This window comes from Cupressus sempervirens, chromosome 2 (assembly GCF_028749045.1).
Source record: "Cupressus sempervirens isolate cs-2001-9-10 chromosome 2, ASM2874904v1, whole genome shotgun sequence".
Lineage (NCBI taxonomy): Eukaryota > Viridiplantae > Streptophyta > Pinopsida > Cupressales > Cupressaceae > Cupressus > Cupressus sempervirens.
Window position 1 is genome coordinate 444101026 of NC_143119.1, and position 144179 is coordinate 444245204.

At 35.7% G+C, this 144179-nt stretch overlaps 1 protein-coding gene across 2 annotated transcripts; it reads left to right on the forward strand.

Annotated features, from left to right (window-relative positions):
* The first annotated feature begins 5347 nt into the window (after nt 1-5347).
* Nucleotides 5348-92639, forward strand: LOC149572978 (uncharacterized). Of its 2 annotated transcripts, none has more exons than XM_089814109.1 (11): nt 5348-5722; nt 6400-9279; nt 39081-39210; nt 39326-39414; nt 47457-47701; nt 71512-71598; nt 71778-71877; nt 72000-72180; nt 72297-72642; nt 91087-91156; nt 91399-92639. In XM_089814109.1, exons 1-11 carry the CDS (start codon nt 5669-5671, stop codon nt 91990-91992), a joined length of 4776 nt encoding a protein of 1591 aa, XP_089670235.1. In that variant the 5' UTR covers nt 5348-5668; the 3' UTR covers nt 91993-92639. The 2 variants fall into 2 exon arrangements, with proteins under 2 accessions (XP_089670235.1, XP_089670236.1); XM_089814110.1 differs by having other exon boundaries at nt 91090-91156.
* The last annotated feature ends 51540 nt before the right edge of the window (nt 92640-144179 follow it).

The window sequence follows — 144179 nt, forward strand, 5'->3', positions numbered from 1 at the left end:
TTAAAGACTTTTGTGGAATCTTCTAGATGCTTCCTTTTTTGCCTCTTCATTTGATTGGTTTTTATTTCCTCATAGGGATCGATGATCCATGTTAAAACACATAAAAACCTTTGTAACAAACTTTATGATCATTAAGTGTCGTGTCCATGTCGGCTTGAAATGGTTTACCTCAAAGTTTTTATAATTCCATACGTTTATGTCCACTCTATATTACTCAACACATACTGTCTCTGATGCTCAATCATAATTGTTATCTCCGTTGTTGCTCAGGCTTAACTATACTCGACTCCTTTTGTATAACTCAACATCAATGTGCTTTGTCTGCTCGACATTCACTACGCTCAGCTTGTACTAAAAATACTTGGCGACCAAAGACTTGCTTGACTCCTATAGAGCTCAACACACACATGATTATTTACAAGTCTTTACATAACTTGACCTATATAGAGTAGTTCGATCGCAGTGTTGACCGACTCTGTCTTATATATAACTAAGTGTTTGAAACCAATAGACAACAAGACTTAGATATATCAACATAGACCACGCACATAAAACCCTATTCAACACCAAAAATACCTAAAACAAACAAGATAAATAAAATAAAACCTCCTTCTAAATTATTATAGAGCTAGTGCTTTTTGAGAGTACAAATTTGTGCATCCATTTATGAACCCTATGGGATGAAAATATCACATTTGGTCTTCTACTTTGCCTCCATTTCATGCCAATGCTCTCATTCATTTTCCTTCTTTCCAAAATATTTTCTCTTGCAAAATGTTTTTAAAAACTCACTTATCACAAGCTTCATTAGTCCTAATCTACTTCATTGCAGCAACTCTTCAGACCAAAAATGACTGATATCTCTCCATTGACCCATTAACTAAACACCAACCATCATTCTCTACTCAAAATCCTAACCCTGTCTCAACCACTGCTCATATGGGCACCGAGCAACCCATCTATTCTAGTTTACTAATAGCCCCCAGCATCCATAATGCTTCCTCCTTCATCCTTAATTTTAGAGCTCACAAAAGAAAAATAAAGGACACATCTACATTGAGTCTACAGTGGTCCTCAAATGTCATAAACTCCCCCCAAACAAAATATCTAAAATTTGATATAATTTTGCTCCTCATACAAAAAAATACCTTTCATTGATAGAGGGTTGCTAGTGTTTCAAGGTTTTAATGGTGAAGTTCACACCCATATCTTTATGTGTTCCACCAAAATCACCTCACTTGCCTCTACAATCTTTGTTTAGTTGTAAAATGTCAATGATGTTGCTACAACTTGTTTATACCTCCATTCAACATTTTAGAGTCTTCTTACTCTATAATAATTCCTTTTATACACCTCATATAGCCCTAGGATTTCCTTGCATGTGACATAAATGTCACCACTGTCATCTCATGCTAACTACTACCACCCATCATTATTAAAAAAAGTGGGGTGTGATAAGCAAACACATCATGATTGAAATACTTGGTTGTCGATAAAGGATAGTGAGGCCTTGCCTCCATAAATAAAAAATTGATTTTTGAGCGAACTAGTTGTTACCTTGAAAAAAAAGTCCTTAATACCCCCCATCTAACCACTAGGATTAAATCTCATATCTAATGCTCTAACCTTCCAATCTAGTTGATCTTGTCAACTCAACAAAATTTCTCCATGATTGTAATGACCCCATCTTTTAGCCTTCACATTCTCCAAAGTCTAAGTGGAGCATAAGAGGAAATTAAATTAATTTCTTATAAAGTCATTAAATAAATTTAAAATTAAAAGGTGAATTCATATTTAATTAATTAAATTAATTACTGTATTACAAGGGAGAAGCTTCTAGAGTGTATTAATTATTGGAAAGGCGGAAGCCTCTAGTAATTTAATTTTCTAGAAGCATATTTAATTATTGTATTGCAAGGGAGGAGTTTGTAGAGAGTGCATTAATTATTGGAAGGGGGAAGCTTCTAGCACTTACAATTAATTAATGTTTTAGTTCCTTCTAGAAGGGTGAAGGAAAAGGATAAATAGGGGTGAAAGTCTCATTGTTGAGCATTAGATTATTGTATCAGATTTTTGTGAATGACATTTGATAAGAGCTTGGATGTGTGAATCACATATCTTTCTTGGTAATAGGGGACATTCATCCTCTCTTGTAACATTTTAGACGTCATTCCCTTGGGGTTTGGCCTTTGGAATACATTTCTTGTACTTGATTTCATCATTTTGAGAATTTAATATAAGTTTGGTTCCATCTTCAGTCTGCATAAAAATCTATTTTTGCAGTTGGTCCAGTTTTTGGGCATTCCAGGGTGCCCATTATAGTGGTATCAGAGCTATAAGTCCTACCATCTTGTGGAGGTCTTATAGATAGCTGGATAGAGGGAAAAGTGTTTGACAAAATGTATATAAGTCCAGATCAAGAAAATGTAATATTTAGATTACTGGGTACATTAGAGTAGGGGCAGCGGATGCAATAGGAGCAAAATAGGCGAATGGATATGATGTTGCAACTTATGGCTAGAAAGATGGGCATCAACATTGATGATTTGTAAGTTGCTCCAAAGCAGAAGGTAGTTGATTCCTCAGGTGGGATTGAGATACGTATAGAGCCAGCCAGCTATGATGTTGGTGATGTGGGCATTTCGACAGAGTTAGTAGAGACATGTGTGCAAAGTTAGGAGACCACATATGAGGCCTTGTCAGGGTATGATGATGTAGCAATAATGGAATTAGGAGAATGTAAGGGAATTGCCATATCAACAACCACTTCTATGTTAGTTGAACCATCCAACGAGGAGTTTAGTAGTAACATGGTTGTAGATGTGTGCTTTGATGACAATATACTTGTTATTGCTAATGAGGTGAGTAATATAGTGACAGAGTTATTTATACTATCAATCAACAAAGTGTTGATGTTCACTTCGGGGATAGTACTATGGATGCAACATTATCTTATGACAATATGATGTTTGAGGTTGATGTTGATCACTCACCTGAGTGGAGTTGGGCTCAGTTTTCACCATCTACAAAGATTCAATTTTGTGTTGCAGCAATTGGGAAGAAGAGATTTCATAGATCTTCTATGGAGCCGCCTTCTGGTGACATTCTAACTTCTACTTCATCAGCACAAGTTTTGGTTGCTAGGCTGCAGGACATGTGGTTGGTCTTGATGATGTTCATTTGCAATTGGTTTAATGTCCACAGGGATGTCAAATACTACTTCAATTGGGATCTAGGTGGAGATTTGGGTTCATTATGTTGCTGGATTGCTTGAGGACAAGCAATTTCAAGGAAGGCGGACTGTAATGACCCCATCTTTTAGCCTTCACATTCTCCAAAGTCTAAGTGGAGCATAAGAGGAAATTAAATTAATTTCTTATAAAGTCATTAAATAAATAAAAAATTAAAAGGTGACTTTATATTTAATTAATTAAATTAATTATTGTATTACAAGGGAGAAGCTTCTAGAGTGTATTAATTATTGGAAAGGTGGAAGCCTCTAGTAATTTATTTTTCTAGAAGCACATTTAATTATTGTATTGCAAGGGAGGAGTTTGTAGAGAGTGCATTAATTATTGGAAGGGGGAAGCTTCTAGCACTTGCAATTAATTAATGTTTTAGTTCCTTCTAGAAGGGTGAAGGAAAAGGATAAATAGAGGTGGAAGTCTCATTGTTGAGCATCGGATTACTGTATCAGATTTTTGTGAATGACATTTGATAAGAGCTTGGATGTGTGAATCACATATCTTTCTTGGCAATAGGGGATGTTCATCCTCTCTTGTAACATTTTAGACATCATTCCCTTGGGGTTTGGCCCATGTAATACATTTCTTGTACATGATTTCATCATTTTGAGAATTTAATAAATTTTGGTTCCATCTTCAGTTTGCATAAAAATCTATTTTTGCAGTTGGTCCAGTTTTTAGGCATTCCAGGGTGCTCATTACAATGACTTCTTTCTTCCCCAACTCTGCTAATCATACTTCTAATTTTGAAATAGAATCAACTTCAGTATTGCCCTCCCTCTTCACATGGGTGATTCTAAAGCTCTCAAATTCATCTAGAATAGACCTAATTTTCTTTATATACTTGATAAGATACCATACCAGAGACATCACTTTGATTATTGCCATAACAATGATCAAACAGTCCCCTTCCAAAATAGAGCTTCCTTACTTTAAATTGCTTTGACTTCTCAATTCAACTTCATTATTTTTCCCTCAACCAATTTCTTGCCCCCCTATAGCCCCTTATCGAACCATATTCCATTACTTTATTATACTTAAAACTTATAATTTGCTTTTAATTTGATTCTTTTACTTTAAAACTTATTATAGTTATTTTATAAATTTTTAATATATAATTATATTTTTATTTTTGTATATGCTTTTATTCGAATGCTTCCCATATAGTACTTTAATTTTTATTATATGTCATATCATAATAATATTGTACCTAGTCAATGACTATTAAAGTATATTTTTATTTAAAAAAAAAAACTTAATTTTTTTTTTACATCTCTTAATAAGTTTTCATTTAAAGAAATATATGTCAATCACAATTTGATTTAAGAAAATATCTTGGAAGTAAATTTACTTGGAAGGAACTTGTATTTTTCATCTCGAGTATTGTGTTTTCTTCTTCTTAAGTAATCATTTTATGCTTAACACTTATATAGATCATTTCATTATCAATACATGTATTTTAAATATAAATATTTATTTTTGTCCACAATACACTCTTTAAACTATCTTGTCATTACTAAATTTCTTATATATGACCCATCTTGATTATCACTTATTTTCTTCTAATAATAATTAATAATATTTATTTTTTGAATTATATCTATAAAAATATTTTTTTGTTAAAGTCCATTCTATTTTAGTGATAAATATTTGAATTATTAAGATTTAAATATTGGCAATAACAATATGTACTTATGGTCAAGTTGTATCGTTGTTCTTACTGATTTATAGCTTCAAAGCGCCCAAATTTAAATTTTATAAAATTAAATAGAATAAAAACTTAAAATGATTAGAAGTAGGTCTTTCATTGTTACAACATCTCTAGCATCAACTCTTGGAAAGATAGATACGGTACTAAACCTAAATGATAAACCCTGGGAGGGCCGATAGATATGATAGTGAACCTACGATAAACCCCATATAGTCCCAGTCCCAGTCCCAGTCCCAGATTGTTAAGACCGTACTTAGCAACTTGGGGCTCAAGTAAAGGGAAAAGGGGCACCACGTGTTCCCAAAAACGCATACGAAAATTAAGCGGCTTTCAAAATTAATTTTACGAAAAAAATATAACAATAAACAACTCTTCCTACCCTTTCTATGGTCACATTCTCGCGGGAACTGCTCGTTTATCGTTCCGCTAAATATCTCCGCTTGGAGCCGCCAAATTAAGCGGCAAATATGACCGATGCCGTTGAGGTTTAGCGTGGGAAAGGAACAAAAACATAAGAACAGCTCGCATTGGGGCTGAATTTGGCCGCCGATAGGCAGGGAGCAGCTTTTATGTCATTGTAATCGTGGTCGCTGGCTTGCCAATTCAGCTGTTTTTGCTTAGGGTAGGGTTTTTGGTATCAGCAGAACATGCCTGTGAACTCTTCTTCATGTCTCCTGTTCGATTGTCGTGAAGAGAGCTGATATCTGTGAGTATGACATTGGCAATGGCTGCTGAAAAGAAACTTCTCTTGGGAGAAGATGTAGAGGTATGTTATGTTTTCCTTTACATTATCCACTTTTTTCCCTCTGCTTTACGAGCTGTGCTTTGTTACGCCGAAATCTTTCGAGGAGCTGTAACTTGATTGAAGGAGCTATAATTTTGCATGTACTTTTTGTTTGTTTGCTTGAGATTTCAATTACTCGCTTAAAGTGATAGGTGTCTTTGGTTTTAGAACATTTTGAAATCAATACACTTATATGTACAAGGGCTGAATATCTGCAGGGGTTTTAAGCTCAGGTTTTACGCGTGATAACTTCAATTGTATTGTTTTAAAAAAAAATGAAGTAGTGTTGCATCTAAGTACAATAATAATGTACAGTTGAAATAAAGCTTTTGCAAAAAAATGTTGTTTAAGCTTTCACTATTTTTCTTATTGATATTTTAGAGGTTATTGTCGAAACATCATATATTGTCACAGCTTTAAGTCATTTTTTTATTATTACTGCATTCTCTGCAGAATTTATGTTATTTGTGTCAAAAATAGCTTTTCGGTAATAAAAGGCATAGAAGCTTTACATTATCCTGTGCTTTATCTTAAGCTCATTGTCAGAAAACATTATGGACTTTTAAATCTTCAAGTCTTTGGCAGATTATTACTGCTTTTCTTTAAGAATTATGGTGGCCATTTATTTTCCACAGAAAGTAAACTCAGATTTTATGCAGGTCCGGCAGCATGAGGAGGGGCTGCGAGGATCATGGCATGCAGGGGTTGTGGTTCAGTTGCAGAAATTGCGACGTTATGTTGAATATAAGGAGCTTCTAAGTGAAGATGGAGTGAAGAAGCTTGTGGAAAATATTCAAGTAACTGAAGCAATAGAAGGTTTGAGTTCCAAGGCTGGAAGTAAAAATAAAAAATACAGGGGCTGTATTAGGCCGTTACCTCCTGCTTCCGAGCAAAGATGGGCATATAAATATGGCCTCTGTGTTGATGCTTTTTTTGAAGATGCTTGGTGGGAGGGCATTCTTTTAGACGATTTAGAAGACTCTGAAAACAGGTCGGTACTTTTTCCAGATGAAGGCGATGTGCATGTGATTCATAAGAACAATATGAGGGTCACACAGGACTGGGATGAAAGGGAGGGGACCTGGAGCGTGCGTGGCCATTGGATTTTGCCCTCCATGCTAGAGAATTTTGAAGGAGAAGGGTTGTCTATTAGGGTAGTCTGGTATTATTTAAGAGAGAAGATTGGTTTTACAAAGAAGGTGGGTGAATGGACTGCTGCCGCCCAAGAAGAAAAATTGTGTGCCAAGTTGATGAAGGAAGTTGTGGCGGAACTTACAGCACAGCCTTCAAAGCAAATATTACCATTTATGGAATCTTCCACAGAATATTCAAGATTAACTTGTAATTACTCAAATACACAGGAAACGTTGCATGCTGAAATTAAAGCTTCAAACAAAACTCAGGAGTCTGAAGAGAGCCTTGTATCTAATTTGGTCCAAGACAATGATGCTGGGGCCATAATTTGCTGTAAAACATCTGTTCTTGGAGATGCTTTAGATTCCATTGTCCCTTCAGATATTCCAATTGCTTCATATACTACTGAAAAAGATTTGAGGGCAACCATTCATGAAAGTACCAACATGTCATTGGAATGTCTCCCTGTGTTGGGGTGTGAAGAGCGAATGGATCCCAGAGAGAAAGAATTGTGTAATGCATCATCTAGTACAGGAGGTCTGGGTGTTGAAATAGATTGTATCGATAAAGAATGTAGCAGAAGCTCACTAGAATCTCAGGAGGTGAGTGTGACAGAGGTCAAGGGACGAGCAGGCTCAGCAGGCAGGGAAGCATTCAACAATGGAGCTAGCAACTTGGTTTTGCAGGAGCAAATGGATAGCTATGACACAGTATTATTGAAGGATCTACTCGTCAAAAAAAAAAAAACTGGAAAAAAGAGACATGTTGATAGGGTGTTGTCCAGTGCTGTATTGAATGGTGCAGGACCTGCAGGTTTGAAGGATAAATCGGAGTGCATTGAATCATTGGTCTCAGAGTCTCCGTCCTATAAAACATCTTTAAAGGACAAAACTAAGTGCATCGATACAGGCTTATCAGAGTCTTTAACAAATGGATTGAAGGATCAAAATGCTTTCACAAGTGCCATGGAAATATCTCACAAAGTGTCAGTTAATTGCAAAGCGCATGCTTTGGCAATCTCCAGCAAACCTGTAGGGAAGCAAAAATTGGAACCCCTATCAGCTCCAACTCTATCATGGGAGCAGCGTGTACATAAAGTAAATTTTGATTCAAAATATTGCCCTCCAGCAGTCCTTAACTATACAGATAATTTGGGAAAGAAAGAAGCCTGCATGAAAGCAAAAATGCACCTTCTAGCTGTAGGATGGAAATTTGAGTTTAAAAATCGCCATGGCAGTGAAAAATGTGATATACGTTATGTTTCCCCAACAGGCCATCATTACTATTCTCTTTTGAAAGCTTGTTTGGCATGGAAGAAGGAGCAGAAGCTTCAAACAATGTCAGATGGGAATCGTAAAGATACTGCAGTGGTTGAAGCATCGAATAATCATATGCTAGGTAGTGTGTCTTCATCTCAGCATCTACAGAATTCTGGGTTGAGGGTTAGGAGAAACAAGTTAGCTTGCAGTATTGAATTTGGAAAGAAGCCACAGAGAGTCTCTGCCCCATCAGAAGTTGCAAGGTGTGAATTTAAGGGCAATGGTGCTGAAGATACTTGCAAAATTTATAAAGGATTGAAACAAGGGGTTAACAAAGGTGGGAAGCTTCATAATCATGGCACTAAGCGGAGAAGGGTTACATGTGCTGTGTTATGTTTACCAAAATCATCTCAGAAGACAAAGGTATGCGATTTTCAATCAGAGTGCTTTGACCAAAACATGGTGCAAACCAATGCAAGCACAGGAGGAGCAAAATCTAAAATTTCTGGGCAAGGTCCAGAACAGGCTACTTTTTCAAGTGGTAAAAAGCGTAAATTTAATTTGGAAGATTCAGTGGGAGTTCAGAAACAAAAAAAATCAAAACGTTGCAGCCTTTTATTGAAAAGAAATGACAAATTGACCAATGATTACCAAATGCAGGGACTTCTTTCTCCTTCAGAAAGATCAAAGGATTTATCTTTAAGTCAGGGTCGGCGTACTGTCCACTCTGTTTTATCCTGGATGATAGAAAATGATGTGGTGGCTGAAAACCAGAGAGTTTTTTACTGGAATAGAAAGGAAAATTACTCAATGGCAGAGGGTTGGATAACTCGTGAGGGAATTCGATGTAAATGTTGTAGAAATGTATATACTCTAAGTAATTTTGAATTCCACGCAGGAAGCAAGCTTCACCGTCCGTCAACCAATATTGTTTTAGAAGATGGCAGTTCATTGCTGCAATGTCAGATGAAGATCTTGGACAACAATAACAGGCCAAAGGGGCATGGAGCCCCAACAAGAAGACTAAGAAAGAGAAAAGCTCAATTTCAAAGTGATGACACCTGCAAGATCTGTCACTTTGGTGGAAAATTGATCCTGTGTGATCATTGCCCAAACTCATTCCATATAGAGTGCATTAATATGGAGGTATGATCTGCTGTGATATTTGTTAGTCAACTCTTGGTTGTAAGTTGGATGCATAATTTTTGCTTTTTGCCTTTAATACCAACAAACTATCACCACATAGAACATCAATAATGGAAGTACTTTTGCTTTATAAAGTGGTTGTAGCTAGTAGTGTGATAGCTCTAGGTTATTAAGAGTCGTACAGCTTATTGAACTTTATCCCTGGCATCAGTTTGTTGTGCAGTTTGGTACAAAAAAGGATAGTTAAACATTGAACATCAGATTACAAGTTATACCATTAATCTGTTCTGTAGAAGCTGAATTATGCAGTTAATGATACCACTATAGACATCATTTTTAATAGACATAGAAATTGCTGGTGTGCAGCCAGATCTAGGTCACAAAACAATGCAGCAACAATTCCTTCCATTTGCTATATGTCTGTAGGCTGACATGGTAATAGCACGAGGAGAAGATTATTATGAATCATTTAGAGATTGTGGATCTGCACCCAGCAATATGATGGATCTGGATATGCTATGGGGCTCTGAGTGATTGCTGGTCTGAAACTTGTAGATTCAGTGATCTGATTAAGCAATACACCTTGTAGATAGTGGTTGGATGTGGCAATCCACTAATGAATCTCACTAGAAAATAGTGCTGTAAGGCAGTGCTATGTGGTGTAATCAGGTTTTGCCTTCTCACACTGGAAAAATAATTTGAGGTGCAGCTGTGCCAGAGTTATCTTTAGTTTATGAGATGTTGTTGACCCCAGTTTGTTACCTTCAATTTTGGGGTGCTAGGAATGCCCTTTTCAATATGGTGCAATAGTGATGAGGGCCACCGAGCATGGCTGGCCTGAGACACAATGAATCTTGTTGAGTCCATTCTGACTTGAGTGAAAACTGAATGGTTTATGGATGAATTGAGAGAGAGGGCCTGTGTCCTGAACTCTGGGACTGCAGAGTTGGAGTTTGTCCATCAATGCAGGTTACAACAAACACAGCATTTGAAAATGATATATCCACGTCATCCATGATTTGGGACCACATGTCCTATTTTTGGTACCGAAGTCGAAACTTTAAAAAAATAATATGCGTGTTTGTGTGTGTGTGTAATTTTAAGCAAAACTTTTGCAATGTTTTATAATTTTAAGCTACATGGAGATCCAGGGCCTACTACATGGCATTGTATGTCATTTCTTGATCTTACCTTTTTGTCTTGTTCCAGATCTGAAAGGAACTTGTTTGTTATTGTTTCATTTTGCTTCAGCAACGAGAGCTAACACCAATTTCCACAATCACATCAACTGTTTAGGGTATTTTGTTAGAATTTTATCACTATTACTCTGAATATGTTCTCTAGTGCATTATGATTAGTGTACTGCAGTATCCCCTCAGCAGAGAAGTGTACCCAGTAGCAGCCTTGGCCTGTGTGCATATATGGGCTGAAGTCATCTTCAAGCAGCGTCAGAATGGTGCAGCAGTGAACAAAGAGACCTCTCTGGTTTCTGTGTGGCAGAGAGATTTGTGTCTGAAGGAGCAGGAGCCTTTAATAGGCATCTTTGTGATGGAGGCACATGCATGATTGGGAATGCATTCATCATCAGTTTTTAGAAGTGCTGCGGGTAGTTAGGAGGTGTTGTTTTTGTTCTTTGATTAGGTGATTTAAATGTGAAGGTTCTATTTTTTGCAGTGAGTTAATTGCTGTAGGTGTTGTTTTTGTTCTTTGATTAGGTGATTTAAATGTGAAGGTTCATTTTTTGCAGTGCGTTAATTGCTGTTCCAACTTTAAACATTGTTTTTCTTTTTTTGTTATCTTACATTCAGCTAGGTACCATCCTTAGCAGCAATTCTCTTATCCACTAAAAATTAAAATGTATTAGATAGGAACTTTCCAGTCTTTAGGCAGTTTGACTTATGTAAGGTAAGTTGTACTTATAGTTGCTAGCCTTCTTCACCTATAAAAGAAAATGCAGGGTTGTGAGTGCTGTTCAAGTTCTAAGATAGTGCAGTGCATTTCTTTTTAGGTTTAATTAGTAGAGAATTGTAGGTTTGAGATGTATATGCTCTGTATTAACCATTTGTATTTTCAGCAGTATGTGTTTGTAGATTAGCATAGTCAGAGATCATTCATTTGACTTACATATTGCTTATTAATTTGCCAAGTTTTAGGGTTAAATTTTCTGATTACTGAATCTTATTACCATAGCCTGAAAACTAACAGATTGCTAGAGAGAAAATGTTGTGGCTCTTAAATTTTTCCAATTTATCTTTTAAGGCTTTTGATATTGTCATTTGTATTCATCCTGGGTTTGTATTCTTGTCTAAAATGTTAGCTTGATTTTGTCATTAAACTTAGTTGGGGAAGTTTTTTCATTATTCTTGTGTAAGAAACTTCTTTTAGTTAAGTTTGTAAGAGTTCAACGTGCTCCTTCGTTGCTTGGAAGTAGAGAAGGAAATAAACTGTCCAAATGCATAAATGCAACACTATTAACAGGGAGGCTAGATCTATGCCACCGAACCTAACCACAGTTCAAAACAAAGACAAAGTAAGTCTCGAGGACCATACAACATGACTGGAAATGTCTAATGAACCACAAGGTGGATCATACCAAATCAAGAACTCTACACATATAATAACCTGAAACACCTATTGTATTTAAGTGTTGCTGCTGTTACTCTTCTTGCAAAGCTTTTCAAGGTCCCCTGTAATCTACAAGAATAATCATTTCTGTGAGTGCTACTCCTGCTTGAACTTTCAATTACAATGCAGACTACTTTGTTGGATGCCCTCAACCACATATGTTCAGAAGTGGCGAAGGCATAGAGGAGCTCCAACCTTGCTTGCTCTTATGGCTCAACAATAAGGGCAGATAAGGGCCTGAGTGCTTCAGCTTCTGAATAAAGCTATATGCACAACTTGTCATACCCCTGCCAAATTTGAGTTAGCAGCTCCTAAACTAATACAAATCACAGTCTTCTTAATTTAGGGAATATGATTTAATAGAGACAGCCAACTAGAATAAATACAAATTTTTCCCAAGTGAAGAATCCCAAGAGAGGCTAACCAGGGTTTAAATAACTAGTCCATAGAAGGACCCAGCATCTAGGTAAATAACATTTTATTATTTAACAAGGGCAGACGGAACAACGCTTTTTTTTTCTATTAGAGATAGTGAATCAACTGTAATACAGGAGCAAAGACAACATCCATAAAAGATGTCGAGATGTTCAGTCTGGAACTATCATCAGACTGGATATAACAATATTACATTTAGAGCAAATATACAGCAGATACAGTATTAACTAGATACAAAAAAAGATATAACTGAAAATGTGAAGATCACTAATTCCAACCATCGTTGCAACTGTTCCTGTATGTGGGGTGACCCCAGCCATCACCATAGTAGGAGGCTTCCTCTTGGATACTACTGCTGTTTTCACTGTTATTGCTCCTGAATGTGGGATTACCCCAACTATCTCCGTAGAAAAAACAATTCTCTTGAGTTCTATTGAGACCAACGACATGTGTGTCCCTATTCATGTTAGTTTGAGTGGCTTGAAAGTTCTGTACATTCTGCAAGTTATTGTACTCTTTACACTGTTATGCCCCGGTTCCTGCTGCCCACCAACATTATCAGTATTGGTACCCAAGTCCGAAGCCACAAAATTGAACAGCTGAATGGCCTCCTTGAAAATGATCATATTGACTTATTTGATTAGAGCAAGGAATCTTTCCCTTGATATCTCCAGAATGGCCATCACCTGTGACATTATGTGAGAGAGGGTGAGTTTAATATAAAACGCAGTAAGGTCCTGCTGCCTATGTTGGAAGGTTTCCTCATTCCTTTGCTTCGAGATGAACCACAACACTGCATTAGTAAGAGCAAACCAAAAAGAATTAAGCTTTGAATAAACTTTATCAACAAAACCAGCAAGGATATCATGCCAAGACAGACATTGTTTATGAGTCCACCGAACAGGGTTACCAAGAAACAAAGACCAAATCTTGCAAGCAAAACTGCATTCAAAGAAAAGATGGTCAAAAGATTCTTGACATTTACATAAAGAACAAATAATAGGTTGCTTGCCCAAAGGAGAAAGAAAATGACCAACAGCAAGTTTCTGGAGAATCGACAACCATCTAAAGCAGACCTTATTGGGCTCAACATGAGAATGCCAAAACAAATCAAAGACAAATTGCCATTTAGTCCAAGACCAACTAAAGCCCCAGGTTGGATTGATTCTATTAAAGATAATCACATCATAATTCATCACATTATATATCTGCCTGCAAGAAGAGTCTCTTTAAAATTTACCATCATTCCACCTCACCTGATCAGTATATTGGCTGGTGTTGGAAATTTGGCCAGGGAAGAGCTTACCAACAGCCTTATTAATTAAAGTACAAGTTTTCTTTTGAGAGGAGGGCAACTGGAATTCATTTCTAAGAGTTTTCCAAGAACCTATTTGCTTCTCAACCATAATATCCTGTAGTAGAGAGATGCCTTACTCTTCCATGCTTTAGCAGAACAACACTGAATAAGGGCCAGAGGTTTTATTATCTTGAGCAATCACCCACCATAAAGATCTATCCATAACAGTATACCAGCGGTGTTTACCAACCACATCCCTAGAGCATAACATATGTTTAACCTGACTCCAAGCCTTCCACAAAGATAGGAAAACACTAGATCCTGCAACTTTAATCTCGAAATCTCCGATGACAATATCAATGATAGGAACCTCAATCCACTGTTACCTTTCTTAATCTTGGCTCTTAAGAGATTATTTCTAATCAGCACTTTCCATGGCTGATTACCATCTCTGGCATTGATACTCCATTTGGAGGCTAAGGTTATGCTTTCTAATCAAACATCTCTCATTGCAAGACCCCCCAACTTCTTGGGAAGACAATACCATTACCACCTAACACAATGCCTCCTTTTATTACCCAAGCCATCAGACCAAAGGAAATCTCTAAGGGTTTTTTGCAACTTATAGTATTGATAATTAAAAAACATTCAAGCTGAGGCATAGTACAATGCATGAGAAGAGAGAATCTTTTGAACTTTTTTGTGCTCTACCTGCTAAAGATAGCATATGTGTCTGCTACTTTCTATGTTTGTTCTCAATTTTGCTATAAAGCCAGTTCCACATCTCTTTAAGGGAGGGATTCACAACGAAAGGTATGCCAAGGTATCTCACAATATTGTGAGGGCCTGCCCATTGCCAACATTTATTCAGAATCCAAGCAGGGGGGGAGTCATCCCAGCCAATAATAGAAGATTTCATCTGAGAAATTTTCCAGAGGCTTTACAAAAGAAGAGTAGCCTATCAAGCATGTTGTCAAAATTAGCTTCTTCCAGAATAATAAACTAGGCTGCCTCATCAGCAAACTGCTCTAAGATAAACTCATCACTATTAGGGAGCTTAATAACTTTAAGGGGGACCCGAATCATTGGCTTTGAGTACATAAAACATAGCATCTGCAGCCAACACAAACAGAGAAGGGGCAAGAGGGCAACCTTGCCTTATAGATCCACCAAGAACGATAGACTCCGAGAATTCTCCATTGACCTCAATGATAAAAGAGGCATCTTTAAAAAGTATGTTAACCCATTTACAAAAGAAAGGAAGAAAACCCGTAGTCTGCAACACTCCTAACACAAATTGCCATTCAATTCTATCATATACCTTTTCAAAGTCAAGGGGGATCATACCAGCATTCTGCCCACTATCTTTAGCCCACTGCATGGCCTCCCAACTGGTGATCAAGTTTTTAAGAATATATCTTCCTTTAATGAAGCCAGTCTGTGAAACTGAAACAATGTCACTAAGCATATCGGTAAGCCTTCTAGCAAGGAGCTTGGCAATAATCTTATATAATAAGTTTAGAAGAGTGATTGTTGTCTAGTTCTTAATTTGTGATTTATCACCTCCTTTAGGTAACAGTTTGATCACCCTCTGTTAATATTATCACAAAGATATCCCACTTCATAGTATTCATCATACAACTGAAGAAGTTCTATAGCAATCCATTCTTTATTCTTTTTATAAATTCTGCTGGTATACCATCAATACCAGGTGACTTCCCATTTGCCATAGAGCTAATAATGTCTTCAATTTCCTGAACGTCAATGCATTGACTAAGAGTTTTAGCTTGCTCTCTATTGACTTTATGGGGGATAAATTTAAGGTATTCTCTAAGGCCCTCCACCCTATCCCAGTCCATCTTAGAAGTGAAGAGGTCTTTGTAGTAACTATGGAAAACACACATGATCTCTTTGTTATAGCCATAGTTACGGGACTCGGACTCGCCTCTTACTCGGAAAGTCAAAATCCGACCCGGACTTGGACTAGACGACCGGACTCTGCAAGTACTCGAAAATTTAAAAAACCCATGAAATTTAAAGATTTTTAAGGATTTGGCCAATAGTGGCATATTGTGATGGTTAAGTTGGTGTGTTGTTATCCTTGCCATCAAGGTTCAAATCTCATGGGGATGAGGTCCCCCGTTTGTGGCCTCACTGGTTAATAGCTCCAGGTCAAAGCGTTTACCCCTCTTTGAAACTCAAAAGATTTTTAAGGATTTTAAGATTTTCTCATGCATCTTTTAGTCAATTAACATCAAATATACAATAATTGAGATAAATAGAAGCTACTTAATACACACACAATTTTGCATAGATCACATAAGTATAAAAGCAAATTTCCGAAGGACAAAAATTGAATAACACAATATAAAGTTATAAACTTAAAGTACTAAACATAATGTCACTGCAGTGTCAAATGTCTACAATATTCATGGATTACGAAATCTATGGTATCAGAAGTTCAAAACATATATCAAAATAAGTCATAGTAGCCTATGTTCTTCTATGAGTACGCCTAAGATAAGTCATGAAAGACTGTAGAGCCATCCTCTCTCCTTGTGTCTGAGGCTGAACCTCATCCTCATCCTCATCCTCATCCTCACTGACATAATCTTCATCATCAGACTTGGATCCATCACTCCTAGCCTCAGGGTCCTACACCTTGTCTCCTCGCGCTCTAGCTTTCTCAACTGCCATCACGAGCCTCAGCCTCCTGATCCACTTGATCAACCCACTCCATGTCTTCATCATCGAAGATAGGATCGACATTATTTGTGTTCCACTCTACATGTGGATCAACATTCTCTAATACAATTGGTGATGTATCGGTGCCCAGGATTTGTCTATGGTGAAGGCGAAGTTTGTAGTGAATAAAGACAAGATCATTCAATTTTTTCACTGCCAACCTATTGCGCTTCTTTGAGTGTATATGCTGAAATAGACTCCAAGTACATTGACATCCTGATGCACTAGATGGCTGGCTCAAGATGCGAATCACAATCCTTTGTAAATTTGACACCTTAGTGCCAAACATCTCACACGATGCATTTGAAACAAGAAAATTTTAAATCAATTCAATAATTTTGACTTTATCAAATTAAAATGGTAATAGAATTATAAATTAGGATGTAGAATCAAAGATTTGTACTAGGCATCAATTCTGTCCTATTTTTCTTGCACAACTCCTGTTCAAATAAGTCTTCTTGACTTTTCTTAAACAACTCAATTTCACGGACTAGAATTGTTCCAACTCTTGAATCAGGTGACATTCTCTCTACAACATCATAGAGGCCACTCCACACCTTATCATCAGCCTTGAAATGTGGGCTGAATTGGTATGTTGGATTAAGGAAGTAGGTTGCCGCATGTATAGGCTTGTGAAGTAGATTGTGCCAATGTCTATCAATGACATCCCATATAGGCCCATACCTATCTGGATTTCCTGCAAAAAAAGAGCGAATGGCCTCCTAATCCTATCCATGCGCTCATAAATGTAGCCCATTGAGCAATTCGTAGGAGAACAACAAGCGTCTTTACGAATTGTAATCATTATGAAAGTTGGAAGAGAAAGTTAGAAACAATCAGCTTTAAGTTTTTTCTTTAGAAAATGAACAATAATTTATAACATAATTTCATAAACAAAAAAAGTTGAAATGAGGACAAAAAGGAAAATTACTGTCACAATATCAACAATCGGTGTCCAAAAGGAAGCCTCATCAAAAACACGATTCGTTGCATCAATCCCTGCATTGGTCTTTGTATATGATGATGCAATCCACTCCTCACTAGCAAATATGCGTCTCAAACCTTCCTTTGAATCAAGCAAAGATTTCAATGTGAGAAAATTGGTTGCAAATCTAGTGACTCATGGACGAGACAATTCCTTTTGGTCATTGTGTTTCCTCATGAGGTTGAGGACCCATATATGATTATATATGAATTTGCATACACTCCTTCTTTGCTCTATAATTGTTTTATTTAAGGGAGTTAACCAAGATCCTCTAACACGAGGTCAATGCAGTGAGTAGCACAAGGGGTACAAAATATGTGAGGGTGTCTCTTCATAAGAAGTTTTCCTGCAACAACATAATTTGTTGCATTATCTGTAAGTATCTGCACCACATTCTCCTCACCACATCTTTTATCACTTCATCCATTTCCTCACAAAGATATTCAACATTCTTTGTTTTTCTTGAGGCATCAATTGATTTCAAAAAAACTGTGGCACCTGAAGAAAAAGAAACAAATTAGTTTAATGTTTAATGATGAATCATAATTTATAAACTTAATCACTTAAGTACAATTACCTGATGAGAAAACAAGAAAGTTGAGTGTTCTACTCCTATCAATCCAACCATCAGTCATGATGGTGCAACCCTTTGTCTTCCGCACCTCACACTGCTCCTTGATTGCACCTTTTACATCAGCTGCCCTTTGGGTCAAAATAGGGCCTCCTAGCTCGTCAGCACTAGGGACTTTGAACTTCGGACCACAAACAGTAACAACATTGATTGCAATTTGCCAAAAAGGGGACTTAAAACAAATTAAATAAAATTCAAAGTTAAACAAATTAGTATATTATAATTAAATTTGAAAACAAAATACAAATTAAAATAAACAAAATAAGCATATTATTGTCTCTTGAAAGTTGAAAGCAAGACAAGTAAGACAAATTTAAATTTAAATAAATAAGTACCTTGTTGCATTGAATGAAATGTTGTTGTAGATGAAGAAGTTTCCAACTGCCAGTTTTGCATAATCATTCTTCTCCTTGTTCCAACCCATGCTCTCAAGTGATGGTTTTGCACTTGGAGCCGTGCGTGGAACAAACATGGAATTAAGTGTCGATCTTTGCTTACGAATGCAAGTCCCAATGGTCACACTCATAGAAGCAGTAGCATCCATAGGTGGAGTAGGGATAATGGAGAGCGAAAACTAGAAGATCCTGTTGGGCTAGTTGTGCCATTTCTTCTTGTTTCTTTTTTTTCAATTCTTTTCTTCATTTTTTCCTCTAAAAGAGTTTGCATGTCTCGCATAACATCTTGGGGTACATCTTTGCATTTTTTAGCATCACGCCTAGGAATATGTGCTAGGTGATACTTCAATCTATTCATTCCTCCCCCATTATATACTACACTGCAATGCCAACATGTAACAACCTCCTTGTTTGTGGTCCATGATGGCATGTTTCCAAGCTCTATCCCTTGCTATTGCAGTTAGGTCTGCATTAGGGTTAAATGCAGGCTTAGTTCCACTTTCAGAAGGCTCACCCTGAGGCATGATGTCAATGTGTTTGCTGCTGCAAAATGAATATATTATAAATAGAAAAAAGTTAGCATCAAATCGGATTTTTAAACTTTAGGGCCTTCTTACTTTGTCATCAAGATAAATTAGAATAAATCTAAATTCTAAATAGTAGATAGTAGAAGTAGAGACTAAACAAATGTAAACAATATGGAAAGTAAAAAATATGAATGTAAAACATATTACAAAACAACACAAAGAAATGCAATTTGTTGCTTACCTCTTCAAATTTTCACAAAGTCAAACAATGGAAATGCAAGTAAGTTTGTAGAAGCCTCCTCCAAATGCTTCCTAAAGCTCCTCTCAATGCTTAAGTGCAAGGTACAAAGTTGCACAAACCATCAGCAATTGATGCGGGAGAGCTAACCGGTTTGCTGATTTCTCTCGCAAAACCCCAATACACTTCTCTAACTCTTTCCTTTCTATCACAAGCATAAGCAAATAGTGGAATGACCTTTTTAGGTCAAATAGATGTTATAACAACTGGAAAAATGCAACTTAAGTCATTGGTTATTTTATTTTTTTGCACTTTTATCTCTTTGCCACCAATGAGAGTCTCGGGTTTGGGACTTGGTGAGTTTGGTGAGTCCTTGGAATCGGCGAATCTGTGTGGACTCTGCTAGGACTCAACCGAGTCCGAGTCTAGAGGCCAATTGCTTCGGTAAGTGCGCCTCTGCCTCAAACTACCTAGACTTATAACTAATAAGGCCATCATCAGTCTGAATAGACTCAATATTTTCTCTAGCTTGCTTGGCTCTGATGAGGTTGAAGAAATATTTAGACCCTCTATCTCCATCCTTAAGCCAATTAGCCATTGCTCTTAACTTTTTGACCTTGAATTTTATGATTCTGAATCTTCCTCAATTGCATTTTAGTGTTAATCAGCTCAGTTTCTAAGACAACATCATTGCCTTTTTCTTGAAGATCTTTTTCAATTTCATTCAGTCTCTTTTGGTAGATATTTCCTTTCATTCTTTTGTCTTTAGCTTCCCAATGATTTGAAGCAAGTTCCTCCAGACTGTGTCACAGAATTCGGCGAACTTCATGCATGAAGTTCGAAATTTTCCTAATTTCAGCATAATCTAAAAAATTCGTTTAAATTCGTCCTCTAATTCGTACAGAACCATTGACCGGCTTTTCATTTTAATCGTTCCATAGTTTAAAAAAATAAAGTCCAGCTAGGGCAGTCCATCGATAGAAAAGTGTTCACAGCAAATGATCCAGTATCATGGCGACTGTCGAGCTCCTGCCGTCGAATAAATTGCCGCTGAATACCTGCTTATCGCTAGTGTTCAACATTTGACATTTAAGTTTTTGTTTAATGTTTAATTTTATAATTTTGCATTTTGTTTTGTTTTAATTTTTAATTTGTGTCTTATAATTTTTTTATTTTTTTAGTAATATGAAAGAAAATTTATTATTTTTCAAGTGTATAATTTTTTTATTAAAATATTAATTTTTTTTTAATAGTTATTTATTGTTTATGTGTAATCTTAAATGTAGTAAATCAACGTATTTTTTAATTTTTAATTTTTAATTTTGTTTAGAAAAATTAAAATAAAATATCAATATATTTTGAATTTATGTTATAAAATGATAAAGTTAAATTACTATAATTTGTTCTATAAGTTTAATGTTTTAAAAATTATAAACTACTTGTATTTGTATTTATTTTCAAAATGTGATTCTTTTATAAAGATTTCAAATCTATGTTGTAATGTTAAACTATCTTGATAATTTATTGGACATACTTATATTGTTTAAAATACTAAAAAAACTCTATAAAGCGAATTTAAAGTCGATTTTTTTTCGATTTTTTTGGCCTTGTCGAATTTCATCCGAATTTTATAGTCGTCGAACTCGAACTCGAACTCGAACCTTGTGACGTAGCCTCCAAATATTAACCATAGTCTCCCATTTATGTCTAACAAAGCAATTGCCATTATAGAACTTAGAGAGAACAGATGCATTTCTAATGGCATTATCCTCTAATAACGAGGTGTTTAACTTGAAATGACTTTTTCTAACCTTAGGAGTACCCTCATTAACATGAGCAAGCTGAATGTTAACTGAAATAGGAGAGTGATCAGAGAGTCTGGCTGTAGTGACATTAATGGGAGACTTCCCTGGGTAGTGGTTAAAAGAGAAAATAAAGGGATTTAGATAGACTCTGTCCAATCTACGATAGATTCTTCTACAATTGGCTTGGTTGTTACACCAAGTAAACCAGATCCCTTAAAACTCATGTCTACATTTTTCAAGAGGGTCCTTGATTTTGAATCTTCTTCTAAATTTGGACCAAAAGAACGGTTCATTACCTTTCCACTCATGTCTTATCCCACCACTCTTATCTTGGCAATCCTCAATCATGTTAAAATCTCCTGTAAATGACCAACTGCTCTCGGGAAGATAATCAGCTAACCAATCCCACAGCCTAGATCTATCTCTGTAATCATTTGGAGCGTAAATATTGTAAATGCTGATATCAGTGTCCTTGTACTTAAAATTAGCCCAAATAACCCTATGGGAAAGAGAGAAATTGTATGAGACTAGACTGTCAACCAAGTTGGGACCAATTAATAAGCCCACACCCCCCCCTTTCCTCTTTGATGACCAAAATATAAACACTTAGCTTTATCCCAAAGGAATTTGAGGGTATTAAAAGCATGGTACCTCGAGACTTTAATTTCTTGCAAACAAATAATGTCTTTATTATGAATCTTATTGCACCAATTTCTCACAATATATTTTCTATCAGGCAGTTCAAGCCCTCTAATGATCCAACTATGAATATGTAAAGTCATCCTTAACTATTAGAGGTGTTGGGCTTACATACCCTATTAAAACAATCTGGAATGGCATTGTTCTGCATTTATTACTCCTTTCACAATTCTTTCCACTAGCAGTTCTTTCATAGGTTTTCCTTTTCCTTTTTTCGTTAACAACTTCAGTATAAGCTTCCTCATTCTGAGCTTGTGATGTAGTACTACTGAGGGTATAATTATTCAAAATATGATCTCAGATTGGTTAGGCTTGGAGCTAGGGCATTATTATGATCTAAGGATGCATTATCAACCCTCGAGTTGGCCATATTATTAAGCTTTTTAATAACCAATTGTTGAGCATTCAAAATGGGGGCATTATCATCATTGACTTTCTCTCTACTAACAGGTATATACTGTGGCTTAGAAACAAAGGGATTGGGAGAACCCTTACCCTCCTATGATTGGCCTTAAGAACAACATAATCATCCTCATACAGAGGGTTTGTCAAAGTGACGAATTTTCCTGAAAGGCTGTCTGGTAGTTCTTCTCCATCTTTAGGAGCAACATTCTATTTGTCAATATGCACCCTATCCATGGTTACATTATTAGTTTTTTCATCATTTTTACTCTTAACCTTAGAAATGCTACTATTATTAGGGGGATTAAAAATCTTTTGGATGTTCTGCAACAATTTGCAATCTTTACGATTATGGCCATTTAACTTGCAATGAAAACAAGCCCCCATCATCCGCGGGCTTCAAAATTTACCAACAGTAACTGTCCTCTTCAATTTTTAGAGAGATTTCATTAGGGAATACCACATTAGGGTTAAGAGACATGAGAGCCCTATCATTGACATGCGGGAGGGTAATTTTGGATTCCTTGACTTGGAGAACAGTCCCCGAGGGTTTCAACATATGAGAAATGAAGGACGAAAATTCAGGCTCGACCCCTAGAATTTCAACCCAACAAGGTGAGGAGGACGAATGAATATGCTCGGGATTACTCTTGGGTGACCATGGAAAGGCCCTAAACAGGGTTTGCCCCACATTCCAGAGCCCTTTCTTAAGAACTTTCTCCTGCATTGCATGATTCTTCAAAAAACTCACAAACATTCCTTTTTGAACCATCCTGCTAAAACTAACCAGAATCCCTAATTCTTTCCCCAAACATTATTCTTTCTTGTTGAACTTATATAGCCTTTGCTATGTCATTGCTCTGCTCTAGAGTAAGCATTGGGACCTTACCTTTCCCGTCTCCACCAAGTTTCTCTCCACTTGCAGATTCCTCTCCTTCTGGTCTATCTCCATTGGGCCTGATTCTTCCTCCTCCTGGGTCCAGCTCCTGCCTATGAAAGCATCCATTAAATGCAGCAGATTCTGGTAGAAAGGGTAACGACTTTTCTGGAACCACAGCACTGTATAAGGGTTTCTGCATAGTATTAGTATTAATACTATTGGTGTTACTTCCGCCGTTATTATCAACCTTCGGCCTCTCCTTGCCATCATTTGCTTCAGGACTGGCCATCAATTACACAAACCCAGGACTAAAAGCCAGGCACGCACCAAAAGGACTCAATGTCAATGGAAGATCAGGCAAACACATGCAAGACCAGGCAGAGACCAAACCCTAGGGCACGATAAAGAAAAGAAATGCAAAGCACGATCAGGAAAAACCAAGGCAACTAACAGTAATGAATGTGCAGAACTTAAAACAAAGACACTTGCAATCATAACAAAGAGCCACCAGTGCAGTCTGCAGGTCTGGTATGGTGACAGCACACCCACTTGCAGACCGTCTCCTGTAGATCTTATCTCTCCTCCAATCAAACAGAACAACACTTGAATAAGGTCAACTAAGATTAATTAAAAAATCTGATGGGCAGCACTCAGCAATAGCATGCAACTTTCAAAGGCAATGGGTGTTTACAAAGAGATGCGACCCCACTCCGTATGAAGATATAAGAAAGGAGGACAGTTCATTTGATGAAACATCCTTGGAAGGATCAAAGAAAATAAGTAAGAAAAGTATTAAGGATCAGAACTTAGCTAAAGCAGAAATTAATAATATTATAGCAGCAATAAGATAAAAGGTACATCAAATCTATGAATATTATAATATTATAGGCATATTTGTATGTCCATGCTATAGCAATATTGGCAGAAATTAATGATCTTTGTAAGGAATCTAAATGTTTCCATTTACTATTATTGATAAAGGATTTGTTTGATAATCTATTTGGAATTTATATAAATGGATTCCAAATAGGAATGGGGACCAGCCCTCCGAGTTCAAGAGGCCCAAGTATGCCGCCTCTAGATGAATGCTAGTCTAATTGTGCCTTTGGGCTTGAGATCCATTGAGTATGCCAGCTCGAGATAAATGCTATGCCAGTAATTCAAGGGGCTTAGTTTCCCTTAGGGTTGAGGTCCATCAAGTATGCTGCTCCAAGATAAATGCCATGCTCATGGGCCAATGGGCCTAGTGTGCCCATGGATCAAGTATGCCACCTCGAGATAGATGCTCGTGCGCCAAGGCGCGTAGTGTGCTCTTGGTATTGAACAAGGAGGACAGCCAGCATACAAGGTGAACTGAGGGATGGAAGGGTGGTCCACCTTTGACGCTTTTGCAGTACAAGGGTAACCAACCTTGAGACTGGTTTGGAAACATTTCAACAAATTCCAAATAAGGTTGTTATGGGAATTCACATTGGAATGATTAATGTCCTAATAAAATCGTAACATGTAATGTTATATGTTTTTATGATTTATGCTAACAATCATACAAATTAGTGTTGTCTTGATTTATGATTTAATGTCAATGTCCAAGTGGCTGATATTGAATGTAGGGCCTTAACCAGGATTAATCTTGTTAAAAGGCCTTTCAATTAGTAACCCTATCCTCTTAGCTATATTACATTTCTTATTGTTAGTTGCAATAGTGAGGGCCAAAATATAAGAATATCCCAAAAGGAGACATACAGTTGGTAGCAGAGCTTTGAACTTGCCAGCTTGCAGACCAAGGGGACTCTCCAAAGAGAAAAACTTCCAAAAGTCTCTATCAAGCAATGAAATCTGGTCTTTGATAAGTAACTTGTTTATATTACATGATATCTGTAAGGGAATATATCCACTCCTTGCAGGGAACATGCACCCATATTAGCAGACTGCTGTTTGATACTTTTCCAAGAAAACAACAAAATATCATAGGCAGATGTATAGATGATTACACTATATTTACATTATGTGACGTATAAAGTAGAACATTCATTGAATAGTATTCACAAATGGACCTGAGGTAATTTTCCAGTCGTTAGAATTGAAGAGACTAGCGTGTACTTGGTGAAATATATTTCTTTGAGGAGTTATTCATATTCCACTTTGTTACCCTGAGGCATGTCTACCAAGAAATCATTTTCGTTACATATTAGTAGTCACTATTATAATGTGCACTATGACATTTTCTGATACATTTTGTACAGGATCTACCACATCTTCAAACTTTTGATATCTATCTTCTATATTGACTAATATTTATACACATTAGCATTCAAGAAAATAATCAGTTGAAGTATGTGACAAGTTTCTTGCCAAGCGAGGTTGATCTGTGTTCAAATAACCATTCAATACAAGGAGCTGACCAAGGAAAATAGCAGTTTAGTAAGGGTCTAGTATGTCTAACAGAACAGTGGTTGAATAAGGCCGAATAAGATTAATTAAAAGATATAATGGACAGTGCTCAGCTTTGAAAGGGTGCTACTCTTTAAAGGCATTGGGTGTTTAGGAAGAGATGTGACCCCACTCAGGTGAAGATATAAATAGGACAGTTCATTTGATGAAGCATCCAAGGAAGGACCAAAGTAAGTAAGCAAGAAAAGAGTTAAGGATCATAATTATATTATAGCTGCAATTAAAGTAAAGATAAATTTATGAATACAATATAATTGTAGACATATTTATAAGTCCATGCTATAGTAATATTGGCAGCAATTAATGATATTGGCAATTCAGCAAGATGATTGCAATACCAAAAACATATTACCCAATAAAAAATGTTTCTAAAGAGTAGATGGGCTTGCTGAAAGAAATGCCAAGGAATCCCAGTTGTCCAAACAATTATTTAATTAAAATGGGCTTCAGTCGTCAAGCGTCGGTTGGAGAATTTTTATAAATAGTTCTCATGAGCATAAATGTAGCTTTGCAACATTCTATCATTGTCAACTGTTGTATTGCTTGGAAAGCATTCCAGGCTTGTCATTCATATCAATCGATACACTCATCATACTAATCCTCTTTTCTCTTTCACATGGTCTATAGTCAAGAAGTACTATAAACCCTGTATATCAAGAAAACTCTAAGGTGCGAAGAGAAACTGTTTATCAAAAGAATTTGAAGTTAAAAAATGATGTTGAAAGCCTTGTGCATGGTTTCATTGTGTTGAGCTTATGCTTGTGGGATGCAGAAGCCCAATTGACTGTGAAGCCGAGAATATGGACACTCCTCGCACAAAATGGCACCGTCTCTGCCATGCACATCACCACCACCTATTAAAACATGATGGCGATGTTCGACAGAACAAATTTCGGTCCCTCACAGTTTTGGCTGTACAAGAGGCAGTGCAAGCAGGCAAACAACCTGGAAAATTTTATAAATTTCGATTTATAAAAAGGTGGAATTGGAATTGGAATTGGTTTTCCAAATCCATCTTTCGAGGTGGAAGATTTATATGGTTATTTTGGGCAAAAAATAGAATTTGGAAAATTCAATTTCATTTTTGTTTTTTGGAAACAAACTGCGAATTCCGCTATTTGCATTTCTCAATTCCAGCTCAATTCCAACAGCCAAATGGGCCCTAAGTTCACCATCAAAAACTGTGTATGCAATCAATCTACTTTATAGTAAAGTTTTAGATATATATATGATTTCAAATAAGGCGATGTCAGAGGATATGCTACAGTTCCATTTTTCAATCAGCACTTGTCAGGTTATTGCAATAAGTTTTATAATTATATTATAATTCAGATTGTGTGAGGATTTTTTTTTTGGGTAAATCTACAAATCCTCTTAGTTTCAGCATGAATATTATCTCTATATTATTGTGCTAGAATTTGTTATGTGCGGTTTCCTATTTGAATTACTTAGAAACAACAACAAACACATTCACATCAGCATTTGAGAACCAGTAAAAAACTAAGTATTCAGATTGCAAGCAAACTATTTGATGGAATTTTCATGAGCTAAAGCTCAAAAAGTCTAATCAGATCAAGGGGTATCTTACAACATCGTTTTTTTGAGTCAACTCACTGACCCATGTTTTACGAGTTATTGGTTCACAAGAACCCATCTCTCATGAGAATGAATGGAACACTTAGAACTTGTTGCATCTAGGTGATTTTCTCTGTGAGCATCATTTAGATGCAATGAGTGCTAAGTGTTCCATTTGTTTTCATGAGACATCGGTTCTTGTGAATCACTTACTAATGAAACATGGGTCAATGAGTTGACTAAAAAAAGCACACGGTCAAATCCTGATAGTAATATCACAACTTGACTTGCTGTGGAAAATATCTCGTACTTATCAGTCATGCTTATCTTTCAATTGAAGTTTTTTCCTATGGAATTCATTGAAAGAAAAAATATGGTCAAGGAACCATTTGGACTGGTATGGGGAATTGGGGCATGTAAATAGTTAATCTGTGTCATTTTGTTCTCAAAATAGTTGAAAAGCTCAGATTGGGCAAGAACTTGGTTTACACAAGAAAACTTGGGATGTTGCTTAAAATTAAAGGAAAACTCAAACCATGAGTTGCCAAATTTATTGAGCATTTTAAAAAGATATTAATGTATAATTTAAAAATAATGTGCATAGTATCAAATCTAGGTAACGCATCAAGTTGTACCATCTAGGTTGTAATATTTGATGTTTTTTTTTAGTATATCAAGAGTTTGTCATGGTTAAAATTGACTTGAATTTTTGTTATGTATGTATTTGTGGCATTAATTTTGAGTAGCATAGTGTTTTATTTTCTTAATATTTTATTCTTTTATTTTATGTTATTTATCAATAATTTTGGATTAAATATTTGTAATGGCCTTTAGGTTCCTGCCACGATATAAGGCATTAATGGAGTTTATGCTTCTTTGTCGGTTAATAAAATAATGCTAGAGTAGGCAAGGAGTATGAGGTACATTGAAATACACAATTATGAATTATGCAGAGGGGTAGCTGAATTAGTATAGTAATAAAATTTTATTTTCTTAAAACTTGATTAGATGCTGTAGCAATACCTAATCAACTGCATTTGCAAGATTGATCTGTAAGGGACTTGAGCTTCATGCCATGATATAAAGTATTACTGGTGTTTATGTTTCTTTGTTGGTTAGTAAAATAAGGCTAGAGCAGGCAAGGAGTATGAGGTATGTTTAAATACACAAATATACTAAGGGTTGAGTGAATTAGTATATTAATAAACCTGATTAGATGCTGTAGCAATACCTAATCAACCATATATGCAAGATTTAGCAAGTAAGAACAGTTAAAACACAATATTCACGTGAAAACCCTTGCAAAACTGTAATAGATGCTGTAATAATACCTAATCAACCATATATGCATTATCTAGCAAGTAAGATCACAAAAGAAGACAAGATTTACATGGAAACCGTTGCACGAGAAAACAGGAAGATATGCTCCCTAGCTGTCCCCAAAATTTGGAAAACAGGAAGATATGCCCTGGAAATGCAGGGATGGCAATGATTCTCGGAGGTCATTCTCCTTTTCCCAGCACGTTTAAAAAATAATCAATATATTTAAAAAAAACACTTCTTATTTCTTTTTGTGCCCCCCCCATATCTTAGGTTGCTCTAGTTGGGAAAAACAATCTCTTATCAATGCATTCGAGTTCATTTTATGCTCATCGTTTGTCAAAAAAATATTGCAGCAGCATGCTTTGAAGTTGAGGGAGAAGCAAATTTTTTAGCAAGGTTTGAAAGAGATGGTGTACGGAAGGTTGAATCCATGGCATATTTGGTAGTGGAGCAACATATTTTTGGCAAAGATAACTCATTCCATCCTTTCTTGGTTCGAAGTTTAAAGTGTAAGCAATGCCAAGTTTTTTTTTTCCTATTTTCAGTTCAAACCAACTTGAGCAACAGTGAGACTAATAGAGTGATAATGAAGTGGAATAAACTCAAACAAATACAAGAGTCTCAGACTCATGAAAGTGTGGAAGAGTGGAGGTGAGGGTGGATAGCCACCAAATCCATCTGACTGTCCTTCCGAAGTCTTTTTGCCCATTCAACAAAAAAAAGAAATAACCTGCTCTTCCAACCTGCGACAGCTGTAGATACCAAAATTAAAAAATGAAAGGTGAGGGTGTAGTTGTGTCATGTATGCTAGACAAATTCTAGAGGGAGCTATACAAGGGTAATACACATTTCTTGGGTGTTACATGCTGTGGAGTTAAAACTTGTCCAGAAATAAAGGAAGATGAGAATTTAGAAGCTTATAGATTGAATATGGAGGTGGAAATGAGGGCTGAAGTTGTGACAATACTGACACATTCTTTTGTAAGTGGACAATCATCTATGTCTATGACATCTATGATTGGTAGTGCTACCAGTGATAGTGCCGCAAGAGGAGAGAAAAGATAGTGTTGGTGAGAGGGTAGGGACAATTGCAGATATGTTTAATGTATAGACAGTGGATGCAACATAATCTTCCATTGTCAATTTTTTTTTATGCACATGCACATGCACATGCCATCCCATTTCATTTGTCTTGTTCTTCTCGTTTCAACTAAATGATCAAAAGATGTTACCTCTATTGGTCCCTCTATCGCACCCCTTGGAGATCATAAACTTCACACTATCCTCTTAAACAAGAATTATTCTAAGGTTAATTTGCTAATGGAGGACATGAGGCAAATATGGCACAGGACATGTTGTTCTTTGTGATGGATAGGTGGACCCCTGTTGTACATCAGCCATTCATCAATATCATAGTCACATGTCTAACTGGTTCTTATTTCTTAGAGCCATGGATTGTTCAAGGAATTGTAAGGATGGAGGCTTCTAGGTTAGCATTTTGACAGAGGCCACAAAGGAGGTTGCTGTCCCAAGTGTGGTACAGGTGTTATCAATTCAATATGTGTGCACAAATTGGACTCCATGTTGTGTTCATGCATTGAACAATACATTTATAGACACATGGAAATAGAGATGTTCAAATGTTAATTTGCATCCGCCACACTTCGCTCTCTCCAAGATTTTTTCAGAGGAGCTCCTCAAACCCGTTGAACAAGATACACCAACTACTTCATTTTGATAGAGAGAATGCTTGACCCTCATGAGCCTCTACAATATAGATAGATAGATAGATAAATAGATAAAATTTTAACGTCCACGAGGCTAAAAATAGCCTATGGGACAGCAAGACAACTCAAGCAGACTTAAGTAACAATGTTCTTTGCTTGTGTAGGATGATGATGAGTCCACCCAATTGCTCAATGTACTCTTCATTGAATAGGTTATGCCAAGAACTGTCACATATAGTGTCCGCAAATTTATCTCTACTACTCTTGTAGGCTTCACATTCTAAAATAAAGTGCTGTTCAGTTTCCACTTTCCCAGAATTGCAGAATCTGCAAATTCTTTCTTCCCAAGCCTCCTTTGGCCTCTTCCAACGTCCGGTCTCACAACGAAGTTGGTGAGAGTTGGTTCTTAGCTGAGCAATTCAAGATCTAATGAAGAAAGAACTATGAAACAAAGGATCTTTTATGATGATGTTTAATGCAATGTGAGGTAAGGTATTGCTAATTCTGTTAATCATTAAATTTCCGATTTTTATATTTTAATTTTATTGTACAATGTTTTGACTTTTGAAGTTTCTCACTTGACAATCAATTATTTGGAATTTTTTGTTTGTATATTGCAGATATGTTTGCTCTTTCATCAGACTTCTTGTAGATGTCATTAGATATGCTGATTTGAACTATCCTATTCTTGGAAAGAGATATGAGAGGTTTGACAAGATGCTTGGAAGGATAAAGCAAACAATTTTGGCCCAGGATGGTACTTTGGGATTATATGAGCAATATATTAAGCCCATTGTGATGCAAAGGTGGAACACAATGAACAATAGTATTCATATGAAAATTTTTGCTCTAAATCCCATATGGTATGCACTAAAGGCTAGAAGATTGCCTCTAGATGATGGAGAGGAAAAAGAAGGGCCAATAAGGGCTTTTTAAAAGATGTTTTTTAGATGGTGGTCTTTAATATTGCATAGAAAATGGCTTGCCTTCACAAATGTTTGTGTTAGAACATTTAGTGAACTAGAGGCAAAGATAGATGGAACTATATTAGCCCAAGTTGTCCCTATTGGATGGTGAACATGGGATGGTAAGGTTACACCATAATTGAAGATGCTTGACATTTGCCTTCTTTTACAAGTTGGCAATTCCTCTATCACAAAGATGAATTGGTCCATGAATGATTTGATCCACTCCATCAAGAGGAATAAAATTATGGTTAGATGAGTGAAGAAGCTAGTGGCCATGCATGGTGCTCTTTTTCTTTAGAAATAGTAGAGTCGAGAGTATTGACATGCTCTATCTTCATGGCTAGATGTTGATCTTGAAGGTGCTGCTCATGTAGATGGGGAGGCATCAAATGGATTTGGTTATTTTGGTCGGATGGGGTAGACCCTCACAGTACAGAGGACTTAGATTATTCCAATTTTGATGCAGCAGTGACATATTCAGGACAATAGTACACTTAAAAAAAAACATATCATAGTTGAAAGTGTAACTTGTAGCCTTTGGGCATTTTGTTCTATCTTGTATGATATATTTAATATGACATGCATATTGACAATGATTTTGAAAGAGTTTTGCTAGTTTGTTTGATGTTGACTCTCATGTGAACATTAAATTTCCTCAAATTTTTCTCTAGCCGTCCACTATCGTCTCCAAAAATGGCTCCACAAATTGAGGATTCTGAAACGAGTTGTCCTTTCCCATGTAGTCCTTGTTTGGGAAACTGGGGTTAACCTAAGTAATATATTCTTTTTTATCCATTGCACCATTCTTGGAAACTCCACCTTTCTTGGAGAGTGCCAATTTTTTTGGAAGGAAATTCTTACAACGACAAGTTCTTGGAGCCAAGATGTGCACAAGGATACTCTTCGTGTGCACATCCGACATTCGAAGGGCACTTCACAATTTTTAGAGAAGTTCATGATCATGAGAGAGTGCCAATTCTCATACTCACTTATATCCTATGTAGTTGAGGTATTTTAGTGGTGTGGTTAGAATTCACATTTTGGGCTATTTCAATACTTTTAATCTAAGTCACAAGATTCGGCGAATATCAAGCTTGATATTCGGATATTGCCGAATGTAAAACTTGCCACAAAAATTCGTTAAAATCTGCTAATGATTCGGCTGCTAAAGACGACTTCCTATTAAGAGTCGAATAAGTTTAAAAATTTTCGTTTGCAGAGTTTAGAGGGTTTTGTTGAGCAGAAAAATCTATAAAATGCTGCTCGAATGCTGAAAGAATCCCCCCTGCGAATGAGCAAAGTTTTCCTGAGACGTTCGTGGCTCTGAGCAAAGTTTGTTGCAGCAGATTCTGCAATGTTCGTCTCTCTCCCACGCCATTTTCCCTCTCGGCTTGTGCTGCCCTCACCTTGTGACGCTTGCGTGAAGCTGAAGCGGCAATGCCTGCAACTATTTTTCCATTTGTGCGACTTTGTTCTGTTGTTGATTTTGTGCGACTTTTTTTCCATTGGAGAAGACATTGATGCTATCTCTATTCATCGTTTTTGAACCTCTTGGAGAAGACATTGATGCTATCTCTATTCCTGGTTTGAACTTTGTATTACATATTACAAGGTTATAATTTGTATTTTGTAATAGTTTATTCAATAGGTTATAGTTTGTAATTGTGATAGGTTATTCAATTTGATTTATTTTTTAATAGTTTGTATTTTCTAATAGAGTTTTAACTTTTCATACGGTTATTAATTTTATATTTTGTTTTGTTTTTTTATATAGGTTTTACATATAATTTGTATATAAATTTTTTACATAATATAATTTGTATAAATTTTTTATTTCAATTTATATAGTTTTTTGACACTTGTAATCAATTTAAATTTTTTTATAGTTTTTAACTTCTTTGTAATCTATTTTGTAATAATTAATTTAGTATTTGATTTATTTTTTAAAATTGTTTTAAAACAGTGATATACTGATGATGATGGTACACCATCTGAGCCAAGTGCTCTTGATGACTTCAAGCTTTCTTGAAGCTATGAAGTCTTGACTTTTGATTGTACCTTCGCAACAAAATAATATCTTTGCTATTGTGATTTGACATGTTTCTTATGTTTTGTACTTAATAAATATCTCATCAAGCTTATGGAGTTGTGGGATCTATTTAGCAATTTTGACTATTTTGATAATTGATAATATATATTAAATACATCTAGAAAATAATTAAAATTGTATAAGGCGAATTTATTTCGATTTTTTTCCCAAATTTTTACTCTTCCCGAACTTCATTCGAATTTTATAGTTGCCGAACTCGAATTCGAATTCGAACCTTGTGACTTAGCTTTTAATTAATTTGCTGTTTGTGCACAAAATAATTAAATCATTAAATGGTTAAATATCAAAGTTGTTTAAAATATTAAATGACAACTTATGTGAAATTATGTAATAACATGTTATAAATGTGCAAATAAGGTGTCACTAGGCTGAAGGTACTGAAAAATAGTTAAGGAAAATTGCTTCTTTAAAAAACAACAATGAGAAAACAAGTACTTTATTGAATATCTTAAGAGGAGGTTGAGTTTCCAAAAAATGGTTTACTGCTATTCATTTCTTTTGCTTTGGTAAAAGAATGCGAGTTCTCCCTATTTGTTTAAAGACAAAAACACTTTAGGGGATTCCTTTTTGGGGTTACAATCCTCTTAATTGGTTGAGCGATTTCATCTAGAAATTACCATTGTTTTGAATGCCGAGTATTTTCCAATTTGTTTTTGATATTGGATATTTTTAATGTGTTTTAGAAGGTTTTGATATGCCAGTTTAATCATGTTTACCATCCTAGTTGTTGCCTGAATTTCAGAGTGATTTTTGGAGCTTTTGAGTGTGTTGCAATTCCTTATTTCATGCCAAATTGTTTGCTGCAGCAATGATTAGAGTCATTTGGGAGAGATGTATTGCATTTTGGACTATAAGTGTTGTTATTTTACAATTAAATGGTGGTTTCACAATAGTTTGGTCTCTAAATGTATCAAGTATGGTGTTGTAGCGTCATAAATTGTAGCCTATAATCAGGGTGTCAAATTTCACATTATTCTACTAGCTGTTTTAGTAGAGCTCCCATTCCTCTACACATTATAGGACTTTTTATTGATTTAAATTAATATTAAACTAATATTTTGAGTCCTTCCACATTAATACATCAACACTTTATTATTTGTGCCCTTAATTCTAGATGTGTTTTTTATCTTTTATTATTTTAATTTATCAAAATCCTACCCCATTTAAAAGTTCAGGAGACATTTCCTAATCTAAACATACACAGTTATCCTCATAAAATGCATTTAGGGCATGTAGATCCTATTATCTTGCATCCCTGAAAATCTAGGCTAATTTAGTTGGGTTTTTTCCACTTGGGGTGACCTGGATCTTTGCCTTTTTCTTGAAATTTTAGTATCATAATGCGGTGCTCTTACTCTTTCCAATAAACTTGTGGATGTGAAAATATAATAAAAAGGTGTTTTCACTTGCATATCACAATGAGGCCCCCCTCTCAATTCTCTTCAACACATCTCATTATCACAACAATATCCTACCTCATTAAAAAGTTTAAAACACAACATTTTAATCTAATATCATTCTTTTCCACAGAAATGCAAGTGGGGCATGCATATTTAGGCTGATTTAGTTGGGTCTGTTTCACTTGGGTGACCTAGATCCATGCTTTTTTCTTGAAATTTTAGTATAATAATGTGGTGTTCTTACTCTTTACAAAAAAATCCTCGATGTAAAAATATAATAAAAGGCAATTCACTTTGAGATCACTACTAGACCCCCCTCTCAATTCTCTTCAGCACATCTCATTATCACAATACTTCAAGAACAATTCCAACTCTTCAGTGAAATTATTGCTTTCCATAGTTTTCTTGAAGTGAGAATGAAACTCCTCTGATTTCTCTTCTCCATGTTTCGAAACTCAATTTGTATAATCAACATAACTTTTCCCCCATTTCAATTTTAAAAGAAAAGTTTATGCAATTTTATTTTAAAAAGTTCCATACAAGGGTAGTCACCACCGTAGAAAGATGGGACCCCAGTACAATTCCTTTAGTTTCCTCATAAATGACGTACTCCCAGTACAATTCCTTTAGTTTCCTCATAAATGACGTACTTGTAAAAGAAAAAAGTTGATTTCAAGCAAAGCTCCATTAAAGCAGCATTTCGATCATTAATACATATTTTAACTATACATGTCCATTAATCGATCTTGATTCTTCTTGAATAATGCTCTAACATAACTGTTGTGTCTTGTCTTCTATTGATTTGAATTAAGCTGGTAGTATAGAGGACAATACACTAGTTGCAGAATTTAATTTATTTGAAGTAGCAATTGAACAAAACTCAAACAACACGAGATTGACCATGGTTGACTAGCTGATATTGTAGATTTTTGTTTTAATCTAGGGATTATACAAAATTGGCAAACTCTATAGGAGATGCAACTGTCTTTTACTTTAATTACCTTGCATAGCTTTCATATGGGAAAGTCAAAGCTAATTAAATGTAGCAATTAAGGCTCTTGGTGATAATTGGAGGATTATTACACTTGGTAATGACTTGTCTATTCTTTTGAAGTTGAAATGAACTACTAGGCAAGGAAAACAACTTTGTTAGACAAATGAAAAAGTTTGTTGGAGTTATTTAATTTGGTAACCCCTCTTTGTACAAGTCATAATTCCTAGCTTGTTGCTCAAAATCGAAGTTAATGTATGCACTGAAAATCTTGGCCCATGAACTTATGAATTTTGGTTGGACTTTCACACTTGAAAAGCTTATCAACTTTCAAACAAAAAACCCCCCATCTACACGAGAGCATCGTAAGAGACATACCAAATAATTAACAACCAAATAAAAACAACACAGGAATTAACCCACTTAAGGGCTAGCTAGGAGCTCTTTGGTCACTTTAGGGCTGGGGGAATGAAGCCCCCAATTCTTTTGTCCGGCAAGAAGTTTAGTTTGCATTCATTGTAGTAGGACTTGTCTTCACTACTCATTTGAGGAGCCTCTTCTTGAGCCTTTAACTTTGACTCCAATTTTGCATCATCTTCTAGCCTCCACTTTACCCATTCTCTCATGGCTTTAATCTCTTGGTCCAAAAAATGCATTCCATGACTGAGAGTTTGAGAGCGTACCCACCCTATCATGCTTTCTTGAACCTTTTGTGCTTCTCTCTCAATGAATCACCAAACAAATGGGGTGATTTTTGTACTTGGGATTTATTTAATCACTGTTTCCTTGCCACCTAAAAACAAACCCCACCCTAGAATTGAAATTTCAAGAATTTCATCCATGCCAAGGAGGGCTTGGGCTGGGACAATTTGCTGCATGATAAATCCAACTCTTTCTTTTGTTTGCCCAAGCTGCAGCCCCCATTCCATGATCATCGACTAGATGTCTTTGTTGGTTGTGTGCCTGTTTTCCACTTGAAAGAACATTTCTCCAAGCAGAAGATCAATTACATCTATGAGCCTCTTATGCCTAAACTCAAACATCTGGTCCACCCTAATCTTCTTTGCCACTCTATAGAAGAGGTGTTGTTGTTTGTCACAGGTGAGAGTGAAAGATGATTCTATGAGAGCTTATCTCTTCACTGCTGTAAATCTAAACTGCGAGGGCTTTTCCTTTCAGTACAATCTATTTGTGATGAAGGGTGTTAAGGTTGTGGCTTCAGTCAGATTGATTTTACCATGAGATAGATTGTTGATGGTAAATCATCATTTAGATAAATATCTTATATATATAATATTAATATATATTATATCTAATATTATATATATATGTAATTTATATTATTAATATATTAATATATATATTAACTAGTGATGATTAACCATAGAGATATGTCTCTTCATGAGACATGTTTCCTCTCATATTTAATAAGCCTTCAATTTGCATTTGGAAAACAATCAATTCAATGGCAATTGTTAGTACATTTGCAGCAATCCTAGAAAAACAACAAAGGGTGGCATAACTAGTCTTGAGAAAGATCCATCCCAGCTTGCATTTAATGTTTTATGCGGCACACATCACAACAAGAATAAAAATGTCGTACATTTTAAAGTTAGCTCCAAGGATTTAGTTACCAGCCTCATGTGAATTTAGATCTTTAAAATTATCAATAACTACTTCATTCAAAATTCAAACCTAGCGCCCAGTTAGACATCCAATCAGCTTCAATGTTTCCCATTCTTTTAATGTGTGAAATATTAAAATCCTCTAAAAAGGTGAGCTCCTGACTAATGTTGGAGATGTAGTTTTGTAGATGCCACACTTCCAATATAGCATTGATGATAATGAGGGAGTCCCCCCTTCCACATGTAGTTTAGACACCCCTAACTTTTTAGAGGCCCTTATTGCTAGTAAGGCAGCCTTTACTTTAGCAACATTACTGCCTGTAATCTTTTGCCACCTAATGCAATAAGGTCCCATTAGCATCTTTGATGATAAACTTTGCACTTGAGGGATTGGATTTCCTTTCGAAGCCCCATCAAATTTACATTTCCACCATCCTTCTTGTGGCTTTAGCCAAATAATAGGATCCCAGGACCACAAGTGAGATTCACCAAACCAGACCCATTCATGGGTTGGAAAAAAGGGTCTGTGGTAATCTAGTGTGAATTGAATTGTGTTTGATGTGTAGCACTGGGATCATCAGCCTAACACTATGCCTCATGACTCACCTTCACACCAACTTGGCTACTCACCCATCCTTATTTTATATATTAGAGTTTTTCTCTTAAGGTGTTTGTTTCCTTGAAAAGGCCTGCGATACTTGTTCTAGTTTTATGAATATAAATGTGTTTCCAGCTATTTTACAAGCATTGTGTTCTTCTTTCACACGTTATTGCTTCTGTTTGATGATTGTTTGCAGATAAGAGCTTGACAAGATGGTTAGGTAATTAAAATGTTAAATATAATAACAACTGGTTTGTTTAGTTAGGTGAACTAGTGGCAAGAACTATTCACTGTGTCAATGTCTAAACTATTTCTCATTTTCTATAGTTGTCAGTTTGGAATTTTGCAGGCGTTATTTTAAATGAAGTAAAATCCATAATCTATTTTCATGATTTTCATCTTGACAATGATGATCAATTTGATCTGCAAACTATTTATAAAACTTGCTAATTTGTTTTCTTCATCTTCTTTATTGTCAATTCTAGCTTGAGTTCTTCTGATCACAATCATATATATTATCTGCAGTCTCCAAATTAATTTCTTTGTAGTTGGCCATGCTATATTGTATAAGTGTTTATTTTGTAAATTTATACCTTTATTTGAGTGTACATTCCATTTTTGATATTGTCAGATTTTCTGGGTCCAAGTGAGTTTCACTGAGTGATTAGTTTAACAGACTTGATTCATGAATTGTGGACAATATATTATTCAGAATTCGAGAGTATTAGTACTCTTTAAAAACAATGAGAGAAAGTTACAGCCATGGCCAGAGGAAGCATATATACTATACATTCCAAGCTGAGAACATTGAAGCTCATATTCAAACAAGTTAAAGATGTTATCAATAGCAAAGTATGGTGACATGAGAATGAGAGCTGCAAACCTCAAATGCATCATTAATCTATTTCTACTTGGAACGGGGCTCTAGCCTTTGTATTATTCTGGAACTACATAGTTGGAAGTCATAATGGCACAATTGTCTGTTCCATTTTCGCTATTTTAATTGTGTTAACTACCGATAGTTGCATTGTCTATAATGTCTTAACTGCTTCACATTCTTAGACTACAATGGCACAATGGTCCTAAAGTTCTTCCACTATCTTAAACTGGCAGTATTTAATGGGATTTGCAGTCTGTTATATCTGAACTTTTCTTTGATTTACCTAGTTAGTTTCTGGTTGAGAGAAAAGATATAAAAGTGGTGTATGATTGTTAAGTGGTCATTATAGCAAATTATAAATCCTGAGTAGTCTGTAATCATTCTATTTTGCTATCGATGACAAAAATTAAAATCTGGTTAATAATCATTAATTTGTTAGTATGATGAACTTCTAATTTCTAATGTAAATTATAAACTTGGATGCAGCTTGTTCCCAAAGGAAAATGGTACTGTCCAAATTGTCGCTGCGCAATATGTGGGCGCAGCGAATTCAATGGTGATCCAGAATGCTTCACAGAATTGACAGTTCTTTTCTGTGACCAATGCGAGTGTCAGTGTAAGATTATGCCCACGATCTCTGTACTCTGTGATCTCCTCTTGAATTGTGCTTTTCTTGTGTCTATACATTTCATTTAGACTATTCTTTCTGATAATTATAACTTTCATTGCAGATCATGTGGGATGCTTATACAACCGAGGAATGCCAAAATTAGATTCTTGTCCAAAAGGAAATTGGTTTTGCAGTGAGAGATGTTGTAAGGTAAGTATAACCCTATTTATTTTTTGGAAGAATACATTGTATGTTATATAAAAATTCAATGTATATTACATAGAATATTATAAGAGATCATTCACCTAACAGCATAATTAGACGAATGCAAAGGAAATTGGTTTTGCAGTGAGAGATGTTCTAAGTATGATCCTATTGATTTTTTGGAAGAATACATTGGATGTTATATAAAAATTCAATGTATATTACATAGAATATTATAAGAGATCATTCACCTAACAGCATAATTAGACGAAGGATAGCTAATTTTCCAGGTTTAGCTCCTACATCTAACATATTGACAACGTTTCTATTAACATTCAAGGCATCTCAGTATGTCCAGCTTAGATTTCATTCAATACCAATAGCATTTCAAATGCAAATTTGAAATGTTTGCATATAGAGATGATTTATCTGCACCTCTATTGAACCCTCTTACATTGCCCAAACATCTATGTAATAGATGAGCAAGAAAAGAACAGTTGTATTTTGGAACCAATCCAATGTCCATATTGTTCTTTACCATTGTAATGTCCCCTTTCCTGGACATTAAACATTAATAGGCCAACCCAAATATATATTAAAATTGACTTATGCAGGGCTTAATTTAGAATAATCAAAGTCTTTTTAATATTATAAAAAGGGTTAATAGGAGACAAATTGGCAAGAAGTCAAGGAGATAGAGAAGGGAATCTGAAGTCAGTGTGCGGGTATTAAAAGATGAAGACTTAATTCATTTCGGCATGCTTGGATTGAGATTGATTTTAGCTTTGTTTGAGAAAATGTGGAAGCTTGCAGCTTTCAGTTTTAGAATGTGAGTACAACACCCTTCAAGCTTCTTGGGTGGTTTGGACCCAAACCCTATTCATCTACGTGGTGGATTCACATCAGAGTTCACACTTGGAGCTACAAGTTCATTTTAATGTGTTTTCCAATAGGACTTTTGTTGTTGTTTTTGTATTGGTATTTGGTGGCTCATTTGCATAAATTTTTTTTTTAGGCAAAGTGGGCCAAGCCACATATATATTAGTGAGAGTTGAACTTAAGACTTCCTATATGGAGGGCACCCCAATTCACCATTAGACCATGGGTGGGCGCTCAAAAACTTTTCAGGCAAAGTCCACATCTATACCCCGGGCCAGCGGAGCAGGTATGTGGCACAAAGGTCTCGTAAAAGGAAACTGGCCCAAAGCCATTCTCCACTACGAAGGGGAATCGAACTTGTGACCTCAAGGAAATAAACCTCAAGGCACAAACCAACTCACCTACAAGTGGTGGCTTAAAACTTTTAGGCAAAGTCCCAACTTATACTTTGGGCCAGCGGAGTAGGTATGTGGCACAAAGCTCCTGTAAGGGAAACTAGCCCAAAACCTTTGTCCACTAGGAAGGGGAATTGAACTTGTGACCTCAAGGAACTAAACCTCAAGGCACAAACCAACTCACCTACATGTGGCGGCTAAACTTTTTAGGCAAAGTCCAGACCTATACCTGGCTAGTGGAGCAAGTACGTGGCACAAAGGTCCCTTAAGGGAAACTGGCACAAAGCCATTCTCCATTACAAAGGGGAATCGAACCTGTGACCTCAAGGAAATAAACCTCAAGGCACAAACGAACTCACTTACAAGTGGCAGCTAAAACTTTTTAGGCAAAGTCCAGACCTATACCCCGGGCCAGCAGAGCAGGTACGTGGCAGAAAGGTCCCATAAGGGAAACTGGCCCAAAGCCATTCTCCACTACAAAGGGGAATCGAACCTGTGACCTTAAGGAAATAAACCTCAAGGCACAAACCAAGTCACCTACAAGTGGCGGCTCTCATTTGCATAAAATTATCTGCCACATGTCTGAAAATTGTTGGTAAGAAAATTGGAGAAAAAATACTTAGTGGGGATATTATAGGGGTATTAGAGCTGTGTATCCTGCCATCCTGCAGGGTTATCAATTTATAGAAATTGAATATTTCAGTTTTGAGATAATTTCTTTATATTGGTGTATAAAAGATAATTTTTATTCTGCTTGGCATAATATTTCATTGGGTCATTCATGGATAATGAATGACAACTTGGCTGTGAGTTTTGAAAAAGTAGAAACTAAGAGTGAGGATTCAATGAGACAACTAAGTTGGAGAAGTGACTCTAGCAGAAGATGATTTTTTTTTTAATACTAGTTGAAAAAAAAATAATAAAAAAAATGTCTTTATGTACTACACAGGTTACAGGTGGTCTTGAAAAAGAAGATCAAGCAACTACCAATGATTTGCAGCCTTCTCATGATCACGTGAAAGATGTTAAATATGGTACAGGTTTGTTGACATGATAGCTTGGAGGTAGCGGTATCTTACAGGGCTGCTTGCATTAACACTCTTCATAAGCATGTCAATAGCCCATGTGACAAAGTTGACCAATCAGCCAATGACGACAACTCCCAATCTTATGTGAGTGTTGACGCTTACCTTGGTTCAGGTTCAACAATCTTTACATTTGGTCTGAATTCTTGTGATGGAGTTGATTCTGAATATAGTGCTGTCCCGATTTCCATTGCACATTTGAGCATGGAAAACAACACGCATGCCATTGATATGTGTGATGACTGTACTTCCCTACCCCATATGCAGTTGATTGCTCTTATACATGTACTAGTTCACATATGTTGGGGAATCAAATGAAGGTAAGTGAAGATAAAATTGTTGCATCTTTATCACGTTTTAATGACATATATGGGATGTTTGGAAAACACCTTTGGAAGGAACAGAACGAGGGGAAACAGAGAGGACTTAGAGAGGAATTTCCACAACTGTTAATAATCCAAGAAGGCCTGAAAACTGTGAAATCAGATTACCTACACCTTCTTTAAGACTACGATCATCTCCTTGACCTTGCATAGATTTACTTAGAAGATCTAAGGAATAAGGAAGCATAAGTAGATGCATGTAATTTTGAGCTCATGAATGCCAAGGCCACCCTAGACTTTACTTTAGTGGCATTTCATGAAGCAAACAATCAAATTGCCAAGTTAAATTATAAAATAAATTTGGCACGCTTTGATTCAATCCAACATTACGATATGATCGTTTAGGAGGTTGTCAGTGATATAGCATGAAGGCAGGTCAGGTTGAGCATGTTTCATCCACATTTAGTGGGCACAATAGTACCATATGGTGAGTCATTGATTGAGGTTGAGGTTATGCATTGTGGCTATATAGTGAGGAGTGCTTGTCACTTTTTGTTTGATCCCCAAGTGAAAGATTTGATGAGGTGTAGGTGTGGATTGACTCAGAGTTGGTATCATTCGTTGTGGGATGGTGGTTTGCCATTTCCACAAGATGGGATTAGAGGCTGCAAGTATTTGAATCAATTGATGATGGGAGATCATTTATAGAGGCAGTGTAGGAGAAAATGTGAAGCAAGGAAATAAACCTATGTTTATCTGGCTATTTGTTGGGGTTTGCTGGTGAAATCCAAAAAGTCGTTGCATGAATATATTTGTTTAAAATTTCTGAGATTCCATTAAGAAACTTGTTACTTCTTTTTCAAAGAGAAGATATTTTTTAAGATGGGTGGAAGGTTGCAAGAAATCCTCTAGTGATCAATGTCATAGTCGTGTATCCTAAAGAGGAAATGTTTTTGAAATTTGTGGATTGTGAGGGACAAGTAAAAGATGGGCAATTTATTGTTGATATCCTCGTCTTTGCCCTTGAGACAATGAGACTTAGAAATGTTGTTCAAGTCATAATGAACAACCCAAAATTGTAGAGCTGCTGGTTTGCTGGTTGAAGAACGATATCAACATATCTTTTTGGACACCTTGTGTGGTCTGCTTAGTCAATCTTATGCTACAAAATATTGGGAATAAAATTAGGTATATCAAAGAGGTGTATGCAAAGGCTGAGGACATCCAAATGTTTATCACGAATTTATCACACAACTCGAGAAATTCTAGATCATTTTCAACATTGGAGCTACTTAAGGTAAGCAAACTTGAAATAGTAATTTAATTTAATTAATTAGTATTTTACTTTTTCAAAATTTTCTAATTTGTTTGCTTCTTGAGATTATGCATCTTTTAATCATTTTGGCTTTAATTTATATTATAGGTTGCGGAGACCTAGTTTGCATATAACACAATTGTCTTGAGATGACTTGTGAAAGTTAAAGTGGCACTTTGTAATATGGTGATCAGCCAAAGTTGGTCAATATGGAGGCAAAGCAACACTGAGAGGGCAACAAGAATAAAGTAATGAATATTAGCTGACTCTTGGGATCCTGTGGAGTATCTCCTTGAATTCATTGAGCTCATTTTCAACATGATACACTATATTGGCATTGATAAGCTTTGCATTGGACACATGTATGATGACATCGATTCAATGCTTGAGAAGATGAAGTTAATCACAAATGCAAAAGAGTCTATACATCTTCTTACCTATATATTGACTTCAAAACACTATAGAAAATAGTTCCTTGATGTGCCAAGAGGGCTTCCACCATATAGAGATTTAGTAGTGTTTGATGGGTACAAGGAAACATTCGAAAGACAATTTTCTGATGATGATATGTGAGATTTGATTTCAGAGGAATTCTTTTGTGAATGCAAAAGGTTTGAGTACTGATGCTCTTCGTCATTGGTCTAAGAAAGATGCTCATAGCTGGAGGTACCTCCATGGCTAAGGTATCCAATTGCTGCAGCCCGTCGCAATCAAATTATGTCACAAGTAAGTTTTATTAATAATTTTAATTTATAGGTTGCTAGTAATTTTGTAAGTTTAACCATTTAATTGTTTATATTGTCTTGCCTTCATAGGTTGCTAGTTCATTTCCATCAGAAAGAAATTGGAGTACATATTCTTTCATCCACTTAGTAAAGCACAATAGATTGCAATACAAAAAGAGCAGAGAACTTAGTTTATGTGCATTCTGGCTTGCCTCTCCTTTTGCACAAGTAGAATGAATACGAAGGAGAGTCAAAGATGTGGGATATTGATCTAGAGCACATGAACTTGGATGCTTCCACTTCTCAGCTTGCAGTTGCTGCATTTGAGGACTTGGGCAGTGAGAATGTTATTGCTGCAGCTGATCCCATTGGCATTGACACTGTTTGTGAATCAACTAAATCCTTATAAGAAGAAAAAGAAGATTTAGATAATCCATTAGATGATTGAATCATTAGTACAGAGTTCCAATTGTTGAAAGCCAAAACAAAAATACTTGAACTCGATATTATCAATTTAGTATTCTGTACTTGATATGATGCTTTGATTACAAGATTATGGTGTTTTTGTTGATTATATGATATTATGTGACATTCCAATCTTAATTCATGTTTCTAGGCTGCGCACACACACAATGTGTGTGTAATTTTTTACATTTTTGTTCGAATGAGATCAAACCCATTTCATAATTTTTCTTTACTGGTGAACCACTTCTTTGAAACTGAACCAGGAACTTAGATAATATTTTATAGATAGCTTAGATTGTTTATTGTGTAGGGTTCAGATAACAGCTTTGAAGTTGTGATAGTGAACAAGACCAGACATTTAGAGCTTTCCTTGAGAGCAATTTCTGAAATGGAGGTTTTAGTTGAGCAAATGAATCTGACCGTATGAATCCCATGCACAAGTTCAATATGCAGATTGGAACCTATCTATTAGGTTTATAATTTCAAATGAAGGGTCAAACATCAAGCACCTGAGTGTGTTTCATAATTGACTTGTAAATGGAGGATTATGGGTTAGGCGAAACACTGTGACACCTTTATAGTCATGTGACCATCAAAAGTCTAGGTTTATGGCTTCACTCCTCAAGTTTAATAATCTCACTTGAAATCTCTAACTCAATGTAACCATGTTTATATAAGGAGCCTGCATGTTTGTATAAGGAGCACAGCCAGATTTGTGTTACAAGAAACTTAGGTAATTTACTAATTTTCATAATTTAATATTTCTAGACTAAAGGGATAAGTTGATCTATGCTATATTTTCAACATTTCAGGGATGTCTTTTTTGGGCGATAACAATACAGGCACGTGCATGTGTGTATATATGTGGATATCCAAATGTTTACAAGTATAACTATACTTGAAATCAAAATTAAACTTTAGACATTCATTAGTTATAACAGTATAGCAGCTGTAAAAATAATATAAACAGTGATAGCTAATTGATCAACGATATGGATATCCAAACCAAGTAACAAAGCCCCTTGTTTGGGATGATCAAGGTTAGAGTCATAAGTAAATCTTATGTACATTATACATAATATTCCATGACATTTTATAAACATGGTCATGAACCTTGTGGCTCAACCTTTTGGTTCCAAGTAAACTGTCATTGCCTCAAAGTTGAGGCAACCTTTTGGAACTATAACGGTATAGATGCAATAAAAAAATTTAAACAGTGATAGCTAATTGAGCAATGAAATGTGTATCCAAACCAAGTAACAAAGACCTTTGTTTGGGTTGGTCAAGCTTAGAATCTTTTAAGTTAATCCATGTACATTATAAGTAATATTTGATGACATGTTATAAACATGGTCATGAACATTGTGGCCTAGGCTCTAAGAAAATTGTCATTGCCTCAAAGCTGAAGCAATCTTTTCGAAGTATAAATTACAAGTTCTTAGAAATTACAAAGAAAGAAGGGCTTGAGAAATAGAGGATAAATCAATTCTCAAGATTACAAGTATAATTTTGTGGGAAATGACAAAGACAAACAAAATTTAAGAGTAAAATAAATGTGGTGCTTAGATGGTGAATAATAATGGCCAAGATTCCACAGTGAATGGCTAAGAGTTTGAAGATTCTATACACGTGATTTCAGATTTTTTTCACGTGATTTAACAGCAGCAGCACTGGCAGATATTTCTCCGACTGATGACTATCATCCACATGGGCATGCTTGGATTGTTATTTTCTCACATGGGGGATGCTTGGATTATGTTTTTACTCACATGGGGGATACTTTGATGTTCTTGAGATTGTTGAATGATTCTCAGACTTTCCTAGCTATCCTTGGGAAGGGAAAACACCCATTTGATGTTCTCGCTCTTTTGTACACTTTCAGGGAGACATCTCAGCATTTTGGAAAAAAATGGGGACAGTTGAGGGATGTCTTCTGTCATTCTGCCATTTCAGAAACATAGATCGGAACAAGGACACCAGTTTTTGAGGGAGAGACGCCCTCACGGAACCCTGAATTTATGTAATCCAAGTTTTCTTAAACATATTCTAAACTTGTTAAATTTCCAAAATTTGCACTTATTTACTTGCTGGATTTTGACTTCTGATATGATGTCAAGTTAGTTTTTTGGGATGCTGTTTCTTTCATTATTTAGAAAATCTGCATAATGTCTGTTTAGCAGTATAAAGTTATAAACTATTAATCATTAATTTTGAAGAAAAACCAAAGAATGAAATAACTAATCTATGCTCTTTCTATTTGGAAATGAATCAAGTGACGACTTGAGATTATTGGAAGATTGGGTCTTGAACTCACAGGTATAGCACTGAACATGCCACTTTGAAATCTACAAAAGGAATTGCTACTCATCTGAACATATGCTACACACATTGCAAAATATCATTCTTATATGTAATCAATGTTTCTATTATTATTCTGGGGACCTCAAACTTGAGAGGACATGTCTAGTAGTTAAAAACATTGAGCTCAAGTTCTCAGTTTATTTTTGAACTAGTAATGAATTCCAAAGGACCCAATTTCTTGTTGATAGTTGCATCTGGCAGGGGCATTCTTGGATGGATCGAATTTGTTCTTTTGCATATGATAGAGTCTAATTGTGAGGCTGACAGTGCCTAAAGTGGGCTGGAATTTGACAGCTTTAGTCTGCGATAATAGATAATTTGCAATTATCTACGAAAATTTCTGATGCATGGACACTTTTTACAATTTGTACCTGCCCCCTTTGATTGCCAAACTTTAGAGGCATTTGGGGTTAATATTGGAAAATATAGAAAGTAAAGAAAGAATATTGTTTTGCATGTATTTACTGGACGGCGTTCTGAAATCCATTTTCTTGCTGTAGCTATTTACGCAGCTTCGGGGTCTTGTTGGAATGGTGAATCCATTAGGCGTTGAAGGTCTCTCTTGGATGTTGCTAAGGTCAAAAGAAGAAGATAATGAAAGCTTTGATCAAATATCAGCTGAAGATACTGCAGAGCATCACAGCAAGCTGTTTGTTGCACTCTCAGTAATGCAAGAGTGTTTTACGCCCATCATTGAGTCTAGGACAAAGAAGGATCTTGTTGAAGAATTGATTTTTAATAGAGGGTGAGTACATTGCTTTGCTATATATATATATTTTTTTGATCATTAGCATTTTGTGCTTTCTGCATAAGGGCTAAAATCTCAGTTCACAGATAAAAGGATCTGCCAATTTCTTTCCCATTCAATGTAGTTTTCATTGTTAACTGATTCAGTTTAGTGCTTTTTATGTTCAACAGTTTCTATTTGATTGTATTATTTCTCTCTTTGCTGGATGTTATGATGAAAAAGCCTCTTTTTAATATCCCAGTGAAAGAAAAAAGAGTCAGTTTACAGTGCATGCATTTAGAGTAATCACATAAGAATAAACGAGAAATGAGTTGAATTTATCATTTTTAATTTGAACATGAATATAGAAACACATCATCATTGGTTTTGTAGCAAACATTAATGGTTTTTGTCTCTACTTGCTGATTCTATTTAAAATCCTGAACATTGTAAAGCATCTAAAACTTATCATTATCAATCAATGGCAACATTATGTGTTTTGTCAGGGCACACCTTTCATACCTGAATCTTGTGTAATTAGAAAGCTCAATACCACATGAATGCTGATTTAATTTAGGAATCCTTATTAAATAGTGATTGGCTTTTTTTTAAGAATAAAATGTTGTATAGCCTGGCAGGTCTTGACTAAGTGCTATTATGCTGAAATGTAAAATAGTTGCTTTGATCATCTATATCTTTTTAATCTAATGTGTTGACCACACAGACCACTTTTCATCTTGCTTGTTATGTATGTTAAATGGTTCTAATTTTTAATCCTGTCTTCTGGCCTGGTAGATTTTCCTCTGGTAACCATAAACTTAGATGCCACAATAGACTGGTATCACTTTTTTTCTTCTAAAAATTCACACGCCCTATGAGTTGGATGTGATATTTCACCAAATTGCAACACTTTATCGTGTGTTTTGGGGATCTGGATTTGGCACTTTGCTTTGGAAGCTTCAGGCTTTTACTATTTGAACTCATTTCATTTCTCACATTTTGGCATTGTTTTAGTCATAGGTAAATGGGCTTGTTAGTTACTGCTGAAAGAGTTTACTTTTTAAAAAATTATTCCTCAGATGCCTTTATACCTTCATTGCTTTACCGAATCATGAAAAATAAGCTTTATTATCATTGAGAAACATTGGGGTTTTCTCACAAACATTTGTCTCTAATTATCACCCCACGAGGAAACCGTTGTTTGTGTAGCTTCTTAACTAAAAATCATCTGAACATGGAGGCATGCCTCCAAGGTTAGGGGGGCTTGTTTTATTTTCTTTCAAGTTTCTAGATGTAGTATGGAGCTCTGTTCTGAGCTGATTTTTTTGGTTTTTCGTAGGTCTGCAACATTAGCACTTCCAACATTCTTTGTCTTCGTGGTTTTCATCAAATCCAAGAACAACTTTAATGAGTGATGATCTTTATGCATTGATAGATCATTCAACATTTTGGTACTTTTACTGAATACTTCGATTTAGCTGGTCTTTTGTCTTCTCCAATTCCTACTTTAAGGAAATGAGTTCAAGTTCTTACTTCTTATAATTCACATCTTGTGCTTTCAGCTGATCTTTGGAACCTTTTCAATTTTCCTAGCCACAATCATCTTTTTGTAATATCCTGGTCCGGATATTTACTGGTTTCTCTATGAACAATATAATCAGCAATATAACTTGGCAAGTAGTTTCCAGCAAGATCGTTAACCAGTAGAAATTCCAAATAGAAATTTTATCAACTTATCTTAAATACAACATTCAAAATTTGGATATAAGCAAAATGGAAGACAATGCTATAATACGATCAGCAAATTTTCCATATGAATTAAACCCATCATTCCACAATAGCATCCAATATGTCGAACATATAACTCGAACTACAAACCAAAAAGGGTAAAAACCAGCAACTCTTAGACTCTCCCTAAATACGTTACCGCATTATACATCAACAATACAATAACCAGCAACTATAAATCCAATCTTAAACACAGTTCTACAGTCAGATTGGAAAACTAAAGAGAAGAACTTGTAAGCACAATTGAGACACCTGAAATGATATCTCCCCTGACAATGGGTTTTTGTCCACTGCCTGCCTGCACGAGGGGCTACGTCCTCACACTGGCTGAAAGCTGAAGCTTTTTGAAAACTCTCAAAAGAGAGAACTGGAAATCTGAATAGTAAATCAAGCATATCCAAAGAAAAGGGTCTCTTCTCCTTTTATTCTCGCAGTTGTGACTCTTCGCCTTACTTTCTAGCCTTCCGTCTTATCTTTCCTTGTCATCTTTTGCCAATTTGGAATATTAATTTGACCTTTAATAAATAAAGTCTTAGCTCTCATAGTCAATTTTAACATTATAAAGATGTTCCCTTTAATATTTCTAATGTCCCCAAAAAGGGACATTACAAATCTCCCCTCCTTGAGATTGCTTGCCCTCAAGCAATTAGTACCAGGATCCCATATGAATCTGCAGTTTACCCTAAAGCCAAAACTGAAAACAATCCCAACCAAACTGTGAAGTAAGGTGCCACTCTGCAAACCACTCGTCAATCGGATCCCTGGATCCCATATTACTCTATGAAGAAACGTTGCACTTGTAAACTATACAACTCTGATCATCACCACATCCAACCTCAAACTGAGAAGAACTACTGTAAAATCCTCGTTTAACCACAGATACATATTGCCAACGCCTGGATCCCAAATCACACCATGTGCATGATCGGTCAGAACAACTTGCCATGTTCTACTAACATATACAGGAAGATCCTCAACCCAACTGAGATCACTAGCACCACTAGGATCACATGCCTGTGGAAACTCAACCATTTGCCAACCAACTTTTGGAAACCTTACTAACCACAGTGAAGTTCCTCCTGGATCCCACAAACAAAAGGGCCATCCACCTTCCCAACTGTCTGCAATATCTTGCTTCTCAGTGCCCATAATGGGTGGTGTGTCCAAGCTGATCAACTGCCACAATGCTGTCCCGCTAATTGAATTCTCTCTCACTATACTGCTCACCATATCTCTATCCAATGCTGATTTGCAATCAGCGTTATGTCCTCCTCTCAAGGCAGCAACCTCTCGGCTGCAACAGGTATCAATCTGAGGCTCCTCTCTATCATCAAATTCGAATAGCGGATTCTCCATTATCCGATCAACACCCATCTCAAAAAGTGAATTACTATGCTTCACCCAATCAACACTATTCATGGTAGAAGTAATAACATCATTGTAGGCTTCAATTTTTTTGTTCATTTGATTTGCATGCAAAGGCAAAAACTGCTGCAATGTCATCTTTCCCATGCAAAAACTCATCATTTGAAGATTCTAAGTTGCTCTTACTTTGAATTGGACCAACCTTATCAAATTGTTTGTCAAGAATAATCTCTAAATCACCAGATAAGCTGCTAGAATAATCCTTACCATTAATTAAAGTGGGTTCTCGCTTATGTTTTCATGATGTTTAGGCTGAACTGTGTATTTCCCGATTCCCTCAATGTTGATCTGCACTTCTTGAGTTGTCTCTTCTTCCTTGTTCTTGTCCCAAATGCGATCAAGAGACCAAACATGCTTACGAGTGAAACATAACTGCTCTTTTGCAAGAAGATCTCAAATCAAATCATAATACTTCTTTTTTGCCAGATCATTCTTGTTTTGTAGCTTTGGATGGAAATCCATGTAATCAATGAAGGGTAACTCTTTTTGAATCTTTGAAGGAAGTTTGTTATACTCATCAAACATATCAAGCACCTCTGCCCTTACATCAAGTTGTGAGTCTCGAACTAACTGTTGCTGTAGTTTTATGGTATCTGTATGCCTATCACCAATAGTAGCCGATGAGTCCCTATCTCTGGCATATGAAACATAACCAGAAGTTAGCTCATTTGTAGACATCACTACTCCCCGTGCAGATATAGCTGGTTGATGATTACGTACTGTGTCATTTCGTTGTGAGCTTATATTAGTTACTGAAGTGAAAGCTGGCAGACCTTGCAATGGATCATAAATGTTTTCAATATTCAATGCTGATGAAGTTTTTGTAAACACATGATGATGTGTTGTGGTTTTAACAACTGGCAGTTGTGATTGATGCTTTTTATCTAAAAGAGTATGCAATGCAGGAATTTTTCTGTGAGGAATAGACTTGCTAACATCTGCAATGGAATATAAATATGGAACCCTCCCCGAAAGGAAACCAATTCCATGCTTGTACAGCTTTTTCCCTTCATCTCCTTCCCTGCCAGACAAGACTGGATTCAATGTCATCTCTGGCGCAAAAAAGGAAAACAAACCTTGAGAAGCTTCTGCTTGAGATTCTGAAACCTCGTGTTCTGTTCCACTCACAGCATTCTCTTGATATGAAATTTCCATGCCAATATTTCTCACCTTTTCAAGCTCCCAAGAGAAATCAGCCTCAATCTCTGACATTCTAGAGGCTCGACCAATTGACTTTGAATCTGCCTTAAATGTACCTGATGGCACCAAAGATTCAGGTCCTTGTTGTGATTGGACCATCATACGGGAGGAATTTTCTGAAGGAAGAGTAGAATGAATGCTTGTTTTCATGCCAGACTGAAGGATGCTGCTGGAAGCAATTGTAGCCGCTGCATTTGTAGAACGAAAACTAGTCTTTCCTGGATGTGAATCTTTTACACCTTCAAACAACTGTGCCACTGAAGATGAAGCTGAAAATAATGCTGGCGGATTTGAAGTTGTAATGCTTGGACTGAAAAGTCATCGAGATGACTGCTTGGATCCAAATGGCATAGTACCAAAACCTGATTTTGGCATATTTCCCACTGAAGTTTCTGAAGAAACTTTTCCTGCAACATCTTTATTTGAAAATCCAATCAGATCTGCTTTACTAGAAACAGTTTGAGTGTTCAATTTAGTCATGTTTGCAAAAACAGACCCAGACTCATTTACTTGAGTAGAAATAGACTCAACTGTATGAAAACTTTAAACAGCTTGAGTGTTCAATTTAGTCATGTTTGCAAAAACAGACCCAGACTCATTTGCTTGAGTAGAAATAGACTCAACTGTATGAAAACTATCTCCTCGAGAAACAGTTTTTGAGGGAATACTTGAACTAGAACTTGAAATTGAGCTAGATTTGGCAAGAAACATTTTTGGTGCTGTTTGGAAAAGATTACTTGGTCCACTGGAAGGTATTCCAAACAATTTTTGTGTATCAAAACTTGGTTTACTGTTGTGCTTGACAAATGAGGATTTCCCTCAACATTGCTTTTGACATATCACTGGTGTCTTGCAATTGAACAGGATGGATATCTTTCACTTTGGGGATCTCACCCTCATTGCTAGTTTGAATGCTTTCTGCATCCACATTTGCTTCCATTACTTTACCATTGAGAGAAGTGGGTTTCTCATTGGGCACCGGCTCTGTCACTTTATTACCCTTGTCCAGATGAAAGTTGATCACACTTTCCATCTTACTGATCTCTTCTTCAGGCTTCATAACTTGAGCATTTACAGAATTTACAGATGCTTCATTCCTTGCTGGGGTTGTGGAAGGTGTTTCCTCAACAGGAACCAACTTTATTTTGTTGCTATCCTTCAGCAGATTGGTCGTATTAAAATCCCCCATCTGAATCATTTGATTATTTGAATAGTTCAACTGCAGATCCACAGCATTAGCATGTTCCCTTGTTACTGGCATCTTAGAATCCACTCCATCCTCTCCCCTTTCATCCTCGTCACTGTCAGATACATCATCAACTGATGCCAGAAACGCCTTAAAGTCCATTTCATTTTAGCTGTTTTGGATTGTACTTCCGATTAAATGTCTTAACACGAGGTGGTTCATCATCATCCCAAGAAATATTCACTGTGCTATGCTGCAAGGCATGAGTGTGGAAGTCTGGAGCTTCATACCCAATGGGAATCTCAGTTGCAACATCTCGAGGAGGATGACTGAATTTCATATCATCCGTAATGAAATGTAGGTCCATAACATTTGATGTTCTTTCAAACTCTGCTCCATCACATGCTTTGTAAAGATAATCTGCTGTTGCCGAGCTATCACAATTAATATCAGCATAATAATATCTAAGCCTTGCCTTCTCGTACTAGCGTAGCTTCTCATTGTCAATCTCAGAATCATCATCTACATCGGATTCATCAACACTTCCAAAAAGACCAGGACCTCTTCTTCCATCTGCTTCAACCCGTCCTTCACAAATTTCTGCCTTAGAAACTCTTGAAACCTTTGGAGTTGCTTCATGTGGATGCAAAATATGGAGGATGGAAAACGTTACTAAGGAATCTCACGGCAAGTGTAACCTTATGCTCTGACATCCCGACTCCACGTTTGATGAATTGCAACGTAACCGCCGCTGCTTGCAAAGAAAAAAATTCATTTCTCTTCTTTGTGCAATGCCACAGGTTCTCAGTCACTTGTAACGTCTACCTTTGTGGTTGCTTGACAAAGAAAAGAAATTCACGTCCTTACATAAATCCTTCTTGAGAAAGAATTTTTTAACAGCACCAAGCACAAATTTGGACTCTTTCAAAAAATGGAAATCTGCAGGCACAGGTATGACAGGTGTAAGCACAACTTCCCTAAGTAACGACTATACTAGACTTGTCGTCCTTTACTGGCAGCAATGAATCGTTAGCCGTAGATCTCCCTGGCCATGTGTTGCTGAGTTCCTGCTACCCAATACACTTGTATTCAACGTGTTATCAAGAATTGGCACCTGACACCTCAGAGACGTTAATAACTCCTTGGAAAAGACTCAGCTGTAGTGAAAATATATTATTTTGCAAGGTTGCAAAAATTTAACAACTTTGACATGTAACTGACCTGTATACCATCCAAAGCACACCTTAGCAATTTCGTCCCTCAGAAATCCCTGTTTTTCGTGATAACTTGAATTCCTTTTCCAGCCTTTTCAGATAACGTTACAACTTCACATTGTTTGCAGGATTCTCGCCTTTCTGATATTTACAGTAACACTGGAATGATTATCTGTAGAAAGCAAATGCTTTCGAATAACTTCTATGTGCCTCTATGTAACAGCTAAGTTACCGATTCGGATGCAGAGTCCGAAGCGGATTCCGGAAGCGGATACGAGATGCGGGGATTTTTATTTTTTTTGGATGCGGATGCTGGAGGAAACGTGTATATATATATATTTTTAAAAAATATATATAAATATATATAAATAAATAAATAAATAAAAATAAATAAATAAATAAATATATATATATATAATATATATGCAAAGAAATATATTATAACAAATGATATTATTATCGGGACCTGTTTGCTAGACAGTCTTCTCAATACACAGGTGCTAATCTGGAACAGCACCAAATCTGCCAGATTCTCCAATATCGATGGTCTCCTAGTACAGATTTCAAATCGGATATAATAATTGTTTTTATTATTGACCTGTATGCTTGCTCTGTTATTGGGACCTGTTTGCTAGACAGTCATAGAAAACGTTTTTAATAGTTCATTTTTTTACTTTAATGCCTGGGCAGGCCTGCAGATGCTCTCGGATACATCCGGAAGCCCTGTGGATGCTAGCAGGAAGCCAGCCGCAGGCTCCTGGATGCGTCTAGAAACCAATCTCTGGCTTCCAGATGCATCCAGGAGCCGCGGCTGGCTTCCTGCCAGTATCCGCAGGGCCCCCGGACGCATCCCGCATCCGTCCGCCTCTGATGCGGAAGCCTCTGCCTCCCAGGACGAATCGGTATCTAAGTGTAACAGGTAGAACAAGGCCAAACATGGCATGGGAAAAGATATGGGACTTCTCCCTCAACCATTCTGCCGGCTACACCCTGTACCAGTAAATTCGAATAAGTGTATATAGGCCCTTATAAAAACAAACTTTCAGGCTTTGAGTGAAACCACCGTGGTTACTCACCAATGGAGGGAAAATCAAGTGCCCATAGGCTGTAGTTGCTCAACCTAGTACACAACAATTCGTGTCAGCACCGCCGATTTGATTTTCACAAGAGCAACACATGCCTGTGCATTAAGTTGGCGTTTAGTGAGAAATATGTTCAAAAGTTTTCATCTCCTGCACAGGGATGACTAAAAGCTGTTCATTTGCAATATGGGCATTCAATAAAATCTCTTGAGGATGCAGACAGCAACAGAGAATCAATCTATTACATTGCTACAAAGCTTATGTGGTATTTGTTGTCCCCTATAGCCAACATTTTGCTCATTTGTGCATCCATAGCACGGGTATGGTAAAAGCAAACTCTAGCAGGTAATACAAGTTACCATTTTGAACAAATGAGCACTCAAATTTGAACGTAACAGTGTGCTAAATTAAAACCGATGTCTCTGTGGGGCTCCAGTTCAATCTTTTCAAACATCTATCCATTTTTTTATGATCATCTTCTCAGAATTTTATAGACTCCAACCTGGATGATAAATTATTCAAGACTTGTAGCTTGGAGCCCAATTTCAACGTCTCAATGCGATTGTGTGAATAACCTTCACAGGATGGCAAGATCGGAGGCTCTGATACCACTGTAGTATTCTGCCTAAAGTTTTAACCAGAATATGTTTTATGCAACCCAGTTGTTATTTTGTCAAACAGATCACAGTCAAACTAGTCCAGAATTTGTATTCGCTGTAGACAGTCTTAATAGACCCTGAACAAATTAATTAGAACTGAACCAAAATAATTCGAAGATTGAGTTGTTTCATCAGTTGTACAAAGGAGGTTACACCTTAAGTGCAGCAATTAGAAATTTAAATGAAATACAACCTGACCATTCATTCTATTCTCTGAAAATAATATGCAAACATGTTGAAGATCGTTCTGCACTGACATAGTCAAGTGAACATACCACAATTTGTTTGGAAGGCACATTATTTCATCTTGCTGTAGCCGTCTCCTAACTGGAACATAATACACGCCAACCTTGGTATTATTTGAGACTGCACTACTGGCCATGGGTTGCAATGAGGCGAACATTTTAACACACTGCGACTGCCCTCCAAAATCCGAATATGCCCTTCACACGGTAAGATAGTAGTTTCCAGCCTGACTACACACTGTGCAATCCGCTTACAGAGTTACCTTTCGCAACTACGGGTATAACCAGCTGTATATGTTCCTTCCAACATGATATTAACACTTCCTGCCGAACATGGGAGCATAAACACGGGTTTAATATCTGGACTGAATGTTATGCTATGAACCTGATACAGATATAGAACGCAGCACCACTTCCAAACTTCCACATGAAGAGACAAATCGCCTGGGAACTACGCAAGGTCTGTTAAAGGCGTTATTCCAATGTCCATTACGACTGACAGAGAGCAGATACTTACTGCCAATACCTCCCTTCCAGGCACCTCTTGCACAATAATCTACTGTAGAAATCGTGCCTCCAAGTTTATTTCCTCTTTGAACTGCTGAAGAATATCATGCCCAGTAATGGTTGAAGGTGTGACTCTTCCCTGTGTACTGTTGTAAATCCGACTGACCAAGTTGTAAAAGCCAACCCACGTTTTACCCAGTCGTGGAAGCACATAACCCAGTTCGCAGTACCTCTTTGCCGCCGGATGTGGCCCTGGGAAGATTATATGAAAAATGTTAATATCTGCAGCAAGCCGTGTCTCACGCCATAAGACCCCGACTTCAACTTTTTTGTATCCCTTCCAATATGTAACGACAAAATCCGTCCCAAGAAGGTATTCAATCAGACGATTAAACACAATGCAATCTCCAGCAAACACTGCGACCTCAATCAGGTATAACCAACTGCGTAGAGGTAATGTTCACTGCGTCCAACTATCTCAGACTGATTTGTAAATGACTATGGCACAGTAGTGTCCAAAAAATGGCGTTCATGAAGTAATACAAAACCAGTGGCTCTTTCGGATTTTTCATTCTTAATTATTTCACCCAATTTTAGTTCTTCAAATGGACTGTGAGTAGGAATGTCGTATTTGCCAAATGAGCACCACAGACTGAAATTAATCAAATAACTCTTACCTCCAAAACTTGCTCCACTGAAATTTTTCTTCCTTGCCGATTTTTCTCTTTTTTTTTTTTGCCCAAATCTGTATAATACCAGTTAGGAAAGAAGATTAGGGGAACATCCAACCTTCTTGAAAAATCTCAGACTTGAGGGTTTTCGTCCTCAAGACTCAACCAGTTACATTTAAGCAACTAGAACTCAGTGTGTTTGATTTCATAAAATTTCTTGTGTGTTTTTCCACAGGATGGCAGGATTCTTGGCTCTAATACCATTGTAATAATTTGGTCCGGATATTAACTGGTTTCTCTATGAGCAATATAATCAGCAATATATAGTTTCCAGAAGGATCGTTAACCAGTAGAAATTCCAAATAGAAATTTTATCAACTTATCTCAGATACAACATTCAAAATTTGGATATAAGCAAAATGGAAGACAATGCTATAATACGACCAGCAAATTTTCCATATGAATTAAACCCATCATTCCACAATAGCATCCAATATATTGAACATATAACTAGAACTACAAACCAAAAAGGGTAAAAACCAACAACTCTTAGACTCCCCCTAATTACGTTACTGCATTATACATCAGGAATACAATAACCAGGAACTATAAATCCAATCTTAAACACAGTTTTACAGTCAGATTGGAAAACTAAAGAGAAGAACCTGTAAGCACAACCAGGACACCTGAAATGATATCTCCCCTGACAATGGGTTTTCGTCCACTGCCTGCCTGCACAAGGGGCTACGTCCTCACACTAGCTGAAAGCTGAAGCTTTCTGAAAACTCTCACAAGAGAGAATTGGAAATCTGAATAGTAAATCAAGCATATCCAAAGAAAAGGGTCTCTTCTCCTTTTATTCTCGCAGTTGTGACTCTTTGACTTCCTTTCTGGCCTTTGGTCTTATCTTTCCTAGTCATCTTTTGCCAACTTGGAATATTAATTTGACCTTTAATAGATAAAGTCTTAGTTCTCATAGTCAATTTTAACATTATAAAGATGTTCCCTTTAATATTTCTAATGTCCCCAAAAAGGGACATTAGACTTTTCTTATTCTTCAAGTAGATTTGTCTTTGATTCGTTGTCTTCTTGAATTTGAGCTTTTAGCCTCGGATTCCACATTTAAGTCTTTTGGTATCATCTAGGGCAACAATAAGTTCTTTATCTAGATCTACTATTGTTTCCTCCTATCTTCAAGCTCCTTATCTTTTGTTTCTTTATCTTTACCTTCTAGTGCATATTCTTTTGTTTGTGGCCATAAACATAGTTTCTTCTCTATCACTTTTGGAGCAGCTTTGGTCCCTTCCCTTGGATGAGCTATTACTTTCTTGAACATATAGGCTTTTCTTATGTCTTAGGCTTAGTTACTGGTTTGAGTTCGGTTCAAAATACGGGTTTGAAGAACCGGTTTGCCGGTACGAAATTTTTTTGGAAAGGGTTTTGGGTTCATTCATACAAAAACATATAAAAATTATATATATATATATATGAAGCCTAGAAGCATAGAGTATCATAAAATCATATGATGTAAACTAATTTAATCATTTAAAGTTAAATAACAATAACACCATAGGCATAAATTTTAAACACGTAAGTTGTAATCATAGCATCACGAATAAAGATCATACCATCGTATATTTCAATTCTCAAGTTCAACATTAGAGATTCAAAACATTAAAACTTAAAAGTAAATCATGATCCATGAATCATAACAGCAAGTTCAAGTATCATTGTTTCAACTTCAAGTCAACTAATTATAATTTATAGAATTTTAATATTCATCTTCTTCTTCTTCTTATCCTCATCTTCGTAGTCCTTCTGCATTAGTTGACTTTGCAATAGAGCTAAGGCGAATGGGATCAGCACCAACAGCAATAGTATGGGCATCAAAATCTTCAAAGTTTTCAATTGTAAGCCGAGAAGTAGAAATATCCAAGTCCGCAACTCTGCATCTACATCCCACTTCTTTGTCTCCCCTTCTTTGTATTCTTTAGTCTTGTGTGAAAGGAGATACAAGTTGTAATGCACAAACACCAAGTTGTCCTCTCTTTTTGATTGTAACCTATTGCGCTTCATTGAATGGATGAAAGAATATGTGCTCCAATTTCTCTTTGAAGCGGATGCACTAGCAATCTATGAAGACATGACATGTAAACAATTAAAATAAAATTTAAATTATGTTACTTGAATCTTAGAATTTCTAACAATTTATGAAGACAAAGGAAACTAATAACAATATTTTTAAACTTGTGATATCACTTTGATTGCAAGGAGCTGCAACGTTTGAAATCTTTGGGCATGGAGGTACCACCAACTATGAGCATCCTTCCTAAACCGATGACGAAGAGCATCATTACTTAAATTTTTTGCATCCACAAACTGTATGAACTCATCTGTAATCAAATCTCGCATTTCATCATCAGGAAAGAGTCGTTCAAATGCTGCCTTGTATCCATCAGACACCTTTTTTGTCTCTATAGGGTGGTAGCCTTCTTGGTAGATCAATATATTGGGTGCTATAGTATTTGGCGTCAATGCACAACAAGCAAATGTAGAGGAGTGGTCATTTTGTTCCATCTTTCTATAACAATTACTCGCAATTGTTTGAAGAAGGTTCCTTGAGGATCTTGTTCCTTTTCATTTACAATTTGCTTGATCTTCTCAAGCATTGAGTCTGTGCCATCATAAATCTCTCCAAGGGAAGGTCTATCCATATTTGCGTACCTAAGCATGACCATAATGGGTGTGGTGAGATTAATGAGATATTCCACATGTTCCTACCAATTTTCACTCCAATATCCTCTTCCTTATTTTGGTTGCCCTCTCAGTATTGCTTTGCCTCCATATAGCCCAATTGTTGCTGATTACCATATTGTTAAGTGCCCCTTTCACTTTGCATAAGTTGTCTCAAGAGGATTACATTTGATGGAAAACATGTCTCAGCAACCTGTAACATAAAATAGAGCAAAAATAATACAAATTGTTAGATACATACTTGACAAAAGAATACACATCATTACATAATCAAAAAATCAGAATTTGTAAGAGACTATTTTTTAAAAAATTAACTAACTTGAGTTCAAGTTTACTTACCTTCAGCAACTCCAAACGTGAGAACATTCTGAATATCCCTTGAGTCATGTGGTGGTTTGTGATGAACATCTAGATGTCCTTAGCTTTTGCATACATCTCCTTGATCCATTGAATACTCTTCCGAATCTTTTGTAGCATAATATTGAATGAATGAACTGCACAAGGTGTCCAAAAAATATGTTGGTATCTCGCTTCAACCAACAAATCAACTGCTCTGCAATTCTTTACATTGTCCATTATGACTTGGAGAACGTTTCTTGCACCCACTTGTTCAATGGCCTCAATTAGGATATTAGCAATGAATGGCCCATCTTTTACTTGTCCCTCACAATCCACTGCTTTCAAAAACCTTGCCCTTTAAGGGGACACCGACAAAACATTGATCAATGGATGATTTCTAGCATCTTCCCACTCGTTTGAAATAATTGTTACCCTTGTTTCAATCCATGAATCCTTGATGGGCTTCAATTGTTCATCAATCAACTTGACCTCTTCATCCAACAAGGTGGTTCATACTCTCTCAAAACTGGGACTTGAATATTTTGCAGATGCTTTATTAACACTTCTCAACATCTGCTTGAAATATGGAAAGCGAACAAGATTAAAAGACAACCCATTTGCATACAAGCATCCTGCCGCATCAATGTTGGCAATTTCCCTACTCTGATTTTGAAATGCTGTTTCAAATGGTCCGTTTCGTTTGTGTCGAATGGGTGCTTTATTTTGAGAATCAGGGGCAGTTGAGGTAGTATAGAAGGGGTGATTTTCTATCACAACATCTGGGGTGGATTTCATTCCTTTTGTTCTTTTCTTATTCTTATTACCATCAATTGCATTTTGTCTAAGTTCCTGGGGTAGTGAGTAATTCAATAATACAAGGCGAAGATTTTTGATGCCACAAGCCACTGAGGATGAAAAGAAGACGAAGAAAATAGAGCTGGAAGCTAGGATGATAGATGATAGGATCTCTTTATTCAGCTCGCTCATGCTCTTCAATATATTTTAATACTACTGAGTTTGGCACGTGCATTTTTTTTTCCAGGACACTTCTTCACTCCTCTACTAGGGCATCCACACAAATGACCCACCACACAATAATATGAACTATTTCTTTCTACATCACAACCCTAACATGTCCAATAGAAGCCACCACCTCTTGGAAGAGGTTCTAGAATATCCACAAACTTCCACAAAGGAGAATCAGATGGGGGTTCTATTCTTTGTGGGATATTGGCATTGCCTACTGAGGAAGACGTAGATTCTTTTGAAGCTCCTTTTCCTATGATAAGAAGTTGTGTACATATTGACATATTGATACTGTTATTGAGAAAACAATTTTAGCCTTTATGAAACATTGAAACAAAAGCAAAATAGAACAAGAACTTACCTCTTCCTGACATTGTAAGCTTGCAAAGATGTAGCAATGAGACACAAACGCTTCAATATAGCTAACAATTCAGTCTTCCAACTCCACCTTGCACAAACTTCTTTTGCTTAGTCACCTATTTGCTCACAAAAACACTTATTTGCACACCACAAATGATGTTAGAAGCCAAAATAACCTACTTATATTCACTTTTTATGGCAACTAGAACTTAAAGAATATGACTTGAAAGTCACCCGTCCACAAAAATTTGCCCAAATTCGTCCCAAATTCGATTTGGGCAGCCAAAATTTGCCCAGGTTTGAATTTTGGACTGCAGGTTCAAACCAGCCCAAGCAAAATTGAACACTGATCAAACCTGGGTCGAATTGGACCAGTATTTCAGACTGGTTCGAACCTAGGCAGGGTTCTTGGGCCAAAACGGCTAACTCGGGTAACCAAGGTCTTAGGAAGTTCTTTTTCTCATGCTTCCCTTGGCTGTGAATTTTCTTATTATAGTGATGCTTGTTTCCTTTTACTTCTTGTAGTTTTCTTCCTTTTGGCTTCTATCAATTACACAACTTTTTGACATTTAAGAATCTAAGAGTATCCTTACCTTTGCACTTGGTAGATCCAATCTTTAATTTCTTTGTAACGTTAGCTTCTTCCTCATTTCCTAAAGCATCAATTGATATTGGTACCTTGTTCTTCATTGTCCTTTATGCTTTGAAGGCCAACTTCTTGTTTGGATGTTGTCCTTTCTCAATCCTCATTTCATATGTAGTGAGAATACTATATGTGGGGGGAAATAGTTGTTCAACATTTCCTACAATGAGATCAACAAACCTAACCACAAAAGTTTGTGCTCAATGTAATCAATTTCCTAACTCCTACAAGAGAGAAATAACTCATAAAATCAAATGCAAACTACAACAATAATACCATAAATATCAAACACACTCAATTTCTCCATAGCTTTGTCTTTATTCTCTCTTCCTTGTGTTGTTGGGCTCTCAAATTTGCTACTTGTATTCATAGCACAAAGATTCAAGAATTGTGGTTTCCCAAATAATAAAGAATGAACTTCGTTTTGTAGATTTAAGAATTCCTATGGATGATTCAGATTAAGAGGTACTGGTTGGTCAGGATTGATTGAATTGTTGTGTCAACTGATTGGGGAGATGATTGAATAGTCAGACTAGGGGACAAGAAGAATAAATTAGCATTGGATAAGTGGAAACATATTTAATTGTGCATCAAGAGGAAATAAATAAATTAAGACTCTTATTTATTTTATAAGAATTAGTTGTCTTCGGGGAAAGTGAATAATTAATTTAATGAACAATTTATTTGATTGGAACAATTAGTAAAGTAAAATAATGAATACTATTATTTAATTGTGGGTGTGAAAAACATGAAAGTTAATTTAATTAAATAATAATATTCAATTAAAATTGAAAAATTCGACGACTAAATAATAAAAAATATTCAATCATTGGAAATTGGAGGGAAATGTTAACTTTGAAATTTGAATTAGAAGAAAGATACAAATTAATTAATTTCATGAAAATTGCTTTATTAATTAGGAAGAGAATTAGTAAACATTATGCATAGTATAAATACCATTTGATTTGTCCATCTTCAAAGTGTCTAGATCCTTCGTTTCTTTGAAGGTTGAAACTTTTACATCAAACCCCATGGGAAGAGACTTAATACCTTTTGCTCAATTACTCAGTGCCAACATTTTCTCCTAGACCACATATATTATTTCTGATTTCATCCACGTCGGGAAAAGGCAGTAACATTTTCTTTGCTTTTCATCTTTGAACGTTCAAATTGCCTTGTGTGGATTTGGAGCTTTTTCTTTTCACTTTGTAGTCTCCGTCATAAATCCTTTGAAGCTTATCTTACATCTCTTTTTGATGCCGACTTGGATGAATAAAAACACATTCTTGATTCTTAAAAGTGCTTTCTAAGGCATTTGAAAGACAAAAGAAAAGTAGTTTATGTTAATGTGAATGTAAAACAAGTCTTCCATTCCTGGTTGTCCTTGCATGGATTGAGTCTATATGTTACCAATGGCATTTTAGAGGGATTTTTTTGCATATTTGTTTTATTTTCATTCTTTTATGAATAAATGACATGCACTTGATTTTTTTCAAACGAGTTTGCTTCTATGCATATTTTTATTTTCATTTGTTGTCTATAGATTTTGTTGCCATAGGGATTATAATAGTTGTTAGGTTTGGCTTCCTTGGCCAACTCCAGTTCAAAGTAGTCCCAAATTATCCCCATTGGTAATTGTTACTAAATTTTCACACATGTTAAAATTCAGTTCTAAACAATCTGTAAGTGAAAGTAAGGTACACATTTTTATTTGCATTCAGCACATACTTATTGCCAAATCACATTTCATTGAGAAAAAAAGAATATTATAAGAATGTCCTTGTATTATTCATCGTGATAGATACAACTGTATTTTCAAAGCTGAGATGAAAATGAATGCTGAAAGTTAATGCCTCTCACACAGTTGGCCGTGAGAGTAGCCCCTAAATCAATTGATACATATTCCTACTCTATGAAAATGCATAACATGAAAAGAATGAGCATAGAGTAAAAGAAGGTCATAAGGAACCAACCGTTGCCTGTAATGACTGGTTATGTTGTGCTGCTCCAGTCCCACTTGTCTGCTACCCCGGTCCATAATTGTCCAAGCGTCCGAATCCTGCAGGCATAAAAGGTGTTAGATCCAATGTATCTAAGTAATGATGGAGCACCTCACCTCATGCATAAACATTCTATGCTACTATCATGCTATGCACTTGCATACATCAGAAAATACAGACCAACAGAAGGAGGGGTAATCATAATCATATCAAGTTTTATGGCTAACATGTTTGTTTCGTACGCAACATCTTGTCTTCAATAGGTACGTAGATATAACTGTAGGCTCTCACGAGGGTTATTGAGCCTGACGTGCCTATAAGAGGCAGGATTGATGGAGCTGATCGGAATGGTACAATAGAAGTATCAAAAGGATTTATTTATTTATGAAACCTTTTACTTATACAACAGAGTGAAATTACTGCAAGTTCTATTATAGTCAAACATCAGAGGGATAAGTTATTTAACTTGAAACCTTTTTGTTTCAGAATAGAAAGTGGTGATGAATGCTACAGCTACAAAACAGGAAGATGTAATAAGTGCAAGCTACAAAATCTTCAAAATGAGCAACAGAAACAGGTGATTAGCTAAGTGGAATGCATGATAATCATACAAAGGTTTTATAACAGCAAGCAGGTTCCTAATGCATGCACAAAGAGACAATGAGTGCTATGATCAAAATACACCTGTAAATGTCTTACAAGCAGAGAGAGATTTCAGCATTTAAAAGAGGAAAACAAAGATAAGCTTTCAAGAGTATACGAGCAGCCTTCATAATTGTATGAACAGTAATGGAAGATTTGTACTCTTGATTTCTTATAAGATTTTTACATTCTCATTTAGTGGAAGCTTAAAACATCAGATAAACTATCAATTTTCAACAGCAGTTTTCAGTAAAGTACTTCAACATTCTCATTTAAGGATGCTACAGGAAATCACCTAGTAGAGTGCAAAATGATATGATATATGAGACAAATGTGAAGTTAAGTGAAGAGAGCTGAGGTAAAGAGTTAAATGCAATATATGATCTAGAGCAATATTACTTCAAATACAAAAAAGATCTTGGCACTATTCCTCACAATGTAGAAAGTTACAGTAGTAAATGATGAATGATAATCAATAAAGATGAATTAATCCTAGTCACCAAAACTGAAGCAAAAGATGCAATGCAAATATCCACTTCTAGAAAATCGCAATAAGAGGAAAAAGGGACCATACTGGTATGATTCAAAATTGTGATGCCCGCAGAGGTTTCTTGTGGAAATGAAACAAAACAATAAGCAGGCTGAAATGCTACAAGCTGCTGAAGACAAACAGATCCCAGTTCAAAGATGATTTTTGCTATGCAAGGGAAAAAAACCCACATGGTAGTTTTGCTTCATATGCATTATAAATGGTGGCCAGATGATCATCAATAAAAATAAGAAACAAACCCTTATTTAAGTGCCTCAGTTTAGCAGAAGAAAATCAGAATGGTAGTCATCGTTCTTGATTTTTTTCAACCCAGAAAGCAATAAGGCAAAAGCAAATACCCATCAGTAGAAACAACTGCTGGAGAGAAACCCCATACAAATGTAAAGTGAAGTAGAGGAAATTGTGAACAATAAGTCTGTAATTTTATCTCAAGCTATCAAGAATTTCCAAGTTACTCATCAACTTACAGTTGCATGACTAAAGCCTCCAAAACAAGAGTTAGATAAGATAATAATATTTAATGTCCAACAAAAAACCACAAGGGTTTATGGGACTGATCATACAAACAAAAGAGCCGGCCCAAGTAGGAGCACCAAACGGTGACTAAGAAGAAACAAAACATGGCACAAAACCAGAGAAAAATAAGGTAAGGACTAAGGATCCTTCCTTGTTACAAAGAAATCAGTAATAAAGGGATATAGCCATGGACGATCTAGAGTCTTAGAACGCTTCTGAGAACCACTGTAGGAGTGTCGCTGCCTGGAAAGACTAGTGCAGTGTCCGATCGATCTGGAATGAGGAGTACTAGATGGCCTTTTCGAATTCCGTGGTGGAGACAAGGGAGAGAAAAAGGCGGTGATGTGATGGTCTGAAATATGGCCGTGAGGTATGAATGACTGCAAGCTATTCTCTCGAAGCTAGGTGGCTTCCTGAAGATAAAGTGCAAGACACCACTAGTCAATATAGTTGAAGAACACTAATAGAGAAAAACAATCTCTGAATAGGCAGTGAAATCTCTCTCTGATCTCATAATAGATAGGACATCAGAAAATAAAGTGGGTCTCAGTCTCAACCACTGCCAAAGTACACGGTCGACAAATCCGATCATCCCTATCCATATGGTGATTGGTTCGAACTTGAAGCCGGTGAGAGCCAACTCTAAGAGAGCCCAAAGAGAACCCCAAGGCGTGACTCCAGTGCCAATAAAGATAAGTAGGACGAACAATAATACCATTCTAAATCTCAAGAAAATGCTCAACATAGAAAGCCATCTTAGGGTGCAACACCCCTAGGGGATTACACTAGGTAGTGATAATGTACTGTCTATAGATATCATCTCTGACATGCTTGTTCAACTCTTGACGTGAGGGGAGGAGGTGAGCAGGAGCAGCCAGTGAAAACTGGTATGGAGGAAGATGATCAATCTCAATCTTGATCAAGCCCAACAAAGAGGTGCCTAGGTGTACCAACAACGAGATCTAGTACAAGTGTCGGATCTCATAATCTCAAGAGAAGAACAATATGCCATATGAGAGTATTTGTGTTGGTCAACTGCAGACTCCATAAAACCTTGAAGCCGATGAAGAAACCAAAGCATGTCAAAAGTGGTTGCGAGTTTGAAAGGATGAGCTTCAAACTCAGCTAAGACAATGCTATGGGGGGTGAGTCTGTGACATCTAATGATACATCGTACAAGCAACGTCTAAACACACTCAGTAGAGGCCCAATTAGAAGCAAGAAGAAAAGGTCCCAACACAACTGAGCCATAGAGAACGGTCGGTTGAACCGAGGAGTCCAAGAGGGACAACTTGGACGAAGGGACAACTTGGATGAAATATCTTGAAAATGATGTCTGAAGCACTGCCTCTCTAACATGGCCAAGGAAACCATGCCCTTGCTAACTCTAGGCTGAATAGCCAGTCTCAAGCTAAAGCGGGGCCCTAAAAACTTCACACCGAGATACATGTAGGAGGAAGTCATCTCAACCTCCTGACCTTGAAAGAAGAAATGAAGATGAGAGGTCTTTAAATAGTTAAAGATCATAACCCGAGTCTTAGACAGATTGATGACGAGTTGCCACTGATCACAAAAAGAAGCCAAACCATCAAGTAGCATGATTTCTAAGAACCCACAAAATGTTTCTTTCAAAGCTTGTATTAACAATGGAAGCCACAACTACTATTAAGACCCACGATAAAAGGTGAAATGGGTTTGTTTTAGAAAGCTCAAAATATTCAGATTCACAAAGGAGATTAAAACCCTTCATGGTAGCTTAAAACTTCAAGTTTATCAGTATAGACAACTTATAGCTAGAGAAACCCACGTTTCTACTTTTTGTGCACCCAACATGTAAAAGTCTAGTCATGGTGAAAATGAAGCCATGTTTGCAAGAAGAGATCACCAAACATCTAGTCATGACATTGACCCGATAAGCACCCAGTCATGACATGAGTGAGAGGAGCAGAATGACATACAAAATATCCATCACATACAGGAGACAAAGAAGCTGCAATCGAAACAGAGATTTTCCATTCATGGTGTAATCAATCTCAAGAAAATATCCAGAATCCAACAATGGCGTTTGAAGTGGAAGAAAGAAATAAGCCCAACCACAGATTCAAGCTCTATTACGCCCTTGGGAAAGCTCCTAACAATCACGCCATAAGGAAAAGCCATAGAAAATGCAGAGAAAATATCCAGAAAATTCCATAGTACGTGGCTAGTGTTTCTAAAACCCCTGTTCACTGTTCTCTCTTCCAAAATTTATGTCATACAAATGAGCCAAAAAAAGACTTTGTTTCTATCTTTCTTTCTTCCCTAAATTACATTATAATTTCTTGTCAGGTCTGCCATGGGGAGTTTATGTTTTATTAACTTAGTATTATGTAACTTTATTCTTTTGTTACATAATAGTATGTAAATAATCATATAATTGTTTTATATATATAATTTGTTGCATTTCGAAATAATGTGATTATTGTGGTTGATATTTTATAAATCAACTAATAATAATAAATTTTAAATGCACAAATATCTGACTAAGAGGGAGTTTTAAGTTTTGGATTCAAAGGAGAGATGATTGAGTATTTTGTTGAGTAGGTGTTCTAGGTGACAAGTGGCATTTTGATTGCCGAGACTTGGGGGATTAGAGTTAGTTACGAGACTGTAAGTGTAGACTCTTTGTGTAATTTGTTAGTGGTGGCATAGTGTTATTGCCATCTGTCCTAGAAGTCATTTTTGACCTTGAGTCTCAACTAATGACTTTTGAGTTTGTTTAGGAGTGATTTTTGGAGTTCTTTGAGTTACTCCAAAATTGCTAAAGTATTAGGACCTTGGCATTTGGGTGCAAATTTCCGGAGTTAACAGTTTTGGCATGTCCGATGGGACACTTGCCTTAAATTTTAAAAAGATTTTACTATTGTTTTTGATATGCAAACAACTAGGTCTGAATTTTTTTGCTCAAGGTATTTTTAGCGTCCATACCTGGCGACTTTGTGGTTTATAAAAGTTGCAGATCAATGTTGTTCATGAGAAAAGTACAGACTAGGAGCGCCAATACTTTTGAATATCTGCAGTTGAAAACACCAAAAAGGCGTGGAAGGACTGTTGATAGAGCAAAGCCAGCCAAGAGAATGCATTGGTCAACCCTTGATATTCGAGTTTATCAAAGAAGAAACCGTGCAAGTATAAGGAATATCAGGCATTCAGCAAGTCCAATCTGTAGAACCGAGCGACTTGAACTTGAGGTTTATGCTGTTCTCACTAATACAACAAGTTCAAGTTTTGCAACAAATTTGTTTGCAGCCCCGTTGTCATTCTAGTGCAGCAGCAACAAGCACATATTCCTCCACCACCGATGGCAGTCCCAAGGAGATTTGCATTCATGCCCTTTAATCAAGGGAGTCCATTGAATCTTGGGCAGCATAATGATATTCCTTTGGTAGGCCTCAAAGGACTACTAGATTTCATTGAAGAAGGCCGATTTACAACTTTAGAGCATATTAGAGACGTAGCAACTCTCTGCAACGTTCATCATGTCACAAAAGAAAATGTAGCTGTTGGACTACTCGCTGCATCGTTCAAAGGAAAAGCACTAGAGTGGTTTAGAAGCTTGTTTGTGGCTTCAGTTAGCATGTGGGATGAACTTGGTGATGCCTTCACCACATTTTTTGAGGACAAATTTGGTCATTTGTCACTTGTAGAGCAACTTACAACAATTAAAAGGGCTCCACAAGAACAAATGACAGATTTCAACACACGTTTTCAGAAAACGTGGAGTAGAATACCTGCTGCCATAAGGCCAAGTGCTGATCATGCCTTTTTGTATTACCTGAAAAATTTGAATGACGACATTTCTGACATGATTCAGTGTATGGGAGGTACTTCATTACCTCAAGCATTTGCTATAGCGGTAAGGGTAGGAAATAGTCTCATTCAGGCAGGTAAGGTTGCTCCTAGGCCTCCTATGCCTATTTTTCACAACATTCAGCCCAATATGCCTTTACAAATTCCACCTTTCAATGCTTTAGCAAATTTTAAGTTCTTGATGTTTTCCCGATAAGTTCCCAACTTATCTCCAATATTTGCCGATATTTTTTTTGCTCTCGGCCATAAGTTGCCGATAACTATAAGTTGGACCACGGCTGGAAGTTTATGAAGAGGAGGCTTGCTTCATTGTCTGGAATAATGTTTAAACTGCAATAAATGATCAGAGAATGCCACAGTAGAGAACACACTTAATTTCTGATCCTACTCATTTACTACTCAGATGGCTGTTCAATGTTCTAGTTGTCTTCCCTGCTGTTCTGTGAAAGTTGCCTTTTCTGTCTTGGTCACTGCTCCAGCAACACAACTTTTTCTCATTAATTAAATTTCTCAATCTTTCTTGATATGACACTTAGGTCTAAGTGTTCTTATTAGGTTATAACTTATTGCTTTCTCATTGCAATTTGAAATAAAATCTATAAATATTTGATCTGTGAATTTGTACTTTCAGTTTTTTAGTCTTATATATTTGAAGTTGTGAATGAAAGAACTGATACTATTTTTTCTGCATATAAGATGAAATCGAAACTTAGTGATTTGTTTTTTGGAAAAGAAATAATATGACTACAACTTCTGAGATTTTCATTCTTCACATTTCATGTAATCTTACTGCACTCATGGATTTGTCTTTTAGTGTTTTTTTTCTTGATAAACATGAAGTTGCTAAATTATGGAGGTTCTATGCTTCTTGTGGGTTTTACCATAGTCCTTGTTTGAGTAAGATTATTTTTATTTTCAGAATTTATGGGAGATCTCATCAGGTTATTTTGCATGTCACATTTATATTCTATTTTAATCAGTCAGTGATGGGGTAATTATAAAGGAGACAGCTGCATATTTGTTTGTTGGATTAGAAAAATATTGTGTCAAAGCTAAAAACTACATGCAGTAAGATCTTTTACTTTTCTTTGGTTTCAGGTTGTAATTTAAATGACAATAAAAACTACATCTAAAATTCCAAATTGTTTTACCTGGTAATGTTTCATGTTCAGATGTGATCGAAATTTGTTGAACTTTCGAGGTTTCTATACAATGATTCTGGAAAAAGGAGATGAACTTATTTCTGTAGCTACTGTGAGGTATTTTATTTTTCATTTGATTTTCCGGATCAGATGATACAGGTCACTTTTGAATCTATATTATTTTTCTCGTATTTAGTCATTGATTCTTGTTTACATTTTTTTCGTTGATGTGTAGTGCTGAAAGGGGTGGTTAATTTTTTTATTTTATTGTTGGATACCCCCTATTCTTTTTATAGGATTCATGGACGAAGGGTTGCAGAAATGCCTCTTATTGGTACACGCATCAAATACCGTCGCAAAGGAATGTGTCGTCTTCTTGTCAAAGAACTAGAAAAGGTACTGTCATCGAACTTTGGAGGTTGGGAAGTGCAAGTTTCTGTTGTTTGATTGTTCAAGAACTTTTTGTTGTATATGTATGTCTTTCTACATATAAATCAATAACACATACTTGGTATCAGCTTCTTCATTCCTTAGGGGTTGAGAGGCTTATTTTGCCAGCAATTCCTGAACTAAAGAATGCATGGGAGAATGCATTTGGGTTTCAGAGGATGACTTCCGTAGAAAGATTTGAGCTTTTGCAACACAGTTTTGTGAATTTTCCTGACACGACGGTGCTTCAGAAGTTACTTATGAGAGCAGGTCTAGAACAGAGAACTAGTTGCAGTTGTGGTTATTTATTCACTTTCCATTTAATCTGGAGTATTTATTAATGTATTATATTCTCTAAGATAGTTTCAAAAGCTCTGATTTGACAGAAATAACTGCCAGTGGAAGTGGAGTAGCACCGGTGCATCTTAATCTTAGTCTAGGAACTGGGCATGGAGAACAGCCAATTCAGGGAGGAATTGTTCCTAAGAATGTTGATATTAGCACATGTCAAATAGGATCACCTTATGCTGAAGTTACAAATATTGTGGCTCCCAGCTCGAGTTTGCATTGTGATACTGGCACATACAAGGTGTCACACTATACTGCTGGAGGGAATAGCTGCATTGATGATGATACGAAGCAGTCTCTGTTGAGAGCTTATCAGCATGATGGTTCAATTTCTTCAATGAAAAAGCACAGAATTCAAAAAAATACAATAAAAAATGTTATCCAGTATGTTTTTTCCTTAAGCTCCTTCTCACTCTAGCCTTCAAACTATTTGCAATTTTCTGAATTTGGAGTGTATGTTTGAGGTTGATGGATATTCTTTATTCTTTACTTGAAAACTCTAAATTCCATACATGGTCTGTAATGCTCAAAGCATTATAAGTTCTATTCAGATTTTGTAAAAAGTTAACCTGTAGACATCTTCTGCACCATCCACTACTCTGAATGATATTTTAGAGGTCTTTTAATAACCATCATGCAGTGTATCGAGAATATAGGTTGCTTAACAATTGTATCAATAATTTATGCTATTTTGTAGTGCATCCATGCTTGTCTTGTAATCTCTGATGATAGTACTGTAAGAGGCATATATTTTCAAATGTGTGGGGAAGAAGGTATTTGTTTATTGGTCTCCTCTGTTTGAACTTGCATTTGTGTTGCAAGTTCTTATAAAAAAAAACGAGAGGTGATGGGTGTATTAAGAGCGAGATTAAAGTTCAGTTGCAACAAAGAACTAGAACTTGAAGTCATCAGAGTATGATTTCCAGTATGGTTCTTTTGAGAGTGGAGTGTAGCAAGGCCAACAAGCTCAACTAGTCCATTCGAATGTCCTTCCAAACTTCTCAAAAATCTTGCAAAAGATCCATTTAACTCCAACTTACGCAACATGAATAGACAAAGATTAGAAATAAAATTTGAGAGAGACTAGGGTGTGGCTGTGTCATTAGTGCAACAAAGGTTCTAGGGGCAGCTATATTAGAGTTTATTCTCATAGTTTTTGGATAGGTGGACAAGGGGTAAAAGGTTTTAAGGCTGCAACTCTAGTAGAGAAGGCTGAGGTAATTAGATTGTGTTTGGAGGGACAAGTAAGAAAAAGGATATTCCATTGGAGAGTATGCAACCTAATGTGTTATTGCTTATGAGAATGATGGTTGTTGGAATACACAATGGGGAGAGTTCTGTTTGAACCAAAGGAGAGAAAGGAGCTACTATTGTTGCAGACATAGTTTGAAAAGTTCTTCTCACCATGGACTTGTTAGCCTGAAATAGACTTGAACGTGGGACACAAAAAAAGCTTGGCTAGGACTCAACAAAGAAGAAAATTGTAGTTTTACAAATAAAAACTAAAACCAATTTTTATTCATTTATTCAGAGAAATAAGAGCCATAATTCAGATATTACAAAGAACCCACATTGTTTACTGGTATATCTGATATGTTACATACATGGAATAAAATAAAGATGGTAGTTTATACCAAGTACAAGAGTAAAATATATCTTTATCGGCTCATGAATAAAGGCTAATGACAAGAGTGTAGATACTGACTCATAGTGTGCAAACACAAAGTTATAGTGTATTTCAAAATAATGGGGGTTTGGGGTAAACTCTCCCATTGGGGTCAAGGAGCAATGCCCTTTACAGGTTCCTACATTGCACCCCATGGCACACACCATTTTTGTGCCTACATTCGCATATGGCCTTCTCGACAACAGAGAGTGTAGTTCAAATTTCATTCTTTCTCACCTATTGGGAAGACAAAAAAAAAGTTTACTCGTCAAATATAGGAGATAAATCGGCAACTTCTCAGGAAAATGTAGAGAATTTTTAAAATGACTTAAATTTAATAAAAAATGCTTTTTTTTTGTAAAATTTAATAAGTAGATGTGTCTAATGAGTTATTAAAAGAGTAAACAAGCCAAACAGGCTGATCTAGATATACATAAATGCAATAAATAACAAAATCACATCCTTATGTGAAATGCTGATGTAATCAGAGACAGTGAACTTTGAAGCAACCTACAATTAGCAAATTGTCTTTGTAAAGATAAGCAAATGCAAATGCCAAGAACAATATGCAACTAGTCTACATCTTCGTTTTTCCCTTCCTAGTGGTTCTAGTAAAAACTATGGGAGAGGGAGGGGGTATAGTGGCTCTAGCCCTAGCATTCTTCTGTGTTGGTGTTGGTGCTGGTATTGTTGCTTAGTGCGGGCGCTAGCAATGACTTCTCATCATCTGAATCCTCACTGTCACTGTCCTCACTCTCACTACCCTCCTCTTGAATGTCATCAAGTCCCTTTGCAAAACCACCCTCCTCTATAGCCTGCCTCTCCAAATCATATATGTCATTCTGTATGAACAATGGAGGCTACTCCTGTGTTGTACAATCACCATAAGAATCTATGTCATTCAGATCAATTGGCTTAGCTGGTGATGACTCTACCTTTCTTATGCACAACTTAAGGTTAGGTGTTTTTGTGCCAACTTGTTCCTCTTCTTTGTATGAATTTGAATAACCTCTAATTACGCTCACAATTGGATGAGCTGCATGGCTGAGATAAGATGCAAAGCGCAAGTTTTTGCAGATTGGCACATTTCCACCTCAATTTCACCCACAAGCATTTGCAAGATAAATATTAATTAGTTAGAAAGCAAGGTGAGAACAATTTTTTGTAGCTTAGCATTTGTCTTCTTATCATGCATGTGAAAGACTCCAAATTCCAAATGTTGTACTTGGGATTCAAACATTTCTGCCTCTCTTTGCCACATCTGAGGAGATTAGCTTGTTCGTTGCATTTTGATACACTTCCATCTCAGCCATAATGAGGTCTCTCGATGCCAGGTACCATCTTGTGCATGAATTAATTGAAGCCCTTCATGAACTCTCCATTGGGATCCCCGTATGATGGAGAGAAGCGAAAATGAGGGTTGAGGAAATACCAATTGCTCCACCTATCAATAATTTCCCATATGGGCTCAAATTTTAGGTTGTTCCCCTTTTATTGATTTCTTACAACCTCTTTGGCCCTATCCATGGCCTTATAAAGGGACTCCATTGGGGTTTGTTACCCATCTACCAAGCGAAAAACTTTAACCAAAGGCTTTGCCACCTACAATTGAAATGTAGAAAATGATTATCATTAATCAGAGAGGAGAATTATAAATAAATAATGAAAGAGTTGATTATTGAATACAAAAAGAATTTAAAAATGAAAGAGTTGATTATTGAATACAAAAAGAATTTAAAAATGAAAGAGTTGATTATTGAATACAAAAAGAATTTAAAAATTCAACTTCGAAGTTTCCAAGTTACCTCCACAATTTTTGTAGCTAGATAAAAAAAGTGGTTGTCAAAGACAATGCGCACAACACTCTGTCCATTGGGCTTCTTTGAATAACTTGACTCTAGCCATGGTGGATCACAAACATTTGCCTCAAAGAGTTTATATAAAAAACGCTTTGCAACATTAAGAAAATCATTGCAAACCTTGTGACCTCGGGTCTAATCAACTCATTCTCATGGGTGAAGTCTCTCATCTAGTGAAGGACCCAAGGGTGATTGTCGAAATATTCTGTTAGCTTCCTTGCATCCTATACAACCTATTTCATCCAATCCAATTTCCCTATGTCCTCCAAAAGAAGGTCAATAACATGCATTGCACAAGGAGACCAAAAGAGTCTTCTATATTTTTCTTGTAAGATCCTACCCATTGCCACATATGTCGATTCAACGTCGGTTATTTATTGGCGCCACATTTTGAGCCCCAACCTTCATCACAACATTGTTCAACCATCTTTACCTTGTTGGAGGCATCCAAGGATTTAAGAAAGAATTTTTGATACTTGCAAGAAACTAAAAAATTGATGATGGCACGATTTCTTCCATTCGTCCATCCATTTGAAAGTATGGTGCAAGCATACTGTTTCCATTATATTTTTTGTTCATCAACCACATCTTTAGCCCTAGAAACATCTTTGAGCAATCTACAAGGACAAAAAAAATGACATTAAGTACACGACTTTGATAGAAAAAAAATTACACATTAGGCTTGCTATCAAATATTGTGCAGGACTCAATCTTATGACACAGCTCCAAAGAAGTTATTTGATGTTTATGCTAGATGAAATGAGGCTATTGGAAATAAGATATTTTCTATGATTAGAATTATGAATATCCTCCTATAATAAGAGGGAGTCTGGCACATCCGTCAGGGGTAAACTTGGAAGTCGAGAGGTTGATGCATGAACTTGGAGCTTTAAAAGGGAGCCACTTTAGCATGAATGTCTAATGTAACCAAACTTGGAGATAAAGCTCTAGTGTAGAACATTCACTCATGTTACAATGAATCAAGGTATGCTCTTGTGAAAAAGGGAGCAAATTGAGGATTTCCAATTGACTTTTAAGTATCTTGATCATATTGATTCAGAGGGAGTAGACCATGTGAAGATAGATTCTCCAGTGGTCAGGAAAATTGTAACAATTAGAGGACTATGATTCATGAGATGAAGTTCCATCCTTGTGCGAAAGTTAAGTCTATACATTATTGAAGACAAGTTTGGAGTTATTAACCTAAGTAGACTCAACATCGGTGACTACCTGTGATGTACTATAATGCATGCTTGTTTGCAAGAGAGAAGTTTGAGTTGAAAGCTTTTGTTCCAACCTCTGGAAATGTTCATGGTGGATGTGATGGGAGTTAGTATACGACTTTGTGGAAACATCATGAAAGGTGATGATCTTTCATTGGCGTTTGTTTATGGTTACTATAGTAAGGTGACAATCTTACAATAGTCTAACCTTCTATCATGATGGACGTTATATGGTTGATATCTAAGTAGATCATGATAGATTATATCTTGTGAGTCATTCAACTTAGATATCATCACATAGATATCTATGAGTTGTATTGTATAGATATAATGGTGGATTTAATATCCATGGACAAGCCATGATTTTAATGTTCCTATGGTAAGTATTATAGAGTGATCCGTGTGCACATACCTTATGAACATTTGAGTACTTTGTGAATATCATACTACTTGATATTCTAAGGCCATTACTTTTGATATCATGAGATGATATCATTATAGTGTATATCTTCTTATCAAAGATATCCATAAGCATGCCATTTTCTATATTACATTGAGGTAATATAAAATCATGTGTTTATCCTCCCTAGCTAAGAGAGAGTGTTGATGTTTTTGTAGCTTCTGTTGGATAAATTCTATGAGACAAAACTATTGAACACACACACACACACACACACATATAATTACTATTATGTAATGCTGAAGAAATTAATAAATGATCCAAGATATATTATGTGTGCACACACACACACACACACACAGAGTCATAAATAATTGTCTTTATATTAATCACAAAATAATGAATAGACATGTCTTATGAAGGGGCATTTCTCTCCTTGGCTCACCCTCAATATAAATACAAGAGAGATCGCTGCCTTTGAAAAACACATAAAAAATACAGGCAGTGCTATTGCATTTTCAGCGATCCTAAAGTTACCATTAATTGAAGCAAAAATATGTTAACTATTGAAGTGTACAAAATCAGCAAACTCATTTGCAATAATATATGCTAAATTAGGACTAGGAAGAAGTCTAGCATATGCTAGTTTGTATCCTTTTGTCAACTTCCCATCTTTGCATTGTGCAACTCCCAACAAGGGATCTCAATGCTGTATTATATCAAAGCCAATGCAAGACAAGAAGGTGCGAGTAGGAGTTGTTTTGTTCAGTTTCTCAACAAGATTGGTGTGCACTTGTATATGCATCTTTATCTTCTTGATGATCAAAATTTATGCCATCATATACCTCTATTAAGCACAATTTATCCTCGTTAGTACAGCAGATCATGATCATGATGGATTTGGTGAAACTGAGGGGATATCTCACGGAACTCCATTAATTGTCATCTTAGGTCATTTGCGTAATGTTTTTTGGTCTATTAGGAACTGCTTTCATATTAACCAAAGTTAGTTGATGGATATATGCTAGAATATGTTCTTTGCACCTTAACAAGCATCTCATGATGTTTGTGTTGGAGGTAAATGTAAAGTTTCTGCTAATTCTGTGATATTTGATCAGACTTGTAGTCAATCTTTTATTGGCGAATAATAACCTTCTTTAGTTCTGATGTATGGAGGAATGATCAACTGTATTCTGATCTGAATTAGTTGTAACCCTGCAATATAATCGTTGGATATTGTTGCTTGAAGGAGGAGACTGAATTGTAATTGTGTGTAAATATCCTTGGTAAAGGGCATGACCCTCAAAGGGACATGTCCTTTCCTAAGTTAGCATTAATAATCTCCCTAGAAGTCGGCGATCTGCAAGATAAACATAATAATTACTAACACACACAATGTGTTATATTAGTTAAAGAATCAAATTACTCCTTGAGAAGTCACCGGTTCACAAGGGAAGTATATAATCTAATGCCAACCTTATGATATATTAGGGTAAGAAGATCAAGTGCGGTCTGCACTTTCAGACCTGTAGGTTATTTGGTTATATACTTAACACTCCCTCTTAATCTGATAATCATACAGAGAGATATGATATATAGCAACATTAATACAGATAAATAAGCAAGAATTAATACTCTATATCTATCTGAATCTTCTTAGTATGTGGTATCATAGAACACATGATACAATGTCATATTACTAAACCTGTGATATGACAAATCACTGCCACTGGTGATAATATACAGGATAAATCTGAAGAGTAATTTAATTTCATCATTTATCCAAGTTTTAGATTAAGGTAAAAATAGGTTTTGAAGGGACCCAAAACTCTTTACAGAAAAACAAAAGATATTCAAATAAGCACAACAAGGTTTTACAAGGACCTGAAACCTGCAGTATGAAAGTTACAAAACCAAGTTTTACAGGGACCTGAAACCAGAAAAAAGGACCAGTAAACGAAACTTGGTTTTACAAGGACCTGGAACTTAGAGTTTAAACAAAAGGAACAAAACCAGTTAAGAAACCCAAACCAGAGACTAGTTACCAGAACCACCACCAACAGCTATTGCAACTCCTTGATCATTTTCACCACCTCCTTGCCCGCCTCTGCAGTGTTTTGGATAATGTCAACGACAGATCCCCCAGTTGCCTCAACCGCCTTCTTCCTTGAACTCTGTCTTGTTCTTTTGCTTGGCCCGCTAGGAGACATGATTTCCTCATTATTTCTCTTGCCTACGCTAGCAATAGCCGCATATATGCTTGAAGTGACCTGTTCCATCTTGTTACCACTCTCGTTGATCAAAAGACGGAGCTCATGTTCATATTCCTTTAACTTCTCCAGGATATTGCCAACTTGAACTTCCAACTGAATGATCTTAGCCCGATTAGTTTTCTAGTCCTGCTACATTTTTCCCATTCTTTTTTTTCATATTCATTAACTTATTGTACATCCAGGAATTACCTTGGGGAGAGGAGTCTGCCTTAAGCTTGGCAGTGTTGCACCCTTACCAGTTGAGTCATCCTTCTCCTTCCCGGTATCTTCCTCCACACTCGTAGCACCCTTACTAGTGAGGTCATCCTTCTCCTTCCCGGTATCTTCCTCCAAATTTTCCTCCCTAGCTTTCTGGGGTTGCTCACTCTGGTTTTTATCCTCTTCTCCAACATTTTTCGATCTATATTTTTGTCATAACTTTCCTCTGCTTCGTCCTTTCCAGGCTCACCTTTGCTACTAGGGTAATCCTCTAGGTTTGAACTAAAGTCCCCCATATCCATATTCTCCTCATTCTCCACATTCATTTCATCATTTTTGTTTGAATTCTCAGACTCGTTAATTTCCTCAGCATTTTCTGAGGTGTGTCTTGCTTCAGACTCTCCTTTTTCACACTTACCCCTTCATCTCCCTTACTCTTCTTCATTTATCCAAGTTGTGACTCATAGAAACTAGTATTTCTATATCACAACAAGATCTTGAGTTTAAGATTTACCAGAATATAGGATAAACCCAGAGAATACTAAAATTCTTCCTTTATCCAAATTGTGACTCATAGACATAGCAATGTCAACATCACAGTATGATCTAAAACTCATTTAGATCTTATAGTAGAACTCTACTGTATAGCACATTATCAAAATATTGTCATCTCTTATAATGTCTTTTATACAAGTGTTTATTATCTCAAAGATTTGTCACCTCTTTAAATAATGAGTACAAATGGTGGAGCCCATAACAGTGAATAGCCCGACAAAATAAAATAAAACTATTTTATTAATAATAAAAAGAGTACAAATGGATTACAACTTAACCATACCAAGTCTTCTCCTGAGGTGTTCTATATTCACTCTAGATAGAGGTTTGGTGAGTATGTTTGTTGTCTGATCTGTAGTGCAAATGTATTTTAATTTTACAAAATTCCTATCTACCATATCTCTTACATAATGACAAGGAATTTCAATATGCTTGGACCTGTCATGGAAAACTGGATTCACCGAAAGCTTGATGGAACTTTGATTATCATAATGAATAATCATAGGATTCATGGCTTGCCCAAATAATCCTACAAGTAACTTCTTTAGTGAGACTGCTTCTCGAGAGGCCATCGTTGCTACAATGTATTGGGCTTTTGTGGAGCTTTGAGCTACTAAAGACTGCTTTCTGCATATCCAAGATATCATAGCTGATCCTAAACTGAAACAACATTCGAAAGTACTTTTTTTGTCTTTAACACTTCCACCCCAATCTGAGTCAATGAATCCATGCAAATCTAAAGCAACCTTATCATATTTGAGTCCAAAATTAAGAGTGCCTTGTAAGTATTTCATAATGTGCTTAACTGCAACTAGGTGAATCTCCTTTGGCTCACACATAAACTGGCTGAAGGCATTAACAGCATAGCAAATATCCGGTCTTGTATTTACTAAGTACAGAAGAGACCAAATCATTTGTCTGTAGGGAGTAGGATCTATGGAAGGTGATTCTGCTGCTGCTTCCTTAAGTTTATGTAGATTAGTCTCCATTGGAAAAGACATAGGCTTGCAATTCCACATTCCAAATCTCTTCAAAATATTTGATATATACTTCCCTTGATTAAGTATGATACTATCAGAATTCTGTTGTACTTCCAATCCTAGGAAGTAATGAAGGAGTCCCAAATCTTTCGTCTCGAATTCTCAAGTTAGATCTTTCTTGCACTGATCTATGAGATGATCATCACCTGTTATTAGTAAATCATCAACATACAACATCAGAATTACCATATCATCTTTATCTCTTTTATAATATAAATTTGGATTGGCTTCATTCTTGGAGAATCCTAAGCTAGTGAGATACTTATCAATTCTTGCATACCAGGCCCTGGGAGCTTGTTTAAGACCATAGAGAGCTTTCTTTAGCCTGCAAACAAAAGCGTTAGGATCATGAGTTTCAAATCCTTCATGTTGCTCCAGATATACTCCTTCTGTAATCTTTCCATTTAGGAATGTTGTTTTTACATCTAGCTATTGTACTTTCCATCCCTTCGATGCTGCAATTGCTAAGACTGCACTTATGGAGGTATATCTGGCAACAGGAGCAAAGGTTTCTTCATAATCAATCCCTTCCTTCTGAGAAAATCCTCTAGCTACAAATTTAGCTTTATACTTTTCAATGCTACTGTCAGCAACATGCTTTATTTTAAATATCCATTTGGAAGGAACAACAAGTTTTCCTTTAGGTCTAGGAACAATGGTTTAGGAACAATTTCCCAAACATCATTTTTCATAATAGATTGGTATTCTTCTGTCATAGCTTCTTTCCAAGCTATATGTTTAATAGCATTAGAAGGATTGGTTGGTTTTGTTTTGGATAAATCACTCATGTTTGTTGTATAACTAGAGAATCTTTTAGGCCTTTTGCTTTCTTTGATTGTTTTGGAAGGTGCAACAAAGTCTTGAGCTGCCTCGATTGTTTTAATGGCCCAAAGTGGTCTTTTCTTTGAATTTTGAGTTTCTTCAAGATTCAGATTTTGAATTTCATCTTCATTTTCTTCTAAGTTCTCCCTCTGGGACCTAGATTCACTATTTCTTTCAGAACTAGATAAAGGAGAAGGTTCTTCAGAATTTAGGGCTCTTTTGAAAGCAAGATCTTCTTCAAAAATTACATACCTACTCAGTTCAATACTTTTATATCTAGGTATGAAAATCCTATATGCTTTAGATGTTTTGCTATATCCTACAAAAATACCTTTCCTTCGAGAGGGTTCCAACTTGGTTCTCTTTTATTTTGGAACATGGATATATACAGGTTATCCAAAAATCCTAAGATGACTTATATTGGGTTTGACCTTAGTGAATACTTCTTCAGGAGTTTTATCTTTAAGGTAAGAGTGAAGGCTTCTGTTCTGAATATAGTCAACAGTACAAGAGGCTTTTGCCCAAAGATAATATTCTAGATTTTGATAAAAAATCATAGCTCTAGCAGCTTCCATAATTGTCCTATTCTTTCTTTTTGCTACCCCATTTTGTTCTGGATTATAAGGAACAGTGTACTCCCTCTTAATCCCTGATTCTTTATAAAACCTTTTAAACAAGTCTGAGGTATATTCCCCTCCGTTATCAGTTCTAAGGGTTTTAATTTTATGCCCTAAAAGATTTTTAGTTAATGTTTTGAATTCTTTAAACCTCTTTAAGATTTCTTCTGATTCTTTGCATTTTACGAAGTAAATCCATGTTTTCCTAGAGAAGTAATCTATGAACAAAATATAATACCGGAATCCTCCAAGAGAAGGAACATACATAGGTCCACATAAATCTGAATGAATTAATTCCAAAACATTATTTGTTTTCCTAGTACTATCATGAAATGGACTTCTAGTGTTCTTACCCAGAGCGCACCCTTTGCATATATGTTTGAGTGGTCTTTATTTAGTTTAGGTAATCCAATAACCATCTTCTCTATAGTTGATAAGTTTTTGGAATTTAGATGTCCTAATCTTCTGTGCCATATTTCATTTATGTCTGTAGCTTCATGAACTAAGGCTTGAACAGGTCGACTAGATTCTGTATTCAATTGATACAAGTATCATTTTCTCTGGCCAATCAACTTCGCTTTCTTGATTGAGGAATTCTTTGCCCAAGTTAATACTTTGCCATCCATGAATGCAACATTATGCGCATCATCTTCAAGCGCTATAATTGAGATTAGATTTCTTTTAATTCCTGGTACGTAGAGCACACCTTTGAGAAGAAGAGTATTTCCTAATTTGAGTTTCAAGGTGCAATTTCCAATTCCTTCAACGGAATGTGTTGAGCTACTACTAGTGGTAACTTCATAGTTAACCTTCTTTGATAAGGAGTCTAGTGTTTCTTTGTATCCCGTTATATGTTTAGAAGATCCACTATCAATTACCCATGCTTTACTTGAAATTTCATTTGATAATGAGGAGTACAATACATGATTCTCAGTATCATAGGTATCTTCTTCCCTAGTAACATTTGTACAGTTTGCTTGTTGTTTAGAATTTTTAGGACAATTTGATTTGTAGTGTCCAAATTTTTCACATTTGAAACACTTTATTTTAGATAGATCTTTCTTAGGTTTCCCATTCTTTTGATTTCCCTTATTCTTTTTGAAATGCTTCTTCTTGCCCTTATAGGAGTCTGTATTAAGAATGTGAAGTTCTTCATCTTTTGTTTATAGTTTCCCTCCTTTCTTTAGCTTTTTGGATTTTTCTTGCAAACAATCGTTCTTAAGTCTGTTGAAGTCAGGAAGATTATCTCTAGCACTTATTCCTTGTGCAAAAGTCTCCCATGAATCTGGTAATCCATCTATGGCCATTAGTGTTAATTCTGTGTCACTAATAATGGTTCCTATACTTGACAGTTCATCTCTAATGCTGGCAACCCTTAGGAAATAAGAATTCATTGATTCTCCTTTCTTTATCTAAATGTGATTTAGTTGCCTTTTCAATGCGAGAATTGTAGTTGCATTGTTGACCTCATATGCATTTTGTAATGTTTTTATCATATCAAATGCAGTTTGATGTTTTGTAAGCATGGGTACGATATCATTTTTTACTCCATCTGACATGATTTGAATGGCTTTTCTATTTCCTTTGCTCCAGATAGATTTATGAGGTTCAACTGGAGGTTGTTTGGATGCTCCATCAACAAATTGTCTTACATCATTCTCTTTAAGAATCATCATGATTCTGAATTTCTAGGCATCAAAATGTTCTTTCCCATCAAACCTGTCCTCGGGTCTGATTGTTTGTGCCATTGAAGATAGAAGATAGTTGCTGGATATATATGAAGTCTGATAACTGAATTTTGTAGAGCCTAGGTTCAACTACTAGAGCTCTGATACCATGTAAAGTTTCTGCTAATTCTATGATCTTTGATCAGACTTGTAGTCAATCTTTTATTGGTGAATAATAAGCTTCTTTAGTTCTGATGTAAGGAGGAATGATCAACTTTATTCTGATCTGAATTAGTTGTAACTCTGCAATATAATCGCTGGATATTGTTGCTTGAAGGAGCAGACTGAATTGTAATTGTGTGTCCTCAAAACTACAACAATGACCTCCCTAAATATCCTTGGTAAAAGGCATGTCCCTAAAAGGGACATGTCCCTTCCTAAGTTAGCATTTATAATCTCCCTAGAAGTCAGCGATCTGCAAGATAAACATAATAATTACTAACTAACACAATGGGTTAGATTAGTTAAAGATTATCAAATTACTCCTTGAGAAGTCGCCGGCTCACAAGGGAAGTATATAATCTAATGCCAACCTTATGATATATTAGGGTAAGAAGATCAAGTGCAGTCTGCACTTTCAGACCTGTAGGTTATCTGGTTATATACTTAACAGCAAATTTGATTTTAGCAACTTATTTGGAAACCAAAATCAATAAAATTAGAAAGTAAGATAAATTCATTCTTGAAAAATAAAATTCTATTGTTTCACTAACTTGTGTAGCTCGAACTTGAAGAATGATTTGAATATGGACTATGAATTTTAGTGGCTGGTGATGAACATTGGGATATTTTTGGCCTTAACATTTATATATTTGGACCAACGAAATTCAAATCTTTCGAAACACAAGGTTGAGCAAATGGGCAAAATGTAAGTGTATGAAAGATGTGCATATAACATGTCTCATCTAACAAGCCGGCCATCTCATACTTTTTTATTTCCTGTTATGACTTGGATGATATTAAAGAGGCGCCTCTTCCTCAATAGCCCACATGAGGATATTAGCTATAGTAAGTCAACTAGGTGAGTTACTGAGTACTTGCAGGCTGTTTTTGCTTAGTGAGTGTTCATATGGTTTACTCGTTAAGTGGAAAATTTTGTTAATACATATGAAAAGTTTGTGATTTTTTCCTCTTGTCTTGCTCACAATGCATCAAGATTATGTGGTTAAAGTTTTAAACACTCATCAAGGTTTTTTTTGTTGGCTTTGTAAGCTTTCTTTCCTTGTATGTTGCCCACTATATTTGGGCATAGTGGTAAGGTTCCATCCCTCAACTCTTCCTTGTTTGTTGCCCCTATACCCCCCCAAGGTGCGTTGCCCTTTGAATTTGTTTGGAATGTGGCAGTTAGACCTTTGCAAGGGTATTGCCTCTTGGCTCTAAACATGATTTTGAACACAAACCCCCACCAAACTCATTTGATATGTTCTGTTGTATTTTGCATAAAATTAATTTTTTTTCCAACAAACAAAATGTTTTTGTAAGTTGTGAAGTTTTGTTGAGTTTTTTGCTAGGTAGTCTTCATATCAGATGATGAAAACAGTTTGCTTGCCAAGTAGTCTTCAAGTCTAGTTTGTGAACTATGATGCTAGCAATAAATAATATATCCTTCACTTATGCCTTACAACAATCGTCGGCATCGAAAACATTCTCAAAGACACCATAATCACATTTATCAAGGTGTAATTTTCATATCGTTCAACAATTAGATTTTAGAATGATAAACTTTTGGCTCTTTCGACAAATACTTGATGGGCTGCAATTATTCTTATTTAAGTTTCAACTTCGTTTGTCAATAAGCTCTTGTACACCACCTCAAAACCCTGGCACTTGTACCTTCTTGGAGTTTGTTAATTTTTTCTTTACATTTTGACTAGGAAAATATTGATGCCCCAGCTAAGATACCACAGTAATCGGGTTTTACCTGATTGTACGCTCTTGCATATTTTACAGCACATCTGTTGCAAACCTATATATTCTCCACTGCTTGGACTTTGCTATACTATGTTAACACACTCCCATGTAATGTACCAACTATACTATCCTAAAATATTTACGAAAATAAATATTTCTTACGAGGAAAGGAAATATGCTTTAACATAACTGAAATAACTGCCTTCCATTTGCTTTGAACATGAACATTGAATAAGAAATTCTATTTCACATGAATCTGATTTTAACTTAATTTAGTCCGTTACTATAATTGTATGAGACATTCAATAAGAAAAGTAACATTAACTTTCATTGGATTGTTATGAATGTAAACAGCAAAAATATTACCAAAGAATGATACATAGAACCCGAACTTGTTGATTAAATATCCACTGTACTTCTTTAGCTTCTGAGCTCCATAGGGAAAATGAGTATCATCGTAGTTTTTGCCATCCAACCTTTGATTTTACGATTGTGACCTAACAGTCATCTGCACAACTTTTACACTGAAGTGGCCGACCATTCCCAAGGACATTAGAACCCACAACTACCTTAGCCAACTAACCTATTGACATCTTTCTCTATCAGGGTGATTTTTCTAGCTATGGACATTACCCTATTGATTCTAGTGATTGATTGTTACTGCCGTAGTATAGTACCAGCTTGGCCAAGGTTTTAAGGTACAAGCACATTTCTCTGTGCAGACAATGTCACCACCAGATTCATTAAGAGTCAACGAGGCCTCTTTATCGGATATTCACATCTTGATGGTCTCATTGTTCATATGTAATCAGATTTTCTTAAAATGGCCATTGCACACTATCCTACCCACATTATTTATATGATTGAAGTGGACAAGTAATCAGTTGGTAGTTTGCTGTCCTGAAGATTTGCAGTCCCAAGGATTTCAAGTTGTAAGGGCAGGATTGGTGCAAGACTCATGATAGTTCAGTTACCACTGTTGTAAAAATATGTTCAGATTCATCAAACCCAGATTGAAGTACAAACACAACCTCAAGAAAGGTTTGAATATCATGCCAAGATTCTATGTTTCATGTGGGATCTTCTCCTATGCAGATAATTCTTTACTTAGGGAAGATGATAAACTGCTTGTTTGATTTCAATCAAATAACAGATAAAACTAATACAGATGCATTATACAACAAAATATATTTGTATTATCACATACTTAATAACACATAAAAGTAATCATGCAAATATTATGAAAAATATTGGTTCAATCTGATGGAATTAAGAACTTGAGCTTTTAAATTATTAGCTAATTCGTGCAATGCATACTGCAAACAGATCAAGTTCAAATTCCAAACAATCCTTTTCTGCATATGATTGAATGATCTTTCTTTGACATAGTAAAAATATGAATGCAGATGGTTGAGCAATCCTTCCTTTATCATGAACCTATAAATACATGTGGTCGAATGATTCCTTTTCTATTATAGAAATACAATGCATATGAACAGAAAAACGATGATAAGAAGAGCAGTTCCGTGCCTGCAATCCAAAGATTGATGCCCAACTGAATTGAAATGCAGCAGACAATGCTATGGAGATCCTTCTCTCAATTGGAAGAATAAAGCTCAAAAGAAAATGCCAATCACAAAATGCAGAATCATTACCATGAACTCATTTAAAAAGGGTAAAATTCCAGAACCCCCTGATCAAGTGAAGAATGTTCCCTAAATAAACTAGCCAGCAAGAAGAAAACGGGTCGAAGGCTTAGGAGTAACTCCTTATCCATGGTGGCAAGAGGAGTTTTCTTGCCACCTAACCCAACTTACCTCTGCAATTCAAATGTGAGCCAAAAAGTTAATAATGAGAGTCGGTAACAATGAAGCATCATGCTGCACAAGAGCAGGGAACACAAATAACACTCTAAGTACATATATGTATATAGCATACATGAAAACATCAATTTCGTGTGTGTTAAATGCCTACATGCATTATCATCTTTGTGTCAACTTTAATCTTGTGTACTTATCTTCTCAATGATTGTCAATACTTATTTACATTTAATTTAATTTATATACATTTCATATACTTTTAGTCTATATATATATAGCCTGAAGAAAGAAATAGAAAATATCACCATGGTTGTTCCTTGAAATTGACAAGAAGGGTCCAATGAAATTAAATTAATTATAAATCCAAAATTCTTAACTAATATCAGAAAGGGATGGCAACTGTCAAGACATATCTCAGGTGACTCGATGCCCAGACCTGATGATTGGTTAAATAGCTATGGTTCTAGCTTAGATAGTATTCTTGACCTTCTTTGTATGTTCACATTTCCTTGTGCTGATGATACTTTCCCCCTGCTCATGGGATGGATCTTCTCCTACATTCACTGACAAAGAAGGATCATATACCATCATCCTTGATAATTAATCATTAATAGAATTAAAGTATACACTAATCATTCATAATGAAATCCATCATAATTCTTTCCCAATATTCCAGATGTGTAATTTAAATCATCATAATCATATTTTATGAATTTAAATAATTGAAAAGCATGTAACTGTCTAACATCACACTTCACATGAAATAGTTATTACAGTCATTTAAATAGTGATCTTTGTGGCTAAAAGTTGAGAAGACAGCACATTCCAAACAAATGGAAAAAAATGTCACAACTAAGTTAGATATAGAAGAACACCTAATGAATCAATAAAGTAACAAAACAAGAGAAATCATAGTATAAAAAATGGAGGAAAATACTGGAAAAACTTACTTCCAATCCAAGAATCTCTTCCACATCACCTTGGCAGCAAACAGGCTGTAGCACATACTTAATAATAGCAATCTAACCTCTCTGGAACCTTCAACGATCAATCTTTGGCACAATTTGTACAATGATGGATGACTTTTTTTCTTCTTCCAAAATGATATAATTGTCTTTGTTTTTGTTTTTCAATTGGTTTCAAGGTTAACTGTAGGCTATAGGATTTCTTTTTGAAGTTAACTTTTCCATTCTAATGGGCAAAAAAGAAATACGGAAAAGAGAACCCAAAATGACTGCCTGTTGTTGCCAGGGTTTAATTTTGATGTATGGAATTGCTAGAAGTAGCACTTAGTGGTGAAGGTGAGGGGAGTCTCTCCTTGAAAGTATGTGTTCGTGTGGTTGCTTGGGATAAGATTTTTTTTTAAAAAGGTAGTTTTTGCAACTGGCTGATGAAAATTCAAAAAAATGATTCTTATTATAAACTCTTTATTAAGAGTGATGGGGCTATTGACAAGTAGGATAACATAATTGGGCATTGTTTATTTTTTGTGATGCTTTTGAGTGCTGTTTCTTATTTCAAAATTTAATTTGTGTCCATATTGTGTGAATTTTCTTTGGATTATGGTATAATGTCTCATGGTTCTAGAGATGTGTAAGAATGAATGGTGAACTCTCACTACTCTAGGAACAGGTGCTAGACCAAAATATCTTCCACAAGGGAGAAAATGGAAAGAATATCTTGCTTGGTTATGGATGTTTGAATGATGAAAATGTACATACGAGGCCTTGGTTATATAGGTAAGGTAGGGGAATAGTATTAGACAAGATTGTGACATGTGTCATAATCCTATGTTACGAGACTACTGAATTGTTAATTATTATCAAATGACTTAGGACACAAGAAGTAAATGAGATACATGACCCCATTTATAACCAACTTCATGAAATAACTCGTAGGACCTAAATTAATTTGTGAATTGGCCTGGCTAATCAATTAGTTAGGTACGTCAACTTATTCACATTTAGAAGCTGCAGACATATCTGTGCAAATTTAAATTACTTGTCATTGTTTTGATGAAGCTAGTATTGAATTTCTAGTCCTTTGCTGATTACATTCCACAGCTGGTCTGGGTGCTAGACATAATGAATTGGTACCTATTTTATTAAAGGAAATGCTAGGTCATTACTTTTCTTTGCAAAGTCCATTCCATGCTGTAGCTAAGGAATTGAAGGAAGAACATATGCACACACACTCACACAGTTCTTCAAAGAAAGTTGGTTACACAAATTTGACAGACTAAAGAGAGTAACCTATAATGCATCTTTCCAATGAAAGATTGGAAACCAGCTGAATTCTTTGTATTATCTACATATACTCCCTACCTGTATGATAGCACTACAAACTTAAGCGTATTGTTGCATGTAAGACTTGACTCTCCTGGAAACAGAAGACGGTCCTTCACTTTTGGTTGAAAGATTGTTCTAAATTTCTTCGTTTGCCACATAATCTAAAGTTTTTTGTTTTTTTTTATACATTATGTGCTCTGATATTTTATTGGCATAAATTTGTTTCTTGTATTTAATAGACCTAAGGCATCTTTCTCTCTTTTACATCTAATGCCGCAAGGGAAGAATTGGTTAATGTTGTGGCCCATGACATGGTATCAGACCCTTCTAGCTTGTGGTGTCAAGTAAATCATTTGCAGACATTTTCTAATACTTGTACAATTAAATGACTTGGAATTCCAGTCTGATTCTTGGTAATGATTGATCCAGAAGTACTCCAGGGGAGGATGATCTGTACTTGTCTAAGGTGGTTGTAGGAACTACACGTTCAAATCGCTTGGTAAGTGATATTGTTTCTATTTCAGTGTCAAACAGGAATAACATTCATGTGAAGGCCATGTTAGATTCTTGAGGATATAATTTTTCTTTTAGCAAATCTTAAATTAGGAGTATTAGAAAAAGGTACATACATGTGCATCAGAATGTGTTTTGTTTTACAATTTTAGAAGTTTCAACTAATAAATAGAACTTCTTTTCAAGTTTCAAAATTTTTAGACTCTTATGTTCATTTGATGTGTATAGGTGAGGCAGGTGAAGTGGAAAGTTGCTTATTCTTGTCATAGGCAGAATCACAAACCATTCTGGTCAGAAAAACATCAGTTGAATGGAATAGAATGTATGATGAGAAGAAAACGGAGTGAAGGGAAAAATTATAAGAGAAAAGAAGATTCTTCCATTCAAGACAGGTGCCCTATCATCACTGATACTGACTCTTGGGAGTCTTCACAGGATAAGGATGTTCTGCTTGGCATCTGTAAAAGAAGGAAAGTTGACAAGGAGGGTTTGGCAGGATGTAGCAAAAGTACAAGTACAGTTAATGGAAACTGTTTATCCACCATCAAAGCAAGTGCATCTCTATTCAGTAGACCTCCATTTCTCGAACGAAGGTCAAATTGTGAAGCTTCCGACACAGAAAATGTGGACAGTAATTCTCACAGTCTTAGTAGTGAGTGTTACAGGGAAAATGGTGACGGGTATCTGAGTTGCATAAAGTCTTTTAAGTATTTTTATAGGCGACGTAGAAGACTAATACGTTCTGGGAATCACTTGTCTGAGGATATTCAATCTGGTGGAACATTATCTTTAAGGTCTTTGCATTCCAGTGCAGTCCATTGATGGAATTGGTACAATGTAGAGTCAGCAGTGAGATTTTTTGTGCATTTATGGTTGGAACTTGGAAGTATAGCTGGATAGAATTCGGCTCTCAGGAAGTGACCTATATTAATGTGACATCAGAAAATAATGACCCAGAATGTTTGAGTAAAATGTCAGAATCATAAGTTGTCATGGAGAAGCTTGCTACAGAAAGGCACCATAGACATTGTCAACGAAAGTTCTTGTTATTGTAGCAGTGGCATTGGGCACATATAAATTTGATAAGCTGTAACTTAAGCAGAGAGTCACAGGAAATTGAAGAAAATGTAGACACAAGGGAATGATTATATTTGAGATTTCCACTGCCGAATCTGACTTACAATTCTGGCTGTAAATATCTGCCTTTTCATTAAAGACGCTAGGTATGCAACTGTTTAATTTATGGGGAGAGAGCTTTTAAAGCAACTGTATCTTCGAGTTTTGTTTAACCAGATCCCAATTGTGATTTTCTGGAGGTGAGATATCGTTTTACCAATAATCGGGATTCCTGTCATTGGCTTCTGCACAAGTGCTTTGGCTGTCTGTAATCAATAATTTGAGGAATTTATTGTATAGATTTTCTTATTTCATTTTGAGGAAATGCAAAAAGGGGGCAAAGTTGTTTAATATCTTCCATTTTTATTCTTGTTTGATGCATCCTAAGGGATTTAATATGTTATCTAGTTTCAAACATGAATAGAAAGATATAGTGGTTCTTGGTCAGATGACCTTATAGATTCTTGCCTTGACATTTTATGAATAATTTGTAGCCACTTGCATGTCTAAGAAGTTCCAGAACTTAATATTCTGATATTGTTTTAATCTAATTGGTAGCATGCATTTTGGAGTTTATGCACTGCCTATTTGGGATTTAAGGATTCAAATAATTTGGTTGGATAAGAGGTCACCATTCTGCAATTTGAACACTACCTGATAAATCATAGTAGTGAAGCCTAACTCCTGTTTGTCATGTATAAATTTTGGATGAGTTAGGAGAAATAGGTTAATGACTTGGTCACATGGTATGGCTTTCACTTAATTTCTCTTTGCATGGAACGTGAGTTTTTCCCTTTCTATTACTTTCCAGACTTGAACATATTCAACTTGAGATATCTATCTGTGGTTTAGGTTTTTGGCATCTTGTTTTAATTTTTGAGTAAATTGTTGAGGCAACACTTTATACCATGTACAACATGATCTGACATTTAAATTCCTTTATCATCCTACCTAATTTTTTCACGATGGATGTTATGAGACAAGCCAGCGTTCTGACACCTATCATTATGGAATTATTAACTTTCCATATCTGACTAGATTGAAATATCTAGTACTTGTAGTTACTAGTATTGAAAATACTCAGAAATGTGAAAATCAGAAGTGGACCATGCGTTCTCTTAAATTAGGGGAAGCGAGCCAGTTGCCACCTATGTTTGAATGACCACCACATCTACCGTTACCTATCCCCCCAATTACTGATCATAAAAAACCCAAAAAAATGATAGCACATGTACTAATAGCCAATTGCACATATACTAATAGTTGATCATTTTTAAGCTTTCTTGGTTGCTGATTGGTCCATTTGTGCAAAAAGTACTATTTTTATTGGTGAGCGGCTTTTTGGGGGTGAACATAACGGGTTCCGGGCAAATTCTTTAAAATGGCACTTTTAGACCAGCTCGCACTCTACAAGTTCTACAAAGAGCTTCATAAATCCTAAAAAGCTGAAAGGTTAGCTTTAAGCTCTTCCCTCACCAATGGAGGTTCATCAGAAAAATCGGCAAATTTTGAAATATGGATTAGAAGTTCTAGGTGCCCGAAGTTACCCTGGGCGGCTATTAGGTCTCCCCTACATTGGAACAAAAAAATGCAGATTCATGTGAAATAAAAACAAACATAACTGAATGATTAAGCTTTATAAATGAAGTGTTACAACATACATAGAACTACATTAGTGTACTCTAAGAACAGAAGTGTATTAGACAGACGCTTAAAGAAAAGTGAAACTCTAGGACTTGTAAGCCTGCATATCTACTATACGTGGCGTGTTTTCTGTTTAGCTGTGCAATTAATAACTCTTAATGGTCAAAGACTCAAATGTACACCGTGTACCGAAGCTGTACGATGCCCAAGCTCCATAGATAAAGATAGATAAAAGATAAAATTTTAATGTCCACGAGACTAAAAATAGCCTATTTGGATACATAGTAGCCTGTGGCATGCACATTTCACTTCAAATGATACAGCAGATAGCGGCAGACTTTTTTCATGAATGACAAATGGAGCGATGATCTGGATTTGATTGGCAATTTGATAGACACTACATTGAATTGTCGGAACTTATGTTTGCTTAGAAAAGAAGCAATTAATTATTATGTCACCAAATTGACCCCGACAACTTTGGAATTTTACTGTAACTTCCATTTGAAATTGTTTGTGTATGCCCATGGATGTTCTCAAGGAATTTTTTTGGTCAGAATTTGCAGTGCCTAGGGTGAATCCAATTTGTTCGCTTTCTTACTTTCATATTTTTGTATTGTTGGTTTTGGGTCCTCATGTTTGATCAGAGAACCATTTTTTTTTTCAATTTAATGAGATATGTGTGTGTTGGCTTTCTTATTTTTATGATATAATGTTTGTTTTTTGGGTTTGTCATGTTTGATTTTGGTATGTACGTGTGTGGTTTTAATTTTTTACTATATACCTATAAAATAATTGTGTGGGTGGATATGTGTACTTGAATGTATCCATGCATATATGTATGTGTGCATGCATATGTATGTTTGCATGCATGTCGATCAATAGCATGAACAATGCCCCAAGACCCCTATTGTTCCCCATCCCATTGAAGCAACCTCCCAAGGTATCTTTTTCTTATTTGACACACTTTTTATTATACACTATTTTTATCACTAGATCCTTTGTGGTTGAGTGTTAAGGAAATTTAAGGAGACTTCAAAGGGGTAGAAGAGCCTAGGTTTTGAGGTGGTGCGCACCAAATTTTTAGAAGATGTATTACAACTTGTTCACACGTGTGTGCGCGCGTTTGCCCGCATGCTGATCAATAACATGAATGCCACTCTAAGACCCCTATCCTTCCCCCATTTTATACAACTTCCCAAAGTTTCTTTTTCTTTTTGGATACACACTTTTTTTCCCATGCATGCTCTTCATATTGTCTGATCCTTTGTGGGTGAGTGGCAAGGAAAAAATGAGATTTCAAGCGGGTGTAAGGGCCTTGGTATTGAGAAGGTGTGCAACACCCTAGTGGCAAGGAAGGTGAAATTTGTAGAAGATGCATTACAACTTGTTCCAAATTAATGGATTGAGACAATGGAGTCCATTTTTAATTGTTGGGAGGGTGCAAAAAAATTTATTAAAAAAAAGACGAAAAAACAGCTCTTGATCAATATAGTGGTTGCTTCTTTTGAAGGAGCATTTTTTTTCGTAAGTTGTTATTATAAGAGATGAAAGATATTACTAATATAAACCTATAAACATTTTTGAAGTCTTGACAATTTCTTTTAATAGTGTGGTTTCTTGTTTAAACTACGGATCTTTATACACATGATGTTGCCTATTTGCGTAGTCAAATCTATATTGGGTGGTGAAAAAAAATTGCTTTAGTTACACGAGTTTAGTTAAGAGGTTGAAGAAATCCAATGTAACCACTAATGACAATAAATTGCACATCATATCTAGAATGTGTTTAAAATTGAAGCATGTTGAGGTACGTGAAAACAATTAAAAATTGTTTCAATTTAGTTTTTTTTTTTTTGAAGTATGTTTTCTTTCTTTTTTTTTCAAAAAGTTTGGTGAGGTACAATTTTTTTTCAGAATACAATTGATTTGACATGCCTTATGAAGGTAGAAGAGGCTCTTTGCTCTTATTTATTTGGAACACAATTGATTTGAGATGCCTTAAAAAGGTGAAAGAGGTACTTTGCTTTGACTTATTTGGAACACAATTGATTTATATGACAAGGGCTCTATATTTTTAAGTTTGAATATGTGTTTATTATTTCTAGGTACCAACCATAATTTCTACTCTAGAAATGTAAATTTGGTTCTATTGGATATTTGCTAACAACTAACAATTGAAACATGCTTATAAAAAAATTGAAAGATAAAATAAGAATCAAGATTGCCATTTCTTGTTGTTGAAAGTTTAATGGCTTCCTCTTGTGTTGCTAGGGTTTTTACGGTGCTTCAAACTCTTTGAATGGCTTCCAAGTCTCCAGTCAACATTGGTGGTATCAAACCAGTGCATGCCAAAGGTTCAATTATTGGGCCCCCTCGTAATGGGCCTCCTTGTGCGTCTATTGGGTCTACAGTGGTCACTACTAGCACTAATGGGTCTTTTGTTGGTTTTGATGTTTGCCATGGTAGCAATGGCTTGGGGTCTCTTAGGTTGGGGATTGTTCCTTTGGAGCCCCTCATGTTCTTGACATTTCTTAGGCTGCAACTACTTGGGTTGGATATGGGTTCTCTTTTTGTCATTCATGTTGTTGGTAGTGGATCGGTTTGGTGCCGAAGAAGGCATTGCACCTTGTCTAATACAAAGTGACAACAATTAATGACCAAAGGACCTAAGATCCCTTAACAATTAATTAGCCAAAGGACCAAAAATCCCTTAACTCTTTAATTATTTACTAAGGAGTGACAAAGGTAACCAAACTTCTTCAATAGGACCAAGAGACCATACCTAAGGGATACCTAAGGGCTTATGCATCATTGAGCATTACAACAACTTGATAAATCATGATGAAATACACAACAAAAGAATCCCCAAAGGAGATGTCCTAGCCCCCAACAACAATAGAATATAAATAATAACATAAAGATTTAGATCCAAAACAACACCAATTCTCATAATATAATCATAAGGTTTACATCCAACATGCCCAACTATAAGGCCTTTCGTGATGTAGGAGCATCCTGGGTTGCACTGCTATCCTGCATGTTTTCAATTTTTACTTTGCTACTGAAATTGGGTTTTGTTGAAACTATGTTTTCTGTTTTTTGGGTGCCTGTCGCAGACCATGTAACTAATTTTGTACAATGTATGAGAGGATGCGCTTTTCAAGGATTGAAGAGGGCCTAGAGTACTTCCTTGTGTTAAAGGCAGTTCCAATTCCTCATAACTTGGGAGATATGACAATTCTCTCAGAGTATCGATTGTTGGCAGTTTTGCGCAACAATTTTTGTGCTCGACTTTTGAGATGGATGTGCACATATCCTTGGTGAATCAGCCTTTGCGCACTTAAGGGGTTGTAGAGGACCTAAAATACTACCCACAGGTCGAAGTGTGAGTTCTAAATTCAATTGGAGCTAGGAGATATCATGATTTTGCTCAAACATCGATTTTTGGACATTTAATTGTTGATGCAGCCCGACTTGTGGCTCTTCAAGTATTTAATGTTAGGTTTATTTTCATGATGGGTATTTAATATTTGCTGAGAGCCAACTTGTGGCTTCTCTATGTTTTAGAATGATCTGTAAGCCGTTTTGGCTAGTATAAATAGAGTGTTTAGGTTTAGAGCTAGGGCAGTTTTTAGAGATGATTGGAGAGCAGAATTGGAAAGTGTGAATTTGCAATTGGATCTTGAATTTGGATGTATTTTGTATCTAGCCATAACCTAGAAGGTCTTACAACTAGGCATGTATGATGATATTTTCATGAATCAATAAAGAATCTCTCTCTCTCTCTCTCTCTCTCTCTCTCTCTCTCTCTCTCTCTCTCTCTCTCTATATATATATATATATATATATATATGGTGTTGTTCTCTTTTCTATTTGTTTTCGTTGTGTTAACTCTTGCATGGTGGCTTGGGTAGCTGAGTGTGCCTATTGGCCTTAGTCCCAACCTACCCTACATCAGGTGGTATCAAAGCTTGAGGTTCATCCTTGTGGAGATTGGATCATGTAGAACCTTGTTTCAGATTTGGTTGTAGGATTGCAGATCTACAGATTTGACCTATAACTTGCAGAGGATAACGATCTTCCAGGAACCTTATTTGTAAAGATTGTTCGTGGCATAGGAAATGTCGATAATGCTATATTGGATCAATTGAGACAAATTGCAGCCAAATTAGATGTTGTAGAGACAACTCAGAGGAGAGGAGCACATCTTGATGATGTAAGTGATGATGAAGCAGTAGCACCAAATCATAATCCAAAACCTAAAGAAGATCAAGATGGGAAAAGATTGTTAAGAGTGTTGCCTAGGGAAAATTCAAAGCCTGTTGTAGAAGTTGTTCCTTATGATGAAAAATTGGATGCCAATGTTGTGTTAGATTGGATCTCAGATATAGAGAAGTTCTTTGAATATGAAAACACTCCTAATAATAAGAAGGTGAAGATTACAGTCACTAGGTTGAAAGGTCATGCTTCACTGTGGTGGGAGCATTTGCAAACTAACAGACAAAGGAGAGGAAAGGAGAAGATTAGAACTTGGTCAAAGATTGTAAACAAGGTAAAGAAAAAATTCCTTCCTACTTACCAATTACCAAGTTAGCTTGCTGAGAAAGATGTAAAATTTGAGACAAAAGGACATGACTGTGAAAGAGTATACTGAGGAATTCTGTAGATTGGACATCAGATTTGGACATGTGGATGATGATGTTGAAAAAATTGCAAAGTACATAAATGGATTGAAATTTGAAATTCAAGATGAAATAAGTTTTGTGAAGTTGGAAAGTGTGGAAAAAGCATATCAATATGCCTTGAAAGCTGAGGAGATCTCGACAAAGAAGCATGAACAAAGACAAAGACGTAGAGGTGGTAGATTCTAGAGAGGCAAAGGTAGATCTTATGGTGAAGGTGGCAGATCTAACAGCTCTATGCATGATAAAGGAAAATTTGAATGAAAGAATGTTGACAAAGACAAGATCGAGTGGAAAGGTGGTAGTTCATACCGAGGAGGTATTGAATCTTACCGAGGAAGAGGTAATTCTTATTATAGAGGTAGTTTTCGTGGTAATTGTTTCAGATGTGGTAAAGAAGGGCATAGATATTTTGAATATAGATCTTCTAAAAGTAGACAGAATAATAGAAATGTTGTGATTCAAGGAGACATTGAGAGTTCACCAAGTGGACTTGAGGCTAGAGAAAATTTAATGGTGAGAATGACCTTATTTAATAAGAGAAGTGATGAGGAACCTGTCCTTAGAAGAAGTCTTTTCAAAACCAGATGTAAGATGGATGGAAAATCCTGCAAGGTAATCATTGATAGTGGAAGGTCAACAAATTTGGCATCTAAAAAGCTAGTTACAAAGTTGCAGTTGCAGAGGCTGAAACATCCCAAACCTTATCATGTTTTATAGATCAAAGATGAGCATAAGATATTGGTAAGTGAACAATGTATTGTGAATTTCAAGATTGAATATTACTTTGATGAAGTTTTGTGTGATATTATGCCCATGGATTGTTGTCATATTTTGTTAGGTAGACCTTGGCAATATGATAGATATGCTATGCATGATGGAAGATTGAATCAATATACTCTTTGGGTAAATGGGAAGAAACAAATATTACTGCCTTTGATTGAAAGTCCAGATGAGATTAGTTGTATTGCAATACAATTTTGCATGGTTAATGGAAAGCAATTTGAAAAGGAAGTAAAGAAGAATCAAGTTTTTTTTGCTATAGTTCCTAGAGGACCAAGTGTTGATAGTAATGACCAAGCAACCAAAGTTGGTAATGACAAAGTGAAAGTAGAAATTGCAGAATTGTTGAATGAGTATAAAGATATTGTTGCTGATGATATTCCTGATGGTTTACCTCCAATAAGAAGTATAAGTCATTGTATGGATCTGATTCCTGGAACTAGTTTGCCAAACAAAGCACCATATAGATTGACACCTACAAAGAATGAAGAACTTAACAGACAAGTGCATGAGTTGTTGTAGAAAGGTTTGATTAGAAAAAGTTTGAGTCCATGTGTTGTACTTGTTGTATTAGTACCTAAAAAGAATGGAGAATGTGTACTTATTTTAGAGCTATTAATAAGATCACAGTGAAATATAAGTTTCTTATGCCAAGGATGGATGACATAATGGATTGTTTGAGTGGAGCAAAGTATTTTACCAAGATTGATATGAAGAGTGGCTATCATCAGACTAGAATTAGAGAGGGTGATGAATGGAAGACTGCTTTCAAGATAAAAGATGGTTTGTATGAATGGTTGGTTATACCTTTTGGTTTGACTAATGCACCTAGTACTTTCATGAGGTTGAAGAATGAAGTTCTGAAAAGATTCTTAGGTAAGTTTGTGATTATTTATTTGGATGACATTTTGATATTGAGTAGGACTAAGGAAGAACATCTTGAGCATATTAGACAAGTATTGTAGAGGTTGAAAGAGGAAAAGTTGTTGATTAATTTGAAAAAAGTGTTCTTTTATGCAAGAGGAGATTGTGTATTTGAGATTTGTGATTTCAGTTGATGGATTGAAGATGGATCCTAAGAAGGTTAAAGCAATTTTGGAATGGCCTACACTTGAGAATGTGGGTGATGTAAGATCATTTCATGGTTTGGCTAGTTTTTATAGAAAGTTTATAAAGAATTTTACTGTTGTTTGTAATGCTATGACTAAGACAATGAGGGGAGATAAAAAGGAATTCAAGTGGACACATGAAGCTGATAAGAGTTTTGAAACTTTGAAATAAAATTTTGTTGAATTACCTATATTGGCTTTACCTAATTTCAACAAAGTATTTCAAGTTGAATTTGATGCAAGTGGTAATGTAATAGGAGCTGTATTAAGTGAAGAAAGTAAACGTGTTGCTTTTTTAGTGAGAAGTTGAATGATGCTAAAAGGAAGTATTCTATGTATGATCAAAATTTGTATGCTATTGTCCAAGCATTGAAGAAGTTGAGACATTATTTGATTCCTAAGGAGTTTGTGTTGTATATTGATCATAAAGTTTTACAATACTTGGAAAGTCAACATAAATTGAATCAGAGACATATGAAGTGAGTTGAGTATTTGCAAAATTTTACATTTGTAATTAAACACAAGATTGGAGTTACTAATAGAGTTGTTGATGCATTAAGTAGAAGACGTCCTTTGTTGACTAAAATGAAGGTTGAAGTTCTTGGTTTTGATTAAATGAAAGAGTTGTATGATACTGATCCTAATTTTTTTGAGGCGTGGAGAGAGTGCAGAGAACCAACTCTAACAAACCATATAAATAAATATGATGAATATTTTATTCAAGAAGGTATGTTGTTCAAATGTATTCAGTTGTGTATTCCTAGAAGTTCTATGAGGTTGAGGTCTGATTAAGGAAAATCATAGTGGTGGATTGACTGGACATTTTGGAATTGATAAGACATTGAGTTTGCTAAAAGAGAAGTATTATTGGCCACAAATGTATAATGATGTTCAAAAATTTGTAAAGAGTTGTGGAGTTTGTCAAGTTGCAAAAGGAGTGAGTCAAAATACTAATTTGTATACACCTATTACTATTCCTGAGAAACCTTGGAGTGATATCAGCATGTATTTTCTTCTTAGATTAACTAAGATAGTGAAGGGGTATGATTCCATATTTATTGTAGTGGATAGAGTTTCTAAGATGGCTTGTTTTATACCATGTAAGAAGGCATCAGATGTTGAGCATGTTGTTGAACCTTTCTTTAAAGAGATTGTGAGATTGTATGGATTACCAAGAAGCATTATTTTTTACAGAGACAGTAAGTTTGTTGATTATTTTTGGAAGACTTTGTGGAAGAAGATGGGTATTGAGTTGAAGTTTAGTTCTACATTCCATCCGCAGATAGATGCACAGACAAAGGTTGTAAATAGAAGCTTGGGTAATTTGTTGAGATGTTTAGTAGGGAATAAGCCAAGCAATTAGGAGATGGTATTGGCACAAGCTGAATTTGCATACAATAATTATGTGAATAGGAGTACAAGGAAGACACCTTTTGAGATTGTTAGTGGAATGAAGCCTAGAGGAGTATCAAATTTGAGAGATATTGCTAGTGAAGAAAAGAGAAGTGTTGCAGGAGAAGAATTTGTTGATTTTATTGAGTCTTGAGGAAGTGAAGTTGAGGATAGAAAAAAGTAATTAGAAGTATAAGGAGAATGATTATCAGTCTAGGAGACATCATGATTTTCAAGATGGTGATGAGATGATGGTTCATCTAAAGAAAGAAAGATTTCCTGTTGGAACATACAGTAAGCTAGTTTGGACCTTGTAAGATCTTGAAGAAGTTTGACAGTAGAAATGCTTATGAAATTGAGTTATCTGATGACATGGATATATCTCCTATATTCAATGTTGTTGATTTATACAAGTATCATGAGTCAGATGATGAAATTATTGTATCACAGGACTATTCTAAGAAGCAGATTGAAGAAGTTGAACATATTTTGGATCAAAGAGTTGGTAAGAGCACAAGGGGAAAAGATTATTATGAATATCTGGTGAAGTCGAAGAAAAAACCTATGGAAGATGCTTCATGGATTTCTCAATCTGAGTTGGATTCAGCTCAAGTTGTGAAATCTAAATGATTCAAGAGAATCATTTCTTCCAACCCTGGTTGTCTGATGCAGGAGCATTCTGGGTTGCACTACTATCCTACATGTTTTTAGTTTATACCTTGTTGCTAAAATTTTGTTTTGTTGAAACTGTGTTTTCTAGTTCCTGGGTGCCTGTTGCAGACTTTGTGACTATTTTCTTACAATGAATGAGATGATGCGCTCTTCAGGTATTGAAGAGGGCCTAGAGTACTTCCTTGTGTCAAAGGCACAAGTTCTAATTCCTCATAAGTTGGGAGATATGGCAATTGTTCTGAAGTATTAATTTCTGGTAGTTTTCCACGACAATTTTATGTGCTTGACTTTCAGGATGGATGTGCACTTATCCTTGGTGAATCAACCTTTGTGCACTTAAGGGTTGTAGAGGACCTAAAATAATACCCACTGTTCGAAGCGGAAGTTCTAATTCAATTGAAACTAGGAGATATCGTGATTTTGCTCGAACATCGATTTCTAAACATTTAATTGCTAATGCAGGTTGGCTTGTGGCTCTTCAAGTATTTAATGTTAGGTTTATTTTCATGATGGGTATTTAATATTTGTTGAGAGACAGCTTGTGGCTTCTCTATGTTCTAAAATGATCTATAAGGTGTTTTGGCTAGCATAAATAGAGTGTTTATGCTTAGAGCTAGGGTATTTTTTAGAGATGATTGGAGAGAAAAATTGGAAAGTTTGTATTTGCAGCTGGATCTTAGATTTGAATGTATTTCGTATCTGGTCGTAACCCAAAAGGCCTTATAGCTGGGCATGTATGATGATATTTTCATGAATCGATAAAGAATATTGTTCTCTCTCTATGGTGTTGTTCTCTTCTGTGTTTGTTTCCATTGTGTTAACTCTTGCATGGTGGTTTGGGTAGTTGAGTGTGCCTATTGGCCTTAGTTATTCCTGACCTACCCTGCATCATTTTGGGTTACGACCAAATACATGAGCAATTACAATAATAATTCTGAAGAGCTCACAAGATCTAAACTCTAGTTAGCCCAATCCAGTAGAAAACACTAAGAAGAATCTAAACTTTTTCTCTCAAGCCACTAAGCAACCTTCTTTCTTCCCAAGCCATACTTAGCTACTAGCTCTGCTAAAATTTTCTCTTTTCAACTACTCACTAGTACATTTGGGGTCAAATTGCAATGATGGTGTAATTTGTGGTCATTTTTATGTTTTTATTTTACAATTGAGCCTGAAGTCATTGCAATAACGACATTGACATCGTAATTGTGACGCCCGCGTGAGCATAAAAAACAATTTTAAAAAATGGCATAAATCATTCCCCATTTGTTTTGATTATGGAGAGTTGCATGGGAAAGAGGTGGAGAGCTTCGAATGAGGGTGGAGAGCTACTAACATTGATGTACCCTTGTGATCGGTGCATTTTGTTGTTGTACCCTTGTGATCTCTGTATTTCATTGCCATCCCCTTGTGATCTACGTACCCTTTCTCTGTGGTTTTCTTCAAGGGCAAGATGAGGTACCTATGTAAATGTATTTTTCCTTCTAAACATGTATGTCTTTATCTTTCCTTCTAAACATATATCTCTTTATATATTCATAGAGATCTTTTTAAAGGTGCTTATTACATATTAGCTCACAACAAAAAAAATTGATCTAGTTGCATACATATTCCAAAATCCAAATAATAAAACAATAAACCTCACTCAACCCATGCTAAATGACTTAGTTCAAGATCGTACACAAAAATAATGTAGACCACGAAAAATGGGCAGAGTTCGCAATAAATTTTACAAAAACATATCATAATAGATATTTTTAGAAAGAAACAAGCCATAAGCTAGTTAAATTGGTCTAGTTGCTGATTAGTTGGGTTGATTACAAATTATTATAGAACTGTCATCAAATCAAGTACAATAAAATGAACAATTAGTTGTTTCCAGCTAGCAAGATCAAATACAGTTTTCCAAGGTGATAAAATTGCATATGCAAATGTATCACTTGCATGCTTGGCATGAACTATATTCCCCAAATTATAAAGGTTGGATATAAAGGCTCCGGCACACGCTGGCCCAACAATGGCAGCCAAGGATGTAACCATGCATGTATTGGTACAATATCCCTATGAGGATCCCCAGTATTTATTTTTGCTATTAATTTGGGCATCCTATATGATCTTGAATGTTATGAGGTATTGAATCCAATAGTAACCTCTCCCATGTCTCTAGAAAATGTAGCATAGGTTTAGGGTTCCTTGGTTCCTAGGAATTTGTAACAACTATACTCACTGCTAGAAGAACAACTTCAATGAAGAGTTGAGTGAAAGGAATTGAAGAAGCAAGTTTCGCTTGTGTAGATGTCATAATCACGAGGCTCATTCCCTTGTAGAAGCCTCAACCACAATGACATTACCTCTAAACCATGCAAAGGATGTTGAAGTGGTTCCCAACCTTGAAACACTCTTATAAGAAATGGAAAAGCAAAAACATATGCATTACATGAAAAATTCCAAGGTGATCGGATGCTATTTCAAACAAAGATGAAGTTTTGACACAATAATGATTCATGTTTAACACCATTCACTCGCACGTGGATAAATCAATAGATGGCTAAGTTGAAGGAAAAATGAATTCCATTGAAATATCAACTAATGAAAGATGTAGAAGAACCAAATGAACTTTGGCATAGGTGTTTGATCCTCGATAGCTTTCATTTCAGCATTCAAGTTTCAAGATTGATCAATGCCCTCACTTGCAAACGTCTCATGTCAAGCACTTTTTGTACTATTTCAACGCCATGTTCTTGCTTATGAGCTAATAGTTCTTCAGGTGCATTTTCTTGTAAAACATTAATTCTATTGAACAATTGTATATTCTTAGAAAATGCATTCTTGTTTTCTATTACCATTGACAGGCTTCCCTTGAACAAAATCAAAATGAAGAGGCATAAATACATCAAATTTTTCTTTCAAAACCATATGTGCAAATATAAACATTAAGTACATGTCCAATATTTTTGCAAATATACACAGTAATTACACCAAATTTTTCTTTCAAAACCATATGTGTAGATATAAACGTTAAGTACAATATGTTTGATATTTTTGTAGATATACACATTAATTACACCAATTATTTTATTTCAAAACTATATGTGCAAATATAAACATTAAGTACAACATGTCCAATATTGTTTTAGATATACACATTAATTACACCAAATTTTTCTTTCTAAACAGTATGTGCAGATATAAACATTAAGTACAACATGTCCCATATTTTTCATATATACACATTAATTACACTAATTTTTTCTTTTAAAATCATGTGTAGATATAAACATTAAGTACAACATGTCCAATATTTTTGCAGATATACACAACCAACTCAATAAGCGTACAAGAATAAGTTATTTCCATGAAGAAGGATCATGTTAGATAATACAAAGGAATTTGATCAAAATAGGGTACCAACAAATAGGTATTTGTTAGATTTGTCTTCCTTGAGCGAGGAAAATGTAGGAATGGAAGAAGAAAATGAGACATTTAATATGTCTAAATCAAGGAGATCGACTCGAGGTCAAAATATTAGAAATAAATTCAATAAGTGCATGAAATTTTTCCTTGCTCAAGGAGGGTCATGTTCTTATGATGATGAGAGTGAAGGTGACTCCAATGTGCCCTTTAGGTACAAACATCTTCAAAAATAATGGGTCCTCAATGAACTTCCTCAAATAAACATTGATTTTTGTGTTGGAGAGAGGATATATTGCATAGCACCATCCTCATTACATGGTTTGGGTCTATTTTCCATGGATGACATAAAGGTCTCTTATAACAAGCTTGTTGAATTGATGGAGTATGTCGGACCTTGCTATGATTACAGTAGTTGGATGCAAATTGTTAGATATAAAAATTGTATGTGAGGTATGCACTCACTGAAAATTATATACAATAAAAAGTTAGTGAACAAAGTAAAATAGTAGCAATATGCATTGACGAAAGGCCAAAAAATCAGGGAATATTGTAGGTTTTATAAATAGTACACAACCTGCTCAACTAAGAAGCAACCTGATTGCATAGTTGAGGTGTGCAAGGGAAATCATGTATTCGTATGTGCAATAAAATTAATTCGTGGAGGTGAAGAGATTCTTATTGATTACATTTTGAATCACAAAGATATAAACAAGGCCATTATTATGGGGGAGGTGTTACGTACTATGCACATTTAAAATCAACTCCAATCAATGAATACAACAAACCATTAAATTTGTATTTTTTTTTGCTAACTTAGAATAATAACACGTGTGTTTTAACATGTCTCAATGATTTTTTTTTAAATGCAAGGCTACGGTATGGATCAACAACCATAGGATACACACGGTGGTGATGGTTCTTCTTTCCGACAGGTAAAACTGATTGTTGTACAAATTAGATACAAGAGATATGTTAATGTGTATTTTTTATTATGTTTTATTCTTCACTATTATTTTGGATTGATTTTAAATATTGAGCTAATAATATTGCTCTCCCAAATGAGTGTTGATCAAGAAAAAAGAAAGGAAAAAAAAGTAGCCCACAAGGACGAGGACCCATACGATGAGTTGGATGAATTTATTATTGATTTTGAGTCATCCCCTAATCTTTTGGTTGCATTGTAAAAGTTGATTCATAATATAGGAAGAAGGATATCACAATTGGCATCAACTCAACCTTGGATTCCTGCATTACAAAAGACAGAGGAGGTTGATGAACCTTCACATGGTTGACCCTGATTAGTAGAGAATATTAAACCATTCTTGAAACCAAGTGAAGCTCAACATTAACTTATGATTGCATGATAACTAACTATGTGAATCTCTTACTTTCAAGAAATGCAGAAGGATGCCATAGTCAAATTCATTGATTTATGACATTTATTTGTAGTGTATGAAGTATTCGAAAGAATGACTTTCTATGGGATTGCCTCAAATTATTCCTCTCTAAGGTATGTTATTGTTTCTATTTATTTGCAATCATGTTTGATTGTGTTGTTATTTTTACATCAACATCTTGGATCACATTCTATGATTCATCATATAAACAAGAGAAAGATATTAGAAAGCATGATCCAGTGTAAATAACATAATTAAAGTATTTAGCTTGATTTCTTATAAATTGCTTGCAGAATTGATGTTTTTGGGGTTTATCTTGCTTCTACTTACTGTTGGGAAGACACAAATTGCAGAGATTTTTATATCTGAGAGCTTAGGAGACTCTTTCCTTCCATGTCCAAAGGAGGCCTCAGAAGAAGAAGATAGTAGTGTTGAGGAGACTAAAATTTTTTCAATACATAGAAAGCTCATGTTCATAGCTTCTCATAAAACACCATTAAGGCAGAGCTTGGAAACATATGAGGTTGCAACTGGTCATTTTGCTTCAAAGGTAGAATTTTTTCCTTGTATATTCAGATCAAATGGAGCTATTTTTCTAATGGAAAGAAAATTAAATGATCTTGTACTTTCTTATTGTGATGTAGGGGAAGGTTCCTCTTATATCACAAGATGGACTCCATCAACTACATATCTTCATTTTTGTATTGGTAGTTTCTCATGTCTTGTCTTGCATTGTAATTACAACACTAGGATAGGAAAATGTATGAGTCACTAGGCTTTCCTCCTCTTATTGTTATATTTTTTATTTTCTCATTGAATGATTGCATTTGATGACTTTTTTTGTAAATTGGGAGACATGAAGAAGAATTTGAATAGTGGAAACAAATGATATTAGATTCTTCTAAAGTATACATTGATTCATGGTATTTTTTTAAAGTTTTAAATGAATCTTGTCGTACAAATTTACTTGATATGTTGGGAGGTAGTAGACTCAAAGGGTAAAAAAAATCTTCTAGGGTATATGAATACACCATAATTCATGTGATTGTGCATTCTATTGTTTCACAACGTTCTCATGAACTATTCTCATTATTTCTTTTGAGTGTGGCAATATGTTGAATAATATTACAAGGAGGAAGTAGAGGATCCTAAAGTCCGATCAACGATTTGTCCATAAAACATGACCAAATTAGCAAAGAAGACCACCACAATACGTCGTGTACTTGAACCTATGTGTCATTTTTTTGATAGTGGGAAACATTGGTCCCTTCAGAATGGACTCTCACTGTATGTTCTATATGACATGAAACGCTTAATGGAGAAAGCAGTTAACATTTATAATTTCACAATTTATAATCCTTGTTGCAAATTACAATATGCAAAAGTCAAATTTCCTTGGCTACATCTCTAGGTTTATATATGGTATCTACTTATTTGAATTTTGAATTTTACTTTCAAAATACTTTGGTTAAATTATAATTTATAAGTGAATATTTTAGTTACTAGTTCCAAATGCCAAGTTCACCTTTTCATTTTAACATTTTATGATATTTCATGCTTTTCTATTGGTTAATTTCCAGGTCATTCTACTCATTTTCTATTTTCCATGCTCACTAAACATATTGATCACAAGAATATGGTGTAGCAACCTCAAATGCAGATTAATATCATTGAAATTTATGTTATCCTTGCACAACAATCAAAATCACAAGCTTTTGTAGCAATGGTTGGTGTCATGTTTGATATGGCAAGGCATTTGTGCAAGAGCATGCATTGTACTTATGAGGCTTCCAATCTCAGTGATGATATAAACAACTCGAACAAGTCTTTTCAAGTTGCAATTGGAGAGTGTTTGGTGCAATTTGCAAAAAAGGTGATAAATATAATAGTTCTTTTCTTTTCTTGAATGCACATATTGTTTGAAACATATTAAATTATTATTAAATATCCACTAATATGTAGAGTTGGTCAATATAATTGTTCAACTTGTTTTTATAAAATCCTAAAGAGGTGCCAAGAAATGGTCTGCAAGAATAAGAAATGCCTATAGACAAGGAAAGTGGAGTTTTTCCTAGAAAAACATAGATGTTAGATAGTAAAGGAGTTTCATCACAATAACTTTTGGGTTTTTAGGTTGGTGATGTTGGTCAAATTCTTGACATGATGGCTATCTCATTGGAGAATCTTTCTACAACCACTATCGTAGCCAGAAAACAATTGCAACAATTCATCTTATTGCACATATCATATAATCTATACCAAATCATTCATATTATAATAAGACATGTCTTTGTTCCTTATATTCCTAGCTATTGCTAGCATCACTAGATAATTACTCAATTTTTTGGGTTCTCAAGACATAGGATCTCTCTTGTCCAAGATTTTTTAGGAAACAAGCTCTCTATGGTTGAGTGGACATCAATTGGCGCTTTTACTTTCCTCACTATTTGCTCAAGCAATATACCCTAAAAATATACCAGAAAATTTAGAGGTAGTTGCCAATACTTATAGGCTTGCATTATTGTTCTCTCGTGTCAAGGTAATCTATGTTTTAACTTTTAAGTTATATGCCTAACTTTCTCTTTAATTGCGTCAGTGCTTTGTTTGAGGAATATTACTTACTTAAAATGCTCATGTTTTTCTTTACAAGTTACTGCCTTAAGTATATTGTGCATTTCTTTACTTGGACATAAAAGTTGGATTATGGAAAATATGATCCATATTGTTTCAATGACTTCAATCATGCTTTAAAATATATTAAAATGTTGATTCAAGGCTTGTCCTCTAGCCCACAGGTCAGAAGGAAATTTAGGGTGTGTATGTGTGCATGGAGACCTCAACCAAGGTGGAGAAAATGTAAGAGATGACAGGATAAAACTTTATTCACTTTGCACACTTTCCTACAATTTCACCTTGCATCTAAAATAACTTCTCATAGGACACTATCAAATATTCCAGTACCTCATTCCTACCACAACTAGAATGGAGAGAAGACATTTTAAGTCAGATATCTACATATGTTGCACACATGATTTTTGCAATCTGTTCTACCAACTTCTTCATTTTGTTGCTACAAAAAAGTTACAAGTGAATTCCATGGTGATAGATGAAATAGGAAATTGAACCTGTGTGGAAGTATGTTGAAGATGGTTGTGTCAATTTGGGGTATTCAACTAAAATGATATGCAAGCTAAATTAATGATTCCACATTTTGGATGAATGCCTACAAGAGAACAGTCATGAGGCATTTGCTCACATAATTCACACACAATCTTTAAATGGGCACATTGATTGTGCATGGCACAATTAATGGAAGACGCGTCATCTTTTGAGGAAGGTCTGTACATTCTGATAATTTTTGTGGGCCTCAAACAAAAGTTGTGGAAAACCATTGCCAACAACCATGGCTGTTGAGAAGTACTAAAAGGCGATGAGCTTGAGAAATGTGAAACCAACTGAATGTTTTCATCATTGTCTCTCTCTAACTATACATCTCTTTTGGTAGTCATAACACTGAGCAGCTGGATAGCTCGCATCAATTCCAATTGGTTAAGCTTTGTATTTTAATTTTGATGGGTTTTAAGTGTAATTTGTTTAAGTGATTGTAAATATTTTATAAATAGTAATGTACATTAGTTTGAGAGATTAGTAATAAGGTCACATTGTATATGTATTGATAGTTTTCTTGTCTTATTTTATTGGTGTCAACAACTATAGAAAATTATAACAATTTGAAGTAGAGTACATCCAATTTAAAAGTTGCTTTCAACTAAGAAATTATGTATGAAGAGACAAGTTTATAAAAGTCATTTCAAATTGTACCTAATTTTGATTAGAATGTTTGAAATGCATTAAATAGATCAAAAATAGCATATTCATATATTCATTTCAATCACACATTGTCATCAATTTTCTTTCTAAACTTTATATTTTTTAATCTTTACATTGGAACAATCCTATGAATGTAGATCTATCTCAAGCTAGTTCTATAGTAATGGATCTAATCCCTCCAGAGAGCCTACGAGAGCACAGTCATGAGGTGTTCGCTTACATAATTCACACATAATCTTTAAATGGGCACATTGATCATAGCTTTTCCATCCTGACCAATTTTTCTTTTAATAATTCAACAAGTTGTCGCAATTGCGACAACCTGTCTAAGGGATAGTTGTCGCACCAACAAAATTGTTGTTGCATGTCATCTCAATTGTGACGACCTATCTGATGGGTAGTTGTCACTCCAATAGCATTATCATCACAATTGCGATGACTTGTCAGACCGGTTGTCATCAACCTTGCAACACATCCATTACACTAGCGATGACATACTGAAAATGTAAGTCATCATTTTTGCAATAGTAGATCATCACAATATCCATAGCGTAAAGATGGACTCTTGCCCTTTCTTTCTTTCAAATTGCGATGACTAAAGGCATCGCAATTGTGATAGGAGTGCTTGCTATTGCAATTTGTGACAACAAAAGTCTAATTTTTGTCCAACGAGAGCCAATTCCTGGTATTGTTGCTTGGGCAACGGGTGGTCATCGCAAGCCCAAACGTAGTAGTGACTCCATCTTCTCCATCTTGAATGAATGACTCTAGACTTCAGAAGACCCTTTGCTTATACTAAACCAAGCCATAGGTTTGCCTAGCAAGTTACATTAAATAAACACTCACATTAAATAAACTCTCAAGCCACAAGTTAGCCTGACAGACTAAATTAAATAAACACTTAGGATAGGCCCCAAGTATACAATACATAACAAATTTTAATGAAAACATAAGAATATGCACCCTTAAGCATAGGTCTACGTGCCATCTAATGATCCAAATGTAAGAGCGCATAAGCCAAATCCCTCAGATCGAAGCTCATGAAAATAATATCCAAGGTCTGCTAATAAATTAGGAATACATTACTAGCAGCCACCAAATAAGGCTCTAGCTCCAAGATGATTAATCCAATCATTATGCGCACTTAGGACAAGGTTCCCCAATATGGCCAAAACACATCCCCAATCATGCAAACCATAAGTCCACAAATTCAAACTCGATGCCCCTGCATACAGAATTGTTGACTACCCCAAGATGCTCCTACATCAAACACACTAGGTGCAAATAAAATGTATTCTTAACAGTTGGAAGAATATCTTTCAAGATTCAACACATAAACCTTGAATTGGTTATTCACATACATGTCCTCCAAGTTATCAACTTGTACACTCTTGCCTTTGTTCCACTTCTGCAAATCCTTTCCTACAACTATCATCTTGACATATGTCTTTAATGTGCCACAAGCCTGTTTCTCATGTTGATCTCTAACCCCTCAAGAATTCTTCAACTCAACTCGATAACAAAACTCAAGTTCTTCCTACCAAGCTTTACATTCTGCAAAGGAGTTATGGAATGCTTCCTACCACCCTTCTCAATAGTAAAACATTCTTGATACAATCATGCACTACCCTGCAATCATACTACCAAGGTCTACCAAGCAATATGTGACAACTGCTCATGTCCATAATATCACACAACACTTGATTCACTTACTATCCAATCTAAAAATTAGCAAGACATTGCTCCCTCACTTCCAAAGCATGTACATCTTGTAAACAACCAATCCTATAAGGACAAAGATGTCTCAATCTCTTAAAACAAATTTTATGAACCATCTCCTTGGCCAGTAGGTTATCAGTACTACCACCATCCACAATCACATTCCAACATTTACCTCCAAATTTAAAATGAGTCCAAAAAAAATTACTTCTTTGACAAGGTTCCAACATCTTCTTACCAAGAAACACTCTCCAAATTAGCAAGTTTTCCTCCTCCTCCTCCTTAGGTTCATTCACTGAGTCCACATTCTCATTTACCGAAACAACTCTTTTTATCACCAACCTTCTTATTGGGATATTTAAAATATCTATGTCCTTCCTCACCACATTTGAAACAAGTACCCTTAAATGCACCTATATTAGTTCTCTTCCTTTGTTCAATAAGTTTTGGTTCATCCTTGTTGGTATAAATATGTATTTACTATTTAAACTTACTTAAGTTTACTTAGGCTAATGCATTATTTTATTATTTATTGTGAGACACTTAGGAGTTTGCATACCTTTATGAGTTGTCATGTTGAAAATACAAAAGTACGCAACTCTAATTCAACACATGGTGTCTACAACACTGAAGTTTGCATCATTCACTAAGTTGTCATGTAGACAACACATTTATTCACACTCTCTTTTTAGCACATGTTGTTTACAACATGAATTTGCGTGCTACACCATTGTAGGCTTACAATCTCATCATCGCACTTACTTTTGTGCTTAATGAAAGATAACCCATATCTGGTGGACATGTGCCTAGTTGTATGACTTATCATGATGTTGATTCTTAGACATTCTAGATACATCTCAGAGGCCTTTAAATATAGGCACTCCTAGTGTACTTTAATGGCATATTGAATCGAATACATATCAATATTTTGATCATACTCTTTATGGTCTATAGTTGTGCTTGTGTTTGAGTTCTTAATTTTTGAGAGAATTTTGTCCTAAGGAAAATTCTTACATGGTATCAGAGCTTGGAGAATCTATCTTCACATAGTCATTTGAGACCATTGTTGCTTCAGCACCTTGACCCAGATCTAGAATACCACATAAATTGGGAGTGTCTAGAGCCAGAATAGACCTTGCCATTGCATCTGGAATGTCAGTTTGGTGCAAATCGACTATAAATTTGGTTACCCTAGGCCAAAGTCGATTGCGAAGCAAATTTTTTTTGCAAATCGACACCCAGAGGCCCCAATTTGCAACATGGGTATGGTCATTTTGCAAATCTAATTAATTGCTTTTCGGATCTATAATTTTATTCTCACATTTTTTCATATTACAATTTCAAAAAAAAAATTGCCCAGTCGGGCTAGCAAAGAAATTTTTTTTTGCATAGGTACCAAGCAGTCACACCCCGACCCTATGTAGCAGAATATTCCAATTGGTGGACTCATTATCAAATTTATAGCTTCAACATAATTTTGATCGCGGCCACAAATTTCGGCAACTAAGTCAATGCAACTCGGTGCCTAGCCTAGCCTCTCCATCACTAGTGGGCTATTTGTTTATATGCTCACTGCGGGTTCCAATTTTTAAACCGCTCCAAAGTCCTTGTTATTATTGATGTGGGATTAAATTCCCAGCATTGGAAGAACTTTTTTGGCCCACAACATTGAAAAATCTGGCTCTAGCCTGCATAATCAAACTTTCTAGCAACACAGACGCATTCATCGAGAAGGACAACTCACTGCCACGTGTCCCAACCTTGTTGTACCATGTGGACTACGCAACAACCTGCCCCTATATCTCCATGTCAAATCTCGCTCAACATCCACCTCAACTACCTCCAATCCACGATGGACTGTACAGTCGACTACGTGTACCGTCTGCACTCAGACACATGTGCAAACACCTTAGAAAGATGTGTTAGTAGTTGACCAGACTGATCATACCTATTTGTACCCATCTTCAAGAGTACCAGTTGTTCTTCAGTTGGTTCACATGGTTTTAGCAGGTCCTTTTGCAGTGACTTAAGTCAACCAAGGCTGCTACATCCTTATTTTTGTTGATGAATTTTCACGCTTCACATGGGTCTACTACCTTCATCATAAGAACAAAGTGATTCATCAGCTTCAAGCCTTTAAGATTCATGTTGCAAAAAAATCAAGGAAAGCCATCAAGGTTCTATAGATGGACAACGAAAGTAGATATGTGGATAGAAGACTTAGAGACTTTTGCAAACTTGCAGGAATTGATCTTCAAAATCCACCAGCATTCAATCCACACAAGATAGATGTTGCAACACTGAGGATAAGGACTCTTCAGTCCATGGCAAGTTGCATGATTGAAGCCATGTCTCTTGATCCAACACTTGAAGTCGAAGCCATTAGTAGTGCTACTCACATACTTAACAGATCTCCTCATAATGCCTTAGATGGTAAGACTCCTTTTGAGGCATGGTGCAGCAGAAAACCAGTTGTGAGTCACTTCAGAGTCTTCATTTTTCCAACATGGGCAAACCTATCTTCCAAGGGATGCAAGGCACCAGTACCTAGGCCTTGTACTTTCATTGGATATGAAGACGATGCTAAGGCTTATAGAATTATGGATCCAGAGACTCATGAGATTTTTGTGGAGAAGGATGTTCACTTTGAGGGAAGTTCACCCAACTTATCCTCTAATCCTCTTCGCACTTCATACACTGTGAAAATTGATAGTGACACCAGTGATAGTGCTTCAATAGATTCAGATACATAGAGTTCTATTGAAAGTTGCAGCAAGAGGTCACAACATCAATATAGTCCACATGCATACATTGCCATAGTGATAGGTCCAATAAAGCAGGGTACATCTTGTCTTCCAACTCCAGCTTTAGTAGATGACTACATGGCAGACATTGCAGGTTTGTTCGTGGAGTCACACACCATAGATTTGGGAGACAACCTTGATGATTTACATCTTCTCTTTGATGAAGATGATCCTTCTACAATTGTTGCAAGGGCTCACTCTGACCCTCATGTCCATTCTCTACATGATCGATCTTCATAGGTTGACATGATTATGGATCCTTATGAACAACAGTTGTCGGAGGTCTCTTTATTAGTTGAGGAGACAAATGGTTCATTGGAATAGGTTCAACAGACATCCTTGCTAGATCTGCATTTGTTCTTTTCAACATAGTTGGAAGGGGCGACCATCAGTATCGACACAGGGACACTTGAGCATGTTTTAGGGCCACCATACATCTTTGGGATTGTACCTTTGCCCTTGTTCCAAAGGGGAGGAACATCATTCTGCACTCTTGGACTAGCTTCTTCCTTGGAGCAGCAATCATTGGTCGACATTCTTCATTAGGGGGGGACTACCTTGTCTCTCTTCCTCTTCTTTCTTGTAAGGGGGGCGGGGGGGACATTTTCCTCTTATGAGGTCTTGTTCTTCTCATTCTTCGCTATTGTATATACTTGATGTATGTCGTAATGGGGGGGTCTTGATTACTCCATCCATCCATGCATCTAGTCTTTTCATCTCACTTTTTGGGGGAGGGTTTTTCCCATGAGGTTTTTCCTCTTTCTCCACTTTATGAAAGATTGCATTTTCATTATGTACATAGGTACCTAACATGGCCTCATAGTTGGGACCCACCATGCATTTCATCCTAGTTTTCGTAAGCTTAAGGGCGTTCCCCTAAGTTGCACTTAAGGGGGGGTGTTGGTGTAAATAGGCATTTACTATTTACACTTACTTAAGTTTACTTAGGTTAATGCATTATTTTATTATTTATTTTGTGAGACACTTAGGAGTTTGCATACCTTTATGAGTTGTCATTATGACAACACAGAAGTACACAACTCTAATTCAACACATGGTGTCTACAACACTCAAGTTTGCATCATTCACTAAGTTTTCATGTAGACAACACAGTTATTTGCACTCCCTTTTTATCACATGTTGTCTATAACATAAATTTGTGTGCTACACCATTGTAGGCTTATCCTCTCATCATCGCACTTACTTTTGTTCTTAACAGAGGATAACCCATATCTAGTGGACATGTGCTTGATTGTATGACTTATCATGATGCTAATTCTTAGGCATTCTAGATGCATCTTAGAGGCCTTTATATATAGGCACTCCTATACTTTAATGGCATATTGAATCAAATACATAACAATATTCTGATCATACACTTTCTGGTCTATAGTTGTGCTTGTGTTTGAGTTCTTAGTTCTTGGAGAAATTTTTTCCTAAAGAAAATTCTTACAATCCTCAACAATTTTTTCATTCTTCGTCTGCTTCTCCTTCCCTCTGGAATTCCCTTAATGTCTTCTCTTCAACTTCTCTTCTTCCCTCAAAGCATATTGAGAAGAATCCTCAATTGAATCAATCTTCAACATACCAATCTCATCCTGGATATTTAATCTCAAACCATTAATATATCTAGCCACCTTTCTATGTCCAAACCGAATTGTTAACTTGTAAAACTCCTTAATATAATCCTTTACAATCATATCCTCCTACTTCAAATTATGCATTCTTTTAAACAACTCAACTTCATAATTGGTAGGAATGAACTTAACCTTCAATTTTGTAACCATCAATGTCCACGTAGTGATCTTCATTTCACCTTCTTGTCTATCTCTTTGCAATTATTTTCACTATAAAGAAACATTTTCTATTAATTTAGTTTGTGCCAACCTTACTCTAAGTGGATCACCAATATCCTTTAACTCAAAGTAGCCTTCTAACTCACCAATTCATTTAATCATGTCTTCAAGATTTAAAGTACCTAAGAAATGAGAAACATCGATCTTATGCTTCAACTTCAACTGAGCTCCAGATCTATTCACCTCACCAATTTTGTCTTCCATAAGTCTCTCCATCCAATCAGTTCCATCTTCACCACTAGATCCAATAGCCTCAAAATCTTCAATAGTTTCCTTGTAACGCCCTGCCATGTGACCCAAAAGGAGTTAACCTAAAGTTTTACTAAGTTTGACAAACTTTTTCTTTAAAGATAACAATTATAAACAACAATAGATAATAGAATAGTGGAAGTAATTAATATACACTCATACATCAACAACACATAAACTAGTTACAACTCTTAAGGGTCCCATGATGATCAATCACATTTAAATTTAATTAACACTAAATCCAATATATAATAAATCCACATCAAATAATAATATACAAGTATGAATCCATTTAAATAATATACAATCATCTCGAATGCCACTTGGCAATAATCATAATGCACAATTATCCACTATACAAATCACAAGGTATGACAGGTTGAAATAATATACATCAAGAAATAGATTACATCATCTTGTAAGATCTATAAAATCAAATACAATATACTAAGTATAACCATCCATCATAGAAATACAAGAATAGATAGAAAGGAACATCTGCACAAACACATCCAACAGCAACATCTGACGGTCAAATTTCAATGGTATAAGAAAAAATACTACCACATGACCTCATGGAACTCAAAAAGGTCCACTCCCACCGTGTTGGGGAGATAAACTCAAGTCCCAAATAGGATAAGAAACTCAAAAGTCAAAAACCAACATCTAGGTTCAAGGAATCAATTGAAAGCAAACTATCTCAAAGGGTACCAATACACAAGTATCAACTAATCCCAAAGGCAACACAAATATGTATGAAATCTATTATGCATGTGGGCAAGTGTCATCGCATGAACAACTCTAGGGTTACTTGGCTAGTATTGTAATCCTCTAGTCCCCTAGTGACTCTATGTGGCACTAGTATCCTTTCATACTAACAAGGCATTCTAACGAAGCATGGTCACAACAAAGCATCCTCTATACTCCCATCCTAGCCTATACTAGCACTTGAGGCATGGGTGAGGAAAACAATGACTTATTAATTCATTTTAAACCCATTTAATGAAATGTTATCATTTATTAAAGAACCTATAATGGGTTACCTGTCAGTCGCTTTAGGACCTCGGTCTCCATTGCAAGCCACTTCCTAATACGACATACAATTAACCTACCCTAAGCTCAGTAAAATCAAAAGATCAGAAAAGACCACATACTATACATCAGTTCTTAAACAAGCAACTGACAAGTACTAAAAATCACTGATCATAATCATGGGTTCCACCAAAACAATCATCCTAACAAGACTGCTCCCAAAATAAAGTATACATAAACCAAACCATGTCATAACATGACATCACCAAGCACAAATCATATAAACACCTCAATCCTATACAAGTGACTAGAAAGAAATCCAAAAATATTTGATCAAAGAATCAAAGGTTATATCAGATAGGTCATACCATTCACGTCAATTTAACACAAGAGCATTGGAAAGAAATAACAATCAATAGATCAAAACACCTCTAGAGCATACAAGACACATTACCATGGTTGAGTACAAAAGATCGTATACAACGCATCGTCATGACATCACAGACAAAACTCCCAAGCCTCTGGTAAACATCCTGACATGTCAAAGCTAATTCAACCCGACACCCAACAGTAAAATCACACATTGTAAAAAAATGCATACAAAAGTGAATTTCATAATTCATTAGGCTTTGAAAACCTTAAAGTTCAATATTTACTAAAGGTTTTTAGATTAAGTCACAGACAATTCTATAATGGAAATCAATTTTCTCAAACAAGGGTTTCAGCCCAAAGAAATTTTGAAAATAGAAACACAACAGACACAGAGAAGATAGGAATTCGAAGAACGAGCAACTACTGCACAAACCCACAAGATCCTACCTGAATCTGATGCTAAAATAATGAACGCACAAATGCACAAGAATCTTCCTTTTCCTTCAAAGACCCTCTTTTCAAAAATTGGATCCTCCAAACCTATGATTAGAAATGAGCTTTAATTTTCTTAATAAAGAGTTTTTTTCCCCAAATCAAGGTTTTGATCATGCAATCATGCAAAAACTCTTTGTCTTTAATTATTATATTTTAATTTTCATGCACACACTTTATGCAATTTAATTAAAATAAACTTTATTAAATTAAAGCTTTCTCTCCCTTATTAATTTTCGTAGCATTTTTAATTTTATATATAGGTAATGGGCCGAAACTTAGATTATTTATTATTTATTTTATTATTATTATTAGATTAATTATTATCATGTCTTAATCTTGAGTAGATTTGAACCCAAGACCTCCCCGAAGAGAGGCTCGCAATTTACCGATGCGTTGTAGGCTCTTGCCTATTTTTAATAATATATCAATTAATTTAATTAATAATATTTAGAGTTTATTATTAAAATAAAGCTCCTGAATAATTATCATTAAATTAAATAAATATAAATGCGTCAAAAATAGAACTTTAATATAGTCTTTTAAATTTAATTCTTTTAAAGAACTTTTTAATTAAAATATTCTTTTATATTTTCTTTTCCTCCACTTTATTAATTAGTGCAACCACTATATAAAGCATAGTTTATTATTTAAATTAATAAGAATATTAAAGCTCATTATTTAAATGCAACTTGAATCTAATAATTATTAATTAAATAATTATAATAAAATAATATTAAATCTTTAATCTTTTAATATTTTAATTCTATTTTCATCCAATTTCTTAAATTAGACTTTAAAAAAAAAATTAAACACATATTTAATAATGTAATTAAATAACATCATATTCTAATTTCTCTTTAACCAATTTTTTAAATTTAGACTTCTAATTTTAGGCATTTTATTTAAAGCATAAATTTAATTAGTTTTTAATTAATCAAAGATTCACATATTTTAGTATTTTCTTTTTAATCAAATAATATTTATTACTCAACTAATAATATTATTTAGGGTTTATTATTAAAATAAAAATCTTAAATAATAATTATTAAATTAAATAAATATAAATACATCAAAATTAGAACTTTAATTAAATCTTTTAAATTTAATTCTTCTATTTAATTAATTTATCAATTAATTAAATATTATTAAATATTAAATTATTTTTATAAAATTTTCATTAATTAAATTATTAAATTATCTTTTAATTTGATTTAATTATAATAGAAAATCACCACATGCCCATAAGACTGAATACGAAAACCCATCATACAGAACATAAAACTAAATCAAACACTAGGGTCAAAATCACAAATTCACATCACTTGATGAATTTGGAAAGGTGAAACTAACTCATATACTTGTCCTATTTTCTAGGACAATTGGCTTAAGTTAGGATTTGGACTCAAGAATTATCTCCCCACTTATACCATTAAAATATTGTGATAGGATATGCTCATCCTAGCAATTTAGGGAAGTCGATACCCGATACCTGCAATATGCATAAAATCCATAGATGTACAAACACAATATTCTAAACTAAATAGGCAAAGGTAGGAAGCAGTGCATCATGTAAATCCTGACTAGCAAGTGACTATGACTCCCTTCTTCAACCACATCAGAAATGTCAAACATAAAGAAAACATACACGCACACCATACACATGCAAGTATGTTGGTAAGTATCCATAGAAACCACATAAAAATCATTCGTCTAATTAACATCGTTAAATAACTAAAAATCACTAAATGGACATATATATCATCATCAAAACAATCATGAAATAACTGAAATAACTAGTATTAAAGTAACTCAACACATATATTAACTGACTATGAAATACAATTAATCAATTTTGGTAACCAAGTACCGATAATCATACAACTAGACTAAAAGAATCTGGCACTATGATCAAAAAAGTCAAGTAGGGGTAGGCATTACATTCCTCATAACCATCTTCAGTACCCACATTCTTACGTACACCAACTATAGCTCTCATGATCTCAGCGACCATATCATTCTTCATAAGCTCCATCTCAGAGTTGAAATTCACTTTAACCTCATGTAAAATCTTAGTCTCCAGAACATCACAAAGATCTAAAATCACCTTAGGGTCCAATCTTCTTGGAGGCATCTTCCAAGACCTTTGTAAACCCAAAGCAACAAATCCACAAGATCAACCTGCTCTTATATCACTTGATGCAGTACAAGGTAGAAGAATCCCTAAAGGAGAAGTCCTAGCCCCCAACAAATAACCACACAGTGGAATATAAATAATAACACAAAGATTTAGATCCAAAACAACACCAATTCTCATAATAGAATCATATGATTTACATCCAACATGCCCGACTGTAAGGCCTTCTGGGTTACGACCAAATACATGAGCAATTACAATAATAGTTTTGCAAGACCTCACAAGATCCAAACTCTAGCTAGCCTAGACCCACAATGTGATAGAAAACTGTAAGAAAAATCTAAACTTGTGCTCACAAGCCACTTGCTTCCTTCCCAAGCCATACTTAGTTACTAGCTCTACTAAACTTCTCTCTTCTCAACTACTCCATCTTCTCCATGCTGAATGAATGACTAGACTTCACAATATCCTCTACTTATACAAAACCAAGTCACAAGTTGGTCTAGCTAGTTACATTAAATAAACACTCACATTAAATAAACTGTCAAGCCACAAGTTAGCCTGACAAACAAAACTAAATAAACACTTAGGACAAGCTCCAAGTTTACAATTCTTAACTAAGTCTTATGAAAACATAAGAATATGCAACCTTAAGCATAGGTGTACGTGTCATCCAAGGATCCAAATCCAAGAGCGCATAAGCATTCTCGCTTGGATTGAAGTTTGCAAAAATAATCTCTAAGGTCTACCAATAAAGCAGGAACACGTTACCAACAACCATAAATATGGCTCTAACTCCAAGATGATTACTCCAATCATTATGCACACTTTGGAAAAGGTTCTCCAATATATCTCAAACACATCCCCAACCACATGAACCATAAGTCCACAAATCCAAGCTCTATGCTCCTACATATAGGATTTTTGATTACCCCAAGATGCTTTTGCATCAAAACAATTGGCCAATTTGGCTTCGAATTTGGGTTTAGGGACAATTTCTATAAACATGATATTTTTGGTAAAATGAAATCAACCTCACCCAAAGGTTAGGAAATGGACCTGGACAAGTTTTTTTAGGTTGAGGAACCCAAATCTAACCACTAGATTAATTTCCTAAGCCTCACAATAAGAGTGCCCCAACTTGCTCTAGTAGGGAGGCCTAATAGAAATTTGGCTAGTCCAAGCATTTTTTGTGACTCAACTCCAGATTCTTCCACACAATTATAGGGACAAATGACACATCTTGACACCCTTTTGGAAGATACACCTGTGACATAAAAAAATCAAGTTCTTACTCCAACTAGGCACCACCAAACCAACAAAGTGATCAAAGACCTAATAGGTCTAATTAGGTATGGTCTTCAAAGAAATTGCTAAACATAGGGATTCCCAAACTCAACCAAGGGAATGAGTAATTCCTACCAACCTCAAAGACACTAGATTTGACATTAAACTTTTTTTACCAATCTCCTAGCCTTTACTGCATATCAATTTCCTTCAAACTATCTTCGAGCACATAGAAAATGTTTGAGTGGCGCTTGGTGGAAACAATATTAAACACCTTGTAGGATTTTCCTTTTGGAATCATATAGCATATGACCCCTACTTGCACCACCCCAAGAGTCATTGAATTCCTATGGTGGCAATGGAAATTAGCAGTTCATCTTAGCAAAATCCTTATTTTTAATGGGGTTTGGTGCTAGTCTCACAAAATTGCAAATAACTCCTCAGATTCTACACCCACAAAGATGAAACCAAACAGAACATAAACCTGAAACACAACTCTAAGAAGCCATGAAGGAATCTAGCATGAACCAATCATACAATCCAGTTTTTTGTATGAAGACATAGAGAAAAAACTAGAAAACTTATGTGCCACCAAAACTTCATACTGACCAACAACATGTATGATTCCCTCAAATTTGGGTATGCATACCGCTTCCCTCAATGTCCATAATCAAAATTTGAATTCTTGGAGCCATTGGGGTTAGTTGAGAGCAACTTTTTAAGATTTTGCAAGAAAAGTTGTGAAAGTTGTCAAGCAACTTTTACAACTTTAACAATAATTTTTACAACTTTTTATTTACACCATCTAAGACCTTCTAAGACCTTAGACTAGCTCAAATCCACCAAAAACTCCTAAAAATAACAAAATATCACATTTTTGGACCCTTTGACCAAGTTTGACCCCAAGGTTTATAAGAACACCTTGTGGCTCCTAGTCTTCCAATTTGGTCCTTATTACTTAAATGGATCCATTGATCCTTGAGGCATCTTAGGCCTTTCAAATCCTACTCTATTACATCTTGGGAGGGGTGCTTCTACACCGCTCTCCTTGTTCGTAATCATATCATTGTGGATTTGTGGATGAGATGCTTGCTGAAATTGACAATATTGCCTTAGTTTTTTTTGTCCCAAGGCTTGATTTGCAAATTTAAAGGGTTTCAACCTTCCTTATTGAAGCTTCATTCTTGGATCAACATTGGGGCCTAATCATCAGTGGTATAGTTCAAATCTTCCAAATGGTTAAGGGGTTCTTTGTAGCTAAGTTTGAAAATGTTGTAGATAGAAACACAATTTTGTGTGATCATTTTTTTAGTTGGGATGATGATGAAACCTTTGCATCTTAATTTCTTTCCTTCATTTGAATCTTTCAATAAGATTCCTATTTGTGTTAGGCTTCCCAATCTCCCCCTCTACCTCTGGTTGAGCCTCTTTTGGAGATTTTGGGTAATGCTATTGGGTATATGTTGGTGTTGGATAAGGACTCATCTAATACGTTTCATTCAACATATGCCCATACATTGGTGGTGGTTGATGTTTTGAAGGATCTTCTTGGTGAAGAGTAAAATCTTTTCCTAATGGTTATTGGATCCAACAAGTGCATTATGGAGGGATTCCTTTCAGATGTGGAAGATGCTTCTAGAATGGTGACATAGTAGAACAATGTGAGCTTTAGAAAAGTAAGATGCCTACCTCTTGGGGGAATGATGCTTCCTTGCAAGATTATACAATGAAGAAGGCCTCTTCCCAGTAGAGCTTCTCCTAGGTAGTTGTGCAAGACTAATGATGGTGTTGATGCCTTGTGGGAGTCTTCATATATAAAGGATGTTTCTCTTGTGGCTTCTTCTGATGGAGTTACTCCTCAAGATGACTCTACTACTTGGTTTGATTTTGTTGCTGTTTCTAGTCTAGATTCAATTGGTATTGTTGGATGTGTTCTTGTTAGTGCTCTCCAAGAAATTTTATTGGTTTTGGTATTGTGTAGGTTGTTCCAATTGGATCCTCTCCTCGTTTCCCTACTTTGGTTGTTGAGAGTGTTCCTACTGATAGGTGTGATAGATCTATATAGGAGACTATTGTTGTCTTTGGGCATCTAGCTAGACCATGGTTGTTGGTTCTTCTTTGCATATTGACCCATCTATGAGTGATGGGTCTCTTGCAAGGGAAACTATGGTTTGGAAGGATGTTGCTGCAAAGGTTGAAGATGGTTGGATCTCAGTCAAAAGTAAACAAATTAAGAGGTCTTCATTCTGATGAGAAGGGCACCAAAGGAAAATCTTAAGGGGATCATTTTACTTTATGTTGTGGGATTTTTCTTTCAAAACCCCCAATGACAACTTGGGCTTCTTTTTGTTACTTATTGACAGCCTATTGCAAATGTTCAGAGTTGCTAGTGATTTATTTGCATCTATTTAGTTAGTTAGCTTAGGGCTACTAGATGAGAATGTGTTTCTCTATAGAAACAATTTTTCTTTGTGGGGTTTGTTCTCCTCCTTCATGTACAAGGCTTTGGGCCCTCTTCAAAACTTTCTTTTCCTTTACTCAAAAATATTTCCATTTCTTATTTTAACAAGATTTAAAAACTTCAAATGCAATTTAGACATGGGAAAATTATTTTATAGTTTCAATTTGAATGTTCAATTTACCATCTCTATTTTCCAAAAGAGAAAAATAGTTTACAAATGCAAATGGTAGGTCCATGTGTAACATGAGAAGGAAATTAGTAATGTTGAAAGAGAATTTGACAAAACATTTGTAGGCTATATGAATATCAAATGCTATTGCAATTAATCATTAATTATGGGAGGAGTTTTTTGTATGGCTTTAAATGACCACAAGACAATTTGATTGATGTAATTTTTTAAAAAAAAGATATGTTTTTTTTTCATTGCAAATAAAACAAGGGTGGGCTTGGAACATATTAAGGGTCATTCTTCTATTGTTGGAGTGCTCTTGTGTATACATGCTTATGCCATTAAAGGACAACTAAAATGTGAAAGAAACATCCCATGTCACAAATTTATATGTTACACAATGCAAACTAATTTTGCCAGAAATTAGGTATTTTATATTACTTTCAGCATTTTCCAAATGTTAAAATGTATCTCTCTGATGTGTCACAAATACTGTAATGTCCCTAATTTGGGACATTAGAGAAAAATTAAGTCAATATGTTTTAAGTTAAATTAAATGGAGCTTATGAAAAATTATTTTAGGTCATTTAAATATTAAAAGGGTGGTCATTTGGTGATGAAAGGGGAAGGTGATGAAAAGACATGAGAAAGGAGTCAAAGGGTTACAACTTGAGCATTAATTAAGGGAAAGCTTCATTCATTTGGTTATGCTTGGCTTATCATTTTGGATTATTTTATTTGAGTGTCTCTTGGAGAAATATTAGGAGAGCTTTCAAATTTCTATTTAGACCTGAGGATGGAAAAAATTCAAGCCATTTCTAATGGATTGGACACAAACTAGATTCATCATTACAACATTTTCGATATAGAGTTCACACCGATCTTACATGTTCTTTCTTAGTCTTGCAATATGATTGTCTAACTACATTTAATATTAGATTTTAGATACCAGGTTATTGTACTGCAGATGTATAATACAATAATGTATTTTGAGGTATTTTAATGAGCATCTACTGGTTCATTTGCATGTTTATTTTTCATTAAATAGATCTTTATATTATGAAAACTTATGTGAGAAAAATTGGAGATAATAACCATTCAAAATATTACACTAGTATCATAGCATCAACCATGCTATCTTCTTGGGTCTAGCCAAAAGTTAAAGTTGTTTTAGAAATATAAACAGTGTTGAAGAAAGTTACTGTTGTAATAATGTGAAATATTTATCTTAAGTAAGGCATAACAATTTGCAATGTATTAGGATGAAAGGCTTTTTTTAAAAAGTATATAAGGTTAAACAATGGCAGAACTGCTTCATAATATTTCTATTTACCATATAGTTATGGCATGAATATCTATAGTATTTTCATGAATATAACATGGAAATCTTGAGATATTGTTGTTCAAAAACAACCATTGAGTTCTTTTAATAGTTTGTGTTTTTGACCAAATTGTTCACATATTCGAGATTACCTTTGGTTGAAATTGTTTGAGGTGATCTATGTGAACTATAATTGTATGGAGTCATTGGAAATTATGATGTTTGTTTTGATTAAGTAAAAATAGGTTTTGAAAGAACCCAAAACCTTTTACAAAGAGCGAAGCAAAGTATCAATAAAATTCTAAGAGAAATTGTGCATCAACACCAAACATATAAACTAGCCAGAACAGAATGTCCTACAACAATAGGCAAAAAAAAGAAAAAAGAAAAAAGATTGCAAAAAAATAGCAAAAAGACACCAATAAGCCAGCTATAAAGTCTTCAGCAGGTCAACAGCTTGATCAACCAAAATGTTCATGTTCACAGGAAAAGCCCTTAGCCCATCAAAATTTTGATGTTTGCTGCAGTTAATTCTCTACTACAGTTCACTTTAGTTATCATTTCACTAAACTCTTGGTAAGGCTCATTGGACTTAACTGCTATAGATTTGGTTATGTCAATAATTAATTCATATTAAAAATATTTATGATCAGGAGGCACAAGAATGATGTTGTATATTGTCTTAAACAATCTTTGCAAGAACATGACATCAGGATTATTTCAAACTGAGCCCAACTCAAACTTATTATGGAGGAATAACATCAAATGGATCTGTAATATTGTATTTATAGAGTTGGATGTTAAAATGATTCTAGAGTTGCATTTAATGAATACAATTTGAAGCTTTACATGTCCAAGTCGATATTAATTTGCAACAGAGGAATTAATTGAGTCTGAGAACAAGTATATGCATGTAAGAAATTTGGCTCAATTTCTATATGTGCAAGGTGTTGTCAAAAAAATATTGTCCAAGTATCTAGCACTGAAATAGGAATCTGTAGAGTTGGGTGTTTGAGAAGGGAATAATGAAACCAAATGGTTTCAAATTAAATGAGACAAGATTTTCAAATTGCCACACATAGAACAATATGTGGAAAGGCTTTCTGAAGCAATGATGTACAATTTGGAAAGGGTTCAAAATTAATCATTTGCAGAATATTTGGCCAATATTGAGTACATTCATAAAAAAATGGGAAACACTCTTGTATGAAAGATTATAAAATTTTGGGCTGAATTGATTGGCATCGTGAGAAACAAGTGTTTGGTCTTTGTATTCTGGGTGCATCAAAGATTATATTACCATTAATTTGTAATGTGTCGAAGCTTAATATTTTCCTATGAAAGTTAGAAAGAGAAATGAAATATTATTGTTGCTATTGGGACTCAAATTTGAAGCCTTGATTTTTAGTACCATTCTAAAAATTAAGCCTTATAAGTACATGTAATGCATGTGTATCTGGTTGTTCATTTGAGGCCTAAGAGGTGTTTAATATTTCTAACACCATGCATTTAGCATATCCACTCATCCCATGAAGATAAATTGCCATTCTGAGTCATTCCGTGAAGTTTTGTTTTGAGCAATGTCCAAATCCGCATTTTTGCCTAAGTGTCAAACAACGATAGGAGGCCTTGTTTGCAATTGAATACCTTGCACTTGGTTATGTTTCATAACTTTCCACTCTGGGAGTATTTAAAATCCATATTAGAGAACCTATGTGTCAAATTTCAAGTTGTTTTCACATATTTTGATTAGGTTTTGAATCCCTCAAAGTTGGTCATTTATTGTTGTCACGTTGATGTAAATTATACAAAATTATGGAAGGCTCTTTTTGACTTGTTATAATTTTGACCCAGTAGACCAAAATGAGAAAATTCCTTTTTCATTGCATTCTAAAGGTCAAAGATTTGCTATGCTTCAATTTTGAGCTCTTGACGAATCCGTTTGATCAGTTTTCGAATATAATTTCATATGCAATTTGTAAATTTTATTGTGTCAATGTCATAACTCTGAATCTATGATAGGTGAGATCGAATGGATTGTACCATTTCATTCTACTCTAAAAATACTTCAAGTTTGTCAGTTTGTAAGTCTTGACGAATTCGTCTACACACTTTCTCAGGTCCATTCCGTTTGCAAAAATCATTTTCCTACCAATGTTTCCAGTTCTGCAAATCTGATTAGCCCACTTTGACCACTCACCAAATGCACCTAGTTATTCATCATGAGACCAAATCACAAATTTATATTTTTCTCATGACAGTGAATCAATCCCTCAATTTTCATTCCCCCAAGTGTTAGTTTGACTTGTTCTCGAAGCCAAGTTCGAACTAGATTTGTGGTTTTCTAACATGTTTGCTTGTAGGTAGACAATTCTAAGAAGACAACTTTGAGAGTCAATATATTTTGAATAATAATTCACCATGAAATGAGAGGATCAATAGGTTTGATTTCAAAGCCCAATCAAGTGTTTTTGTCAGTTTTTAAGGTCAGTCAAACGACCCCTTGGCACTAAATTGAGAATTGGCAAGAAAGGGTAAAAATGAGTTTTGAGAGTTTATTCAACATTTCAAGATGTTTTCAGTTTGCAAGGTGAACTCAATGGATTGATTTGATAGTTTAGATGTTTGGAAATGAAATTTTTTTTAACCGGACCCACTTTGGGGCTTGACTGATTTCGCCAGACTGATAAGATATCGAGGGAATGAAAGATGTGTTGAAGAATGAGGTATTGAAAGGGATTCCTAAAAGTATTCAATGCAATGTTTCATGATGGATTAGTTCCCAATATGCAAATATCATCATTAGAGATGGAGTGGGTGTTTAGTGAACAATTGTGCACTCCCTCTTCATGACTAGCTATAGTTAAAGGCTCCCATCTGTCAAAATTTTCATATGTTTGTTTGTAGGGACACGGAGGACAAATGAGTTACTTTCTTTAACAAATGTACCTGATGGGATATAAGAAACATACTGGAATGCAAACATACCAATTGATTTCTAAAGAACTTTCTTGCAGAATAAAGTAGATACTAAAGAAAACCACGTATAGAGGTGTTCATTATCAAACTCTAAGCAGTAGACTCATTTTCTTTTGGAGAAGAGACCATCCAAATCTGTGTGTTCTTAATGGTGAAGTGTGGTTCTATTTAGGCATTTGTTCTATTTCCAATCCAACCTCACTTCTTTCCTCAACTCATTCTTCACAAGCAAAAAACTCACGAATACTTCTTAAATGAAGATTTCTTGTATAATTGTTGTATCCAATCATGACAAAGATGACATTGGTGTGTTAGTATTTGCCTGTACAAAGCATGCAAATTGCATAAAAAAGACATAGTGAAAGATGTTGGTGCCTCAATGAATCTACATGGGATATGGCTTCTAGAGGCATGGATGCAGCCTAACAAAAGCTTCTATGTGTGTGGGTGAGTAAGTGATATTTTCTAGCATATCGTTGGAGGTCCACGACAAAAGGGAAAGCACACGGAAGAGGGAACCTTTTAGGAATGAAAGCATTTTGGTGATGGAATAATGTAGATTTGGATAGCTGAGGGAAGAGAGAAATGAAATTATTGAGAAGTTGAAGCTCATATGAGAGGCAAATCATGGAGGGGAGTTTGATCTTGGCTTCACCCTAACCCGATACCAAGGTGCATTTCTTGTTCCTGATGTAGAGAACATCGAAGAAGCCATAAAGCAGTCAACACAACCTTTCCTTTCATCAATGACTATAAGGAAGGAATTTTTTTATATTGATCAATCACATGAAAGAGAGGAGTTACACGTGTAATGAAGAAAGGTAGAGTACCCACGTGGCTAGCAAAAATAACTGCCCTTTCCACCTAAGGACCTCCAATTGAATCATGTTTTGAGGGAATGTTCAAAATTTTGAACTGAATATCATTTGGGAAGTGTAGATGTATGCACAAATGTGTGTTATGTGTTGGGACTCAAAATCGAAGCCCTGATTTTCAGTACCATTGAGAAAATTATGCCCTATAAATGCTTTTTGATGCACATGTACCTAGTTGTCCATTTGAGGCCTAAGAGGTGTCTAATGTTTCTAACACCTCTCATTTAGTCTATCTATGTGTTTAATGAAGCTAAGTTTCCATTTCGATTCATTTCGTGAAGTCTTGTTTTGAATATTTGTCAAATCTGCATGTTTGCCCAAGTGTCAAATAGTGATAGGAAGCTATGTTTGCAATTGACTATCTTGTACCCAATAATGTTTCATGACTCATTGCTTTGGGAGTATCTAGTGTCCATACCAGAGAACCTATGTTTCAGATTTTGAGTCATTTCAAATCTGTTTGACTAAGTTTTTAACCCCTCAAAGTTGGTCATTTACTGATGTCATGCTAATGTGAATTATTTTGAATTCTGGGAAGCCCTGTTTGACTTGTTATAATTTTGACCTAGTTCACCAAAATGAGAAAATTCCTTTTGTGTTGTATTTTAGACATCAAAGACTTGCTATCTTTCAATTTTGAGCTTATGAAAAATCTGTTTGATCAACTTTCAAACGTGATTCCAAATGCAACTTGTAATTTTTGAATGGTGTCAAGAAAGGCAAATTTTTCAGTACCCCTGTTCATGATGTCATAACTTGAGATATATGATATATGAGATTGAATGGATTGTATCATTGTGTTGTACTCTGAAAATACCTCAAGTGTGCCAATTTTCAAGCCTTGACAAATCCGTTTGCACACTTTTCCAAGTCGATTCCATTTGCAAAAAACACTTTTCTGCCATTGTTTCCAATCTACAAGTTTTAGTAGCTTAGTTTGACCATTCGCCAAATGCGTCCTATTATTTTTCATGAGCCCAAATCATAGATTTATACTTTCCTCATGACAGTGAACCAATGCCCCAGTTTTCATTTTCCCAAGTGTCAGTTTGCCCAGTTTTCAAAGCCAAATCCAAACACGTTTGATTACTTTCCGACTTGTTTTCTTGTAGACAATTCTGAAAGAGAAACTTCAGTGGTCAATATCTTTTGACTCAAAATTTTGAGACGAGATTCAAAAGGGTAGGAGTATGTGGAACACAGAGTTAGTGTGCCAATTTTTAGAGCCTGATCTGGTGTCCTGGTCAGTTTTTAAGGCCAGTCAAAGGACCTTCTGACGCAAAATTGACAGTTTGCAAAAAGATGCAAAATGAGCTTCAAATTCGCTTTTAGTGGTTGAACTTTTTTTCAAATCAGTGCCAAAGGGTGAATGAGCCAGTTTTGCAGTTCAGTCATTTGGAAACAATTTTTTTTTATTAACTGGACCCACTTTAGGGCCCAACTAATTGCATCAGACTAATCAAACATGGGAAAATGAAGATGTTTTAGATTACAGTAAAAGAAAGTTTTGAAGGGGGCCCAAAACCCTTTAACAACAAGAGAAAAGATAAAGCAATAATAACCACTAGGAAAAACAGTCCTGAAACCTATTGAAAAATAACATCAAAATCAGGTTTTACAAGGACCTGAAACCATAAGCATAGTCTAATAAAAGTACCCAAGTTTTACAAGGACCTGGAACCTCAAATATAGTTTAGACCGAAAACCAATAAATAGGACCAAAAACAAGAACCATTTACTACAACCAACAAATAGGACCAGAACAGGAACAAAACAAAAGAACAAGACCGAATGCTACTATTGTAGCTCCATAATCATCTTGATAGCCTCCTTACCAATCGCAGCAGCGTCCTAGACGGAGTTAACAGTTGAAGCAGCAACAACTTTTAGGGTTATCTTCCTTGAGCTCTACCTTGTTCTCTTGCTTGGACCCTCGAAAGATATAATTTTTTCATTAGCTCTTTTGCCAAGGCTTGCAGCGACAACACAGATACTAGATGTAACCTGTTCCATCTTTGTTCCACTTTCCTTGATAAGCATTTTGAGATTTTGCTCATAGTCTTTAGGTTTATTTGGGATATCTCCCATTTGCACCTCCAATTGGTTGATTTTGGAATGGTTAGTATCTTGTTTGTGTTGCAAAGTTTCCACTTTCTTCTTCAACCCCATCAATTCATTATAAATCCATGAATCAACTTGTAGAATGGAATCATATTTGAGCTTGGCAGAATACAGGAAGGAAAGCTTAGTTTCCCTCTATGGAGAGTCATTGGTATCTTCTACAATCTCATGAGGAGGGGAACCAACCTTGTCGATATGTTCATCCCTTTCCATCTGTTCCTCCTCCCTAGTCTCAATAGGGTCCTCATTTTGAACAAGGTCCTCCTTATCTTGTCCCCCAATCTCCGTAGCAGGTGAAGTAGGCTTAACCATATGATCCTCCTCTCTCATATCAACAGGATTCTCAACTAATTTTTCTTTGTCTTTATCACCTCCTCCAGAAACAGTCTGATTGCCCTCATTATCAAAGTTACTCTATTCTGAGTTTCCTCCACTTATGTCTTCCTCATTCCCTTTCTCATTTTTTCCTTTGGTCTCCGGATACCCTTCTAAATTGGAACTTAAATCCCCAACATCTGTACCTTCCTCTTCCTTAGGGATATCATTCTCAGAGCTTTCAATATTCTCAGACTCATAATCCTCTTCCACAATTTGTTTTTGAGAATTAGAGGGTTTAATTTTAAGAACCTTTTCTTTTCCTTTTACATTGTCCTCCTTCTTACTCTTTTTAGAGTGAGAACCCTTATGTTTGTCAATAGAAGGAGTGGAGGCTATGGATTTATTTTTACAGTAACCCTCTATGAGAAGTATCAAACCTTCGTGCAAAATAAGACAAGACTCCTTCTTCCTATGAGCATGTAAACTTTGAAGCAAAGAAAACCACAGATAGAAAGGGAAAGAAAGTCTATCCTTATGCTTAAAATGGTTGAGAAAAACAAAATGAAATTTATGGACTCTTTTATTTCTACCATCAAGGATGAAATACTCATGGATACTCTTTTATTATTTAGAGTGTTAATAATATTCAATGAGTCACCTTCCAACCATAATTTAGGATACCCCAAATCACCAGCTAACTTCATAGTATAGAGGGCAGTTGTAGCTTTAGTAATATGGCTATTAGAATGACCTATAGGAACTGTGATAGCATCTATAACATTTCCCACATGATCTCTCAAGACACCTCCACATCTTGTTCTTCCTGGATTGCCCTTAGCAACTCCATCAAAGTTCCCTTTAATCCATCCATTAGGAGGATCGTTCCATGTTATGATCAATCTTGGATTATCAGTTTTCAAGTTAAAAACTTCAGATCGCAATGGATTATCAATTTGAAAGGTTTGATCAGTTTTCCTTTGAGTTTTAAAATTCTCCTTAATGGCTCTAATAATATTCTGACCAAGCACCCATCCTGGTAATTCTTTATTTCTAAATATTCTATTATTTCTTTCTTTCCAGATGCCCCACCAGAGATGAGGAAGAGTTAATTTCCAAAGAAATTGAACATCAGGATCCTTAGAAGGGCATTTCCAACTTCTAAAGAAAATTCAACATTGTTTTGATGGACCCAGGTCATACCCAAAAAATTAAGAATCTTAGTCCAAACTTGCTGGGTATAAGAGCAATTCAAAAACAAATAATCTCTATCTTCAAATCCATTTTTGCATAAAGTACACCTATTAACCACATTAATACCTCTTTTTTGCAAATTATCCAAGGTCAGAATTTTATTTTGAAGCAGAATCCAATAAAAGATATTAATTTTGGGAATGAGACCCTTAATCCAAGCATAAGACCAAAAAGGTTGGTTACCCTTTTCCTTAGAGACGAAGATAGTGGAGACTTTAAATTGGCCACTAGGATCGACATACCAAATAATCTCATCCTCAAGAGAAGGATAAAGAGAGACAGCATTGAGAGATAATTGGATGTTATTGAAACCTTGATCAATGTCAGTCAAATTCACCTAGGAATCATTCTGCCAATAATGACTAACTAATATGCCATATCTTTGCTTACATAAGTCAACTTGAACCTTGTCTTGAAAATCTTCAATCAAGGGATGATCCTTTAACAAGACATCTTCCCAAAATCTCACCGTAATGCCATTTCCAATTTTCCAGGAACATCCTTTTCCAAGAGTTTTCTTAGTCCCCTAAACAACTCCCCATATGGAAGAAGGATGAATAACATCAAGAGAAGAGAAGAAATCAGGAAGAGATTTAACATAAAAGAGGTACTTATGTTTCCATATGGTGCTCCACTCTTTGTTATCATGGTGAACTCTCCATCCTTGTTTGGCTAAGAGAGCTTTATTCATACTTCTAATTTTCTTGATTCCTAATCCACCTTCACTGATAGGTTTGAAAACTTGACCCCAAGCAATTAAAGGCATTCTCTTTTTTTCCTCAGTGCCAGTCCATAAAAAATTCCTTTGAATTTTATCAATAGACTCAGCAAATTTTATTGGGATTCTAAAAAGACTTAAAGGGGAAAATGAAGATGTTTCTGTACATGAACATAATCATTTAGAGGTCGAGTTGTTTTATATGTCATCAATATTTGGAATAAAGAAGAGGTTGTGGGATAAGAATTACTTTGACACAATCACAAGAAAATGGACTAGCACAAACACAATCGGCTCTACTTTGATGCAAGGCCTATGGAATAAAGTCTTGCAGAGGCCTAGATTGTGATGAACATTACCAAACAAAACCTTTTTAATGAGTTTCACATAATTCAAAAAGAGATCTTACAACATGGAGATGTTCAACTAGATTCAAGAAAAACATTGGAAAATGAGGGGTCAAAAGGGAAGAAACAGTGCATGGTAGAGAGTAATTTAGTCGAACAAGAAGTGTATAGAAAGTCTAAACATGAGGTTGTTGTTGAGCGAGAATTAAGTAGACAATTAAGTGAGTTAGAGCTTGGTAAGAGTTCAAATAGACTAGTGAATTGATCAGGAGGCAGATAGTTTGATAAACAACAAGCAGGAAAATTAGGAGGATGCTCCATTAATGATAACGTAGGCACAATGGCTAAATATTGTAAAGATCCTATAGCAACAAAAGATTGGAGTAAGGAGCAATCATGCAAAAATTCATATGTATCACAAATAAGGAGAAAGTCTATGTTAGCCTATCCATGGATTGGGAATTCTAGAAGAAAGTTTAATGAATTGAAGGCAAGAAAACCTAGAAGAAAGTCAAGAGAATCATGTTTTGAAAAATAAAATGAGAGAAGGCAGCATTCTAACCTGCAAAAAGATGCCAAATAAAGAGGAAGCCGCATGCAAAAAGGGCTCACGACATGGGTAATGACATAAAAAAAGGACAACAATAGGAGAAAATGAAGGAGATCCATGTAGCAGCAGAGGAACATCCCCACGCAACATAAACAACTATCAATGCAAACGAGGTCTGCATGAAGGCAAAGGAGTTCCATGCCGAGCAGGGGAGTAGTTATAAAGGTAGGCACTAAGATGAAAGAAGTTGCAAGTTTCAAATAAGAAAACATATGTGAAAGAACAAGACGACACATTGTAGATGAGGAACCATTTCATGTCCAAGGTGGCTTGAAAGGAAAAATAGAAGAGGCATGTTGGGGAAAGTTGTGTGCTGCTATGAGATGTCAAAAATTTTCAGCCCAAATGTCTTCAGTCTTCGAAACCTTGAGCTACAATAGAAGTGAGGGCTTGAATGGAAGTTATTCACAATTAGTAGTAGGGAAAAGAAAACTATCTGCAAATAACACTGACTACTCACAATATGGCTACGTCGACATTAGAGGAATCCATGACCAAGCCAGAGGTAGCACCAAGAAAGGAAGTCATTGCATTTTTTAAGGAAGTCGTCGATAGAAGAGGCCACTTTCCACAACATCAGACACTCAGAAGAGCATGGTGTAGGCAAAATTTTGAAACCATAGGTGCCATGACATGCTTGCATGAAGGAAGGGGACATCCATATAGCAAGAGAGTCACCGGTTAGAGATTAAAATCACAGGGAAATAAGAAGAAAATAATGAAAGAACAATATCCCACATTGGCACCATGGAAATTTTTTATGCTTTTAAATACTCAAACACACATCATGTCTATTGTCTTAAAGGCATGCGCTTTTGAAGTGCCAGCAATTGAGGAGGGGCCCACTAGGCTAGCCGGACGTGGATGACAATTGGAGGAATGATCACAAAATTTTGACCAAGGATAACAACATGATGATGTGGCGCTTAAACCGTGAGCTTAGGACCAATGCATAGGATTGCACCACGTGGCGCATCTTATGGTGGGCACGTGCCCGCAATATGAAGATGCATGGAGGTTAAGTAAAGTGAGCAAGCGCCAAGCTGCTATATAGCAGCGGGTCTCGGATAATGATGATGTGGCAGTGTGTCCAGAGAAGCAATGTGGCAGTTCAAGCAACAAATAAGAGGCCGCTACCTGGCGTGCTTGGTGGACAAATAGGATGGCTCCACGTAGCACCCAATGGTAGGTGATGGCAGAGGTCAACCAATTGGGTGCTGCCACATGGCAGTCGGTCATGTTGGTGTTTGAAAATGTTACCAATTTTCAATTACCCTGATGAGAACAAAACACATCTAGGGGTAGCTAACTCCCATTTTTAACATGCCCATTCAGACACTAGGCCAACTATAAGGCATGACCCTTCTTCTTCTTCAGGCTCTACAAAACCTAGGCGAGTAGACCTATAGATTCTTTATATGGTACCAGTTATCAAAGCATACATTGAATCTAATATTAAGTAGATAAAAACCCTTATATCTCCTAATAGCTTCATCAAATAGTATCAATCTACAGTAGCTAAATGCATATCTAGGAATCTCATAAGCTGAGTGAGGGCATTCTATTATAGCACTTCAACATGAAAGGGGAAAAGTGTTTGATTAATGATGTTGATGTTCAACAAATCCTCAAACATGCAGAAAAACCTAATGATCCTATAACTGATCAGTGCCTAACCCATTGGGCAATTTCATGAATCCAAAACATGCATTTGTGACATCAGGAGATATTCTGTATACCCAAACATTAGATCTATCTAATCACCTTTTGATTCAGACATCAATGTTCATTTAGATCTTATTCTCACAAAATATCCTTCTCAACATAACCAGTAACCCTGTCAAACACATTAAGCATTTACTTGGCACTTTGTTCCAACAGCAAAATATATCAGACATACAACCTTGAGGGGAAGCAAATTGATCTTAGCTCTTTGTTCCAGGACCACATCAGACTACAGATTACTGAAACAGGAGATGAGAACCAGAATGAAACTAATGAAACGCTGCTCATATGTATTCATTTTCTTTAAAAATATACATTTAGATACATGAAATGAAAACATGAAAATACCAAACATATCAGAACTATCTGTACTATACTTCTTAATGATGTTCACATGAGAAGAATTTGTTAAAAGAAAATGGTGTCATAGTCATGGGAATGCAACCAGAACTGGATCCAAAACCTTGGTATCACAGTAATGTGCAAATTTTTCTCCAAAAGACTGGAACCCACTGGTTTCTTAGTCACAAAAATTGGAACCCCTCAAATGGAAGAAAGAAAGAATATTATAGCAAGGAGATGAATTCCCAGATTGAAAATGAAGATGACAAGTGTCAATTTGGAATCCCATCTTGTGCAACTGAAAACCTCTTTCATCTTTTACCCATCTGATATGATTTTCTGTTTCATCATTAGATTCTAACTAATTTACAAATATCCCCTGTTGAATAATGAAAACTTGTTCACCCAAAAATTTGATTTGCCTTAATGTAATACTGATGAAATTGAGATTCAACTGATTTGAAAATGGTTAAAATCGCCTCAAACCTCATTTTCACTACTTTTTAACCATATTCAGGTCATTTCCATGCTAGAAATCAATTTTGAACTTTGTCATCTGAATTCGGTTGCAAGATAAGTACCTGACACAAATCCTCATGTAACTTGAACCAATTGCTTCCTGTAGAAAATAAGCTCCAAAAATGGATAGCTCATCTTTTTCTGATTCCAACGGTATATTGGAGTCCATGTTTTTCTTACAGAAAACCCCTAGAATCTTATTTCAAAAAATGCCCATCTGCTATAAAAGTCAGGTCTACACTTTGAAATTTAAATTTCAAAAATTTTTTTAAAAAATCTAATGTCTGAACATTAGAATAAATCCCCTTTTTGATTTAATAGAATTTCTAAACGTGCATCCATTTTTTGAGAAAAATATTTAAATGACATTTAAAACTTTTTATATTTTCCTCACCCCTTCAAATTCGGGGTCAACCTCTATTGACCAACCTTTTTGCCACGTGGTGGCCTCTGATTGGTCGACCACTGCTCTCAGATGCCATGTCAATGCCACAGGGACCCAGTGCCACATGTCAAAAATCTGCTTCCTCGCATTATTTATCGAGTGTACATCTTCTTATTGTGGGGAAGCACCAATCGTTGGATCATGACACGTGTCACGATCCTGTGCATCCCGTTTGAACTGCTCGTACTTGCCATCTCATCATTCGCGAGACCCGCGGTGCCATATGGCACCAAGGCGCATCCCCGCATTATCAACTACCCCGCAACTTCATATTGTGAGGAAGCGCCATTCGTCGATCAAGCCACATGTCAGCATCTGCTGCGATCTCCAGTTTTGGGTGCCAACTCATCATTACTGCATGTCCGATCAAAATTTTGCTTTTGTCTGCTTCCACTGTCGTCATTGTGGGACCCTTGAGCCTACGTGAGCTCCAAAAGCCAGTGGCTTTGAGACACTACTCAATAGTGTGCAATGGTATTTAAAAACTTAAAAACTCTAACCCCAAACAATGTGGGATAAATCGCATTCACTCTAATGCCGCCCCTGCCTTGTTTGGGTCGCGACTTCTCTCTTTTGACTGCGCATTCTCTGAAGGTGCTCACCGTTGCCTCTTGCGTGGATCTTCCTAGCAGACATAGACATGTAGCTTGGCTCGATGCAGGATTTTCTTTTATAACATTGACTGCTCTTGTGATGAGGCGAGGATCTTGTCCTTTTGTTAAAACGCTGACATCAATGGCTGTCAGTTTTCATGTGTGGAGTGTTCTGTTCGCTTTGTTCTCCTTATGAAACCATCCCCTGCTCCATATGGGCGTTGCCTACCTACACGTGGGGTGTTTCCTTTTTTTGTTTGCTATAGAGGCTAAAGGCACGACCCCCTACATTTGACGTCTTGGGCTGTATACTACATGCCTCCTGCTAAGATCATGATCTGCCTCCATTGCCTCATGTGGATCTCTGTTGCTTTCCCTTTGAAACCATTGGAGTTTATCGATTTCCTATGACTGTGACTTTGTTGATATGAAGTTGTCACCTATAAAATGTAAGGACCCCTGTTGCACTTGCCATAGTTGGGCGTGGACACCCTACATCCTTTGCTGACTGTTGTAGATTGCTCCCAATCCTCTTAAGTCACAGGCTGGAAGAAGTTGTCTTGTGGCTTCTTTCATCCAATCTCTTGCCACTTTTTAGTGTGAATGTGTGCTCTGCCTTTTAACGGCACAAGCTTGTAATGCGTGAGCCCTTTCCTGATGTATTTTTCTTCATTTTTGCAGTTGACTTCCCATGACTGGATATTATAAGTCTGAAGGTTGCTTTGGCGTGGGGATGAGCATACAGACTGCTCTAGAAAAGCGTGAATCCTCGATCCCCCTTTTTTGTTTTGCCTGAGGTCATGGAAGGCTTTGGTTGCTCAATGCATCTGCTCCTTGTAGGTGGGTGGTGCCATTTTTTGCCAAACAAAATGACATTACAACTCAATATGTATTCATTCGTAGACATGGAGGGCAGAAGTTTTCCTTCGTAGTTTCCTCATTCCCTTTGTGTGAGATAGGGGCTATTGATCCAATGTGAATTCCTGCGGGTCTATTCTCTTTTTATGTCGTGGACTGGCCTTCATGCCATGGTGGATTCCTCTTTTTTAAAACAAAATGCTTCCCATTCAAACAATGCCCCTTTGATTATAACAAAATGCATCTCCTTAATGCCATAACACTCGGACTAATTTGATGGAATCAGTTAGGCCCCAAAGCAGGTCCGGCTAAAAAAAAATTCATTTTCAATCAACTGATCCACTGAGATCTTCAAACTGAATTGGTAATGTTTTCAAACACCAACAAGTCAAACCAAGTTTGACCCAAGATCCAAGGATAAGGGGAAATTCAAAAGTGTCAAAATATTTTTTAAATATTTTCTCATAGAAAGTGTACGTTCAAAAAATTTTAATGCAAAGAGGCATTTATTCTAAAGTGTATACATTAAACATTTTGAAATTTTGAAATTTTAAAAGTTGTAGACCAAGGGCAATGCAGAGGGGGTATGTTTTTCAAATCGACTTTCAGGGGGTTTCTTGTAGGCGAATATAGCGATATTATATATCGCCAGAATCAAGAGAAGATGAACTTTTCGATTATAAGATTAGCTTTTGCACAAGACTTCACTGGTTAAAGTTATAGGCAGAAATGTGAAATTTGGGCCTTCTTAGTGAAATGGGCTAAAATTGAAAACATAGTTACAGGCATGGTAAAAGGTCTATTGGGATAGTTTTGAGGATATGACACCTTTCTGGTATAATTTGGCCCCAATTTTCAATTTTGAGAATATTATGTTTTCAAATGTGATGAATTTTGGGAATTGAAGTTGGAGTCATGATTCAATGGTTTTCATCATTCAACAGAGATATTTACAAGTTTGTTACAAAATAATGATGAAAACCATATCAGATCAAATGGGTAGAAAGATGAAAGATGTTTTGCAACTACAAAAGATGGAATTTCAAGTGGACACATGTCATTCTTAGATCTGATCCAAGAATTCACTCCTTTTCTATATCTTTCTTTCTTTCATCCATTGAAGGGGTTCCAATTTTTCCACTGTGAGACCATTGTTGGTTGGAATTTTTTAGTCTTTCTGTGAGACCACTTTGTTGGATCCAAAACTATGATTCCACTTTCATTCTTAAGCATTTTCTCTTTTGTATGAACGACAGTAGGAAAGATAATACAGAAAGTTCAGATCTATTAAGTGTTTCTATGTTTTGATTTCATGCATATGAATGTATAATTTCAAGGAAATGAATACAGTTGAGCAGAAAATTCTTTAGTTTCATTCTAATTCTCGTCTCCTTCCTCTATTATATGCAATGATTTGTGTTTAAGAACAAAGATCTTAGACTCATTTACAATCCCTTAAGGTTGTATGTCTGGATAAGTTTTCTATTGGAACAAAGAGCCAAGCAAATGCTTATTTACCTTGGTAGGGTTGTAGGTTTCATTAGGAGGATATTTAGTAAGTAGTGAGATCTTTATGGACATATATGTCTATTTACAAGGTGAATGGATAGATTAGATATCTAAATATAGGAATATGTCTCAGGTATCCATATGTATGTTTTTGATTCATGGATTTTTCCAATAGATAATGCAATGATCAGCTACAGGATCACTTGTTCATACTACTTCATATTTGGGATTTTTTGCTGAAAATCAACATCATTAATCAAATGTATTTCCCTTTCATGTTGAAGAGCTGAAAAGGATGCCCTCACTCAACTTGTGAATTTCATAGATTTGCATTTAGCTATTGTAGATCTGTGTTATTGCATAAGTGTTAGGAGATATAAGGGTTAAATCTTCTTATTATATTCAAGAATATGTTTTGCACTAGTACCATATAATTGAATCTGAGGTCCACCCACCTAGGTTTTGCAGAGCCTGAAGTAGAAGAAGGGTCTAGCCTTATAGTTGGCTCAGTGTCTAAAATGATATGTTAAATATGGGAGTTAGCTACCCCTAGATGTACCATATTCTCATCGAGGTAATTTGAAACCTATAATGTTTCAAAACACCAACACTATGATAGAGGAGGCAAAATGGAGAAAGAAATGCATGTAGTCTACGGCTAGTGAAGAAGCCACGACAAAGCAAGGGTGGATATGAAGGCACTTTTCAACCAAATCAAATCATCTCCCCCATGTCATTGACTTTGCAATGAAAATCATGAACTTGCCTCTGGTGTTGAAAGCAGCAGGTATGTTTACCTTCATCCAAGGTCACTTTCCCCTAATTTTGAAGGTGAGTAGTGTGAAATGTCCTTTCTGTTAGTGTAGTTTTTTATTTTTCCTATTTTTCTAGGTTTTTCCTACACTTTTTAATAATCTCGCTTAGGTTAATAAAGCATGTCTTATTAGGTGAATGGTTGTGAGGTGTCACCTTCCTACATGTGAGCATCCATTAGCTATCTTGGGAAGATACTTTTCTGCCTTTAGTCCGATAGATGGTTGCTCCTCATTGGTTGGTGTTGACACCTCCTCCCTCTTCCTAGCCTATATAAGCATGCTACCTGGCTTGTATTTGCATCTCTTGTTTTTGCATCCTCTTAATGCTATTTTGCTTCCAGCATTTGCATTACTCTCTTGGAGACTAACTCTATGATGCTATTTTGATTTTGTATCATTTGCATTCATAGTTTAGATATTTACTCTTTGCACTAGTTTTCTGGGTTATTAATCTTTTCAGATTCTAACATGGTATCAGAGCTTTTCTATGTGCAAGAGTAGATTTTAGTTTCCTTATTTGAGAGATTCAGGGGGGGCAAATAAACTTTATTGTAGTTTTTTGAAAAATGAAGTATGCTCTTCTCTTGCATCTTTGGATGATCTTGAGAATCATAAAAGTTTTGACAAAAATAGTTTTTCTCTGGGGTTTCAATCTCAAATCTGACAACCAACTTGCATATTTGGAGTTTTCAATCAGTTTTGCAGGTTCCAGCATGCCATTGATGGACTTAAGAAGCTAATCCAGCATTTGCATGTCAACTTTTGGTTCCTGGGGTCGTTTTCTGATTTTTGGAGCCATTTTTTACTATTAAAGGCATCTGATTTACACTACAGCAACATCTTTTGTTCATCAGCAAGAAAAACGCTTTCTGGGTTTTGTTCGCAGCCCCGAAAAATCATTTGGGTATCTTTTATATTTTGCATGCAAGTTGTATATTTTTCAGAATCGAGCATGCAAAGCTACAGCCATACCCCTCTCCGTTGGCAGCTGCATATTTAAATGCAGTTTTCAAATGTCTCGTTCTTGCTCATACAGACTCCAATTTTG

What these genes read in the sequence shown, in the direction of transcription:
- LOC149572978 (XM_089814109.1), top strand. Translation starts at nt 5,669, where the DNA reads ATGACATTGGCAATGGCTGCTGAAAAGAAACTTCTCTTGGGAGAAGAT. An exon ending in GCAGTGAGAGATGTTGTAAG is followed by an intron (nt 39,415 to 47,456) that starts GTAAGTATAACC and finishes TTCTTGCTGTAG; the next exon opens with CTATTTACGCAGCTTCGGGG. An exon ending in ACAATAAAAAATGTTATCCA is followed by an intron (nt 72,643 to 91,086) that starts GTATGTTTTTTC and finishes TGATTGATCCAG; the next exon opens with AAGTACTCCAGGGGAGGATG.